This window comes from Onychomys torridus, chromosome 21 (assembly GCF_903995425.1).
Source record: "Onychomys torridus chromosome 21, mOncTor1.1, whole genome shotgun sequence".
In the NCBI taxonomy this organism is placed as follows: Eukaryota; Metazoa; Chordata; class Mammalia; order Rodentia; family Cricetidae; genus Onychomys; species Onychomys torridus.
In genome coordinates, this window is record NC_050463.1 from 33,424,150 (window position 1) to 33,566,211 (window position 142,062).

The following is a 142,062-nucleotide window of genomic DNA, read 5'->3' on the forward strand; positions in this document are numbered from 1 at the left end:
TATAATCATTAGCAGTCATCAGTGTTTCTTGAAGTCTCACTGTTGAACATTATTTCTTTTAAGATTTCCCCTCCAAATTTGCCTTCTGCTCTGGTTCTCAAGCTCTACAGAAGACTGGGATGCTGGTAGCTGGCTCTTCACTCGGGGGTCGTGATATAATGGCTAAGCTGTACGGCCTCATGCCATCTCTTTGTTCTTTGAAGTCTGTGCAGAGGTAGCATGCACAGGCCTTCCTGCTTTTCCAGAAGGCCACCTTCCCACCTTGCCTGTACCCTAGCCCTCACCTCCTAGCCTGCGATGCTGCCACACAGTACCCAGAGTCCTACCTGGGTGCTCTCATCACTAAAGCTGTTTCCATACATGAAGCAGCCCCTTTTGGAAGCATGTCCATGCAAGTCCACATAGTAAGCAACACCACTCTCTTTTGGGGGGATGCTGTCAGGGGCTGGCTCCTCCAGTTCAGGAGGCTGTTGTGGCACAATCCACACAGATTCAGTCTTCTCTTCTGCTGGCTTGGTCTCAGTCCAGGTCTTAGTGTTTTCCCCAGCAGGTGACTGCCCACGGTGTGCTTCATTGTGGAGGTTATTGGCTTTCTCGAGGTCAGAAAGAGGAGTCTCAAGAGGGAGATGGAGACTGGGCTGCTGGACACTGGGACTCTTGGAGTTGAGACGGGAGTGTACGTGATGGTAGAGAAGTACAGCTTTAGCGCCGTAGATGGCTGGGTGTAGGATAGCATCAGGCTTCAGGTACTGACGGTTCAGATTCACCCCACGTGAGTCTGTGCTGTAGGAAGAAGGACTGAGCAGGGTCTAGGTGTCTGGGCCAGTAAGAGACACTAGAGTAGGGACAAGGAGACTGGAGACTTAAGTTACTGGAAAAAAGGAGGACATGACCTTTCCTTGACTTGTCCCCATCCACAGAAATCAAGAACAGTTGAGTCCCCTCTACCCAAGGAAGTCTTCACCTGTCCTGCTTTTCCCAGGAGTGTGTTTAGATGCAGTCACACCCTCATCTCACTGGAACATTAGAGGCACTTGTCCTTGTTCAGGTACAAGAGGATTAGACATACTGACAAGTCAGAAGGCTGGCTGACTTTCACAGAGAAGTGGAACGGAAGAGAATCCGGGGAAAACCCCAAAAGACCGTTTAGGCTACTTACCGGTAGTGACCCCGAACCACACCATCAGGGTTTAACATGGGAATCAGCTTAAAGACGAAGAGTCGACGTAGGGTTTGCGCCCGGGGGTCATCAGGTCGAAGGATGAAGTCCAAAAAGCCATTGAAGACAAAGCTAGATGGAGTCTCTCCAGGGTGTACCCTGCTGCTTAAGAAGAATATCTGAGGTGGAGAAGAAAGCAGAGAGAAGGTCAGTGGTACTCCAGTTTACTCTGACATGTGGGCAGAAAGAGCCATGAGACTTCTAGCTGGCTGGCTGCCAGAGGTACAGGACTGCAGCCCTCTGCCCTGGGCTACAAGCTAAGCTGGGTCCAGAATGTGTAGAGCTGACGGCTTTACATTCTCCTCAGTGGCTGGGGCTAGAAAATGGCCAGAGTACTGTGTTACTTCTTTATGTGTCTGTCTGTGGGAGCCTGTGGAGGCTGCAGGTCCTTCTATGCCCTGGAGCAGGAGTTACAGGCAACCACACACAGCATGGTGCTGGGAACCAACCAAGGACCCTCCGGAAGAGTGTCAAGTGCTCTTCTGCTTCCTCTTCCCCACTCACCCTTTTGCCTGTGAAACGGAATGGCCGGGGAGTGCTGAGGTCAGGGAATAGCTGCTCCAGACGGGGTTCCCGGTCTTCTCGAAGCCCGTGGCAGGAAGTGACTGTTAGTAGATCTACCCGAAGTCCGTCCAGAGAGTGGCAGAGAAGTTCCCGGTGGTAATAGATGCTGTCCAGAGGACTGTGGGGGTAAAATCATCAGTCCCGAGTCCCAGCTTAGCAAGACGTGGGCAGCAGCACCAGCTCAGGACTTGTGTTATCTGCTCCCTTGCCAGAACCTTTGGGGCCTTAGTCCTTTGAACTGGTGAGCCTAAGGATATTTGTGGGCCTGCACTGCCAGATGCAGAATACAGGACTGAAGCTGTGTATGTGCATGTGTGCATGTGTGTGTATATGTGTGTGTGTATGTGTGTGTGTGTGTGCGTGCATGACATGGACATGGTCGGAGGACAGCGTGCAGAAGTTGGTTCTCTCCTTCTGGCCTGTCAGTTCTGGGGATGAATTTGTATCACCAGGCTGCAGCACACACCTTCTCTACTCAGAGGCATCTTGCTCCATCCCTCCACCCCTTTATTTAGGACGAACTTCTGTCTGATTTCCTAGTTTGTGGGACGTCAGGATAGATTTGTGTAGACAGAGAGCTGTCACCAGACGGGCAGATGAAGACGACATGCCGAGCGGCCACGGCACTGGCTGAATTCTGGACAACGGATGAGAACTGGGCATGTGGGAGATGCCGTGTAGGAGGTGGGATGGTTGCAAAGGAACACCTTTTTCGAAAGGCACATGTCTACGCAGGGAAAAGACTGGTGATGTTCCGGCTAAGAGCTCTTAGGACAGATGCCAGAAACAGCAGAGGTACTCTAGGGTCTAAGACAGTGTGGCAGGGGGAAGGATGGGTCAGCACCTGCTCTGGGTAGAGTAAGTCTCTGGAAAGCGCTGGTCTAGCTGGTTTAGCAAATCCTGGCAGTCACTGTAGGAGAATGGGTAGCAGAAGGCGAAGAAGGTGGTGGCTCCCCGGCCCTCCACAAAACGGTGCACAAAGGACAGCACAAACTGTGTCTCTGTCATCTGGGGAGTAGAGAGGAAGAGGGAGGGACAGTTATCTATATCAGAAGTGAGCTCCTCCTGTGGGGACACCGGAACTGACCTCTTGCCTTCTCACCTTGACCAACTCCCCTCCCTCCGACACTTTCCACGAGAGCCAGCTTCTTCAGGCTTGCTGAAGTAAAGGCTCATCTTGGACCCCAGCTAGGGGTGGGAGAGAGAGGGTACTCAAACTCAGGGTTCCACCTGCCTAGCGCTCTCTTTCAGGAACTTTCCTCTGCTAGCACTCAGGCTTTCCTCTCATGAAGAACTTACCTCAAAGGTGGGTCTGTCTCGAATGCGTTCCCAGCGTGGCCGGGAAGGCAGGGTGCGCACAAAGGGGGCCATGCCCTGAGAATACAGCTTGCTCTGCTTGTTCATGTTCATAATGTTGATCTTGATAAGTTTGCCTGGGGTTCCTCCCCGGACACTGAAGTAGAACCATGATCTGAGAACCAAGAGTGGCCGGCTGTCAAATGTGGGGTGTGTGGGGAGAGCTGGGTCAAGTCAAAACGGCAAAGCGAGGGGCTGGGGATTTAGCCTAGTCCAAGAGCTATTCAGTAGATTCCGTGCAAAGTCAAAGGGCTGGCCACACTCCGCCCCCGCACTTGGACATCCCACCCACCCTCTCAGTCCTCATACCTGTTCCCGTTCTCAAATTCTGTCTCAGCACAGTCCGGCCGGGTCCACACGTTGAACTCGTAGTCAGGGGAAGAAGCAATGCCACCAGTGGGGGCCGAGGCCACCCCTCCCGCTCCTTCCCCATCACTAGGCACAGGCTCCACCTTTTCCACATGGGCTAGGTTCCCTGAATCAAAGCGAGAACTGAACAGCAGTCCCCCACAGCGGAGCTCCATGGTGGGGCTGGGAAAGCATCCTCTTGCCCCACACTGGCCCTGAGAGCTGGGGGAAAAATGAAAGGGCGTAGGGAGGAGAGAAATGCAACAATGTTTTTGAGTATCTCTAGAGAAATGAGGATGCTTTCAGTACTCTATGAAGCAAAATATTCCTTTTCTTAGAAAAAACGGAGCCTTCCAGCGAGACAGAGAGAAAGCAGAACTCTGTCCCTGGACACCAAAGGGTTATGAGTGACCTAAAAGACCCCATTTTACTACATCGCAGCTGTTGCCAAGTCAAATGCTCAGTGGGAAACACTAGACTCTCATGCTTGTCAGAAACCTGAAGAGCAGAGAGACTAGAGGTCAGATGGCTGCCACCGACTCTATGAGGGGCCATTTTAAAATGTCCTAGATGCACAGCCCAGAGCAGGAAGAGCCACATTTCTGAGTGTGAATGGTGGCTTCCTTTCTTTACCCCTTTGTCTCCACGCGCACTGACTAGAACCCTGCAGGGCTGTTTCTGTTGTCACCACCCGCTTCCTAGACTATGCCTACTGGAAAACTAGAAGAACATGGCCTGTGCCTGGCCAAAGCCACTTGCTCACCTGCCCTGAACCTCAGTTCCAATTAGGGTCTGTCTCCATCCTCCCGCCCTGTAGACTCTGGAGCCCGTGCAAAAGCTACCCTCGCAGATGTGGGGACCGGGTGTCCTAAGCACCCCTAGGAAGGCTGGGCCGGTAGAATCCCGCCGGGCAGCGGCAAGCAGCTCCCGGATTCGCGAGGACCCTCGCTCGGACGGCCTCGTCCAGGGCCGGGTAGGGTTTGGAGGCGTGGGAGGGGTCCAGACGGGCACACTGGAGGGCGGGGAGGCTGGTCCCGGGGGTCAGAGGTGAGGCCACAGGCTCGGAGGGGGTCCACCGGAGGCGGGGTCGGCCGGCCGCGCCAGGCCGGGGGGGCGGGGTGGCATTCGACGGGGGCTCGGGCGGAGCGGGCTCAGAGAAGGGGGCGGGGCCGGCGGGGGGCGGCGGGGCCGCGGTCCGCGCAGAGCCCCTCACCTCTCTCCGGGCCGCTGCTCCCGCTCCCGCTCCCTCTCCCGCTAGCGAGGCGGCACCTCGGGCCCCGGCACCCGGGCCCTCCACCCGGGACCCACACAAAACCAGAGAGCCGCGGGGCCGGGACCCCGCTCTGCCAGGAAACAACAAGTCTCTCGCCTATTGGCCGCCGCCGCAGCTGGCTACCCGCCCAGTAAAGCGCGCTGCCATTGGTCGGCGCGCAGGGTTCCGTGCACGTTGGCAGGTACCTGTGAGGGGGCCGTTTGGGGGCTCCCCGCGGGCCAGCGCCGTGCGCCGCTCGGGCAGCGCCTCCCCTGCAGGCGGTTAACGGCCCGCCTCCCCGAGGCGGGAAAGACACAGCGCGGGGGCGGGACACAGGCAAGGACTCACCTGCGAACAAGACACCGTGCGAAGCGGCTCCTTGCTCACCACCATGCCCGTCGCTGCACTGTAGAGCAAAACGCGCATCCCAGTTCCCGAGCTAGTGCTAGCTAGTTAACGGTGGGGCGTGCAAAAAAGGGATATGGAGGATGCGGGCATCGATCCCGCTACCTCTCGCATGCTAAGCGAGCGCTCTACCATTTGAGCTAATCCCCCAGCTGTGCTTCCCTATATCCTTATTGCCTTTAGAAGTTTAGCCGAGAGGTCCGCGGGACGGAAATTTCTAACAATTGAGAACATAAAGTACGCTGGAACCCTCATCAAGGTTTTGAAACGCAGCCGTGTAATAAAAAACATAAGCAATAAGGCCTTCCCTTGCAGTGCTATATCTTTACACCCAGTGCGCGAACGAGACGCAGAATACTCTTAACTATCTTGCCTATGTGTCTCACCCAAGGTCAGCAGTCGTCAGGCAAATAAACCACCTATTTCCAAATTATCGTCGTCGCCTTCCCCCTTCCCCAATAATTAAGATGGGAAGGCGCTAAAAATAGCGCACGAAGTCCTTCGAGCCGGAATCGAACCAGCGACCTAAGGATTGCCATAGACCATCCACTACAGTCCTCCGCTCTACCAACTGAGCTATCGAAGGCTCCGCTGCTCCCGGGGGTTGCCATTTTCCCTCTAATACTTACCACGGGTTTCCCGAACTTCTCGGCTGTTAGCAAGCCAAGGGAGCCGGGGGGGGGGGCGGGAAAGGCGAAGGGAGCGGAGCCCTGGGCTTGCGGGTTCGCACCCTGGGGCGGGAGCGCGCTGTGAGCCCGCTCGGGGCCGGGCTGGGGCGGCCTTCCTCCCGCTGTGCAGACACTAGTTCCCGTGTTTGGAGACTGCCAATCGTGCTCGCTGCTCCAGCTCCAGGTTTCCTTTGATTTTCGCCACTGTGCAAGTAAAAAGCATGCTCCCCTGACGGTGCAGAAGACGCTCTCTCTGTCACCCGGACTCCGCCAGAAGGCAACGCCGAGCCGCGGGAGGCGAGCCATCCCTGGACGCGGGGATGCCGCGGGGTCGCGGACCTCTGCTCCCGGGTGCCCGGAGCCGGCCGGGTGCGGTCCCCCGACCTGCCCGCTCCTGCAGTGCCCAGCGCTTGCTAAACACGTTTACTTACTTGTTTTTTAAGTGTTCGAGGTCTGGGAAGGGTTTCCGCCGCCCCGGAGTCCCTGCCCTGCCACTTGGCAACCAAGTGTCTTCTCCTGGGCGATGTGTCTGCCCACACCGCTGCCCCTAATCTGGCTCCTGTATTTGTTGCTCTTCCTTACAGGCCCGGGCCACTGCTGGCTCACTGAAAGCTACCAGATTGTTTCTTTAAAAACAAAGGAACAAATTTAACCCCCGGGTCCTCCGTGCAGCCGGCTCTGTCTGGCGGAGCGGGTGTGTCCAGAGACCTGGCCTCCAGTTCCAGTTCTGAAACATCCAGCCGGGTGGAGCGAGAGTTTGAAATCTTGTCTGACTTCATTCTGCTGGAGGGAAAAATGCTGCCACCGTGCCTGAACCCCAGCTGTGGAGAGGTTTCAGGGCACACGTTTAGCATTTTTAAGTAATTCGTATTTCTCTTTCTCCTCCCCTGCCTTCGGGTCCCCATTATCACCGCCCTCTCTCTCCCCACCCCGGCTGTCGGTCCCTCCCGCCCCCTTTCCCCTCCCTCCCTTGGGATATTTGTGACGCCTTTGAAGTTTATTTGGGGATTACAAAACGTACTTCTCTATTTGTTTCTCCAAAACCTACAGCACAAAGTATTCCCAAGGGAGTCTTCTACCTAAGTACTACTAACCAGGCCCAACATTGCTTAGATCAGAGCGGTTGGGTGAGTGAGCGAGTCAGGGACATTTAGCGCAATCGCAATGCTGTACAAATGACACCTCTCTACTTGGGGGTTTTGTTTTGTTTTAAATATTCCGGCTCAAGCCTGGGACCAATCTGGCCTCGAACTTGAAGAGCTTCGCTTACTTCTGCATCCAGAATGCTGAGGCAAAAGTGTGCAGCTCTACATCTCACCAAAACTTTTTTTTTTTTAAACTCACTAGGAAGAACATCCTTTACCCTCCAAGCAATCGCTCCTGGCATCACTTCCCTTCATTCCTTGGCAATTACTCCCTAATTGGCTTTCAGTCTCTAACTTTCCTTTTCTTTTAAGAAAAGTATTGGAAGCTGATCCTGACCCACGTGCTGGTGATCACAGACGTGCACCACTCTGCATGTCTGTGTTTGTGACTGGATCTCACTATGTAGCCCTGGCTAGACCACAACTCGATCTGTAAACCAGTCTGACCTTAAACTCTGGAGATGTTCTGCACTCTGCCCACTTCTGCTGGGCTTAAATGTGTGAGCCACACCATGCTTGACATGCACATTCTTAGAAACCTTTGTCCATATTTCTGCTTACTCATTTAGAAAATGATTAGGAGTGTACTTGTTTGGTCAACAATATGAGACTTTTCTACCTTTTGATAAACGTTACCGATTTACTTCCTAGAAATATACAAAATTCTGTCATAGCATTCACTGATTTAAGTATTAAAGAATCCTTCAGAGCCATTGAGGTGGCTTAGCAGTAAAGACATTTGTTGCTAAGCCTGAGGGACCTGAGTTTGATCCCCTGGACCCACATGGTGGAATTAGAGAACCAACTCTTCCACATGAATACCAGGGCGTGCTCAAGAATGCACATGCACACCCATACACATGTAACGCTAAATAATAAACGAATGTAAAAACGAGAGAAACACTTTATTAATGATGTGCAAAATAAGTTGCATTTTAGTTTATATTTTCACTTCATTGATGAAATGGATCTTTTTGCAAGCCTGCTATTCATCTGCAGAATCACTTATGAATTTGCAGAGTCATTTACACACACACACAAATTTGTGTTCAGTGCTTTTTTAAATTTAGAGTAGATTTTTAACATCAAGTATGTATTTATTGCATATTTCCAGCAAATATTTTTCTCTAGTTTTTCTGTGTACAAACATTTATTATCCATTTCCTCTAGAACCTTTCTCTGTTGCTTTTAAATTTAGCATATTATTATGCAAGGGAGGATTAAATATTCACATATCTTCTTAACTTTTTCTTATTTTATTCTAATCTATCTGAAGTATATTCAGGTGTAGGATGGATATATATTTTAAAACAAAAGCACTTGGACTGTCAGGACGACTCTGCAGGTAAGGGCCAGGCTGACAACCTGAGTTTGACCCCTGGGACTCACATGGTGTATGTGTGTGTGTGGGGGGGGGGGGACGACACCCCAACCTTTGCAGATTGTCCCTAATCTCTACACACACACACACACACACACACACACACACACACACACACACACTAATGTTCAGCACACACACTCACACATACGTACACTGACACACTAACTGATGTACTTTTTTTACTTTTTGTTTGTTTGTTTTGGGCACCAAAACTACAGAGACAGGGTTTCTCCGTGTAGCTTTGGAGCCTGGCCTGGAACTCACTCTGTAGCCCAGGCTGGCCTCGAACTCACAGAGATCCACCTGTCTCAGCCTACCAGTGCTGGGATTAAAGGCGTGCGCCACCACTTGGATTTCTTTGGGTACTTCCTCTTAGACACTTTTCTCCCAAGTCCAGGTGTTGCCTGCCAGTAAGCCTGTCCCAGAAGCTGTGTCTGGGCCTCTAAACCTGTCATGGCAGCTGTGTGGTCAAGCTGTTTGGGACCCCCCACAAGGGCTAATGCTTGAACAACACTGCCTGGACTCCTGCTGATGCCTAGCAGTTTACTTGTGTTTAAGCCCAGCTATGCTCATGGCAATCACAAAAACAAATGACATCTTAGCATTATTATGAGCACAATCTTGAATTCTTAGAACCCCTAGAAGGTTCTCGAGGATTTCTGACCATACTTGCAGAACTGGTAGGCTAGGATGTTCACTCTTAGTGCCTTCTTGGTTTATCTTCTATCTATCTATCTATCTATCTATCTATCTATCTATCTATCTATCTATCTATTATGTGTGTGTGTGTTTTGTTTGTTTCTTTTGTTTGTTTGTTTTTGTTTTTGAGACAGGTCTTTCTACATAGCCCCAGCTGTCCGGGACTCACTTTGTAGACCAGGCTGGCCTTGAACTCAGAAATTCACCTGCCTATGCCTCTTCAGTCCTGTAATTATCGGTTGTTGTTGTTTTGAAACAGTGTGTCCTGTAGATCAGAAGTGCTGGAATTAGAGATGTGCCTCACATTTGGCTCTTCATGTTTAATAATGATAGTTGTTATATGCCTGTCTAAGTTCACAATTTGTTATAGTCCCAAATGTTTAGCTTCAGTGAGGTCAATGAGCTGATGGTCCTGATGTGGCATAGGAGATTCACTTAAATCAATGGTCTAGTCAGGAGCTATGGAGAGAAATTTTAACTGCTTCCCACTGACTTCAGGTATTCCACACTACCATAATGCTGGGATTTTGGGTGTGCCCTTCTCCTATCCTAAATTCTGTAGACCATGGCACTTCCTCCACTGACCCATGATAAAGCCAGCGATAGGACATCTAACAATGTGAAGACCATGCACCACTTTCTTCTGTAATGTCTACATTAATGCATCCACACTCAGACCATCAAATATGACTTCGCTTCTGGGCTCTCAAGACACTTCTAGACATTTCTAGGTCATTTTTAACTCCTCACTGTGACAGTCTTCCACAGCGGCATCGCGCCCCTGTAGCATGCTCTATGATGGCAGGTGGTCCAGCAGTGTGCAGAGCCAAACCACCAAGATGTGGCTATGACCCAGAAGATTTGGAATACAGGGTTTAATAGGAATGTGGTGAATGTAACAGAAACCACTCATTGAGAGGACTTTGTCTTACTTCCCAGGTTGTTAGTTCTGCTGGCTGATGCTTAAAGGTGAGGTAAGGGTCCTACCTCCTTTGAACCACCCTAGGCTTTTTTTTGGGAACAGAAATTTTTCTCTGTGGTGGGAGAGATTATAACTTAAAATATGTGCAGCAATCAATGCCATGGCAGTGTGGGAAAGGCAAAACTCTGGAGACTGTCAAGATCAGTAACCTCCAGTGGCCTGGGAAGCATAATGTGGAGCTAGGACATCTCTAGGTCAGTGAGACCTAGTGGTGTGTGTGTGTGTGTGTGTGTACATGAGTTCAGGTTCCTAAAGACCCCAAAGGCATCAGGGACCTGAGCTGGAGTTACAGGTGGTTGTGAACCATCCATTCTGAGCACTGGGAACTGAACATGCGTCCTCTTGCACAATCTATATGTTCACAAGCTGTATGACCACTGAATCTTCTCCCCTGGGTCCACAGTAGACATTTTGTGTAATCTATCTAAGTCTGGAAGGAAGGAAGTGCTTGACTAAGGTATAGACCTTGTCAGATTGTAATATGTGCACGTCCTGCCCTGGTAACAGTTATCCATGGTGGGGAAGCTTTGTGTGTGTATGCATGTGGGGGTGGTAGGAAGGACGAGCCTCTATTTTTGCCTTTGACATAAATCTGAAATTACTCTAAAATAACACATTTTAAAAAATGTACCAGTATGCTAGTATCCTTACTGATATTACATTATAGTACATTAGTTATTAAGGGGCAAGACACATGATAATATTAAATATTCAGTCACACCCTGAATGGTGGGAAACTATTGTAGAGTAAAAGAATGGGTCACGGGTTGGGGATTTAGCTCAGTGGTAGAGCGCTCACCTAGCAAGCACAAGGTCCTGGGTTTGATCCTCAGCTCAAAATAAATAAATAAATAAATGAATAAAATAAAAAAGAATGGGTCACTTTAAGTATCCACACAAGTCCCACCTCTCAGATGACATTAAAATGCTCAGAAGTCACCCAACCATATAGACACCGCTGTGAAGAGTGGCTGGAGAGATCTGGATTGGGCAGCATGCCCTTAACTGTGGAAAGCAAGCCACACTAGGGTGGTGTTGAGAGCGGGTTACAAGTGCTACCCGAGACATGATCTGTCAGGCAGTGACCATGTCACCCTCATACTGAAGCTGAGGACATGAAAACACCAAAGGAAGGTAGAAACCTGAAATAGAAAACTGTAATAGAAAAACTGTTTAGAAGTGACTTGTTACTACTATGGAACTGGTAATTGTGAGACAGACATACTCATTCAAATTGCCCTTCGGTGTCATGGCATGTTACTTGAACTTTGGTTGCATGAAATCCAACAGAAATGGCTTTACTGTAATGGAGAGGAGGTGGTCCTTGGCTACAGACAGGAAAAGCACTGTATTACCCCAATCTTGGGGTGGGGCCTTCTGAAAAAGAGCTGCTTTCTCCAGTGGGACTTGTTTTTGGTCTTTTGAGACGGTTTCTCTGTGTAGTTTTGGAGCCTGTCCTGGAACTAGTTCTGTATTCCAGGCTAGCCTTGAACTTACGGAGATCACCTGCCTCCCGAGTGCTGGGATTAAAGGCGCATGCATCACTGTCTGGCCCCCAATATGCTTATAAAGCCAAGGTTAGTGTCAGTGTCCTCATGAAAGGCTGTGATAATACCAACTGATTTAAGTTGAAGAAAAATGCTGCATTTAAGATTTTTTTCTTGTTTGTTTGCTTTTTGAAACTTTTTCTCTGTGTAGCCCTGGCTGTTCTGGAACTCACTTTGTAGATCAGGCCTGCCTCTGCCTCCCAAGTGCTGGGATTAAAGGTGTGCGCCTGGCATATTTAAGGATTTTAATATCAGAAATTATGAACCCAAGTTAAGTCACCACAGAGTAGAAGCCAGCACAGAATCATGACATGGCCAAGGATGTTGGATTGAAAAAGCAATCCAACACACAACAAAACCCAGAAAGCAGGCTAGCGTTCTCTAACTCTTCTTGAGACACTGTAGTATCTTGTCTTGTGCTGTGGCTGCCCGGCTGTCAAAAGTCCTCTTCAATTTCTTAGGTGGGGTTCAACTGTTTGTGGCTGATTGACAAGAACAAACAGGATGTGTTGTGGGGTCCTTGGACAGAAAGGGCTTTCTTCCACTGGGTACAATGGTCATGGTTAACAGCCAGCCAGCCAGCAAGGAGTGGCCAGCTGTGGCTGCTTACTTCCTAAAATAAGTAGCAAAAGCCAGAGGCTGCGGTGTATAAATTGGGTCAAGATGCTTTTAAACTTGCTACTTTAAATTCCCTTGGGGAAGGGACAGAGGAGCATCTCCAGGTACCACTGGAGAGGGGTGGAAAGGAAGTGACTGCCACTCCTGCTGATCTGTGGTGCTTCCAAGGGAAACAATGCCGCCCGAGAAACACCACTCACTAGACCTAAGGACCTGCCCAAGGGACAGAGTAACACACTCGCAATGGGTCGTCTCAAAGCAATGAACCCTGATTGTCTCTTGGCATTATTCAAGCCAGTCTCATAAAAAGGAACCAATTAATAAATGAAGGATTGGGAGGCCACCCAACTCTGCCCATTTTCCCAATCATATGGAAACAAATTTCTGGATAGGAATCACTGACAAGCCAGACAAAATCAGTAGAGCCAACTGGATCATGGGAACCTCGTTTTGAGTGACAGAGATGGACTTTCTCTGTCAGAAGCTCAATTATCAGTGCAGTATCCAGGGCAGAGGCCCAAGACTATTTTTCTGTCCCCAAATTATAGAAATTCCCACATGAAGATGAGAAGAAAGGAAAGCTAGAAATCCAATCTCTGTCCTTTATTCCACCCCGGAGCGTATCATACGCCAACAGGCTGATGGAAGGGCGCTGCTCTCCAAGTGGATGGTGCCGTGGACAGATCCGACAGAGATCCGCGAGAGGCTCTGGTCCTGGGGGGCCGGTGCTGAGAAGCCAGGACGCTGACAGCGCAGGGCACAAGTGGCCTCAGGCTTGCTTGTTCTGGGTGTTCTGAGGTAACAGGCGTTTCCATGTGGCCTGCACTTCCACTGATGGTTACTCTGGCGGCGGTGGAGGTGACGCTGCTGCTGTCACCTACTGTGGTGCTGGCCCTTCTGGAGTCCTTCCCTTTTTCTGCTGGGGTTGAGGTTATGACCAGGAACGGGGACAGGAGGCCACCTCCCTTCTTTTGGAGGTGGGCTGTGGGGGTTTATGTGGTGAGATGGAGGAACAGGGGTGAGAAGTAGAGAAAGGCTGTCAGCCCAAAGGAGGCCGGAAGCTGTGCTACTGGGCCTGAGATACCGAGCAGACCTGTACGGGGAAGCTGAGCTCCGGCCCAGTCCCCTAAAGATGGGAGAAGTGAGGCAGATGCACCGGCCCCTCGCCTAGGAGATAGAATCAGGCACCAGGTGAAGAGAGAGCTGCCTTCTCTACCCTCCACAGTCTCTGAGAGCCTGCCCACCACAGAAACCAGGCAGGCCGGGTCTTATTGCTGGGATATCATGGCGAGTGCCCAGTCCAAGAAAGCTACTGTGACGTCCTGTAGACAGAGCCAGGTCCATCGGGCAGCTTCACTGAACTGTGTCTTAATGCAGTCCCACGTCACTTCTCCTCTGTGAGAAAAGCAGAACATTTGAGAGGACTGGGGGTCATGTGTGGGAGGGACCGTGGCACCTCACAGGGCTGCAGCTGAAACCTCATCGCGAGTGGCTGTGACAGAATCAACAGCACTGCACCTTTGTCCCCAGGGAACCTGCGGTGTCTGGAGTGAAGGTCTTACCTGCAGGCCTCGTGGCAGTACTCCTGGGCTCGGGCCAGGGCCACAAGCAGCAGGCGCCCCACGGGCAGCAGCACACTGTGGTAGAGGAGCAGCAGCAGCTCCTTCAGGGAGTGCGAGAGCTGGTGCAGGACCTCAGGGAGCTGGACCTGCAGCGGGAGCACGGACGGGATGGGACAAGATGCCCAGGGCGGGATCTGCCCATGCAGGACTGTTCCTCCCAAGAACTCTGTCTCTGGGAGGGTGGGTCCTTTTCCGACTCCTCATCTCCAGCTTACCCTCTGCAAGAAGCCCGTAAGGCTGTCACCAAAGCGGGCGGAAAGGAAGCTGACTGTGGCATTGGTGTGTGTCCAGGCCAGCTGCAAACTGGGCTGTACCATGGCCAGCAGGTAGGAGCCACAGGCTGGCAATGTCCCCTGCAGCCAGCTGTGGAGAAAGTGGAGGACAGAGGCATACTCTGAGCTTCCCCAGGACAACTTGCTCACCAAAGAAGAGCCCAAAAAGGGAGGAATATCTGAAGCTCTTCCCACTGTCCATGGCTGCCCTGACCACCAGCACCACCCTGCCCTCCTTGGCAGCAGCTCACTTGTAGCTTTGCAGGCTGTAGGAGTAGAGCTGGGCACATACTTGCTGGCCAACAGGCAAGAGACCAGATGATCGGAGCAACCGGCCAGTGACAGAAGCTGCAAAGGGAGCCTCCGGTGAGCTGGGAGAGCAGGGGCAAGGGCTTGGAAGACAGACATTCCAGGTCCTGGGCAGGTACAGTGAAGAGTGGGGCAGTTTTGTGTGCTTTCGGGTCTAACTAGACAGGTGTGGAGGGAGAATTGCAGGCCGGAGGGGCTGAATTCGTTCTGCTGGGTCAGGAACAGGAAGAATGGGACAATGGGTGGAGTCTTGGACTTAGAGGTCAGAAAACCTCAGGTCTGAGGATCTGCCCTTTTACTGGCTGTCATCTTTTTTCAATTACTTTTACTAATTTATTTAGTGCACATGGGAGGTCAGAGGACTCATGTTGACTTCCACCATGTGTACCTGGGGATGGACCTCAGACCGTCATCCCTGGCAGCAAGCACGTTTGACCATTTAGTTATCTTTCTGTTCCTACGAGCTATGATCTTAACCTGAGGCTAAATCTTCTTCCTCAGGAGTTAAGAGGAGAAAACATGGGTTTAGTTGCTGTAAATCTGTGACCATGTCTCTCCCAGGGACTATCAGTCTAGTCTGCACAGAACTGTGAGGGAAAGTGTTTGTACCGAGGACTCATCAGGACAAGGTGGGGTTTGGAGATGCTATATATGGCTCTATGCCCCACCACCATGTTCTCTTCCCAGACGACCAACCACTCCTTACCCTGGAAGGAGCCGTGGGACCGAAAGTCATGGCACAGGAACCCTACAGCAAAGACCAGAAGCAACAGGAGCAGCCGGGCCCAGGGTGGCCGAGGACCTCGTGCCTGTTGTAACAAGCCCTGGTGGCAGAGAGGACAGTGGTCAGAGGTAGAAGGCCTGGTCTCTACTTTCTAGTGCAAGCCCCAAGCTAGGCCGACACGTAAGCTTGAGGTAGGGGGATCCACAGACAGGTGGGACAGGGATGTGGCCCAAGCCCAACCCAGGGTGTGTCAAGACAGAGTGTGTCAAGACAGGACTGTGCATGGCTGGAGAGGTTGGGTAGCACACCTTGCAGGCTGTATCACAGGTGACAACATGCTCATTGCTACCAATGCCCTTCTTTAGAAGCTCCTGGTTGGCAAGCTTGAAGGACTGAATGGTTTCTTGCAAAGACTTCCGTGCCTACAGAATACCAAGTTGAGAAGGTGAGTCCTGGCCTGTAAGAAGATGCTGAACCTCCATCTTGCTTTATGCTCAGTGTCAAAAGGCATAGAAAAGGGAGGACAGAGGTCAAGGGACACAAACGGAGAACCCAGACAAGCCCTAGCCTCCCACATCCTCTCAGCTCCTCACCTTCTTGGGAATCCGCTCCCAGGACTTGAGCAAGTGCTCCAGCAGCAGGCTGAGGAAAAGCATGCTCCTTTCAGTCAGCGGCCCACGGGCCTGTTTCCCTCTCTGCCTGCCAAGATCCTAGGTTCTTAGTGCTGAAAGGCCCCCACCCCAGAGTCCTTTAAAGGCCACTCCAGCCGTGTTCTCACACAAACTGCGAGGTGTGAGCCTGGCAAACAGTGACCAGTGTTTCTGGTATGACACACCAGCTCTAGTCTGGAAAGCAAACACTAGGAGACTTCTCTGTGTACATCAGGGCAGGTGACCCCACCCCCACCTGCCTGGACTGTGATAGGTGTTTGGGGTACAGCTGTCTCCAGACGCTGGTGCTGAGGGGGTCCACAGTCAGGCATTGGGTCAGGCTGCCCAGGAGCTGTACAGGACAAGAGAGAGAGAGAGAGTGCTCGGGCTTCTGCTAACAACACATCCACGATGAAGGGTGAGAAGTATCGTCAAGACCCCTGAGGCGCTGTCACAGGGTGGGTGTGGTTCCTGACCTGCAGCCTTGGCTTAAGGATCTTGTCTACAAGTGACAGGCCACCACTGACCACCCTCCCACGTCTCAGGCCCAGACTCTGGGAGAGCACAAGTGAGTGGGGGCAGGTGGCCGTGGGAGTGAGCTGCAGAACACCAGGGAACATCACCAGAGGGGCTGACTGCAGCTGCCCTGCAGGCAGGGCAAGACGGCTGGCTCACCTCTTTCTTCATTTCAGCAGGACAGCTAGGGGTGGCTCGAGACAGGAATGAAGGGAAGTAGGTGTGCAGGGTGGATTCTGGCTTGGCCCCAAACGCCAGTACCTTCAGTCGAGGGAAGAGCTGGCAGAGCTGTTCCTGCAGGCTAGGGGAGGAGGGCCAGGCTCAGGCTGTCAAAGGGACTGTGACTCTTGAACTCAGCCCCGGCCTGAAGGGAGAGTCACCAAGTGCCTTGGGATGGTTCTGAGTCTCTGTACACAGAAGCACCTTGCAAAGCTGGTCTCCCTAAAGACTGCCTGATGTTACACACACACACACACACACACACACACACACACACACACACACACCTACACCTGTCACATTCAAAGGCATATATAATTTCTGGGCCTCACAGGCCCCTTGAAATCTACTGTTGAATCTTCCAGTTGTGAATCTAGGGCTTTTGGGGAAAAGGGGTGGGAATGCACTGTTGTGGCTTGACTTTGTACTGGGAACTCTCCCCTGTACGCATGCTCCAAAGCAGTCCTACCTGGGGGTTAGGGAGTTGTTGGGCATATAGGCAAAGTCTAGAAGTGGGAAGAAGTCCTTGGGGCCAATCATGCCAAAGCCTTTGGTGAGATTGGGATGCATCCTAGAGAAAGAAGAAGCAGGCTTGTTGGAAACTACTTTGGTGCTCCAGCCATGAACTCAGCTAAGCCAGTGGACAGGGAGAAGGGCATAAACTCTACCCCATCCCCAGCCCTCAATGGCTCCTCCCTTTCCTTCCTCACCATCACACTTGGAGGTGGGAGGAGCTGGTCCTGATTTTCCTCGCATCTATGGAGACCAGGATCACGGCATCCCATTTTGCCGAAACAGCCTCTTGTGGACACCCTGGGCCTTCCCCTCGCTGTCCCCCCATTACTCACAGGAGCAGCCGGTCCAGGTATGCGATGGCAAAGGGAGACAGAGACTTGATGCCCAGCACAGGCAGCATGATCCCCAGCCACACTGTAGAGTCAAAAGTCAGTAAGGCTCAGGCTCACGCACAGGGCTCATCAGAGAAGAGACCAATCCACAGTTCTCTGTCTGTTACCTTTCAGTCCTTCGGTGAGGTTGGCAAAACCTGCTTGCCCTAGGGCCCACATGATGGTCAGGCACTTTGCTGGTCGGCTCTGGTGGGACCTCAGAAGCTCTAGGAACTGAGGAGATGGGTAGAAAGGGCAGGTTATAGGTCAGCACACCGGCACTACAGATCCTAGAGGGAAGAAAGTTAGAGGTGCCAGGAACAGTGTAACCCTACGGCAGTGCGGCTCATTGGTTTCAGTGATGCTTCCCCCCCTTTCCTAACTCCTCAAACTGGCTGACCAGTTCTGGGAAAGCCACGGGACCTCTCCACGGCCCAGCCACTCCACAATACCACGAACGTACGGGTCATCCTTATCCAACAGAGACACAGCAAATGCTAACGGTCCCACAACCAAGCCTAACAATGGAGGTCCTGTCTGGTTTCCCTAATCCTACCCTCGGGAACCTCAGCACCATCTAGGGCTCACCTTGCCCAGGTTTGAGGTGACAATCTTGGGCTTGTCTTGCAGAATGGCCTGAATACAGATGCGGTACCCATGTAGCGACTCCCCTAGAGAGACAGACATTCTCAGATCTACTTGTATGACTTGGCACGCCATGCTTTTTGTTTTTCAGCTGCGAGCCCAAATCCTAACCTCCTCCCCCTTCCCTCCTCTCCCCAAAATGTTTCGGAGATGAGCACATTTCTTGTTGGGAAGGGAACTGGTGACCACATTGGGAGCAAGAAGAAAGAAGTGGGCTCTAAGATGGTGACCCTTCATAGGATGCTCTTACCTGGTGTCTTATCCAACTCTTGCAGCATGGTGAACAGACAGTGATCGAAAAAGAGCTCCACAGACCCTGCAGCTTTGCTCAGGAGCCCTCGGATGATCCCACGCAGCTCTCGGCTCACAAGGCTGTAGGGATAATCTGGGGCCATTGGCCTCTGTGAGTGCTAGGTCGGGATGCCCTTGCATTGAGGCTAGCTCTCTCTTCCCCAAGGAGACCCAGCCACTTGCACAGCCACGTCTGAATCAGGACAGTGGAAGTAGTGGGCTCTTAGGAACATCCACCCTTTCCGAATGTCCGTGGCCTTATCTAAGCCGAGGGCTGGGGGACTAACCATGTGGATACTGGCTCAGGGTGGGCTCGCTCCGTGGGGTCTGGAGCATGTAGTTGAGATAGCTGGCCAGGTCCTTCAGCCACACAGAGGGGTTCCCAGTGAAGACGCTCTGGCTTTTGTCCAGTTCCTTCTGCAGAGCGGCTACATCCAGCTGTCAGGGAGAGAGACGTCTATGGTGAGTGGGAAGGGGCAGGGAGGGACAGGCGTAGGGAAGCAGCTGGAGGAGGTTTTCCTGTGCGGACGCTACGATTTTTGCCACACCCAGACCCCAAGAAAGAAGGACAGGGCAGGGCAGCTGAGAATGCTGATCTCAACGCCACACACTTGTAGGCCCGTCACATGTTCAAGGGCAAGAAGAAGAGGGCAAGATGGGAAGTGAAAGACCACTCCTGTACAGGGACAGAGAACCCGAACCAGCATCTGTCACCTCCACCTTGTTCTCAGGATTTCCACCACTCTCCTCACCTACGTTTCTTACGAACATCCCACTTCCTTTCTATTCGAAGTGCCAACTTTCTGTCCCCTGGCATTTCCATCTTTTCAGGAACTCCTCTCATCTGGGCGTCCTAAATCCCGCACCCCAAGCCTAGGCACACTTACGGCTTTCAGCGCATCCTCCAGGCTGCGGAACGGGCCCTGCTTCTGGTTCTGGCTAGCGACAGCTGTCACCTTCTTTGGTGGCTTCTTGTTTGCTGGTTTCTTGGACTCCACCGCAGGGGGTGGAACCTGTTCTTTATTCTGCCGCTTCATGATTTTCTCAAAGCCACGCTCATAGAGAGTGCTTGTGGTCTGGATTGGAGCTGGACCGGAAACAGGCAGAAAGAAAACAGCAGGCCACTCTCAAGCCCCCAGGACTCACAGCACAGTGGTCCCTTCTCTGCGGGGGCACCTAAGTCATTTACAGTGAGATGCTGTCCCCAGCGCCTCCTCGTTCCTTGGGAGCTTTCGAAGCACAGCATAGAGACCTCCCGGTGGCTGACTTCAGTCACCACCAGCAGGTCCCTGGCTCTGCCAGCTCTTTATCAGACAAATCAAAGCATGTGGGAGCACAGCCAGACTCGTGTGCGGAGAGAGGGTGGGCTTCACTGTTTCTGGCTGCTAGTCTGCAAGGGCAGAATTTTCCCAGCACGGTTTCTCCTCCCAACTCTCGTTGGCTCTGAAACGACATCTCTAATCTCAACAAGTGACAAGGAGATTAACTCCTGGTTGGAAGTGTGGGTGGGGTCATGCCTCCCAGTGCTGGCCTTCTCATCCACCCCTCCCCGACCTGCCGGTTACTTTGGAAGGGGGCACCGTGCAGGGTCCCGGATGCCTCTGCCCAGTCGCTCAGACCCCCGGCCCCGGGACAGCTGAGAGGGCTGTGTGCAAAGGCCCGAACAGATGGAGATCGGAACTCCGGTCTCTCTCGGCTCGAGATCTGCTTCGCTGGGGCTCCGCTTCCCGACCTGTCCAGTGGGGACGGTCACCTCTCTCTGCGCTAGCAGCCACCCGGGGTGGCCGGGGTCCCGCGGATCCGCTCCCGGCTTCCGCAGCTGCTCCGCCGCGCCCCTGCCCCACAGGCCCAGGTGGGCGGCGGCGGCGGGTACTCACAGCTCAGGTCGTATTTCCACACTCCGTTCGCCTCCCCGAGCGCTCGGCGGTCAGCGCCGCCGCCGCCGCCTCGTCCACCGCCGCTGGCTCCAGGTCGCCGGCCCTTCTTCACCACCTCCCAGCCCCCGCTGCCCGCTGCCTTGGCCGCCATGACTTCGGCTCCGCCAGCTCCCGGCTTTCCAGTTCGCACGGCCTTCGCGCCGTGCCACGTCGGCGCTGCCGCCGCCGCCGCAAGGCAGCCTGGGACTCGTAGTCCACCCGCGCCACCGAGGGCCGGGGCGGGGCTGGGGAGGGGCGGCGGCGGGCAGGCCCCGCCCCTGTGGCGCAAAAATCCCCCCACCCTTACATCTGACACGCGCACCCGCGGGCTGGCACTGGCCAGCTTGGAAATGGGACTAGTCCCGTTTTTTCTTGTCTTGCCCTCCCTCTTTCTCTTCCTCCTCCTTTGGGTTTTTCGAGACAGGGTTTCTCTGTGCAGCTCTGGCTGTCCTGGAACTCACTCTGTAGATCAGGCTGGCCTTGCGCTCACAGAGATCCTCCTGCCTCTGCCTCCTGAGTGCTGGGATCAAAGGCAGTACATATTCTTGCAGGATGTGCAGTTCAGCTGTGGGACGAAGGAAGCCCCAGGAGGATGACGGAAGGGTTCCTGAAACAAGTGGCAGTTGAGATGGCTCCTAGGAAGGGAGAATTTTCATTGGTTGGGGATCGCGGCTACTTCACTTGTATGGCTTTGTTAATTTAGGCAAAGGTCTAGGGTTCGACCTGACAGGACTTGGTAAGATTGGAAAAGGATCTTGGTTGCCAAATCTAGACTTTATTCTCTAGACCTTAGAAAACAGTGGAAAGGTGACATGACCCTTATAAAAGCAGGACATGGGGCTGTGTGAAGGATGGTCTCAGAGGGAGAGAACGGGTGAGGGATGACCAACCCCTGCCACCTCTTCTGGGGCCCTCCATCCCCTTTAGGCCTGAGCATGGCTGACTGTCTCAGGGAGCTCTGAGATGGAACGTCTTTGACCTGATCATCAGTATGTTAATTTCTCAGATCCCTGTTTACCTCTATTCAGACACCAACCATGCTTTTTTTTTTTTTTTTTTTTTTTAAATTCCTGCTGTCACATGTATGGTCGCAGAAGAGGCTCTATTTTGTGATTAGAAACAACTGGCTTTTCCACTACAGCTCCAGGTAATCTGATGAAGTATGGGCACATACCCACACATACACACATTACATAAATAAAAATCATAGTAAATATTTAAAAGAGTCTGAACTCTAACCAAGATTTCTACCACCTTAAACAAGCCTTGTTAGGCACGGTCTAGGTCAATGGTTCTCAACCTTCCTATATGACCCCCGAAAACAATTCCTCATGTTGTGATAAAATTATTTTTGTTGCTACTTCATAACTGTAATTTTGCTGTTATGAACCATAATGTAAATATCTGTATTTTATGATGGTCTTGGACGATCCCTGTGAAAAGGTCATTTGACCCCCAAAGGGGTCATGACCCCCAGATTGAGAACCACTGGCCTCAGCGATTCCCAAGAGGCTTGCATTCACTTCAGTCTTCTTGTTCTTTGCTGGGCTTCCAGGGCCTTGGCTATCAAGGCTCTTTGAAAAACACGCTCCAGGAGTGTAGGGCTGTGTGGATGATGTGGAGTGTTTCTGAGTCCTTCCTCCCATTACATTTTGCTCTACAGAACAACCCACTTGGGAGCTGGGGTGTAAGATGAGTGCTTGGGTACTTGCTCTGGTTTCCACCCCCAATGTACACACCCACCCCCCCCCCCCCCCACACACAATTAATAAAGAGGGACCATGTAGACACTACTGTCCTCTGGGCTCCAGGCTTGTTTGTTCCATGGCTGCTGTGAGGTGTGAGCATTCTAACAAGCAGTTCAGGGCTATCCTGTAGTCCAGCCTACAGGAGACCAGAATGAAACCTTCCTTGGCCAAGTATACCCTCATCACCGCACAGCCACTTTCTGGGCTGCTCATCTTACAGCCACAGCTCCAGACTCCCTCCTCCCTCCTGAGGGTCCCCTGTTGTGGTGAGATCTTTCCAAATCCTCACTGGAGTAACTGCCTTGCAGCAAGACAAGCCATCCTTTACTTTATCCATTACTTCAACTGGATGGTGTGTGCTGGAACTGGTTCAGTTCCTGACGAGGACAAGGCTTGAGTACATGTAAACACAATTTCCTCGTTGTCTACTCTGGTGCTTTAACACTAAGTAATGCTCTGAGCCCAGGTTTGCATCAGTTCTGCTCTGGACACAAGAACCGCATAAAACTACATGGTAAGGTGCTGTGGAATAATACTTTTGTACACTGTGAAGATATTTTGCTCTCATTGGTTTAATAAAGAGCCAACTGGCCAATGGCTAGGCAGAAAGAAGTTAGGTGGGAGAACCAGACTGAGAGAACACTGGGAAAGAGGGTGGAGCTGCTAGCAGATACGAGGAAACAGGAGATGAACATGCCATGTTGGAAAAGGTACTGCCATATGGTAGAGCGTAGATAAGACATATGGGTTAATTTAAGTTGAAAGAGCTAGTTAGTAACAAGCCTAAGCTACCAGCTGACCATTTATAATTAATAAGTCTCTGTGTGGTTATTTGGGGAGCCACTGGTACCAACAAAAAACTCTGCCTACAACTGGCACCCAACACCTGGCACCTACATCCACATAAGGCCTGAGAAAGCTTTAAAAAACACTTCAGAACACAAAGTCAAATGTGGCTTCCTGGTGACAGCCTTCCCTCAGGTAGGCTTGGTGTGCTAGTGGCAAGTGCTACTGAGCACTTGTATGAGGTTTATGAGCAGTGGGCAAGATGCTATTTGATGAGACTAGGTTAAAACACCTACTGCAGCAGTGTAGAACCAAAAACTTCCAAGAGCTGGGGCGTTAAATGTGGCTCCTATTTGCCATGAGGCTAGGCTCTCAGAGAACTGAGGTGGGAGGAACCAGCCACCAGCATGCCATGAGCTAAGCAAGGCAGTCATGTAAGGTTTTGCTCATGCAGACAGAAAAGGTTACAGATATGCAGTAAACACAGATCCAGACAGAAAAAAAATCTTCTAGACAGGTTACAGTGTGTTTAAAAATGTACATAGGCTTGGGAGAGAAAAGAAAAAGAGTATAGAGAGTCATAGAAAAAATTTTTTAAAAAGTGTTTAAAGAAAAAGCAATATAAAGGGAAAAAAGCTATGTAAAGATGAAAAATACACAGGGAGTCTGGATCCTGTATGTTATTATGTTGTTTTGAAGTTTTTGATTGTAATGAACAAACAATAGCTGCTGAGAGACATTGGATTGTGAAGGCTGCTGGATTAAACCAACCTAAGTATTTAAAAAATGTCTTGACTTCAAAATGGAAGTCAAAAGATGTATTGCTTTTGAGGAAGAAGTTATGCTTTTGTTCCCATAGAAAATGAAAGGCTATGGATTCATTCAGGGTTAAAGAAGATCAAGTTTGATTGAAGAAGACCCCCTGAAAATCCTGGCTATAGACATAAAGAAATAAACCTAGAAAAACTACAAGACACATAATATATATTTGTCTACTCAAACATAAAAAGTCATCTTTGGCTAACTTAGGTACAATGCACAATCTATACTTGTATTAATACAGATGTAACACACACACATACACACACATATACATACGTATATATTTACCTTTGAAAGTGTATGTATTTTCAGAGCAAGGGGACCAGACACCAATAAAAATGAATGGCCCAGGTGATCCAGCATCTCAGAATGCCTCTGTTGTAGTTTCTTCAGAGTTCTGCATCCAGAACAACTTTAAGGCTCCTGGCTGAAATGGTCCAGCCTCTAGCCAAGAGGCTCCAGAATACTCTAGCCAAGACTTAATCATTATCCTGATTTTCTCAAGGTTCCTCCAAAGATGCCAGTGCCCCCCAAACAACAGGAAGCAGTCTGGAGAAAACAATGTCTGCATTTAAAAAAATGGATTATGGATATTTGTCGTCATTTAAAGGGGGTTGGTTACAAGTTGTTATTGGTTATAGTCAGGAAAAAAGCTAAACAAAAGAGTTAAATTCAAAGATCTCTCTCTTTTTTAAAAACAGATTTATTTAAGCTAGGTGGTGGTGGTGGTGGTGATGGTGGCAGCGGTGGTGCACACCTTTAATACCAGCACACATGAGGCAGAAGCAGGTGGATCTCTGTGAGTTCCAGGCCAGCGCCTGGGCTACAGAGTGAGTTCCAGGAAAGGTGCCAAAGCTACACAAAGAAACCCTGTCTCAAAACAAACAAACAAACAAACAAACAAAAACAAAAAATGGGATTAATTTATTTATTTTATGTATATGAGTGCTCTACTGACTTTATGCCAGAAGCAGGCATCAGATCCCACTATAGATGGTTGTGAGCCACCATGTGTGTACTGGGAATTGAACTCAGGACCTCTGGAAGAGCAGCCAGTGTTCTTGGTTGCTGAGCCATCTTTCCAGCCCTCAAAGATCTCTTTCAAAAAAAAAAGGGGGGGGGGATATGAAACAGAAATGATGAGATAAAAGGGTAGATTATTGAATCTACTTTAATCCAAAAAAACAACTATCAATCTTAAATATATTACATTGGTATGGATTTTGGTTTATTGATACAAATTTAAAGTCATTTTTGTTACACTGTATGTATGTTTCTACTCTTGTTTGGGGTATTGTGCCTGTACAGCTCATTTAAAAATGTAATGTATAATTAAGAAATACAGGCTACTAGTTATCTATAAAGATCAAACTTGTAGTCATGTTAAGTATGTTTTCAAGGTTAAACAGATATATTTAGATAGACAGGTGATCTTTAAACACTTCAAAGACCTACAGAATATGGCATATAAAATATTTTACTAACCTAAGGCTTTTCTTGACAATAAGACACATCTGCTCCTGGCAGCATTAATCTACTTCAGAGAAGATGATGGGCATCAAAGAAACTCCATATGGACTTTACTTTCTTTGTGGCAAATGCTAGCCACTGGGCAAAGAAACTGCCCTTACCTCAACTGCTGACCGTATACTGTCCAAACTGGACCAGCAGGATGCAAACGAAAGTAACTGTCAAACTTTGCCAAGACAAGGTAGGACAGTCCTTCAAAGTCCCTGCTTCTCAGACAGGTCTGTCAGATAGACCAGGCCTGCAGGCCAAAGATGGCTTCAGTGTTACAGAGGAACTTTGGGTGACTGTCCAGGCAGCCAGATGTCCCTGTCATAAGTTAATATTACACCCTTCTGAGGTCTTTGATGGAGTTAAAGACTACATAGTTAGACTTACAGTTTTTCTTAGTTATGATAAAAAATTAATTAGGTATAAAACTTTAGATTCACAAAGATAAGATAGCTAATAGAGTATTTTTTTTTAATTTGACAAATACAATGGACTGGATATTGTAACTAATTCCTATTTGATAACTGTTTTTGTTGTATATAACTTTACTGTGTTAAAGTTAAAGCCTTCCTTTTTAATTAGACAAAAGGGGGGAAATGCTATCGAATAATTCTTTTATACACTGTGAAGATGTTTTGCTCTCATTGGTTTAATAAAGAGCCAACTGGCCAATAGCTAGGCAGAAAGAAGTTAGGTGGGAGAGCCAGACTGAGAGAACGCTGGGAGGAAGGAGGGTGGAGTTGCCAGCAGATGCAGAGGAAACAGGGGATGACATGCTGTGCTGAAAAAGGTACCACCATGTGGTGGAGCACAGATAATAAATATTGGTTAAGTTGAAAGAGCTAGTCAGTAACAAGCCTAAGCTATTGGCCAAGCATTTATAATTAATAATAAGTCTCTGTGTGGTTATTTGAGGAGCCAGAGGTCCTGACAAAAAGCTCCACCTATAGTAGGGTTGTGTGTAGAGAGGTGTTTTTTGTCATCCACTGGCCTGTAAGGCATCCCTAATAAACTCATGTTACTTATCAAGATAATATGATGATAATGATAATAATAATAATAATAATAATAATAATAATATGAGTAACTCATGTTACTCATCAACTTGAACAAGTCATTTTTAGGCCTGCTGGTGCCATCCCATTTTGGGAGGCAATCCTACATCTCCCTGAAAAAGTACATAAAACCTGCCTTAAGAGCAGTCACCAGCCTTGGGAGTTGGTCTAGGTCAGAGCCTAGTGCCAATGGTGGCTTCTGATAATGGGAGGCTGTGCTGCATGGCTGTCCCCTCAGGAGAGAGGAGGACAGAGGGCGATGTGCTCTGATCCCTGGCTCTGGCTTAGTCGAGGGAAACATGGCAAGGATGTTTACCACACAAATTTATTTAAATAAAAGTGAACACATAATGCAGGCTAGTGCCCAAGGGGCAAAGGTCGGGAGGTGGGAGAATGGGGGACAGACAGAAAATGGGGGCCAGGCAGAGTCTGTGTGGTATAACCAGGCTGCAGGAGGAAGGGGGTAGGAAGCCTCGGGGCAGTGCTGCGCTTCGGTGCAGAGGCAGGGGCCTTGGGTGGGTGAGCCCAGTGCCAGGAGGTCAGTTCTATCCCTCACATGCTCCCTTCTCTCTCCCTGATCCCTGGGCTTGCAGCACTGCCTCTTCAGCCCCCCACCCCTTCCTCATATCAGCCTTCCCTCCAACTACTGCGAGAGAAGTCAAAAGACAAAATAAATAAGAGTTGGTGAGTCCTGCCCCAGTCTCGGCTGTAGGGAAGGGGAGCCAAGCCGGGACGAGTGCCCCCAGCCCTGCTGCCAGACCTGGAAAGGAACAGGAAAGTGCAAGGGCAATCCCATAAGTAAAAATATACCCATGACTTTGTCACATACCCAGCTGCTGGCTGTCAGGGGAGCAGGTGGCGGGCTTGTGGGTGACAGAAGCACCCTGGAAAGTGTTGGCCAGCACAGCATAGAGACAACGGGAATAAATAGGAGTGGGGAGTGGACAGGGGTCCTGGACGTCCCCTGGGCCAGTGCCACTTGAGGGACCCGACATGGCCTTGTCCTCTCACCAGCCCCAACCTCCCAACCCCCACTTGCCCGGCTCCCCAGTGCGGTGGCACTGACACAAAGCACCCGGCTGGCTGGCTGGCTGGCAGGAAAGGACTTATAATGTGGGCTGGGCAGAGGGAAGGGGCAGGGAAGCCACAGTCAGTCAGGGCTGGCGCCGCCATGCTGCCCTCAGTACTCGTCCTGGTCTTCTGGTTGGTGTTCTTCAATCTCATCGTCCTCAGGGGGTGCAAATCCCTCCTGGAGGGGAGGAGACAGAAATGAGCCAGCTGGCGGGGCTGAGGGATTGGGCCGGGCCGAGTGGCCGCAGGTTCAGAGGTCTAGCCCGCTTTCTGGTCTTGGCGGAGTGGTGGGAGGGAGGTGAGGGGGGCTCACCTCCGTGGCGTAGAGAATAGCAATGATGCCTGAGATGACAGGGCTGTTTTCACTTTCGTGCTCTTGGCAGATCAGCTCGATGTCGCGCAATTTGCTGAAATAGAAGTCGCGTTCTTTCTCCAGCCCATCCACCGTCAGCTTCAAGTCCAGTAGCTGTTGAGGCAGAAAGAAGTGTTTACGCCAGGTGTTCCCGCCTCCGAGGCTTCTGCCCGCCTTCCTGCCCCCAGGATCAACGACCCTTTCCCATCCCACTCACTTGCTGGTTGAGCTCGAGAATCTGAGCATCAGCCTCATGCCCACCATTTCGGGCTGACGGGGGATTCTTGCGAAGGATGCAGGGTGGGGCCACGTTGCTGAGTCGGCCAGAGGTCTGCATGTTCTTGGGGCCTGTGGGGGACGTCCTCTGTGGAACTGTCCAGAGGACAAGAGTCAGAAGAGGCGACACAGCACAAGAGAGCCTGGTATGCGGACCATGCAAAAGGCAGGCACGCTCCCTCAGGATCAGAGCATCTACATCTAGGCCTCAAGCCTCGGCCACAGGTGACATAACAGCAACTGGCCAGCCCTTTGGCCAGCCCTTTGGCCAGCCTGGAAGCGTCAGTGCCACGGGAAGCTAAAGGAAAGGCCATCTCAATACCGGGACCTGAGGGAAGCTGGCCTGAGGGAGGGATGCAGGACACGGGGATGGTGAATTTGATGAAGTGGAGCTGGGAGGGTTCAGGGCCTTCTGTACTGACAGACAGATGAGACCCAGGAGAGCAGTTGATGGCAGTCTGTCCTAGCAGAAGCCAAAGCCACCCTCAGTGAAACTCAGCCCCACCCCTCCAGCTCCCTCTCAGGTTGGGCTCTGTTGCCCCCTGCTGGGCTGGACAAGTATCTAAGCAGTGGGGGAGGACTCAGGCTCCTCCCTAGCACAGCCTGCATGCTGTGGCTACTTGCTCTTTAGCGACGGGCACCTCCCTAGGCAGCTTCTAATGCAAAGCAAGCGGCTGGGTGGGGACAGGCCCCGGCAGACAGCAGCGCAAACGGGGACGTGCTATGACGGGTCAGATGCGGCGGGAGCTGCTCCCCCTTCTGGCCACAGCCTCGCTGTCACCACAGGCCTCACTGCTTCTCTCACTGCCCCTAGCAACCATTTCTGGACACGCGTCTCTGGGGGACGGGATTTTGGAAGAGATACAAGGCAGGATCAAGCTTGGCAAACTCTTGCTTTTGAGTATCCAGTGGGCAGGGATACATAAGGGGCTTGGATCCTGGCTCCAGGAGCTCAGCCTGGATACTGATCTGGGTAGGTCAGATCTGGATAGTGGACCCATCCAGTTTGAGGCAAGCTAGCTCATGTTAAGACAAAGCATCCTGGGTCTCACTAAGCTGCTCCCATACCTAGTGCAGGTGGTTCCCCTCTTAGAACAACTTTTGGAGCCCTCTCACCCCAAAATAGGACTCCCCATCTAGGTAAGCAGCAGGTGATGTCATCTGAACTCCGTGATAACAGTCTCCTCCAGGCTGGCAGGGCTGGGCCGGTATCCCAGGGGCCACTCCTGGCTGGAGAGCCCTGCCGGCCCAGCCCCCCAAACTCCTTCCACCAGCTTGGGCATGTTACCTGCTGTGCCAATGAGTTTCTTGGATTTGTTGAAGATCTGATCACCTGGGTTAGGAGGTGGCGCTACGTCCTGGCCCTGCCGTGCCAGCAGAGGGTTGTAATCCTTTCCATCATAGTTTGCGTCAAAGAATTTCTTAAACCACTGAATAAACTCAAAATTATCTTGGAATTTTCCTTTTACTAATTTCTCTACAGGAATGATCTGAAATAGACCACAGAAGCGGATCATTTTAACCACCTGCTGGGTAGGACTGCCTTCCGCTGTGAGTACAGGAAAGCCAGCCCCTAGACTACAACCATGTCTACCTTCTCCGTCTGCACCCCCTCCCATGGCACCAGAGTAGACAAGCAGGCTGGCAGGCCCCACCAGGGAGGAACTCGGGACATTCCTTTCCTACAGACACAGGAAAAATTGTGTGGGAGGTGACCCTGTTGCCTGCATGCGGACTGGAGGCTCAGGATCCACACAGGCAGGACAGTCAGCTGATGTGTTGGGGGGCCTCTGGAGAGACATGGCAGGGGTAATACACAGAGCCTTAACATCCAGAGTGGGGTGGGTCCACAGAGGAGAAAGGGAAGGAAGTGTTGTCTCAGTGGGATCTTGGGGTTAAGTGCATTCACTGTGCCCCGAGCTGGGTGGACAGCACCCCCTTTGGAGGCCAGGGGTAGGAAGACATGGTGGAATGAACTGAGTAGCCCTTGTCACCCTGGCTGGGTCATCTTCTTCCCCAGGGACACACAGCTCCTCATGGACCCCAGGGGTCCAGACACCTACTTTATCGACACCCATCTTCTTGAAAGCTGCTTGCAGCACCTTGAAGTTGTGGATGTACTCGTGTTCTAGCTTGGCCTGGAACTTGACCTTCCTCAGGTGCACACAACCAGGGAAGAGCATATCCATGAACTGGCAGTAGGCTGCCCCTGTGAGGAGGCTTGGCTGACACAGGCCATTCAGCGACCACCCAGGCCCCCTGCTGCTCTACCCCCCAAAGCCTCGCCCTGTGTCCTACAGCTAGGGCCAGTCCAACGGTCATGTTAGGTAGGGCTAGGTTCCCCTTGGCTTTACAAGAGTATCATCCATGATTATGATTTACTATTTCCCTGTTGGCAGTGCTAAGGAATGAACCCAGGGCCTTGCAAATTTGGAACAGGCACTGTACCACTAAGCTACCTGCCCAGCCCCCAAAGGACCACATATTGATCCGAACCATGTACCAGTGCCATTTCAAGCCCTCATATGTAGGGTAGCCCTATAGCTACCTGACATAGACAGGCGATGCCTCTCTGTCTGGATGGGAACCCTGGCACCCCCAAGGGCAGCAGCAGCAGAGAACAAAGAGTTGGGCCCAGAGTGGCCCCATGGGACCCCATGCTGTTAACTCATGGCTGCGCGGTCTGTCCTGGCTCTGGTCACGCAGGAATGCCCCATCTGCTTTCCACTTTTCTAGCCTGTTTCCTGATTTCAACTCTAAGCACTGGAGTATCGCATGCTCTTCCTGCCCTTCCTCTTCCTGTTAATCACAGTCACGTGAGTCTTTCCCGCCTTTCCCTCGGGCAACCCCATTGCAGCCGCCCGCCTACCTGAACAGAGCTGTTCGATCTTTGTATAGTTGAGGTGCAGGGAGTCATTGACCCACGCAAGCATATCATGGCGACTCAGATTCTCACTGGTCACAGATGTGGAGTACACATTGACGGCCATACCCCAGCTGCAAAGAAAGAAAAGAGATGTTGTCAGCACCAGGGCTTCCAGCTGTTCTCCAGCCTGGTTGGGTCCTGGGGACATAAGCAGCATTCCCTTCATACCAGTCTTGCAATTCCTGTAGGGAATAGGTTTATGTTCATTCCTTAGACATATTAACTAGTGTCTATTATACCTAGGCAGCTCTAGGAGCCGGTGAGTGATACAAAGTTAACTAAGTTTCTACCTTCAGGAGACAGGCAAATCTCAGCACAGTGAGATGAACAGCTGATGAACACATGTAATTCAAGGATGGCAAAACAATACGTGTGTGTGTGTGTGTGTGTGTGTGTGTGTGTGTGTGTGTGTGTGTGAGAGAGAGAGAGAGAGGGGGGGGTATCTTTGGCTTGGCAGGGTTGTGAAGGCTCAGAGCAGAGATGGGAAGAGTAGGGATTTTCTGGACAGAGCAAGGAATGGGGTGAAGGGGCCCAGTAGCCCAAGACCTGGCCAGAACAAAGCCATGGCTCATTTCAAGAGCTCTGAGTTGCTAGGCAGGCCTGGGGCATAGGTTTCTGTGTTGAGGCATGATGCAATGAGATTAGCAGGGACAGATTTGGAAGGGTTTTGTTTACCCCTGGGGAAATTCTATTTAGTCAATGAGAAGTCACTAGGAGATTTTAAACAGACAGTAAGTAACCTGACCAGATTTATGTTCTAAAGCCAATTAACCATTGCTTTCTCTCTGCTTTTACAGTCCCCGTTCCTGTGGCCAGTGGTCTGCTGGATGACCCCAAGTCAACTAACTTCTATTTTTCCAGAACTGTCCCATAAAACATGTTTCGGTATTTATAGTTGCAGTTGTATTTATATAGCACCAGCCCTGAATCACTCTCATTATAAACCTGTGAGGTCTCCTAGCCCATCAACTCTGTCTTCTGCCATCTTCCGGCATGCCTCATTCCTAAGCTCCCCCTCCTCAGTGGTCCAGGCTCTTCCCTCCCCCTGACTGATCTCATAGTTTCTGGCAGCCACAGCTACCAGGAACCTCCCACAATGCCTTCCAGCCTCCAGTCCTTCTCCCACATCCATTCCAGTACCCCTGAATTTATCTAACAGCAGGCCTGGACACCCATAGGCCAACTTCAAGCCAGCAGTGGTGAATAAGGTGCCCAAGGTTGTATTTGCCTTGTAAACTTGAACGGTTCAGCAATGGGAATATTGGAAACATCTGTGAGTTAGTGCTCAGTATTTAAGGGCTAGGATGCTTTGCACAGACCACTCAGGTGCTGAGCAGAGGCATCCAGGTCCTTCTAGGAGACAGGCACCAGCACTGTGTTACCCACTACTCCACACAGAAGTCAGGTATCAGCTGTGCTCTGTTGTTGCTGAGAGCAGAGGGGAGATTTTTTTTATACCTTGGTCTTGATCAGAAATGGAGAAACAAGTGAGATAAACATACTATGTGTCCCAGGAATTGAAAAGCTCCTATTTCTGGAGTATGCTCCCAGGCTTTTTTGTTAGTTAGCTTGTTTTTCGAGACAGGGTTTCTCTGTGTAACCCTGGCTGTCCTGGAATCAGCTCTATTGACCAGGCTGGCCTCAAACTCACAGATATCCACCCACCTCTGCCTCCGGAGTGCTTGGATTAAAGACGTGTGCTGCCATCCCTGGCTGTTTTTCTAGGTTTAATATGCAGTGTCTTTGTGAAGGAAGACAATGCCATCCCAAGTCCTAGTTCCCTGTAGGCAGCCGCCCCCTCCCACAACCATCCCCAACTTGATACGTAGTGATGTGCAAGGACTAGCATTTCTAATTGGATGGTGTCCATGTAGCCCCAGTGCTGTGGGGTCAGGGATGACATGTTGTGAACCACTGAAGAGTAAAGAATGGACTTAGGGATTGGGGACAGATTGCCATAAACAGGGTGAGTAAAGAGCTACCTGGCTCCTGGCTGGATGAATTTAGAGGTAAGGTTGGAGAGACAGGGTCTGTTTAGGGTAGAATGAGTAGCAGAAAGGAGGTCATACTCAAATATCATTTCCAGAGCTAGCACACATGAAGCCCTGGGTTTGAGCTGCATAAAGAACCAGATGTGGCAGCACATGACCTGCTATCAGCTTCCGTCACAACAAACCTGGAGAAATCCTCTTTACTAGCGAGACCTGGCTAGACCTGCTGAATCAGAATCTGACTTTGATCAGGCCACTCGCTCTAGGCCAGGCAGATGTGACAGATGTAAAACAGGGCTCAGCTCAACTTTGTCTGGGTTGGCTCCCCTCACACTTCCGTCCCTGACCCTACACATCGCTATCTCATAGACCCTTGTGACATGCATCTTTCACTTAAATGAATGTTTCTTTTGGCATAAAGACCACTGAAGAAAAATCCTGTTATTTGTTCCTAGTTCTTCCTCTTTTTAAAAATAAACCTTGTCCTTCATTGTCTGGGGCAATGGAGCCCAAGTGGGGCTCAGAAGCCAAGAAAAACAAAAATTATTATCTTAGGACTTTTTAAAGACTCGGGACCTGGCAATTTCAGAGGTTTCCCAGGATAATTTTGACTGGGTTTGAGCCCGCTGCCCTGTACCTGACCCCTAAACTCACCACTGACATGTTTCTATGCCTGGCTCTCCTGCTGGAAGTGCCTGGAAACATGGTCTGCCACTTAGGAAAGTTGCTGAAGGATGGGGTGACACCTACTCACACCCGTTCTCGGGGTCTTCCATCACTTTCTGGCAATGGGTCCCCAGATCCACTCCTTGGGTCTGGTGTCAGCATCCTCTACAGAGAACTTTCTTAGAAGCTCACAACGGGACCCTATGGAACTCTGGGCAAAGCTAACAATGGCGTCCTTGTGCTCACAAAATCATCAGTGTGCCTTATCCCTTCTACTTGACGGAGCTCCTCGGGGCCAGGCTGTGTGATCTACCTCTGGATTCCAACACTTGTTCTTGGTGAGAAGTAATGGCCTAACCACACTGGAGAAAGGAAATGGTGGAGGCTGGAGTCAGGAGTTTCTGAATCTCTAAGGGACTCCCCTGAAGTACCGGCAGGGGTGGTGGACAGCGTGGATAGATAAGCTTTTCAAGAGGCAGAATGGGAAAGAGTCAAGGATGAAATTTTATTCCCATATGCTATGGTCTGTGAGGGTTGGGGAGATAAAGAGCAGAATCAAATGCCCTAATATGTGGTAAAAACAAAGGCACTACAGGAACTCAAGTAAGGCATGCAATTCAGAGAGGTGGACAGACAGAATGGACCCACGTATGATGGTCAGATTCTGGGTGTGGTCTGCTGGGCTGCGTGTAGTGGGCATAAGCCATTCTGGTGGCTGTCAAAATGAACCTTTCCTACATGGGGCTCATTTCTCTAGGAGGTCCCTGAGCTCATTAGCAAGGACGACTCTGGTCCACTGACACTCTGAGACACCCTGAAAGGGTCTGGGTTTGTGGGGCAGTTCTTGTTGTTAGTTTTGCCCTGGTAATTCTTCAGGCAAATTAGGGATTTTATTCTGTGTTATGGGTGAGACTTTTGAAAGCTGATCATTCACATAAGCAGAGGCAATGGTCCTATACTCCACTCCTCAGTCTATGACCTCCAAAGGGTTTCCTAGCCTGAGGAAGGCCTTTCTGGGCATCTATGGAACTCGTTGAAGGTTTAGGTCCATTCCATGCTTTCCAGAGGCTCCATACTAGGAGAAGCCAAGCATGTGTGTATATGTGCCTGTGTGTGCATGTGTTTCTGTTATATACACACACTATCTGTCTGTGTCTCTCCATCCATCCACCCATCATCTACCTGTCCATCCATCCATCCATCTACACACACACATTAAAAAAAAAAAAAAAACAAAACCCAGGTGATTCTGCTGTATAGCCACCAGGTCTGAGAACCACGGCCCTCAGCAATGGTGTAGGCTGGGGCAGTGAGATTTATTTATTTTTGCTACCTCTCTTGAGGGAAAATGTTAGCCCCCTCTTCCCTGGCATCAAGATAAATCTCTAGTTTCCCTAGAGTTTGGGATACACCGGTGCTCAGGAGTCACCAAGAGCTACAAGACTACTTGAAAAATGCCCAAGTCTCCTCAGCTTGGTCAGACACCTCCTGTATGATGGGGGAGCATTTCCCAGACTTCTCAGGAATGGGAATCTAGGTTTCTCAAGAGGTAGTACTTGTAAGGAAAGGCCTGAAAAAACAACACAACACAGAGCCACACAACAACAAAAACCCTGCTCCTTTCAGGGCCAAGTAACCAATCATGCCATCTCCCCCATTGGCTTTTGTGGGAGGGCAATACCAGAACCAGAGTGCTTCTTGCAAGTGGGGTGCTCTTTGCCCTGGCTGGGTCCATCTTGGTTCAGGAGGACTCATCTGACGGGACCTATGGGGATCTTCTATACAACTCCATGGCACCATGAAGAAGTCAGCTTTTTAATCCCTTGTTAGGCTGGGGTAGGGTGGGGGAACAGGTTCCCCTTAGTTTCCCTGACCTGAGTCTGCATGGAAAGAGACATGCCAGCAGGTGGCACCCAGGTCCTTGAACTGCCTCTCCCAGCCAAGGCCCTCTCCCTAGTTCAGTTCAGAGAGAGAGAGAGAGAGAGAGAGAATGAATATTGATCCTGTAACTTGGATCTGAGCTTCCCTTCCCCCTAAAGAAAGCTAATTTCCACCCAAATCTGGTAACAACATGGAAACAGATAGAATGAGATGCCTGTCCCCTCAGAGCCAGCTGAGGTGGTCTAGTGTGGGTTACACTTGGAGATTCTGGGCTGAGTCCAGCTTTCCCTTCTAAAGCCACATTAAACCCATTAACTGGTTCAGTTTGTGATAGTCTTTGAGCTGAGAAGCCAGCTGCTGGGGCAAAGGTGTATAAAGTTCTGGCCCAAACATCTGGTTCCCATTGGGACAGCTGCCTGAATGACGGCAGAGTCACAGTCTGCAAAAACTTGTAAAGGTGACACACTTGTCACCAAGAGCTTTTGACTCCTGGGAGAGGATGGCAGGTAACCTCCCTGGAGCTACACCAGCCAGCAGGACTGTCTAATGTCCTCATCTGTCCACTATTATTCTAGTCACCTAGTGACTGTCCGGAGAAACATCCTCTGATTGGGTGATAGCATCTTTCCGTCCAGGTTAGCTAGGGACTCGAGAGTCAGATCAGGATGTGGTCTTGGGACAAGCCTGCTTTCCAGGGCCTTGACTCCTGTTACTAGCTCTAGTGTCAGAAAGGAAAGTGCCAGGATGTATAATCCTGTGACTTTGCTAAGTCATTACCTGAGCCAGGGTCCTCAGAGTCTGGGCGCCCACCGCTCTGGATAGGAGGGGACCTGCTGCTTATTCTGCTGGCTGAGGCCTTGAAAAATGGCTACCAAGAGCAAATCTTGAAATACTGTGGTCAGAAGGGTTTCTAGAGGGCTGGTGAATGGTTCAGTGAGTAAAGGCCCTTGATGCCATGCCTGATAACCTGAGTTTTATTGATCCCTGGGACCCGCGTGGTAGAAAAAAATGAAGTTGTCCCCTGACTTCCACACATGGACTGTAGTGTGCACACGCAAGTAAACAAGTCTTTTAGAGGGTTTCTGTAGACTCCCAGTCCCTTCTCAGAGCCCCTGGCCTCTCCTGCTGGTACTTCCACTCTTAAATCAGAGACAGTCAGTATGTCTAAAGCCCTCTCAGATCTCACAGTCTAACGTTTAACTGCCTCATTGCCATCCTAACTCCATTTCACTTTGGCTTCAAATCTTTAGTCGACATCTACCTTCTACATATGTCTCAAGGACAATCCAGGGGCTCCAGTCTTCTCTAATCTCTAGGAATTCCTTTCTCTCAGGTTCAGCTCTGTTCTGGATGGTTCTGGAGAATTCTCTGCAGGTCTCAGCCCATGATCTCTGCTCAACATAGCTATGAACTACACACAGCTTCTATCCCCACAGTTTGGGACTGACATCCCATCGTGTCAGCTCCAAAAACTTTGTTGAAAGAGTCCTGGATCTCTAGTCAGACCACCTGGGTTCAAGTCCAGTCTCTTCCATGTCCTATTCTACTTTTGGCCTCACTTTTCCTTATTTATAAATGGGTGGTTCCACCAGACAGAGCTGTTGGAGGCGAAGTGAACTATGTCTATACCTACTGGGCACCGGGCACATACAAAGCCTGGTGCCCCGTATTTGCTAAGTGTCACCTTAGTCGAGTCCAAGAGCATTCAGGTGAGAGCAGGCCCCTGGCACACAGCTACTGTTAGGTTTCAGAGACCCTAACAGCGGTTCAGAAGTTACCCCAAAACTGTCCTGTCCTCTACCCTTCTACCTGGGATAGCCATCAGGGCCTCTGATTCAATCCCTTCCCAGCTCCAAGTTTCCCCATATAGCTGCCTTTTGTTGCTGTTGTTGAGACAGGGTCTCACTATATAACCCTGGCTGGCCTGGAACTCACTATGTAGATCAAGCTGGCTTTGAACTCAGAGATTCACCTGCCTCTGCCTCCCAAATGCTGGGATTAAAGGTGTGCGCCACTAGGCCCAGCTCCATATGCCTGCTTTCAGATGGCATCCTACCTTGAAGGAAAGCCGGAACAGAGGCTGTGAGACTTGAGAAGAGAGAACTCTGTGGATCCTGCCAAAATCTCTCCGCTCCTGACATGGGGCTATGCCCATTGTCCCTGGGCTACCCCTTCCTGCCAGGCCCTGGGGGCTGAAGTTGCCTGTCTGGAAACACTGCAGAACTGCTACTCGTTACCCGTTTGGCTCACACACCCGTGCTATTCTGGAGATACATGGAGGCAGTATGTGACAGCAGGGATTACAGGCTCTGAGGGGCTGGCAGAGACAGAGGGTTCTGCCAGCGGGTCACAAAGCCCTGGCATGCCTAGCCAATCACCTTCCTCTCATGGCTGAGTGAAGACCTGACTCACACAGAGGCTCAGTGGCAAAAACCTGGTTTAGTCAAAGCAGAGATGGGAAGGTGAGTGGTTTAAGGGTCTGCCAGGGGACACACATGCACCCACTCTGGCAGATCCAGCACAAGATCTGGATGGTGGCAGAGGCCCAGAGGGACCAGGGCTGCTTCAGGGATCTGCCCTCACAACACTCCTAAATCTCAGAGCTCTTTCCCTGCCAGTGAGCCCTGCTGAGGTCTCAGTGCTGGGTAATGAGCCTGTCTTGCCAAACAGGATTTTAATTCTTACAGAGGTTTCCCTGGGCTGGCCACTGTCTAGGGAAAGGTGTCTTTGGGGGAGTCACAGTGAGTCCGCTCTATTTGACCATAACTCATTGGGTTAAGGGAGAGCTAGGCATTCAGAAACAGCTCTCATTGCTAAAAGTAGCCCTTTAAAAAAAGTAAAACCCATCTGTGTGGGCAGGAAGAAAGACAATCATTTCTTCTAAAGGCTTTTCTCTGGATATCTTTTTTTTTTTTTTTTTCTTTCTGAGACAGGGTTTCTCTGTGTAGCCCTGGCTGTCCTGGAACTCACTCTATAGACCAGGCTGGCCTCGAACTCAAGATCTGCCTGCCTTTGCCTCCCAAATGCTGGGATTAAATGCAGTAAAGGTATGTATCACCACACCAGGCTACTTTTTTATTTTTTTGAGGCAAGATCTTTTTTTTTTTTTTTCCTAGACAGGGTTTCTCTGCAGTTTTGGTGCCTGTCCTGGATCTCACTCTGTAGACCATGCTGGCCTTGAACTCACAGAGATCTGCCTGGCTCTGCCTCCCGAGTGCTGGGATTAAAGGCGTGTGCTACCACTGCCCGGCAAGACAAGATCTTTTAAAATTTTACGTGGACGAATATTTTGCCTGTGTGTAAAAATGTGTACCATGTGCATGCCTAGTGGCAGGGGAGACCAGAAGACAGTGTCAGTTTCCTTGGAACTGGAGTTAGTCTGTTGTGAGTCACCATGTCAGTTCTGGGAACTGAACTGGGGTCCTTTGCAAGAGCAGCAAATGCTCTGAACCACTGAGCCATTTCTCCAGCCCCATGAACACTTACTTTTTAAAGCTAATAAAGCTCCATGGAACCATCAGCAAACCAAGGCTCCTGGAGGCTGTGGTGCAGAGAGTCTGTGGTGCAGTGAGGATGTGTGCAGTGAGGATGTGTGCACTGAGGATGTGTGCAGTGAGGATGTGACGCAGTGAGGATGTGTGCACTGAGGATGTGTGCAGTGAGGATGTGGTGCAGTGAGGATGTATGCAGTGAGGGTGTGATGCATTGAGGATGTGTGCAGTGAGGATGTGACGCAGTGAGGATGTGGTGCAGAGATGATGTGGTACAGTGAGGATGTAATGCAGTGAGGATGTGTGCATTGAAGATGTGTGCATTGAGGATGTGGTGCAGTAAGGATTGTGCAGTGAAGATATGTGCATTGAGGATGTGGTACAGTGAGGATGTGTGCAGAGAGGATATGTGCAGTGAGGATGTGTGCATTGAGGATGTGGTGCAGTGAGGATGTGGTGTAGTGAGGATGTATGCAGTGAAGATGTGTGCATTGAGGATGTGGTGCAGTGAGGATGTGTGCAGCGAGGATATGTGCATTGAGGATGTGGTACAGTGAGGATGTAATGCGGTGAGGATGTGGTGCAGTCAGAATGTGGTGCAGTGAGGATGTGTGCAGTGAGAGTGTGGTACAACTAGAATGTGGTACAGTAAGAATGTGTGCAGTGGTACTGGTGCAGTGAGAAAGAATGCACATTGAGAATGTGGTACAGTCTGAATGTGTGCAGTGAGAACGTGGTGCAGTGAGACCGAGGTGCAGTGAGAATGTGTTCAGTGAGAATGTGGTGCAGTGAGAACGTGGTGCAGTGAGAGTGTGTGACAATGTGTGCAGTGAGAGTGTGTGAGAATGTGGTGCAGTGAGAACGTGGTGCAGTGAGAACATGGTGCAGTGAGAACATGGTGCAGTGAGAATGTGTTCAGTGAGAATGTGTGCAGAAGAAATGCATCTTCCTGCCTGGAGAGCCCAGGCAAGAGGCTTGGGTTTTCATGACCGAAGAACCAGACTTGTGACAATATGGGTGTGGGGATGGTTGCAGGGGAAGGGGAGACACTGCTGTGAGGACCAAAGGCTGCATCGCCTTGCGGGCTGAGCAACTCTGAGAATTGTCAACCTATTCAATTCCTTTCCTTCTTTCCTGACTCAGGGTCTGAGCAGGCAGAGGGCAGGGACGGGCTTGTCTTTCGGTTCTCTGCTGCCTGGTTGCCAAGGCTCTTGGCAGGAAGACAGGGGCATCTTGGGAGCTGGGTACCCTTCTCTTCCTTCAGTTAGTGTGGGCTTAGGATCCTGGATGCAACAGCTGCAAAGTGGTAAGAGAGGTATCGCCAGGATGCAGGAGTCAGACGCAGAGGCGGAGCTGGGAAAGATGGTTTTCTGTTCTTGTTGTATGTGTTCACCCCAAGCCAGTGCTGCTGGCGACAGGGAAAGAGGAAATGCCAGCTTGGCATCTGGCTACACATACAGTATGGAGCCTTGGGAAGAGACTTAAGTCTCTTCTCTAGCAGCAGACAACAGTTCTCCAGGTTACTCAGAGAAGGATTTCAGGATGGTTCCAGAGAAGGACCTGGCTGGCCACATTCCAGGAGCGTCTTTCCCCCTAGTATGGTCAGGGGAACAGTGAGCCGCCCATTGCAGATGGCCCAGGGACAGGGAATGGAGCTGTAGGAGCTGCTGGGACATGTTGGGAAGAGAACGTTCCTGTTTCCAGGGCCCTATTGGGTCTGGCATCTCCTTTGTGGTTCTCCATGCTCCCAAAGCCTCTCTGTGTCTCTGGGGACACATACAAACCATGTTACTTTATGTTCCTTTAAAACTACATTTGGGCTTGCAATATGGCTCAGTTACTCAAGGTGCTTGCGGCAAAACCTGATGTCCTGAGTTCAATCCCTAGGACCCACATGGTGGAAGAAGAGAACAGACTCCTTCAAATTACCTTCTGACTTCTACATAGACACACGACTGCACACATGTGCACACACACACACACACACACACACACACACACACACACACACGCACACACACACTAAAGCAGAGCTGCATCTCTTCTGACCTGAAGCTTAGTGTGGTAATCTAGAACAGTGGCTGGATGGACTAGTATGTTTCCTCTGGCCTTAGCCTCAACCCTTGCTCTGTTTCCTTCCTTCCCTCCCTCCATTCAGCGTCCCCTTTGGATCCTCCCAGTTTTAGCCCCTTGCCCTTTTGACAGAGCGCAGACTGCTCATTTACCCTCCAGCCCCCTGCCAGCCTGCCTGCCATAAAGCTGTCCAGAACAAACTTAGGGTTCTGTGTTGTCTGATTCTCTGTTTAGCCAACCCACGTACCCAGCACTCCGCCGTCCCTGCCCACCTTACAGGATTAGTCTCAAATGGAGACAGACCCTACCTTAAGAGTGCACACTGGTGAGGTCCCAGAAGGCCTGCCTACCTTCCGGTAGCCTCTCTTCTGGCCCATTCCAGGCCCTGAAATGCCTCCTGGGCGCATCCCTCATGGAGGTCAGAGCATTCATCCCCCACTCTCCCCAGGCTTTTATCACCAACTCAGTTCTGCATAAGAGGAAGGCTCTGGTTTCAGGTGATTTGCCCAGGTTCATGGTCAGCCACTGGCAAAGTTAGAGCTGAGCCCAGGCCTCCTGAACCCAGCTCAGCTCCTTCCAACACCATCGCACTGACTGGGAGAGATGGTTGATGTCTGCACTCTTTCATCCTCTGAGTGAGAGAAGAGAAAAGATTCTAGAGGTTTCCTCGGTCTGTCTGTCTGTCTGTCTGTCTATACCCCACTGTTTCAATCAGCCCCACTTGCAACCAGCAAGTATTTGCTGACCACTGACTCATGTGTTCACACAGTGAGGCACCTCGTAGCCCTAGCATCATTTTATAGCCTAGTCTTGCCTTTAAGGAGTCTTTTGTTTGGCTGAAGACATAAAGTCATTCATAAAAGAGCCAGGGACCTCATCACTAGAACAGGACATCTGGCTTTCCGGCACCCCAGTGGCCTGCAAAGGATGAGTTGGGGCTCAGTAAGTAGGCAGGCAATTCTGGGGGAAGGTGGTCCCTGGTTTGGAACTGTAAAGATAACAGGATGTCAGAGAGCGGTGAAAATAGGGAACTTGGGTATGGGAAGTGTGTTCACTGTCACTTTTATTTGACAAAGTAAGCACAGACCTGTGACTAAGTCCTGGAGGAATGTTAGGGTGTACCATCAAAGGCGAGGAGGCTGGGCCAGGTGGGCAAGTCCCGGGAGCCAAGGGAGGGGCTGGTTCCAGAGGAGGGTGGCAGTCCAGTTAATGGTATGACCAGAACTGAATGGAGCGGCCATTGGAGTGCACAAGAAGGTTTGAAGGAACCCTGAGTCATTCTGTTGGCGTGTGGGTACGGAAGCTAGACTTGCAAGTGACTGGGGAGTCACAGCCAGAAGAATGCTAAGGAAGGAATTCAGGAGTTTGTCACGGAGGCCACTTGTGTCTGAGGCAGACAGGGAATAGCAATTGCCTGTTAGAGCAGTGAGCTCAGATTCCTTTAGTTAAAACTTGAAGTGCAATATAGCTTCAACACAGACTCTTTGGCTGATAGCCTCCACATTCCTTCAGATCTCACGGTCTGCCCACCCCAGTCAGTTCTAGATCTTATCTGCGCAACGAGGCTCAGGAGTGGGAGCATATCCCCATGCTTAAAACACTGGATCAAAAGAGAAGAGCGGGAAGGGTCACAAGTTCAAGGCTTGCTTGGGCAACTTAGTGAAACTCTGTCTCCAAATATTTGAGACAAAAAGAGAAAGGAGGGAAAGAAGGAAGGAAGGAAGGAAGGGAGGGAGGAAGGAAGGGGCAGGGCTGAGGATACAGCTAAGCTACAGGGCCAGCTTAGCTGGGTAAGGCCCGGGTTTAGTTGCCTGTACCCCAAAAGAATGAGGGGAAATGTTAATAAAATCTACATGGAGTTGACTATTTAGAAAAGAATGTTTTGTTTAATATTTATTTTTTCTTTACGTGTATGTATGTGTCTTGTGTATGCTGCCTGGGGAGGTCTGAGAGGGTGTCAGATGCCCTGGTGCTGCAGTTATAGGTGGCTACGAACCACCTGATGTGGGTGCTGGGAACTAAATGAGGGTCCTCAAGTATTCTTAGTCACTGAACCATCTCTCCAGCCCAGAAAAGAATGTTTTGTGTATTAATTCAGTGTTTAGTGGAGGTGTGGTCCCTTAGAAGCCCCTTTGACCTTTCAGGAAAATGAATGTAGGAAGACACGGGATAAATATAGGGATTGCCAGAGACACTCAAGAGACTCTGCCATACTTCCCACTTATCCACTCCGCCCACTGCAACTGAAGTATGTGCTCCACACACAGTACTGCAGGCTAGCCACTGTGCAAGGCATGCGGCCTACAGGAAACCATGAGACCCAACCTGGTGCCGGAGCACACCAAGGTGATGGGGCGGAGCACACCAAGGTGAGAGAAGCCACCAGAGGTGACTCAGCTGATGGAGCTGCTCTGCTTTTCCCCGCTAGGAGGCTCTGTAGGAACAGCAGAGCCTGAGTTGAGAGTGAAGGGGAAGGAAGAAGGGAGGGTGGCCAAGAGCCAGAACGCAAGTGTGGGCCAAAGACTTGACTACAAAGGGGCAGAAGCCACATCACCAGCAGCTCTGGTGCCATGGGGGGAGGTCTCCAAAGAGTGTTTTTCTTGTGAACACACGATATCTGCATCACTACAAAAGTACTGGTAACAGGACTATAGTTAAAACAGCAGTGCCATTTCTGAAATGAAGTCGGTACGAGTGACAGCATTTAGAAACGTGCTTCAGTGCACAACTTTCAGTGGTCCTCCTTTCTATTACCTTTCCTATGAAATACTGAAGAGAATTAATCCAAGGGCTGCTGCAGAAGACAGACCCGCTCCCATTTTTGCAAGTTTTTCATTTTAAAGTGATCTGAGACTGAAAATCCCAATAAAAATGAAGAGTTCTCGGGTGTCCATATCCAGATTCCCCAGCTATATGACAATGGCTAAAACCAGGAAATGGACGTTTGTGGTGTTATCTTAGTTCCTGTGATAAAATAGCTCGTCAAAAGCAACTTCAAGAAGAACGTGTTTATTTGGCTCACAGTGGCAGGCCCCAGGAACAGCTAGTTACATCCACAGTCAAGAGCACAAACTGATGGATGCAAGCATGCTTGTGCTCAGCCTGATTTCCTTCACTCAGACAGTTCAAGATCCCAGGGAACGGTGCCACCCATCATGGGTAATCAAGATAAACCCCTATAGACATGCCCATAGGGCAGCTCCATCTAGATAATCCCTCATTGAGATACTCTGCCCAGGTAATTCTAGACTGTGTCAAGCTGACAATTAAAACCGATCATCACGTATATCATTAATTAAACTACAAGCTGGAAATGTGACACACTCTTGTAATCACAGTACTTCCGAGACAGAGGCACAATGATTAGAAGCATAATGAGTTTATGGTTAGCCTGAGCTATGTGAGACCTTATCTCAAAAAAAAAAAAAAAAAAAAAAAAAACCCAAAAACCAAACCAAAAACCAAACCAGGAAACCTCCAAAACAACAACCAAAACAAACAAGCAAGCAAAGAAACTAGAGAGACTTTTGTTTGTATTTTGGTTCTAATGAGGAAGCAACTTCTTAGAGTTCCAGGGCTCTGAGCAAATCTGTAATCCCACCATTGGCGTGCTTCCAAGGAGTGTCAGGGTCTTTCAAAGAGCACACAGTCTTTTCTCATCACGCTTTTGACTGTCCCCCTTTGTTCTGACTTAAGAGGGTATTGGACACGTTTGTGTGGAAATTGATCGGCAGGTCATTCCGAACCTCCTCAGATCCAGTCCTAAGAATTCAAGGAGTAACTAACTGGTCCTCCTAACTCTTCAAAGGTGTCTCCCAAAACATTTGGTTCATGTCCAAGACCCCTGAACTAAACAGGATAATTTTAAATATTCTTGGTAAAATCATGCCCAGTCCCTGAGTATTATTGTTTTGTTACGTGATAAAATTGATACTTTTTTTATTCTTCTAATTTTTTTTGATGACTAGTAAAGGTGAACTTATTTTCATGTTTATTGCCCACACACATTTACTCTTCTGTGAACTGTTTCTGGCTGTAGCATTTGAGAGATGGTAATATCTAGGGACCATTTGGAAATCTGTGGTCATGCATGTTTAACATCTGAAAGTCCTGATGATTAATTTTTACAGACATGCTTCCTGAAACAAATCTGTACTGCCTTCAGACATATCCACAATACTTAATTTTAATTAATTAATTTGTTTTTTGTTTTTTGAGACAGGATTTCTCTGTGTAGCTTTGGAGCCTGTTCTGGAACTCACTCTGTAGCCCAGGCTGACCTTGAACTCCCAGAGATCCACCTGCCTCTGCCTCCCAAGTGCTGGGACTAAAGGCATGTGCCACCACTTCACGGCTTAATTTTATTTTTTAAAATAAAATACTCACTAGTCTATGCGTTTTATTTGAAGTACATGACACTAGAGGTATCCTTACTAAAGGTTTTTGAAGATCCACAGAAGGCAATTATTTAAACAGACAGAATGTTCCGCTATACTGAAAAACGGGGAAATTTGGTGCCAAAAGGAAAACACAAATTACCAGGGGACCAAGCAAAAGCTGAAGCTCACTCAAGATGCTCCCCTCTTAAATTTCTGTCGAGGGAGAAAAAAAGTTGCATGGACTTGTTCAAAAAGAGAAAACGACGTAGGATTTCCTAAGTGTTGCTGTGAGTAGGGAATGCAGAACCCAGGGAACCAACTTTAACTGAAAACTAACCAAAACAGCCTTGTGGTCTGGTGTATGTACCAAGGAATATTTAGTACATTCAGCTATGCAGACAGGCAGTGTGGTGCATGGAAAGAAAAGCCATGACAGGGTGCGTGGAATATTAAGATGTGTTACATTTGTTTATGCTGTGGAAAATCCATTTAATGATGCACAGATGTGTTGCATCTTTTATATTGCATTTGTTTAACTCTGGGAAGCTGTGTACTGTGCCTGTATAATACACCTGATTGGTCTAATAAAGAGCTGAACAGCCAATAGCGAGGCAGGAGAGAGGATAGGTGGGGCTGCCGAGCAGAGAGGACAGATAGAAGGAGAAAAAGAGCGACCAGGAAGCAAGAGAGAAGAAGGAGCAAGAACACCGAGCCAGCCATAAAGTAAGAGAGAAAGTGAGATACACAGAAGTAAGAGAAGGAAAAAGCTCAGAGGCAAAAGGTAGACGAGATAATTTAAGAAAGGCTGGATAGAAACAAGCCAAGCTAAGACCAGGCATTTATAAGTAAGAATAAGACTCCGTGTGTGATTTATTTTTGGACCTGGGTGTTGGGCCCCCCAAAAGAGGAAGGAATAAAAACATGAGGGGGCTGCAGAGATGGCTCAGTGGTTAAGAGGTCTGGCTGTTCTTCTAGAACCTGGGTTCAATTCCTAGCACCCACATGGTTGCCCACAAATGTCTGTAACTCCAGCTCAAGGGGATCTGACGCCTCACATACATGAAGGTAAAACACCCAGTGCACAGGAAATAAAAATAAATACGTTTGAAAAAAAGGAAAGAAGCCAGGTGGTAGTGGTGTAAGCCTGTAATTCCAGCACTTGGGAGGCAGAGGCAGGCCTGGTCTACAGAGTGAGTTCCAGGACAGGCTCCAAAGCTACATAAAGAAACCCTGTCTTGAAAAACAACAACAACAACAAATTTAAAAAGAAAAGAAAATCTGTTAGAAAAAGTCCACATACCCTCCTGCTCTGCCCCTCAGGACAGTCAATGCCCTGGACGAAGGTAGCCTCTCCAGAGTGGGAGTTCTCACTATAAACCCAGTGCCTTTCAGTCATCACTGGGGGGTGCGAAACAAGGTTACAGGTACAGACAATTCACAGAAGAGGGAGCATAAGTGGCTAATTTAGGATACAAACTCAACTTTAACATAAGTCAAAGTCAACAGACTTTATGAGGGGCAAAGTTCAGGAAGTGTGGGAGTCACACAGGACTCGACTTTGGCCAGTGGGTTAGTAATGGTTACAGCTCAGAGGTTGTTAATGCCGTTCTGACTGCAAGAGAATTTTAGGAAGCCTAACATGGGGCGAGGAATGGGCTACCTGGGTAGGGAGCAGGAGACTGGAGGCTGTGATGGCTAAAGTTGTGTGTGACCTGAAGCCACATTCAATGGTGGAGACAGAGATTTGGGAAGAAACCATGAGCTGGGAGTCGGGACATAGAGACAGCACATGGCACCGGGTCTGTGAGCTGGCAGTCAGGACATAGAGACAGCACATGGTATCGGGTCTGTGAGCTGGCAGTCAGGACATAGAGACAGCACATGGTATCGGGTCTGTGAGCTGGGAGTCAGGACATAGAGACAGCACATGGCACCAGTCCTGCGTTAGATGCATTCACAACAGACACTTCATGGATTTTAGTTTTCCTGTCTCTTCTCCAGGGGTAGTAATAATGAACAAGGGAGTAAAATCACACCCCAAGAAGGCATCTAGAGAGCCCACTTTCCTTAAGACAGGGCCTCTCACACTCTGCAGTCGCTCCTTAGGTCTGGGTAAGGTCCTGAAGGACCACTGAAATGGGATCTCTGTCACCCCCACACCCCGTCGGGATTCTGGAATGTTCTTCCTCTTGTTTCAGAGGGTTGCTGGATGGTGCTGGTGTTTGACCTGGCTGCCTTGCTTGGCTCTCCATCCTCCTCTGCTGACACAGGATGATGACGCCTGCAGGTGTGGACATCTTAGAGCAGCTGCGTGCACAGAGACTCCACCATGGGCATTACAGCACAGGCATTACGGCATCGTGTGGCTGACTCCTCACTGGAGGACTACACACAGCGGCTAAGTGCTCACTAGTTAATAAGTATTTTGAATAGTGGTGATGCCCAGAGTAGCGTGACTTTTGACTACTCCCCAGGAAATTGCAGCATGTCATAGCACAGTATGATTAAGACAGCCTTGGAATCTCCTGACACGATCTTCTCAGCCTTCCGTCTGGAGTCAGGCTACATTGCCTGTTCCCTCACCCAGCCATCCCCACTGCCTGTTCCCGCTCTCAGAAACCTGTCCGGTCACCTTCCTGAGGTGCTGTGACAGGAGATGGGGGCAGCTGTTTCGGATTAGACCAGATTCCGGGTACAGACCCATCTAGACAAGTCGGGATGACCTTGAATGGGGACTAAGGTTAGATGACGCAGAAGACTTATGTTAGCATCCAGCCTATAATCTCAGTACTTAGGAGGCAAGAGGACTGCTGTGATTTGAGGCCAGCCTGGTCTACAAAGTGAGTTCGAGGCCAGCCAGGACTATGTAGAAGACCAAGTTCAAAAAAGGAAAACAAAAGGATTTTCAACACAGGGGCAGGTGAGTGAGGCAGGGGCCTGTGAGTTCACACGATGCACCTGAAGTCCCACTTCCAGACGGCAATGGGCCAGAGGGAGGACTGGCCCAGGGCTTCCAAGGTCCCTGGCTCTGGGTTCTAAGAGACCAGTGGGCATTCAGAGTGTGGTCAGGGCTAAGGCAAAATGAATTTACAGTTAACAGTCATAGGACTTGATGACAGCATTTAAAAATCTAACGCTGGTCTGAGGAGATGGCTCTTAAACACACTGGTAAGAGGACTGGTACACCCTCGCCTTTAAAATTCCTATTTATCTCTCTTGTTTGTGCATGGGTATAGGCGCACGAGCATGGTGTGTGTGTGTGTGTGTGTGTGTGTGTGTGTGTGTGACATTCAAAGGACACTATGAGGAGTTGGTTCTGGATCCACCCATGTGCGGGTGTCGCAGGGCTTGAACTCAGGCCATCAAGCTTGGCAGAATGCCTCTACCAGGTGAGCCAGCTCACTGGCTTACTCTTGCCTTGCCCGGTGGGCAATTTGGTTAAAGAAAGAAAGAGAAGGAAGGAAGGAAAGGAAGAAAGAAGAAAAAATCAAATGTCTTTACATTTTCAGTACCTTGACCTTAACTCCATGTCTAGGAATTCTATAATAAATCAATAACTATGGATATGTCCAAACTTAGGCGTTTATTTATTTACTTGTTTCAAAACATGGTTTCATACAGTTCCTTCTGGCCTTCACTATGTAGCCGAGGCTGGCTTTGACCTCCTCACCCTCTTTCTTCCACCTCTGGAGTGCCCCACCATACCCGGCTTTAGGCATAAGCCTATCTGTAATCACGGAAAGGTAGCAATGGAAAACTCAATAACAAACTGTTGAACACACTTCAGTATTTCTAAGCTACACTACGTAAGAGAACCACTCCAGACATATGTGTGACGCTTTAGCCCCAGGAGCTGCTGATCCAGCACCTGTCTTTCTTTCCTGCGTGTCTCCACAGAGGTCAGGCCTGGAGAGCCTTGCCTCCCAGCCTCCCTTAGAGCTGAGTCACCCTGAGACCAGGAGGCAGCTCAGCAGCCTAAGGGAGCTGGCAGACCCTTACGTTTTGACCAGCCTGGACCTCTTCCTTCTTCCAGATTCCATTATGTGAGCAAAACACCCCCAACACACACACACACACACACACACACACACACACACACACACACACACCAAACACCACACACATCACGCACACACACCACACACATACCAAACACCACACACACACACACACCAAACACCCCCCCTACACACACTACACACATCACACCACACACATCACACCATCACACCACACATACCACACAATGCACCACACACATACATACACACCACAGGTTCAGGTGACCAGAGCTTCCCCAGCACACACAGCGACAGTTCACAACTGCCTGTAACTCAAAGTCTAGGAAATCCAGCATCATCTTTTGGCCTCCTGGGGTACCACATATACTCTGCATATTTAATGCACATTAACACAAGTAAAAAATAATCTTTCTTTCTTTCTTTCTTTCTTTCTTTCTTTCTTTCGTTTTTTGAGGCAGGGTTTCTCTGTGTAGCTTTGTGCCTTTCCTGGATCTCACTCTGTAGACCAGGCTGGCCTCGAACTCACAAGATTCGCCTGCCTCTGCCTCCCGAGTGCTGGGATTACAGGTGTGCGCTACCACCGCCCAGCAAAATAAATCTTAAAGTCCACAAAGCAATCCTGACAGGCTGAGGAGACTCGGTGGGTAAAGGCACTTGCCTCCAGACCCTACAGCCTGAGTCTGTTCTGCAGGACCCTCATGCTAGAAGGAGAGAATGACTTCCGCCAGCTGTCCTCTGACCTCTCCACACACATGCTGGGGCGTGTGTATGCCACCCAGTAAATATTCACATGTTTGTTTAAAGTCCGGAAAGACAGGTGAAGATGCTTGTAACACATTTTAAGGGGGTGGATTACAGAACCAAACAACAAATAGGCTCAGAAGAATAATATAAGGATATAGCCATATGTAATTATATATAATAATATAAGGATATAGACATACATAATTATATATAATAGAAGGATATATACATTCAATAGTTCTATGTTGAAGTTATAGCGGACTTTTTAAAAAGATTTACTCATTTATTATGTAATAAATAACAGAAGAGGGCACCAGATCTCATTACAGATGGTTGTGAGCCACCATGTGGGTGCTGGGAATTGAACTCAGGACCTCTGGAAGAGCAGTTGGTGCTCTTAACCTCTGAGCCATCTCTCCAGCCCATTATAGGGGATTTTTACTTTATCCTTTAGATTTATCTGGATTTAAAAATTTTTCTACAATAGTGGGGTGGTGGTGGCGCATGCCTTTAACTCCAGCACTCAGGAGGCAGAGGCAGGTGGATCTCTGTGAGTTCGAGGCCAGCCTGGTTGGTAGAGCAAATTTCAAGATGGCCAGGACTATACAGAGAAACCTTGTCTTGAAAAACCAAAAAATAAACCAGAAGAAAACAAGAGAAGTACGTGTGTGTGTGTGTGTGTGTGTGTGTGTGTGTTTGTGGTGTGTCTCTGTGTGTGTGCCTGTGTCTCTGTGTGTCTGCCTGTGTCTGTGTGTGTGTGTCTCTGTGTGTGTGTGTGTGTGTGTGTGTGTGTGTGTGTGTGTGTGTCTGTGTCTGTGTGTGTGTCTGTCTGTGTCTGTGTCTGTGTGTGTAGGGGAGCCTCTGCTACTGAAGAAGACTTCAGCCTCTGGCCTCTCCTTTGGCTCTCAGAGCTGTTCAAGAACCCCAGAGGCAGGAGCTCTAGCTTTGGACCTCCGGGTTCAAGAGGATCAAACACACTAACAGGAAGTGCAGACAATACAGAGGTGACAGGCAGGAAGAATGGGTCAGGAAGGCTTACGATGACACCCTTCCCATGGCATGTCCCCCGTCCTCTGTCTTCTGTGATCTGGGTATCAGTGGTCTCCAGCGGGCCTCCTGAGCCTCACCAGGGGAGCTTTTCTACTGCACACATACCCTCTAGCAAGAGGCTCAGTGCTTGAAAAGGCCGGATTCTGCCTTACCTCTACTCTACTGGACAGCCACATTTTTATTTCTAAGACAGGGTTTCTCTGTGTGGCCTCTGGCTGTCCCGGAACTCACTCTGTAGACCAGGCCGGCTTTGAACTCACAGAGATCCGCCTGCTTCTACCTTCTGAGTGCTGGGATCAAAGGCGTGCGCCGCCACCTGGCTTGGATAGCCATTCTTTCCCCTAATCTCACAACCTAGAAAGAACTTTGGCTTCCTATTATTAAGATTGCTGTAAGCATGGAGACTTATTTTATCTGAGGGGATCTGACACATTGATATCATTTACGTTGATGCTCTGTCCCAGTAAGACCCAGGGAAACAGCTGATCCACGAGGAATCCAGCTGCTTGCGGGCTTTTAGACACACCTCACCATTCTTCAAGAAGGTGCTCAATTTCTTTCTTTTTTCTTTTAAAGATTAATTTTTGGCTGGGTGGTAGTGGTACACACCTTTGATCCCAACACTCAGGAGGTAGAGGCAGGTAGATCCCTGAGTTTGAGGTCAGCCTACAGAGTTCCAGGATAGCCAGGGCCATATAGAGAAACCCTGTCTTGACTGCCCCCACCCCAAGATGTTGTCATGTACATCGGTGTTTTGCCTGCATGTGTGTCTGTGTGAGGACACCATATCCCTGGAAATGGAGATACAGGCAAGTGTGAGCTACCATGTGGGTGCTGGGAATTGAACTCGGGTCCTCTGGAAGAGCAGTGCTCTTAAATGCTGAGCCATCTCTCCAGTCCCCGAGGCCTCAATTTCTGATGTTCCAGGCCAACGGAGTCTCCCAGTCCCAGTCTTGAGCATGCCACTTCCAGATTCCTGGACTTGGGGGAGGCAGCTGGAATCCAGTTTAAAGGTGTAAGCCAATATTTCAGAGGCCTATGGCAAAGCCGGGAAGAGCCTCCTCTGAGACTGTGACTCACAAGCAGGTGGAGCTCTCTGCCTCTGTTTAGCAGCCCCAGGGATCCAGACACGCCCCTCATTTACCTGTTGTGAGCAGCTGATACCATTTGGCAAGAGCAGAGTCGAGTAGTTGTGACTGAAATCATCTGGCCTGCCAAGGTACAATTTTCAGTAACTGGCCCTTAGAGCCAGTGCATGTTAAGTCCCCACTAAGAAGTAGTTACTCGTATGCACAGGGTCACCCATCAGGGGAAACAGTGCAGTGTGTACTATAAATATGGCCGGTATTGTTTCCCATACGTCATCAGGCAACAGTGATTCCACTCACCAATGCAAAACAATCTACAGGCTTGGAAAACTGATACAGCACCGTGTGGAATCTGGTTTCTAGGACAGTTTTGAACAGAAGTGAGTTATTATAGAATCTAGAAAAGGCAACAGGAGAGGGAAGCTATACCAGAGAAATTCCGACATTGTCTACAGTGTAGCATCCTTTTCAGCTGGGATTGATATTCTGCTCACCATGGTGATGGCGGAGGGGCCTGGACTAACCACGGTGTGGACAACACACCATTTCTTAGCGCCCCCCAACACCAGGTGCTCTTGTCTCATGCTTACAAAGCAAGCTCTGATTACTTTTCTGGTTTCCAAGGCACCACAGACTAGGAAGCAGCACGTCCCTGCCACATTAAACTGAATCTCTGGCATCTATGAGCCTGGGAAATAACTGCAGACAGTGTCCTCAGGGTCCTTGACCTTCAGAACTGATCATGAAGTTGTTAGACCTAAAAACCAGTTTGCAACACACCACACAACAAACAATACATTTTAAAATTACATTTATTTATTTGTGTGTGTGCGCACACACACACACACACCATAGTAAGCTATGGCAGCCAGAGGACAAGCTTGATGGACTCGGTTCTTTCCTTCCATCACAAGGGTCCTGGGATTGAATTCAGATAGTCAGGTTTGGTTGCTGAGCTGGCTAGTCATAGGTCAACTTGACACACAAACTAGTTACTTGAAACTAGTTATTTCTTAACTGAGAAAATGCCTCCAAAAGATCAGGCTGTAGAGTAATTTCTTAATTACTGATTGATGGGGGAGGGCCCAGCCCATTGTAAATGGTGCCATCCCTGGGCTCATGGTCCTGGGTTCTATAAGAAAGCAGACTGAGCAAGCCATGAGGAGCAAGCCAGTAAGCAGCACCCCTCCATGGCCTCTGCATCAGCTCCTGCCTCCAGGTTCCTGCCCTGTTTGAGTTCCTGTCCTGACTTCCTTCAGTGATGAACAGTGATAGGGCAGTGTGAGCCAAATGAACCCTTTCCTCCCCGACTTGCTTTCTGATCCTGGTGGTTTTTGTCACAGCAATAGAAACAGTAACTGCGACAGTTGCAGATGCCTTTACCCACAGAGTCATCTTGCTGACCCCCAACAGTCAAGATGGCCCAAGCAATCCATTCCTTCCAGCAGCCAGATGTAAAAGCAGGCTGAAATGCTGGACAGCTCCCACCTGTCTGCTGCCAACCCCTGGGGTATTCGGGAGGCATTCCTTAAGTCAATGTTAGTCTGTCTTGCTTGTTATGTGACCTTGGCTTTCCAGGCAAACACAAACTTTCAGATTCATCCAGTGGTCACTACCAAGCTGGCCCTATCAACTGTAGAAGGATCAAGGATCAGAACTAGTTCCTGAACCAGCAAGCATCAGTGTCGGTAAGGCTGAGAATGGAGCAGAGGGTTCCTCAGCTGACTTCCAGCTGGCAGACCCACAATGCAGCAAGTCACATTCATAAGACTAAGATCCTGGTCGGCACCCACAGTGGCTCCATACATCGGCAGTGTCTCCTATCCTAGCGAACGTTCAACTCTAACGCATACTTAAAGTAGATGCAGAATGTCTACTGATGAGCCTGTCTTCCGTCCCCTCCTCACACACCACTCCTAACTCTCACAATGTGTCAGCAAGCTACATTAAGTCAAGCAGGCCCCTCATTTCCTCCTGGTCACCCTAGCACTTTCCCATTAGACAAAGATCTCCCGTCCCCGGGAACAACTTGTATCTTAGAGGGGGACTTAGGTTGTGACTACAAAAACTGATGTAATCTGGTGGGATGCTCAGCCAACTTGACACTAGACAGCCTAAATTGACTCACACTTAGGCTTAAAGGGGGCCCAGAGAGGAGCACAGTGAATCAGTCCTAACGCTATACTTGGCCACGTCTTCCATTGCCACATGCACAGTGTCTGCAGAGAAAATCAGGTAGGAGCTGTCTGTCCTCACAGCCGCTCCGAGGTTAGCCCCACCAGAGCAAACACAACAGGGGAAGAAGGCCGTGAAGGTACATGTGTGCAGGGGATAAAGCAGAAGCCTGGCATCCCTGGGCAGAAATGACATGGTATGCAGCAGACTCAACCTCCACACAGGGACGTGGAGGGCTCCTAGCCACCTCCCCACTTCTGGCCCACGCAGTGTCTTAACGAGGCTGTCGATGAGTAATATCAATCAATTTCCATTCAGTTCCAGTTTTAGGACTTATGCAACACTTTCAAGATTATGGCAGAGTATATTAAAACCAAAGCACGGATTCAAGGACAGGAACGGGGTAGCGTTGCCTAATATCTGTCTTTTCATTTTAATACACAGCCCAAGTCGATTTGTAAATGTTTATGGGGTGACTATCTTCCCTTCCCCCACACATCATCCAACTCTTACAATAAGTCAGCATTAAAACAATTACCCAAGAACAATTCTTAAGGAGACCAAGTGTTATGATTCCTCTAAAACTTGAAAATCATCACTTTTTAGCGGGATAGTGAGACTGTGCAGTGGGTAAGGATGTCTGCCACCAAGGTTGATGACCTGAGTTTGACCCCCAGAATCTAGGTGGATGGAGAGAACAGACCTCCACAAATTGTCCTCTGATCTCTCCACATGCATCATGGCAGGGTGACCTCAATCCTAAAATAAATGCCAAAAAAATGCACTTAAAAATGTGTGTGTATGTGTGCATGCACACACGCATGTGAATACAGGTACCTTTGGAGGTCAGAAGCATTGGATTCCCCCAGAGCTTGAGTTACAGGCAATTGTGAGATGCCTGATGTGGGTACTGGGAATAGAAATTGGGTCCTCTGCAAGAGCAGTATGCATTCTTAACCACAGAGCCATCTTTCCAGCCCTAAAGTTACCTTTTTTTTTTTTTTTTTTTTTTTTAAATAGCATTGGGGATTGAATCCAAGGCCTTGAGTATGCTAGGCAGATACTCTAGCATTAAGCTACATCCTCAGTTCTAAAATTACACGTTACATGTATAGCGTTAGCTTTTGGGTGGAAACACTAAATATTAAATTTGTTGTTCTTTCCTAGTTATAGCCATCATTATAGCTTCTGATTTCTCCAAATGGTGAGACTGAGCAGTTTTAGACATATCCAGTTTCTACTAGTGGGTTGGCACAGAGCACGTGTCTGGCTTTGGTAGCGAAGGGCGGGAACTCAGCCCTCATGCAGGTGGCTGGGGGGTCAAGGTGATGAGCCTGGCCAGAGTGATAGCTGCTTCAGAACGGAAAGCACATGGGTGGTGGCACCTGTTTGTAACCGTCTGCACTTAGAGTCTGAGAAGCTGACTGTGAACGTGAGACAGGGGGATGCCCAGAAGGTGGCCCTCCTGAGAGACCACCAAGGAGGCAGTTTCATGATGGAGGATTCTGGACGGGGAAAGAATGAGGACGCTAAAGACACTGTTGACCCTTTCTTTTCACCCCACAAAGGAACAGCGTGTTTTAGTGTATCTTGAAAGAGTAGCGGTTTTTTGAGCAGACGTGGGCTACAGAACAGAGGAGTCACCCCTTTACAGAGCGAGCGGCGGTGACCACCCACACAGACCATGTGTAGCCAACTCAAGTCCTCTCCTTTCTCCCACCACTGCCAAACCCTTTCTGTGGTGAGGGGAAATAGTGGTCCACACACCGCTTCCTTCCTGCTACAGTCCTATATGTGCTAAACACTACTGACCATCCGCTGCTCATCAGTGCTGACCTGACCCCTCCCGAGATGACCATGTGAGACTCCCAGAAGGTGTTTTAATTCTTCTCCTTCCTTCCCTCTTTCTCTTCAAGAGGTACCCAGGTTAGTTTCAGACTCACACTCCCGCTGCCTCAGCCTTTTCAATGCTGGGATTATAGGCATTCAACACCAGGTCCATCTGTTTAGATCTCTGAAACCCAATAAATATGTATTCCACATCCAGGAAGTGTCAGGGACAGTGCTGAGCACTGGTGACAGGCAGACGCACAGCACAATGGTGGAAAGTCACAAGCAAAAAGATGACACACTATACAAGGCCTATAAAGTCAACCGACTCTTCCCTGGTAACTATGCAAGCAGTTACTCTCTTATTGAGTACTGTTATTAAGCTTGAAAAATTACATAAAGAGTATGCAACCACAGATTCATAAACTACTCTGTTAATAGGTACATGTTTTCTTTGAACCTTTATATAAGCTAAACTATATGCACACATATTCTTTATCAATATTTAGAGAGCACAGAATCAGAATACAGTGTGACTTTTTCCCTCTAAAAGCCTCATGATCATGTTTCTATGTAGGTATGGAAAAGCTCCCCACTCTCCTGGTTGTATGTTATTCTTTCATTTTTTAAAAAAGATTTATTTATTATGTATACCGTATTCTGCCAGCATGTGTCCCTGCAGGCCAGAAGAGGACACCAGATCTCATTACAAGTGGTTGTGAGCCACCATGTGGTTGCTGGGAATTGAACTCAGGACCTCTGGAACAGCAGTTGGTGCTCTTAACCACTGAGCCATCTCTCCAGCCCCTATTCTTTCATTTTTGAGAGTAATTCAGCCTGAATGGCTTGGGGCAACGGGTTATGTGCGACCTGGTCTTGAAAGAAGTTGGTACATCAGCAGTGAGCCATCTGATTCATGTGTGATAAATGAGATACTTGCACAGAAGGGGCTGAGTGGGAATGTTGGTGTGTGTGTGTGTGTGTGTGTGTGTGTGTGTGTGTGTGTATGTGTGTATTTTTGGGGAAGTGTGTAAATGCATGCTGATGAGGCAGAGATGCTCCCAAACTTTGGGGTGCATCAGAATCATCTTAGGAATGTGCTCTGCCTCCATCTCCAAAAATTCTGATTCAGACCCCAGGCTTTGCAAGTGCTGCCTCTTTTTGTGACACTGGGTATCCTATCCTTCATTAGACAAGCATGGGACAAATGTCCCCAGAGCCCCCATGGCAGCAGAGGACATCCTGACATCCTGCAGCTGTGCTCTGTACCCTCCTCTGCAGCCATCCAGCACCTGGTCCTGCAGCCAGCTCCTCACTTTGGAGTTTGATATCATCTTTCATCTGAAAAATTCAAAGTCTTCTCAATACTGCCTTGCGATCAATGGGAACCGACAGTACCCTCATTTTCTATGTTCTAGAAGGATGTGCAGAGGCACGAGGAGCTGACTCTCCCAGCACAGCATGCCAACAAGACTGAAACCGAGAGCATAGTCGAGCCTGTCTATCATCCTGTTCACATTACTGTCCTTCCCCCTGAGTTACAAGATGAAGGACGACTTTCACGATCAATTAAGGTGTGCGTGCAGAGCTTTCCGCACGGTGCCCAGCTCAGCAAAGCACCCATTTCTCTCTTGGACCAAATCAGGGAGGGGTTTCCTGGGCTCTGGAGATGAGAGGATGTTGCCTGATGTCCGATAAGCCAGAAAGTCTTCACAGCCCTTTCTTCTTAGGGGGAAAGAAAAACTCAAGAATGCCCTCATGCAGAGAAAAAAGTGAAGACAGTAACATCCCAAGACGTGGCTTCTATATCTATTCTGAACACAAAAACGCTAGAATTGTAGGCTACTTAGGAAGAGTCGAGTGTGTGGTAATGAGTGATAAAGCCCGGGCTTCCCTGCAGACAATGCTGAGTCAGCACACAGCTCTCTCCCGGGCCAAAGACAAAAACAGGATCCTTTTCTGCTAAGGATTGGCAGGATTCCTTTTGGCTTTGGATGAACCTCTTCAGGCCAAGACTGACCTAACGAAGTTCCTTAGGGCAACGTCCTCAGAACTTAGAGTGAGGATGGATGGATGGACTGGATTATGACTACCAAGGATCCCGAGGCCAGCACGGAGAAGGAAGGATACGTGTGGGCTAGGGCTCAGGGCGGTGTTTCCACAGGCTCGCCTGGTGACTCAGCACTAGGGTTATGTCTGAGTAGGTCAACTCCAGAGATTACATGCAAAGTCCCCAGCTACTGGCCCTGTTCCTGTCCCTGCTGGTCAGCCAGCAGCCTGACAGTAAGCAGCTGAGTCACTGCAAGACATGGTGTCTTACATGGCTGTTCCCTCCATCTCTAGAAGCCCCGGTTCCAGAACGTTGTGATGGGGTAAATGCAATGTGAAGAACTTTTTTTTTAAGTGCTCCCTTCTTATATAGATGTTAACAAAAACAAAAATCCCATCCATGATCAGGGGTCACAGGTCATTGCTATTAGCTGACTGGTTTCTTCTGCCAACTATTCTGAAGCAATAATGTATGCAATGTTCTTTCTTGATGATCAGATGTGTACATTTTAAAAATTAGGAGGATAAATATTATCTTACACTAGCACAGAATGCTGAGATGGGGCAATGGCCTTGAATTTAAAAGCCATCAAATCAGGAAGCTGGTCCATGAGTGACATTACTGTGGCACAGGCCAGTGGGTTAGGAGGTACACCCAGGGGCTGGGAATATTGATTGGCAGTGGGCTTGTCTAGCGTGCACAAAGCCCCAGGCTTGATCAGTACTGTATAAACATAGTGTGGTGGTGCACACCAGTGATCCCAGCATTAGGGAGGTGTAATCAGGAGGACCAGCTATTCTCGGCTACACAGTAAGTTCTAGGCCAGCCTACATGAGACTGTTGGGAGTGTGTGTCAGATGGGACTGTTGTCTGTGTAAAGGTGGCTCCAGGATGAGTCCTTTTGGTGTCTTTTACCTTAAACCATCAGTTCTCAACCTGTGGGGTCATATATCAGATACCCTGCATATCAGATATTTACATTACAATTCATAACAGTAGCAAAACTGTTATGAAGTAGCAACAAAAATAATTTTATAGTTGGAGGGTCACTATAACATGAGGAACTGTATTAAAGGGTCATAGCATTAGGAAGGTTGAGAACCACTGCCTTAAACTTTGTATTCTAAACCAGAGTAAGTATTCAAAAAGCTCTTCTTAAAAGGGAAATTCATCAACTAGAATTCCAAACCTTTGTATTATGACAGAAGTAGACCCCTATGGGTCAGGCATGGTGGCACACACCTTTAATCCCAGAACTCAGAAGGCAGAGGCAGGTGGATCTCTGTGAGTTTCAGGCCAGCCAGGGCTACAGAGTGAGACCTTCCATAAGTGGGGCGGTGGCACAGCAGAGAGCCTGTGAGAACTGTCCCCAGCAGGCCTGATGTGGCTGTCTGCTGTCACCACTGTCTGAGGCCTTGTCCTAGAAAGGAGTCTGGGTGCCTAGGAACTCGAACACTTCAGTCCTAATAAACTGTTCACTTCTATTGGTTGTCAAATCTCCTTTTGAAATTCTCAACTTTATATTCAACCATGAGAAGCCTTTTCAAAACAGGTGTGAGTGTTTTTGAGCAGATAATTTGAACATCAAGAATGAATTCACTTTCCCAGTCCCAATCTATGGCTTTGAAGTCAGTGTGCCTTTCATCTGTAAATGTGAAAATAAACATTAATAATGAATGCCTTCTTATCCTCTCCAAGCAGGAAGTTTTATTTACTTCTGAGGAAGAAATTATTTTCCAGAGCTGGAGAGACAAACAGGAACAGAATGGGGACTCTGCTTTTGATGGCTGATGTATTTTCAAACGGCCTCGAATAACAGCAACGTCAATGGCCACTTGGTCCCAAGCTGTCTTCCCTCTAGGAGGAAGTCTCCACCGCAGCTCCTCAGCCCTTCATTCTCCCTTCTGACCAGCACCCCACGGGCTAGCTCCCTCTTTTGCCAGCTCAGCACCTGCCACTGCGCTTGCCGCTCTCAGTATGAGAACTTGTCCCTCGCCTCTAGCCCTCACACTAGGTACTCTGCTTGTGACGTGTCTCAGGTGGCCAGTATCTCCACACCAGCTTTATAACTGGTGGCCGCACGAAACGTCCTCACTTAGATGAGCCAAAGATCCCTTTAGCTCTGTCTGCCTGGGGAGCACCAAAGGTGAGTGCTGTGGGGACATCTCTCTGCTCCGCTGTCACCTCAAAATCTTCAAGGGAGCACTAATCTAAGCCAGGCCACATCCATGCCCTCATCTATGATTTTATTTTATTTTTTGGCTGTGTGTGTGTAGATGCTGTGTGTACCATGGCATGCACGTGGAGGTCAGACAACACTCTTGGGATTGAACTCATGTCATAGGGCCAGTGGGCAAGTGCCTCTACCTAGTGAGCCACACAGCCAGCCCTTCACCTTTCCAATCACTGCTCATCTAGACCTATGTTTTGTTGCCTAAAGGACCAGGGAGAGTAATGTGGTCCACACAACCCCAGTGCTCGCCTCCATCCTGCCTTTCTCAAGCTTTAAGAACTGGCTTCTTGGGTTGGGGATTTAGCTCAGTGGTAGAGCGCTTGCCTAGCAAGCACAAGGCCCTGGGTTCGATCCTCAGCTCAAAAACAACAACAACAAAAACAAACAAACAAAAAACTGGCTTCTCCTGAGAACACCCTGATGTGGTAAAAAAAACCCACCTTTCCTTCCCACACCTTTCAGGATTATAGATTGTGTTAAGCCCCCCCAAGAATCCACGCCCTCACGCTAGGAACTGTTGAATCTGTTACTTTAAGTGGCAAAAAGGACAATGTACTGTGGGAAGGCTGAGCACCCAGGAAGGGAAAGGCTTCTGGATTATTGAGGTGGATAATAAGGAAAGCTGCAGGGTCAGGGCGGGTGGTGATGGGACAGAGTGACTCAGAAGGAACACCCTGTCAGCACCTGGACTTTGACCCACGGAGCGTACCATGGCTACACCACCAAACTGTCACATGCTGGGTGGCTAAGACAACAGACATTTATTCCTTATTATCCCAGAGACCAGAAGCCCCACAACAAAATGTTGGCCCGGCTGCAGCCTTCCCTCTAAAGACTCTGTGGATCCGCTCCCAGCTTCTTGGGGCTTCAGGCATCCCTGGGTTTATAGCCACGCCACTCCAATCTCTGCCTCTGAGGCTCAGTCCCCTCTTCTTTCACAAAATCCCTCTGTCTCTCCAACAAGGAGTGTGTGTGCGTGTGCATGTGCGTGTGTGTCTTACACAGCTGGGTAAGTGCTCTACCACTGAGCTCCTGAGCTACATCTCATCCCCAGGACTGAGACATGACTGCATTTAGGGAACACCAAGATAACCCAGGCTCAAGATATTTACTTTTTTGTTGTTTGTTTTTGAGGCAGGGTCTCTCTACATAACCCTGGCTGTCCTGGAACTTACTATGTTGATGAGGTTGGCCTTGAACCTACAGAGATCTGTCTGCCTCTGCTTCTCTATGTGTGCATCATCAGATCTTTAATTTAGCTACACCTTTTGTCATACAAAGTAATTTTCAATCTTTTGTCATATGAAGTAGTGGTATCAAGTTCTGGGATTTAGGACATTTTGGGAGGCACCATTCAGCCTACTAAACCCACTGACAAAGATTTTGGATTTCCAGCTTCCGGAGCCCTAAGATGATGTGCTATTCTAAGCCAATATATTTGTAAGTTGTTAGAAGTGCAATTGAAAATCACCGCACAAATCCTATCTCCTGTCATTTGGACCCACAAAACTGAAGAATGTCTGGCCTTGTAGAGCTTGCTCCGGTTCTGATGGTTGTCCCACTGGCTGTAGCTGGCACTGGTCTGCTGTGGTGCTCCCCAGAGCCTATGTCTGCCATGTTCTTGCTAAAGGAATAGCTTCACCTGCTCAGCCCGACTCTCTCAGAAGTCCCTCTGGAAAGGTGTGTGCTCATGGAGAAATGACGCACAAAAGAGGACCTTGTGAAATTCTGTGGGCAAGAGGACCATGGAGCAGCTCAGTGGCCAGGAACATGGCCAGGTGGTACCTGGCAGACTCTGGCAACAACCTTCCACAAAAGAGGAGAAAGTCTTTGAGCAGCAATGTCTTTAACAGCCTTTCCAAAGCAGAAGCACATCTGGGCAGCATCTAGCACAAAGCAGCTGGTATCCAGGCTCAAAGAATGAAGTCAGGACATAGGAAGTCCCCACTGCTCCTGCGCATTCTGACACCAGAGTCCCGCTAAGACAGAGCAAGCCAATGACTGCCATATATGTTTAGCTCTTCAGCAAGCACAGCGGAAGCATCTCACAGAGTGTGCTGCTTAGTTTTATCTCAGCTTGACACAAGCAGAAATCATCATCTAAGAGGAGGGACCTTAACTGAGAAAACGCTTCTTTCTACCAGACTGGCCTGCAGGCAGGCCTGTAGGGCATTTTCTTAATTAGTGATGGATGGCGGAGGGCCCGGCCATTGTGCCTGGGACCATCCCTGGGCTGGTGGTCCTGGATTCTATATAAAAGCAGACTGAGCAAGCCATGAGGAGGAAGTCAGCAAGCAGCACCCCTCCATGGCCTCTGCATCAGCTCCTGCCTCCAGGCTCCTGCCCTGTGTGAGTTCTTTTCCTGACTTCCTTCAGTGATGGAGTGTGATTTGGAAGTGTAAGCCAAATAAACCCTCTCCTTTCCAAGTTGCTTTGGTCAAGGTGTTTCATCAGAGCAAAAGTGACCCTGGCTAGGACACAGTGAATTCAGAACAAAGTTCCTGATGTTTTATCCCTGCCTGTTTGAAATAATGCAAAAACCACAGCCAGAGCTGGGGAAGCCACCAGCAGTGATCCCTACAGGACTCTGCCCTGGGACTGGAACATGACTGCTGGAACCCAGGGACAGATGGTTCTAATTTAGTTAGAGGACATGCAAGAAAATGCATCCCATGTCTACCCAGGTACACAGTTCAGCGGCAAGAAGTCTTCTGTAGGAGGGGCTTGTGGAGGGTCACCTGGAGGGCCTTGAAACTGAGTACAACGTGTGAGTGCGCGTGCGCACGCACACACCCCTGTATCATGTCTACTTGGGGCTGCTTGAAGAGACCGGGTAGTGCTGAAGTGTACTTAAACCACCCCTTAGGACGACTTCTCAGTAGTATAATAAAAATGGTTTTCTTTTCTTCCTAATTTTTGACACATGACAATTTTTTTCTACATGTGTAGCCCAGGCTGGCCTAGATCACAATCCTCCAGCCTCAGCTTCTGAAGTGCTGGGACCCACCCAGCCTAAGCAGCCTTACTTCTCCCACTCACCCTCTTCTAACTCTCTCAATTCTTCCTCAAATGGGAATCAACACGACCTCAATTTGTCTCTTTTTAATTTAAGTATTTATTGTTATTTAATTGTTTAAGAGTGTGTGTGTGTGTGTGTGTGTGTGTGTTTGTGTGTGTGTGTGTGTGTGCCACACTCAAGTCTAGTACCTGTGGAACCCAGAAAGGGCAGAGATTCCTGGGAACTGGAGTTACAGGTAATCGGGAGCGGCCATGTGGGTTCTAGGAACTGAGCCTGGATCCACTGCAGGAGCAGCAGGTGCGCTCATCCTCTGAGCCATCTCTCCAGTCCCTCAAGATGTTGCTTTGTTTGTTTAAAAAAACCTTAGAGCCAGGCATGGTGGCGCATGCCTTTAATCCCAGCACTGGTGAGGCAGAGGCAGGCAGGTCTACAGAGTGAGTTCCAGGATAGCCAGGGCTACATAATGAGATGCTGCCTTGAAAATAAACACACACACACACACACACACACACACACACACACACACACAAATAGTATCAGTGTGTAGTAAAGGGGACTGTTCACCTAAATGGTGGCAATGACTCTTGGGGACAAGGTGATGGAGAACTTTCCCTTCAAACATTTGTCGTGCTTGAAGTTTCTCTCCAAACATGGGCAAGGTCACAGTGCTTCTGGGAACAACCTTTTTCCTCCTTCCACTCCTGAAAAAGCAGACCCATGGATGTAAACGTCACCAGGACACAGGAGAAATAAAGGTGCAAAGGTGGAGTTCTCGAAAGGAGAAGCTCCACGTGTGGCAGACCCCGATGAATGCCTCAGTCCTCAAGACCCCAGCAGCGGGCAGTCTTGAAGAGAAGGGAGCTGCTGCTCTGGAAAACCTGGACCTGAGGTGCTCAGGGGTGTCCTATCTTGCCTCCTGCCACCTTTCTGGGTGACCTTTCCAGTGTCATTGCTGACCCAGGATGGAGAGGCGAAACAATGGCTCTTCCTGGTGGTATTCCGTCCATCAGCTCATGGTGAGGTTTTCTTTTCCTCATCGAAGTCACTAAGGATGACCACACAACACCCTGAAAACAGAAGGCACTGACTCACTGGTCCCAAAGTATCACCAGGTGACAGGGGAGTCCTTGCTGTGTAAATATAAGGACCTGAGTTTGAATCCCCAGACCCCAGCGCTGTGTCAGGCAGAGACAGGAGGCTTGCTGGGGCTTGCTGGGGCTTGCTGCGGCCTGTCTGGTTCCGGGTTCAGTGAAAGACTCTGTCGCAAGGGAAAAAGGTGAAGAACAATAGAGGAGACCGACATGCTCCCCAGGCCCTGCACATATGTATTCAGATGTGTACACACACCACATACATGCAGACCACACACACACACACATATATATACACACATACACAAATAAGGACACATCCAAATTCTCATCAGTTCTTATGTGGATGAGTGAGTCAGTCTTGGTCCTTGCCTCAAGGAGCCTGTTAGTTATGTATAAATCATACTCATAGCTATAGGTAATTATAAGCTGTTGCTATGGCACGTTAAATATTACAAAGGACAAATACTGGGAAAGAAGTTTTTAAAGCAGAGGCCTTTAATCTACTTATGAAAATACATTTTATAATTTAACATGTATACAAACATATGGGCAGAGATGTATGCAGTAACAAATGGTTCATTAAAGCACTCTCATGCAAATCATAAGCAATTGCTGTTGGTATTTTCTGATCTGTTCCTTCTTGGGGGAGGTGGGGGAACATGTCTCATGTAGCCCAGGCTGGCCTCAGACAAGGATGACCTTAACCTTCTGATCCTCCTGCCTCTGCACCTCCTCAGCATTAGGATGACCAGCATGTACCACCATGCCCAGCTTCCGTGGTGCTGGGGATGGAACCCAGGACTTGAGCATTCTAAGGAAGCACTCTGTCAGCTGAGTTACATGCCCAGTCCCTGGCTTGTTCATTTTAAAAACAATGGCATCAAAACCCAATGAACTGCCCTCCGCTTGTTAATGACTGTGGTCCACAAGCTGGAAAAGCCTGTGATGGAAGCTACTATAGTTTGGATCTGGGTCTCCCCCAAAGTCCCATGGACTAAAGGCCTGGCTGTCAAACTAGGGTCCCATTGGGAGGTGATGGAACCCTTAGGTGGTGGGATCTATCAGGAGGAGGTTGGGTCACTAGGTGTAATTCTCTCTCCTCCCTTCCCTCTCTCTCTCCCTTTCCCTCTTTCTTTCTCTCTCCTCCTCCCTCTCTCCTCCTCTCCCTCCCTGCCCTTCCCCTCTCCCCCTCCTTCTCTCCTTTCTTCCTGGCCACCAGAAGGTGAGCATCTCTCTCTGCTCTACTACATACCTTCCCACAGTGATCCTCTTCTTGCCACAGGCCCAGAGCAACAAAGACAGTTGACAACAGACCCAAACTTCTGGAACCCATGAGCCAAAAACTGTCTTTCCTCTTTCTAAGGTGATTTTCAGAGGTAGTCTGTCACAGTGACAGAAAGATGACACAGGGTCCTAAATGACAGTGGAACAGGGTGGAAGTCATAGAATGCTTCTTAGGCCGAGACAGAGGAGGTTAAAGCAGCCAGGGAAGGATGCTTCATGTAAAGGGCACAGCACACACAGAGCGCCCTCATGTTACAGGAGGAGAAACTGAGAGCTGACTTTCTCAGTCCCACAACGCCCGGCTCAACTCTCCTAACTCCATTCCGAGGTTCTTCACTGAAGTCCATCAGCTGTATATAGTCTCCCCTTGATTTTAGCCAATCAGGAGCCGCGCACTAATGACTCTCCGCCAGGCAGGGCAGGAGAAAGGGGAAGAGGGTGGGCACAAGGCTGTTTACAAAGCGTCCATTTGATTCTCCGTGTAAGACAATGCGCCTCCGCTCTACCCCACCTGGCTGGAGGCCTGTGCAGGGCTGTTTGTTCCTTCCTGTGGGGACTGGCTGGGGGCCAGGCTGCTGCTTGGGTCCTGGCTTTCAGGAAGGGGCATGGACGCAGCATCCAGGCAAGGGTTAGGTTAGGTTTAGGGCCCAGGAACGGAGGCAGCCCTGCCTTTCCCAGCTCCCCACACTCACACCTGACCCCCTCAGGTTTCCATCCCCGTGTGTCCAGGGTCATCAGCCCTGGGACTGCTTTGGAGCAGTAGCTGGGCAAACGCCTTCCGTTCTCCAGCCTGAGAGTCATTCGAGTCTAGCAGGTGAAAGGCCACAAGCCAGGGTGTCAGTCAGGGTCAGGGTCAAAGCAGGTGGTGTGGGAGGATATTAGGACAGAGGGGTCGGGGGAGGCAAGGGCCTTCAGGCAAGCTTGAAAACAGGTGAGAAAAAAGATTGCTACATACAATTGTACAGGTTACACACTGCGCAGGGCACTTAGCTCAGGGGATGGGCAAGAAAGGAACCCACTCACAAAACTGCACTTCTAGCCAGGGGTGGGATCAGTCTTGAGGACTCAGAGGTGGTCCTCTTTCCTGACAAAGGCCAGGAAGGACTGACTTGGAAGAGTGAGTATGTGGGCAGAGGTCGGGGAAACAGCCCGGCCCACACAACTGCACGTCTAAGATACAGCTCCGGAGCCTCCAGGAGGGTCAGTGCCTTAAGCTTAACCTCTGCGTGCGGGCAGAGAAGGGCTCCTGGCCAGGCGCCTCTGGAGTGGTGACAAGCTGGGACCGAAGAGCAACTGGCTGATGAGAAGAGCCCCTCCCCGTTCCAGGCCTGCCTCCATGTCCCCATCAGTGTCAAAGCACGTCAGCAGCACCATAACGCCCCAGCTCCTCTCTTGAGATTTTAGCGTTTAAAGATGTGGCTGGTTAGGTACGCCCACTCCACACAACTCCAGGTACCTCACGAAGGTCAACAAAGGTCAAGGCAGCTACAGCTAGAACCTGCAACTCCAGTGAAGACCTCCTCCTGTGGCTAACCTCCTGTGGCTCAGTCCTCACTCCAAACCTGTCTTCTGGTGTCATTGGGACCCCTCATTCTGGTGGGCAGCCAGCTTTGCTTAAATCTGGATCCCTCCTTCACTTCGGACCTTAGGGCCGGCGGCTTCACAGCTGTCTAAACTCTGCCTCCTCTGAATCCCTGCCTAGAAAATGTCAAACAGCCCCGATCCTGGGGCCCCCTTCCCCTTGCTGTGTCTCTGGGCCAGCACGGAGACCTGGCCCATTATGAATTCATACGCCCAAACAGGCCCTTGGCCCTGAACAATAAGACTTTTATTCATCTCCAAATGCCCAGGCTAACTCCTCTCTGTGGTTAATTCAGGTCTTCGAGACTCAGTCTCCCACCACCGTCCCGTTCCCTCCTCCTGAGCAGGCAGCCCTGGCTGCTTCAGAAGTGAGGGTCATTTCTCACCAGGAAGCCAGCCACCTTTATCCCCTCCACCAGTCTCAGGGGGAGAAGAACCCCTGCCTGTGAAGGCACCCCTTCCCCGATGTCTCCTTTGCACTGGATGACTGTCTCCAAATACAACGGTCTCTTGGTACATAACCTCATAGGCGATTGGCTCCAGGATCTGCCCAAGTCTTTTTGTGTTCGGTTCTCCTATAAGATAGCCTAGGACCTGCATACAGCCTAGGCACGGCCTCCCCTGTACTTCAAATCAGGGTCGGGTCAAGCGGATGATCCAGGAGGGCACGAGAGGATTACCTGTAATACCTAATGCAACGGCCACATGTCACCTCACATGGATTCAGCACAGGACTCTCAGCATGTGCCAAATTCAAGTTTTGCTTTTTGGTTGGTTAAATCCATAGACATGGGGGAGGGGGTGACTCTAGCTCTTCTTCCTTATGCCATTAAATATGTGAAGACCTCTTCAAAATCACTGAAATACTGAACTCTAACTGAAATCCAGCTAGATCACCATCAATACATAGCAATCATGTATACAAGTCAGAGAAAACACTTGGCAATACCTGCTGACTCTCCTTACGACAAGGCCTCATGAAGACAACATGCATATTCGTAAGAATAACCTATAAAACTGGACACTCTACTTCCTGGGGAATACAGGTCTTATGGAGTTGTCTCAAAACACTGCAGCTTGCTATTTTGGGGCCAGCACATCACATCTCCGTACATAGCAGTGGTCCCGTCACTTAGGGGTGTTAATATGATGGCCCAAGTGTGAGCTTTCAGCTGCGAACCCCACCTATCTAAAATCAGAACAAATCAGAGACAAAATCAGAGGCCTTGACAAATGGTAATAACCTACAAGGAAGGAGGTGAGGGCTGGCTAGCGGCCAAGAGTCTGGTGCTACAGGGAAATCTGGCTACAAGGTACATTTTACACCCCTGGAGATAAGCCCTTAGCACAACACTCCTCATATGGGAAGGGATATTGAATTTCATCTAGTGGCCCGAGACCTGCCTCTTCCACATGGCAACACACACATCAACTCCAAGATCTTGCTGACTCAAAAGCAGCTAAGATATCACCTCTTACCAGCCAGGAAACACCACTACAAGGTCACCAGGACATTATATTATAATCATATCATGTTACAAGGTGACCAGGACAACAATGCCCTCAAGATAAGGTGACTGCTTGTTCAACAATCACTTGGTCATGGAGCCTTGCCAGCTAGACATAACCGAAGACTTGTTCACTAATAATGCCAGACAGCAGGGCTTGCATCTGCCCCATCTGGGATGAGTGTCTGGGTAGTCAGAACCACTTCGAAGCAGAGACAGACCCCGCTTAGCAAACATTTATTGCAGCACAGGCCAAGCTGTGTGCCGGGCCATATGTCCCTCGACTCCACGTGGGCCCTGGATCCTCAGGAGGAGGTTAGAAATATCCCTCCCCAGCATTTCAAGTGGAAGAGACTCCACTACTGGCAAATGCCTAACCTAGACAACCACATCCATTTCTGGAGAAAAAGGATCTGTGGGCTGATGGGCAAACAAAATGGGACCAAGGACAGAGAAAAGGAGGAGGCTATGGAGTCCTGAGCACAGACTGAAAACAATTAACAGGAATATGTACATCCAATGCAAGGTGAAGCCTACAGGAAGGCCCCAGAGCACTGGGGGTCTGACAATTCAGAGAATCTGGAAAGGCATAGGAGGAAGGCAGGTCACCCAAAACAGGAGCTATGGCAGCTGATAAATCTCAACAGCAAAATTAAGAGGCAAATAAGGATATTTTAAGACCCACTTTAAAAAAGGTTTATTTTTATTTTCTGTGCATAAGTGCCTTATCTGCATGTATGTATGTGTATGTTCCACATGTGTGCAGTGTCCAAGGAGGCCAGGGCTTTGTGTACAGCCCAGGCTAGCCTTGCACTCAGATCTCCCTGCCTCAGGCTCTTGAGTGCTAGGATTATAGACATGTGCCACTATTCCTGGATTCAATAATATTATTAGACAAATGTTTTAATGCCTATGCAGTATTTTATTTCTGACCAGCCCTAGTGTCTAACACTTCTGGTTGTTTTACTTAAATTTAGGGGGTGAGGGAGATTGAGACAAGGTCACATTATAGTACTGGCTAGCCTGGAGCCATGTACAGACCAGAACATAGAACAGGCTGGCCTTGATCTCACAAAGATCTGCTTAGCACTGCTTCCCAAATGCTGGGATTAAAGGTGTGGGACACCGTGCCCAGTAGTTCCGGCCCAACAGTTCTGGCTATTTTAAATATTTTATATTATTAATAATGTGTTAATACAAATACATGTTTGTTTGTTTGTTTGTTTTTTGTTTTTGTTTTTTTTTGTTTTGTTTTTGAGACAGGGTTTCTTTGTGTAGCTTTGCGCCTTTCCTGGAACTGACTTTGGAGACCAGGCTGGCCTTGAACTCACAGAGATCCGCCTGCCTCTGCCTCCCGAGTGCTGGGATTAAAGGCGTGTGCCACCACCGCCTGGCCAAATCTGTGTATTTTTAAATACACTTTTAACCAAAGGTCCTAAATAGCCTGAAAATGGCAATTTATGGTCTAAGGATATGTGTCCTTTTAAGGCTATATGTGTGTGTTAGTGTATACATATGTATGTATGCGTGTGTGTATATATATGTGTGTGTGTGTGTATAATCTGAACTACTAGGCAGATTTGGTGTCATGATTCTTGCTCAGCTATTTTAATCATATCATACAAGTGGTATGTACTTCCTATATATAGGAAATAGTTTCATGAAAAACATCATTTTGTGTGGAGTCAAAACATTCCAGGCGGGCTAAGGCCTTATTTACTTGAGGGAAATGAAGCATCCAGAGCTAGAACACTGATGTTATGATAAGAAGTTGGGAAACAACAGCTAGTCAGCTCAGCAAAGTTGGTAGGGCATGGTGCTACTGAAAACATGACCTAGCATGTGGCAAGAACTGGCCAGCCAACTTCACGCTGGGGAAATCCACCCTTGGCTGCAAGATGTCTCACCAGCCCTGGCCAGCTACCACGCGGATTTGTCCTCTTAGCCAAAGGAAAGACTGGGTGACGGATTGTAAATTACCCAGCATAATCCATGTAGCTTCTGGGTAAGTACCCAAAGCACATGCCCAAGTGCTAAGTGTGTCATCTTTCTATAATCAACAGGACACCCGGTTAAGGGAGGCCACGGGCCAATCGATGACAAGATTAAAACTTCAACATCACTTAGTGAATTCTCATCACACTGTATGTTTTTTCTTTTTAGATTTACTTGTTTTATGTGCTTGAGTGTTTTGCCCGCATGCATATGCACCATGTGAGTGTCTACAGATGGTCACGAGCCAACATGCGGGTGCTAGGAACTGAGCCCAGGTCAGCACGTGCTCGCTGAGCCATCTCTCCAGCCCATTGTTAGTCATTTCTAACAGAATCTGTCAATATTGTGTCAAAGGACCAGCCAGACCTGATTGAGATCACAGCAGCTCCCATCACAGAGTGTACCCACACTTCAGGTTGGTCCCTTAAGCTTCAAGCTCTTTTCATGTAAGAAGCACAGGATTTAGTATGTTGTCATTTTCTGACACTCAGATTCACTATGTAGCCCTGGTCGTCCCAAGGGCTGGGATTCCACGTGTGGCAGTACATCCACCTCACAGACTTCGTTGTAAAGGTCACGTGGGCAGATGCCACTTTCGTCACTAGTTGAAATTAAGTTAGCCTCTGAGGAAATAATTGCTTCAGATGGTCAAGAAGAGGGGACCAGCCTCAAAAAAAAAGGGGACAAAAGGTCAAGAAAACCGATGGCGTGGGTGTTTCATTAAGTATTTGGGCTGCCAGGGAAGCAGCCACTTCAGAGGGCCTTCCTCCCTCAAGAGTGGGATTGGACACTGGCTTGGTCTGAGGAAGGAAGCACTGAACACTCCAAGTGGGGTTTATATTAAAATGTGTTTACTGAGCTACATGCACTATCCATTGGTCCTCTCTAAGTTTCAAAACAGCGTGTCTTCCAACAGGTCAGATACTGAAGCAGAGAGAGTAAAAGCCCCCCTTGAGGCCCCTTTCCCCTTCTCTGCACCCAAATCCTGCTTCCCACAGGGAGGTATTTCCCCAGTTTATTTGTGATGCTGGGGATCAAAGCAGAAGCTGCATGTGCTAGGGGTCCTACTATGGAGCTCGTCTCTGGAGGCCTGTAGATGGATACGAACTTGATCTAGGGATTTAGATCCCCTGTGTTCGGCCACCTGACTGACATGCCCTGGCAAAGGTCCTGAGCCTTTCTGTAATTGCTCCATCCAGAATGGCTCACCTTTCCTCTCCTCACTCAGGGTGGAGGTTTCCCTTCTGGGAGGAGGGGCTCCTGTCCCATGACCTCGCTATCCTACAAGTATGAAAACTAATCTGAGCCAAGTCCTGGTTCAAGGTGCACCTCTAACAGTGGAGGAAGTGAACGAGGGCCCTGGGAGGTTTACTAACTAGCCAGCACTCAGAGGCTTTTCTATTTCAAATTAAGATCATTCCTTGGACTAGCTCCCCAGCAGAAGGACTGAGCACCCCCACAACACACCAAGCCTGTGCTCTGCTCCAGTCAACTGCTCATGCCTGGCCATTTTGTCAGACAACCAAGTCAGCTGATTGCATGGAGACAAAGGAACATTTCATAGACACACTCTTCTCGTTTGGCAGTTGGAAGAATACTGCAAGTCTCAGGTTTTCACGGGACAAGTCTTTGTTCCCACTGAAAACACTGGGAAGGCTCCTGAGGAATGGGGGCTTTGGATTAGTTCAGGATGGACTTGTCACGACAAACTTTGAGACATTATTTTCAAACTTACAGCACCAGTGAACACAAATAACAATTGCAACCTGCTGCCAACCAGCTACTCTGCAAGTTTTGTTTACGTGCATCCTCTAACAGCCCTGTGGGACAGCCATCGTCCAGGCTGACAGACGAGAAAATTAACACTCAGCAGTTACATAACCTGCCCAATGTCACACAGCCGGGAAGCAGAAGGACAGGATTTGTGCTCAGATATATCTGTTCTGAGAGGCCAGATCAACTCAGTTTCCAAAGGATGGGAAGGAGAACCCCACGTGGTTCCCAATACCTACGCAACGTTGTTGAGAGCTGGAGGTAACTGAAGCTGCCCCTCACGCTTTCTCCCACCCTCAGCCCATTTCTGCTCTCTCCTCGCTCTCCAGAATGCAGCGCCCTCACAGATAAGCCAAGAAGACTTCGACACCCAACTTCACATTTGCTGTTAGGTGATGCATATTTTTTTAAAAAAGGAGACCTCTCGAAGTTGCAGTGTGTGAGGAAAAATTATTATTTTTAAGGTGGCAAGGATAAATATTTAATTAGACACGTTGGCATTAAATTTTGCCTGGCCTTGCAACATCTCAGACAATAAAAGAAGCCTTTGTCTACAGGGCTAATTAGAGACTACTAGATTATTTTTATTAAAGCCCTTTGGACTATCAAGTGTGACAAATGCAGCAGTGTGGTGGTGTAGAATAGCACTAGTCTGGAAATGTGAGTTCTAATCCTGACTCAGACATGACTAGCCACCAACAGTCATTTGCATACTGTGTACAGATGACAGTGTTTTCACATACTTTTTACATGAGCTCAATCACCTTGGGGCAAATCACTTAACGCTTAGGGTCTCTTGTCAAAACCTGGAAATAACATTATGACACCTTATGTCCTGTCAGTTCTAACTAACACACTACAAGGAGAAGAACACGTGTCTGGGATCCTCACAAACGTGTCTATAAATGAACTAGAGCACATGCGTTTTAGTCTGAACATTTACATTTTCTACTCAGCTGACAAATGCAACAAATAAGATGTTTGCTTCCAGCTGTTTGCTACATTTCTGGAAAGTACCATGTTACCGCCCTCAGTTGGACTGCCATATGGGAACTCTGTTTTCTTCAACAGCCACTAGCATGCCTAAGTCTGGTTAGTCATCTAAACCCACAAAGAGCATGGGCTTGGAGACATCCACCTTGACAATGGATGCACTCTTAGGTGAGGTAGTCCTGGTATCTTCACAGAAATGAAACACCATTCTAACTCTAAGACACACAACTATCTCCTTCAAGGCTTGCTAATTCCTGCTTCTGAAACTAGGATGTAGCTCAGAATACACACACACACACACACACACACACACACACACACACACACTTTACCAAAAAGCTGTCGGTAAATTACAGGTTTGTCTCAAGATCAAGGAAATACAGTCCTATAAAACTATATAACATCTGTCACACAGCTTTAGGTCTGACTTGGTCCAAATCATGCCTCTCTCCCTGATCTTAACAATGACCTTCAATAGCAGCTGGATAGGTGTACGGCAGGTCTCAGTCATGTTTCTTAAGAGGACCAGTTTATAAAGCATTCAATCATTATCTCATAAAACACTGCTGTGGATTTCAAAGGCAAATTAACCCATATAAACGCCACTCTGATGTTCTGAAAAGGTACCATCCCATGGCAGACTGCAAAGGGAACATTTGCACCTCACACTCCCCTGATCTCTCTTGACACATTTTCTTGCTTAATTCAGCACGGTCCACCCCAGTAATAACACTGCTTCCCAAAATACACTCAGTCCAGGAAGAGCGGCCCTCCAGCACAGCTGTCTCCTCCTGCCCTCTTTGGGTATTTGGGAGAGCTATGTGACACGGAGAGGGACCAGAAGAAGGAATGTAACTCTGTGGCCCCAGAGTTCCCACTGCACCACCGGCAGGTGCATCCCGCCAAACCCCAGACTGGCATCTGAAAGAGAGCAAACTCCACTGTTGGATGGGGGCTGTCATGTTCCTGAACTCCATCTCTATGTTTAAAACTAGGGCGACAGCCGTGTTTGCTACTGTAAATGAATCTGATGGGCATGGGGGCAGGGAGTGGCCCTGAGGAGGCTGCCAATGGGCCATGAGTGAGCAAAGCCGAGGAGCGAAATCACTGTTTGCAACTCCAGAAACTCCTGATGAGTTTTAGGAGTGGACCGTGCCCTTTGTAGCCTGGAATTTAAAAAAGAAAAGAAAGAAATCTTTTATTCTTATTCATTAGAACTGCCTTCTATTTACACATATTTTCTAACACTGCATAGAAATCTGGGAGAGCAAAAAAAAACAAGGACTCAAAGGAAGCTGGCAATGAGGTACACACAGTAGTTAGGAGCCCTCGAGTTGAGGCATGTCTATGGAGAACTTTCTGGCTACGAGCACAAACGCACTTCAGCTGAGTTTCTCACTGGCAAAAAGAAAATAGCTTTCTCTTTCAACACTAGGTACGACAAGCTGGGCAAGTGGGTGGGCAAAGGCAACCCTGGGAATCCTACCAGGCAACAGTCTCCACCAAGACTCAGAGCTGCAGGAGGCAGGGATACAGGTCTCAGAGCTACTCCATGAGCACTCTTAACCGCCCCTCCTCCCCACTCTGCTCATCCCGTCAAAATCCACTATGGCCCGGTTGGTTACTTCACCAAATTTTTACAGGTATCGGAAAATCAAGCCCTGCCAAAACCCCTCATACAGACAGTAAGCACTTGCTGTAACCCTTACAGGTCGGTCTTCAAACTTCACATATACCGAGGATGTAATGGGACTCCTTAAAGAATCCTGCAGGATGCTTATTCACAAAAAACGCACCGGAAGCACACGAACCGAAGCTCCCAAACCAACCATGCCCCCCGTCCCTCCACTCCCTTCGCTTCCCTGTGGCCAGGGCAGTGGCTCAGCACACTGGAAGGCCACCATGCACGAGCCCTGAGCACCCAACAGTAGCTGATCACAACGCAGCTCGACCCCTCTTGGCAAAAAAACCCCCCAAAAAACCTCTTCGGAAAGCCGCGCCGGCTCTCTGCAGCTACTTAGAACTATCCACGGAGGCCTGCTTTCCTAAACCAATCGCGTCAGGAGCGGGTAGGAGGGAAGTTGGTCCCTTAGGGTCCCAAGGTTTGGACGGCTACAATGTCCCCCTCCCCCAGGTCTCCACCGACGGCCTCCCTACCCTGCCACTCTTTTCCTCTGGCATATCACTTGGGGAAACTAGAGGCCCGGAGATGCCAGGCGCCGGAGTAAAGAGAAGGGACAAGGGCAGGCAGGAGGGAGTTTGGAGGAAAAATACAAGGCCGTGGGCAGAGGTGCGACGGCGCCACATCTAGAGGGGAAGAACCCCAAGGTGGGTCGGCAGGGAGGGAGGGAGGGAGGAGGGCAGGGGAGGAGGAGTGGCTGGGGCGGCCTGGCCCCGGAGGCCCCCGAGGGCCGCAGACCGGCGGAATGGGGCACGGGCGGGGGCGGGGGCGGGGGCCGGCGGAGATGGGGGAGCCCGGTTCCCCTCCCCCAGCCCGGCCCGGGCCTCCCGCTGACTCAGCCCCACGGCGACCGTGGCCTCGGCCCCGACTCACAGTGCGCGAGGCGGCTCCGGCGGAGGCGGCAGGGGAGGGGACGGGCGGCGGCGGGGGCGCTGCGGCAGCGGCTGCGGCTCCGGCCGGAGGCTCCGGGGCGGAGGGTCCTAGCAGAGGCCGCCGCGGTCTCCGGCTTCAACGCACAGAGACTGCGGGGGGACGGGAGCACTGCGCAGGCGCGATGCGGCCGCCGCTGTCAGCCCGAGCGGGGCGGGGCCAGGGCACCCGCCGTCTCCACGGCAACCGGGCGGCGAGAGGCGGACAACCCCTACCTCTACCTCGTCCTAGCAACGGCGGCGGCGGGAGGTGCGGGAGACGAGAACAATCCCTCTGGATCGCCATGGCAACGAGGAGACGAAACCGCCTGGTAAACGTGCGGCGGTACCGAGGGGAACGCTCTTACCTTGTCGCCATGGCAACTGGGAACAGCCCCCTTCCTTTTTCCTTAGCAACAGGGTAACAATTCCTCCGCCCTGACTCGTCCAAGAAGGAACCAGCCTTTACTTACGATCCCCCGTCGTAGCGGGATGATGGGGACTCTCTGACCATTTCAGCAAAGGCAAAAGAAGAGACTATTTCTTCTCTCTCGCTGACATGGAAGGACCGAAGCCGGGTTTGATGCCTTTTCTTGCTTTACGGCGTCCAGTTGCAGTCTGTTACTTGAATCTTTACCTCAGTCAAACATCCCTTTTAGCCTCCCGCGAGGAAGCCTGCACCTTTACCCCGAAGCCGAGCTAACAGAATGGGCATTGATACTCATATTTGAGGGTTTTGTTTATTTGCCGATGTTGTTTGAGACAGGTCCTCCGAGCAGCCTGGTAAATTATAGGCTCACACCTATAATTCTAGAACTTGGGAGGTGGAATCAGGACTTGCCAAAAGTTCAAGGTCATTCCTGGGCTACAGAGTGACATCCTCTCTCAGCAACAACAAAACCAAACCAAAAGACAGGGACTCTTTTCTGTAGCCTGGTGGCCTTGAACTCACCATCTTTCATCTGCTCTCCTTGAGTATTTGCCGACCATAGAGTCCCTTTCCCAGTGCATTTGCTGACAGTTCCTTCCTCTGGCCCACTGGTTGGTGTAGATTCTATTCTTCACAGCCTTCTTTGACATACCCATTCACGTTCCCAAATTCCTTGTTCCAAGTCTGCTTTGATGGAGCTCCTCAGTTTTGGATACATCTCCTTCCTCCCAGTGCCTGCAGTCCTTGGCCCACACTGCTCTCTCCAGGGCCTTGTTATACTCAACATCATTGAGATTTCATGGTTCTCTTTGTGTGTGTGGGGGGGGGGTCTTCTGTCTCCCCTCCACTCAGCCCTGACTCCCGTGGATGTCTTGTGGTCACCTCTGAACCCACCTCGTATGCACCTTCTTGGTTACTCAAATCTTTCAGTAGCATCCTTTGTTTACACTTCTGTCGCCCTAGCCAGACTATGCATCCTGGTGGGCAGGAATTCTGTCTTATTCATCAGCCTCCTCAGCATCTCACACGCATGGAATGTGACACATAGAAGAGTCCCACTAACTGTGTATGTAATTGACTCCAGCAAAGACAAAGGTTTCACTTTTCCCTCACTTTCTCTGACCTAACTCCCTCAGACTCTCAGTCCACATCTTCCTCATTGTCTATGCACATATTTTGTTGACTATGGCTGCTACTGTTTTAGCTGGCCCACACCCTTATCTTTTGATCTCCGTGCCAAGGCTCTAGTCATCCATTAACCAAGACTCTTGCATTTTGTGTATCCTGGTTCCTCCCTTCTTCAGTCACAAGTGTTTCCAGTGGGGTGTATGTTCCTACTGTCTGGAGACACCCCCCCCACTCCCGTTTAGTCACCCTCTGTATGAACATAAGCATATTCTGATTATACCCCTTTGGTGAACATCACTGGATTCTTCTGGACATGCTGACATGCCAGAGATGTTATATTCTCTTTGAGTGACTTAAAAGTTAGCCTTCAAGGTCTAATTTCTCCTCCAAGTTTCCCTGTCTTGCTCCCCTAAACCCCACCCAGGACTACCCAAAGACTACTGCTATCAAAGCACCCCAAAGAGGTCCATTTTCTCAGGGAAAAGAGGAGGCAGATTAGAGAGAAGGAAAAAAAAAACAAAAAGAAACCCAAAACCTGCCCAAAACATGCCAATGTAGTGACCAATTCCCCCACCCCCACCCCATCTACAGCAATTTTCAGGAAAAAGTTCTGTTTGACAAATAATTCCCGAGAGAAATAGTTAGAAATGTAGGTACGAGTTTTCATTTGCCCCTGGCCACAGAACCGGAAACCCAAAGTGGTTCCTGTCCTGACTCTACTTACAAGGTGTCTGGATGCTACAAAAATAAGGGTGAGATCAGATCTCAGGCTTAGTTTACTTTTCTTTCCTGTGAAGTTCCAGCTCAGCTCTGTGTTTGCAGGTGTAGACCTGAGTGGTGTAGACAACCCCTGAGTAATCCTGAGATGAAAGATTGTAACCTCATCCCACATGACCTATAAAGCATGCTACTTACCCCGTCTCCCAGATTCTCTTGTGTTAACATTTGAAGGTTTGCTTTTTAATCTGCTTTCTCACAGCGAATCACCATAACTTTTATGGTGTAAGCAGTCATTTCTTAATTTCTGTGGGCTAGGAGTTTAGGTTGAGCTCGTTTGGGTGGTTCTGGTGTCCTTGCAGTCAAATGGTGGCTGGGGCTTAAACATCACAGGCTTTCTGGACATCCTCCTGCCTTCATGGTATCTCATAGGTAGCTTTTTGGTTTTCCTACCACCTGGTACCTTCAGGGCAACTGGGCTGTTCACATGGTAGTTGAAGGTTCCAAAGGCAGATGTTCCAATGCACAGAAAAAACGAAATCCCTTTTTATAAATTCGCTTCAAAATCCTGCTGGCTTAAAAAACAAAACAAACAAACAAACAAACAAACAAACCCAAAACCCTCTTGCAAGATGGGGAGCATAGATCCCATGTCTCAATGGGAGGAAGGTCAAAGCCATATAACAAAAGTATGGAATTGTGTGTGTGTGTGTGTGTGTGTGTGTGTGTGTAAGCCTGGGGTCAATATCAGTTGTCTTCTTTAATTGCCTCCTTCCTTCATTCGTTCGTTCCTTCCTTCCTATTTATTTGGGACGGGTTTCACTACGTAGCTCTGACTAGCCTAGAACTTATTATGTAGATCAGGCTGACCTCAGATGTGTAGAAATCTACAATGCCTCTGCTCCCAAGTGCTGGGATTAAAGGTTTGGACTGCCGGGCGGTGGTGGCCCACGCCTTTAATCCCAGCACTTAGGAGGCAGAGGCAGGTGGATCTCTGTGAGTTTGAGGCCTGGTCTATAGAGCTAGTCCAGGACAGGCTCCAAAGCTACAGAGAAACCCTGTCTCGAAAAACCAAAAAAAAAAAAAAAAAAAAAAAAAAGGTTTGAATCACCACATCCAGCCCCTACCTTATTTTTTGAGGCAGGATCTCTCTCTGGCCCCACTAGAGCTCACTGATTGACTAAGCTAATTCTCCAATGAGCTTTAGGGATCCATGTCTCCACCACCCCCAGCACTGGAATTACAGACTCATGCCACCATGCCCAGTATTTACTTGGGTATTGGAGATCAAACCCAGATCTCCATGCTTGTGTGGGGATCACACAGTTTATCAACTAAAGCCCAATAAATATATATGAATGGGAGCTATGTTGAGACCAATAACTTGGGTGATGTTATTTGCCACATCTTGACATCTGTTCGCAAAATACATTCATCTCTGCTGTGGATATCGCTCTGTGTAAATAAAGTTCTGATTGGCCAGTGGCCAGGCAGGAAGTATAGGCGGGACAAAAGAGAAGAGAATTCTGGGAGGTGGAAGGCTGGGTGAAGAAAGACACTGCCAGCCGCCGCCATGACAAGATGTAAGGTACTGGTAAGCCACGAGCCATATGGCAAAGTATAGATTAATAGAAATGGGTTAATTTAAGATAGAAGAAGTAGATAACAAGAAGCCTGCCATGGCCATACAGTTTGTAAACAATATAAGTTTCTGTGTGTTTACTTGGTTGGTTCTGAGCATCTATGGGCCTGGCGGGTGAGAGAGATTTGTCCTGACTGGGCCAGGCAGAAAAACTCTAACTACACATCTCTTCCCTCAAGACCTTCAAATCTGATTCCATCAGCCCAATGACAGATCTCATCTGAATCAGGTCCCAATGTGTATATGGCTCTGGTCCTGTCTCCTGGGTACAAATCCAGGGTACCAGTCCATCCATCAGTTGGACAAGCTGTGAGGTCAAAACCTCACCATCTGCCTCTTGCATAGTCAACATACAGTAGTGGTCTAGACATGGGATTATTGATACAGACACCCTCATTTCAAAAAGAAAGAAAAGTGGTGTTCACTGTAGTTACTAGCTCATAGTGATTGAAATACAGTCTCTATGAATACACTGGCCAGTTCAGTATTAATCCATTTACTTATATAAATGTGAATATGGATTTTTCCCAATGGGTTATAATTCTTTCCTAAGATGTGTGTGTGTGTGTGTGTGTGTGTGTAGAGGACAACCCTGGATGTTGTTCCCTAGGCATGGTGGACATTTTTTAATATTTCAAAGACATGGTGTTTCCCTGGCCTAGAACTTGACACGTAGGCTGGCTGATTGGTGACCCACAGGGATCCACTTACCTTTGCCTCCTCAGCACTGGGGTTATACATGTGAACCACCACATCTGTTTTTGTTGTTGTTTTGTTTTGTTTTGTTTTAATGTGGGTTCTGGGTATGGAATTCAGGTTCTTGTCAGACTAGGCAGGCACTTTCCTGATTGAGAGCTCAGCCCAGATAATTTATCTTGATGCTCAACATATGACAGATATGTCCTTCTATTTGTTGATTTATTTATTTGGAAATAAGGTTTTAAGTAGCCAGATTAAACTCACTGTGTACTTGAAGCTGGCCTTGAACTCTTGATCCTCCTGCCTCTGCCTCCCAAGTGTTGGGTTACAGGTGTGTGCCACACCTGACTTCCTTCCTTATAAAGGTTGAATGATATGGCATTGTGTGTTCATATCACACTTCACTTATCCATTTGCCCGTCAGTGAACAGTTGGCTTGTACCCACCTTTTGAATATTGAACTATATGCTACTGTAACCACAGGCACACAAACATCTCTTTGAGACCTTGTTTTAAATTATCTGGGGTATATTCTCAGAAGTGGGATTGTTGAAACACAGGGTAGTTCTGTTTTTATGTTTTCAGAGGAAACATTGCTAGTTTCTGGTTTTTGATAGTGGTCATAATGTCTGTGAGCTGCAATCTCATTATAATTTGATTTTGTCTTTAACTTTGAGACTATTTCATATGCTATTGGCTACTTGTACATTTGGGGGTGGGGGCGGGGGAATGTCTCTTAGAATTCTTTTTCCCATTTTTGAATTGTGATTCCCCCGCCTCCCCCCATTGTTCAGTGTTCAGAGTGTTTTCTGGCAATTAGTTCTTATCAGATATATAAATTGCAAATAATTTCTCTCATTCTGTGGGTTCCTTTTCACTCTGTTGATGCTGGGTTGTTTTTTTTTTTTTTTTTTTTTTAATGCACCAGTTTAAAAAAAATGTTCGTGGAATGCAATGTGTCCATGTTTTCTTCCATTGCTGGTTTGTTTGATGCTCTATCATGACATTTTTGACATTTCTTTTTCTGTTCTACCTTGTTCTATAATGTAACCTCAAACACTGGGTGGGGTCCCCCCGGTTCCATCACCACCCTTCATCTGAAGAACCCTTTCATCTTGTAAAACTGAAGCTCTGCCCTCCTCCAACAATAATTCCCCTTGTTCCAGACTACCGTTCTATCTGCTTTCTTCTCTCCCTACACGTTCCCTGAATGGTCTCATCGTTTCCTGTGACCTCTGGACCTGTGCATCTCCACTGTACGCGTTCTCACGGGTCTTAGACTCTCTAGGCAGCCCCGACATCAAAAGCTCAGTGTGCCTAAGTAGATTTCCCCTCCCACCCATGATACCCATTCTGTAGTCCTCATGTTGTTGTTGGTGTCAAAAAGCCTGGGTGTGATCCTAATCCACCCTTCTCCCTAACCCCCAGGATGATTTTGTGTTATAATCAATTCTACTTATGAAATGTCACCCATCTCTGTTTCTCCTTTATCTCTCTCTCCATGACCATCTCCGACCTCAGATACTGTATTATCTCACACCCGTCCTCCCTGTCAGCCTCTCCATTCTGATCCACCCTCAACACCATCCACGGCCTTAGGGCTCTTTCTACAGCTTGGCCTTTCACATAGCCCCAGGCTTACCTCCCCACGGCTTTCCCTCACAAACTGGCTTATGGGAAATTCATATAATTCCCCCAGGTGGAAGAGATATAGAAGGGATACCTGTTCTCCAGGGTTTTGTTTTGTCTATAGAGTAAGGACAACAACATCCTTTTGTTTGTTTGTTTGTGTAACTCTGGCTATCCTGGAACTCGCTCTATAGACCAGGCTGGCCTCGAACTCACAGAGATCCGCCTGCCTCTGCCTCCCGAGTGCTGGGATTAAAGGTGTGCGCCACCACCTGCTGGCTAATGATATCTTTTACATTGAAATGACATATGGATTAAAAAGCAAAACCAGAAGATTTATGAAGATCTGGGGTTCCAGCTAAGATGTTCTTCACACAACACTGCCCTGTCTTTAGGGGTACTTTAATGATAGAGTTTAGGAGGCACTTGCTTAAAGAGAGAAGTTCAGGCTTCTTCATACAGTAGACACACGATTTGATCCTTAGCAGCCGTTTTTATTTACACTCTTTTTATGGCCTTCCCATGTCGATGCTGCCCAACACCTGTGAAAATACTACTTGGAGTTTGCTGGAGTAAGCAGCTGTCTCTCGGCTGAGACCTAAGCTGTGGGGTGCTCTCTCCTCAGGTAAACACCCACCCACTGCTCAACACCAGTTTCAGGGGTCCCTCCTCTGGCTCTGCCATGGCAGCATCCTTCCAATAGTGATGATGACGCTCCCGTCTTCACATCAAAGGCCCGGAGAAGTTGATCACTTGCCTAAGATCACATGGCTAGTGGACGGCAGAAGTAGGTCCTGAACTCGCAGCCAGCGCCAGAACCTACACTTCCCCTCCATGCCATGCGTGCTGTCCTCTCTGACTACAATCCGTCTGGTCCCCGACACACTTCTAAATGTAGGAGCTGTCCTTGGTTTACTTTTGCACTATCTAATGAAGGCCCAGCAGACGATCTGTAGGCACTTACTAAACGGGAGGTGGAACATTCAGGAAGCCAGACATAAATTGCTAGGTGAATATATGACTCCTTAATTAAATGTGAATTTCTGATTTTTCTTTTCTTCTTTATTTTTGTAGTTTAGCGTGTCACAAACACTGTTTGTGACATACTTATTTTTATGTGAAGTTCAAATTTTAGTGGCTGTCCTCTTTATTCATTGGAGATTGGTTTTGAAAAAGTCTTTTTTTTTTCTTTTCTTTTTTTCTTTTTTTGGTTTTTCAAGACAGGGTTTCTCTGTGTATGTAGCCCTGGCTGTCCTGGAACTCACTCTGTAGTTTAGGCAGGCCTCGGAATCACAGAGATCCGCCAGCCTCTGCCTCCTGAGCGGGACATTTCTCTTAAAAGTTGTCCAGGTAAGGGAAAAACTGCTATGGTCCCTCATTCATTTGCTGGCTGCACCATCTTAAGCCCCTCTGGGGGTCCAGGACCAAACTTAGAAACTGGCTGTTTTTCCTTGAGCCTTACCTGTCCACCTATCGGCCTGTTGCCTAAGCCAAAGTGGTCACGGCTGAGTTTAAAGCGCCCTCTGGAGGTCTTTCCGGGTAGTACTATGGCTGGAGTCCGGCCCACTCAACCTGGAAAAGCCGTGGTAACAAGGAAGGAGGTCCAGGTAGGAGTGGAAGTGGATGGGACAAGACAATTCATCTTTCTAGCAGCCGCTGCTCCAGCCAAGGCTGAAGGCATGCCAATGGAGGTGAATACCACAGGATTTCCTCTCCCAGAATCCCCGGCTTTCTCCTGTTGTTCTCTACACCTTCCAAATCACGAAGTAAGATTCTCTCTCTCTCTCTCTCTCTCTCTCTCTCTCTCTCTCTCTCTCTCTCTCTCTCTGTGTGTGTGTGTGAGCAAGCGAGCGAGCAAGCAAGAGGGCATCTCATTTGACATGTAAATTTTTTTAGATTTCACTGAAATTGTGTATATATATACATACACACACATATGTATGCTTTCCATGTCATATGTACGGATCTGGTACCAAATCAAAGCCATAAAGATTTATCTCTATGCCTTTTTTCTAACAGTTTTGTAGCTTTAGTTCTTAGATTTAAATATTGGGTCCGTTTTGGCTGAGTTTTGCATAGTGTGAGGCAAAATTCCAATTTCAATTCTTTTGCATGTGGATATCCAGGTGTCTAAGCACAATTTGTTGAGAACACTGTTTTTCTCCACGGAATATCTCGATATTGCTACTGAAGTTGTTAAGGTCAGAGCCTGGACCCTGGCAACTCTAACAAGCAAGGCTGGGCCGTCCTCCTCAACAATCAATAACCAAGGCCAATCAACAAGTGAATAATAGTAACAAGCAGAAAAGGATTTATTCAGTGTGTCCATACTGGGAAGAACTATGAGGACCAATGGTGCCCTAAATCCATCTTTGGAGTACTGATGTGGGGTTTAAATAGAGGTCAAGAGCTATACATAGTGGGCATTTCCGGTCAAGATGTAGTCCTGCCCATCACTGACCCATCACTGACTTCTACCGCTTGCTCTCAGTCTGTCCTGCATAGTGTGCAATCTCCTTCCAGGAGACAAGTTCCCTTGTGGCTGATATCAAGGTCTCAGGCTTTTCCTTCCCCAGAATGAGACCCCTGGAGGAAGTGTCAATTCCCTAGAGCTCATTGTCTCAATGGTCTGATAGCTGAAGGGGACCGCACGTGAGTGCGTGCGTGCGTGCGTGCGTGCGTGCGTGCGTGCGTGCGTGCGTGCGCGTGCGTGCGTGTGTGTGTGTGTTTAGGATAGCTCACTCCTGCCATGTGTATCTTGCTATGGTTTCAGTGTATCTCCCAAAGGCTGTTGTGTTGGAAGCTTGGACCTCGGTGTGGCAGGGTTGATGTGGAGGAATGTTTAAGAGGGAAAGCTTCTGAAAGACAATTAGGTCACTGGGGGCTCCATGTTCATAAGGGGTTAATGACGATTTCACCAGCTCCTTTAGGATTCTCTTTAGTTTACTCTTCCAAGTCCTTTGCAGTTTCAAATGAATTTAAAAACCAGGTATCCATTTTTATAGCTGGGATTCTGATGGGGATTACACAGAATCTGAGGATCCATCTTCAGAATATAACCACTTTCATGATAAGAAGTCATCTGCTTCCTGACCACAGAATGACTTTTCATTTATTTAGCTCTTTAGAACATTTTTAACAGTTTCATGGTTTTCAGGGTACAATTGTTGAATTTGTCTTGCTAAATTTATTGCTAAACACTCTGTTCTTTTTAACTTTAAAAACATCACTTTATGTGTGCCTGAGTGTATGTATGTGAATATATGTGCAGGAGCCCGAGACAGTCAGAAGAGGGTATCAGATTCCCCAAAATGCAGCTACCATTGGTTTCAAGCTGCTACATGGGTGCTGGGAACTGAATCTGGATCCTGTCCAAGAGCAGCAAACGCCACGGAGTCTTCTCTCCAGCCCTCCCTTGATTCTTTTTGGTGCTACTGTAACTGGAATTGCTTTCTTAATTTCACATTTGAATTGCACAAGTCTCTCCCTACACCAACAGGAAAGCACTCTGCATATATCCTTCACATGCATCTATGCTTTCACCCTGTATGAAGTTCTGGTGTGTGTACATGTTGCTGCCAAAGTTGGTCCCTCCACCTTAGACAATCTTGCACATAATAGACAACAAGATGTATCCTTTACATCTTAAAAACGTAACGTGGAGAAACAGAGCCAGGACAAAGAGTATGCATTGCATGATTCCATGAATCAGAGTTCAAAACTAGACAACACTCATTTGCCAGGGAAGTAGTTATCCATGGGTGTGTGTGTGTGTGTGTGTGTGTGTGTGTGTGTGTGTGTGTGTGTGCTCGCGCATGCGCACACATGTGTGATATGACACTGATTTGGCAGCAAAAGTTCACAAGCAGATCCATAGGGGAGGGGGCACTGGTAGTACAGGAAAGATCACAAAGCAGATTGCTCAGGTCCTGGCAATGTTCTGTCTCCATCTACACATTCCTTTTATCTAGATTTATCAAGCTGGACATTTAGATCATGGAAGTTGTTTGTCTGCCTTAGACTTAAACGTTTGAGAAAAAGATGTCGAGGAAACAGGTCAGACTCTACTGGATACATGGTGTGTAGTGTGTCACCCTTTCATGTACTCTGTTTGTTCGTTTGTTTGTTTTTCGAGACAGGGTTTCTCTGTATAGCTTTGCACCTTTCCTGGAACTCACTTGGTAGCCCAGGCTGGCCTCGAACTCACAGCGATCTGCCTGCCTCTGCCTCCCAAGTGCTGGGATTACAGGCGTGCGCCACCACCGCCTGGCTCACGTACTCTTTTTGAATTTTGCTTTAGCCATAATGCCCAGTTCCCTCTCCCAAGCACCCTTCCTTGAGTTTCAGAAGGGTCCTTTCCCCTACGGACCACAAGACATTTCCTGGAGGGGGGCGCTTAGTTGACACCAGGTATAAAAGAAAGTCTATAGATGTCATGGTTGAGGAATTGAGATGTGACAACGGTCAGGCTGCCATGTGCCATGTCACCTCTCTCCGTACTTAGAACCTCACTCAGCTCTTCACATGCAGCCCTCTGTTTCCCAGAGCACTGCACAGCGGCTAGGCGGGACCTGTACAACATGGTTCCTGATCTTGGTGGCAGAGGACTGACAGGTAAAGCCGTGGAAAAGAACATGGTAGGACTCTCTGGGGTCCTATCTCTGACTGCAAACTGGGATGCTGTGGTCCAGCTCTCTTCATGATGGGTTTTGTTTTTTTTATTTTGTCCAGAATGTCTTGTATACAGGATTGAGTCATAAACTTGTCTGCCTCCTTCCTCCTTCTTAAATTTCCTCGTACAGTTTTCTAAGGCAATGATCTCATTTCATCGTTAAACTAGACCAGAGTTGCTCCAGCTTAGTGCTATCGACATTTCAGTTGAACAATTCCTCTTGTGGTGGCTGCTCTGAGTACCTCCCGAGTAGGATGCTCAGCAGTGTCCTGGAGCGGTATCCACAAGGTCCCCTAAGTGGTGACAGCCGAAAGGGCGTCCAAATATTCCCTACTCTTATCTCCTGGAGGACATAACTGACCCTGACTGAGAGCCACTGGGCTGGATGAGCAACTACAGTCTAAGGGTCTAGAAGGGAACCCCACTTGGCTCACCCCAAGTAATCCAGTATGATTCCCCAACGTATTGGCTTTGCTTAATGAACAGAACTGGGATACCAGTTCTCAGGACCGTGCCGCCAGATGAATGTGTTGTATCTGAAGAACAGAATTACAAGTGGAAGGCAGCATTCTTTTATTGTCTCTGGCACCAATTCCTGGGAGTTTCACAACCACAATGCAGGCATCAAGGAGGAATTACAAAGCGTTCTGAGGAAAGACATCACTAGGCCACGGTGCAGATGGTTTACTCATGGAGACCTGTTGAACATCAGAACAGCAGTCCTCACATAGTAACTCTTTTTAAGATACCCACGATGGGCCTGACGTTCCTCTTCTGAGCCACCAGGAATTCTTTCAGGTGACCCACTGCACAAGAGCAGGTATGTAAGGCCTTGCCTCTGAAAGATCTTGTCCTTGGGACTCAAAACACGCCTGGTCGTCTTGGGAGTTGTACCCAGTAGCTTGGGTTCCCTCAGGGATGAAGGGTGAGACCTTTATTGAGAAGTCTGTTAGTGAAGTTAACCCCTCAGGTGCCTTGGAATGTGGCATGGCCGGTGCCGCTGGGCGCTGATTAAGAGAGGAACTCCAGGGTCATCAATCCCGCCAAACTCAGGCAGTTTACAATGAAGAATTCCGGCAACTGAAGAGACACTGGCCAGCCGGTGTCACCAAAGCACGTCGAGTGGCATGCGGCAGTCAGCTTTCAGTTCGGTGACCGTGGATTTACAGGGAATTTCCTCTCAGAGGGACTTGGAGGGCCTTAATTCTTATAACCATGTTGTTAGTCTGTCCAATGAGAAACAATGCACAGAAACCCCAGTCTCAAAAGGAGTTTCCTTCTAATAAAAAAGTGAAAATTTTGAATTTCAAGGATGCATTTTGCATCCATGTGTCTAGCCAGGAAGCAATGCTCATACAGGATGAGTATATCACTCTAAAGGTAGACACTGAGAAGAGCAAGGTGTTTTTAATGCAAACTTTAAACTTTTTTTTTTTGAATGGATTGATTTTTTTAAAAAAATTATCATTATGTATACAGTGTTCTGTCTGCATGTATCCCTGCAGGCCAGAACTCATTACAGATGGTTGTCAGCCACCATGTGGTTGCTGGGACTTGAACTCATGACCTTTGGAAGAGCAATCAGTGTTCTTAACCTCTGAGCCATCTCTTCAGCCCCATAAATGTTAAACTTTTAAACGTGTTAAGTTCAATGTGTTGCTTGTTGGCTCAATGTTGTGTGAAAGCTTCTCATTGCCAGGTATAGTGGTGCATATCTTTAATCTCTGTGGGTTCAGAGCCAGCCTGGTCTACATGGTTCCAGGCCTGCCTGGGCTACACAGTGAGATGCTGTCTAAAAAAAAAAAAAAAAAAAAAAAAAAAGAAGAAGAAGAAGAAGAAGAAGGAAATAAAACAAGTCCTTTTTTTTTTTTTTTTTTTTTTTTTTTTTTTTTAAATCATTTAGGACAATGATGCCTACCCTTTCTGGTATCATAGGGTTTCTTTTTCAAACCCAGGGTTTCCATGAGCCCCTCCCACAGTCCTTAATGTCACTTGTACCTGTATTCCCATAACCTGGGATTCCAAATTAAGAGATCATGGCTGATGGCTGTATAGCACTGACTGGATGGAGTCTCTCCAGACTGTAGATCCTCCTGCCTGATTCCAATTTCCAAGTCCAAACCTGGGGTCCTCTTCTTTCTTTCTTTCTTTTTTTAAAGATTTACTTATTTATTTATTATACAGTGAGTATTCGGCCTGCAGGCCAGAAGAGGGCGCCAGATCTCGTTACAGATGGCTGTGAGCCACCATGTGGTTGCTGGGAATTGAACTCAGGACCTCTGGAAGAACAGCCAGTGCTCTTAACCTCTGAGCCATCTCTCCAGCCCCTCCTTTTCCAACTGTACACATACTGAGGTATCCAGGTCTTCCTAAGTGTGTATCTGTACACTGCCTCATGCCATGCAAACGGCCTATAACCCGTGAGGGTGCCTTTTCTTTTTGTTGAAACAGGGTCTGTTGCTCTGCCTGCCTTTGGGTGCTGGGACTAAAGGTTGTGTCTTTTCCCCAACCCTTATATTTGCTATAGTTTGGGGACAGTTAGGTAGAATCGACCAAGCTCCCAGTGTGCAGTGCAGACTTCCTCCACTATCTAGAATTATTTCTTCATTAGAGTTGTCTTTGGGGGTTAAGAAATCAGCACAAGGTGCCCCACAGTACTCTTTGAGACAAGGTCTGCTTATATGTGACCCAGGCTGGCCTCATACTCATGATCCACCTGCCAAAACCGTCCAAATGCTGAGACTATAGCTCACACCTCATCCATTTCAATGCGAGTTTAATGGGATAATCCCTCCCAGCATCCAAGGGTTTGGAGGGCCCAGTGGCCAGACTCAAAGGTGGGGTTCTAGAAAGCTAGTGAGCAGGCAAAAGCCCTTCAAAGACACACTGGGGTCTGGGGATGACCGTGTCATGTCTTTGTGAGGATACAGTCCGTCATCTTCAGCTGAATGGAATGGAGGTTGTAGGCTTTCAAAATGGTAGCCAGAAACGTAAGTGCCAAAGGTTAGGTGGGGGAGTTCTAGATCCTTCTTTTCGTTTCTAATGTCTCCTCAACTGCTTTCCCTTCCTACTTCAGCTAACATGCCAACTGTCCCAGGAAATCTGGCTGCATCTTTGCTTTCCCACCATCAGAAATTCTGGGCTCTTGGGAGAGGGGTGACCCTTAAATCAATTGCTTATTTTTAAACTTTTTTATTTTTCTATCTCCAGACCTTGCCCAGACCTCTTCGGTGAGCTGCCACCGGATCAGAGTGATGGATCAAAGCTGTTCTCAACCATAACGCCACACAGCCGCTGGAGAGGAGACTTTCTGCCAGGCCGCTTCTTGAATAAACACAATGGAGGCTGAGTGAGAAGTAGCTACAGTTTAATACAAACCTGCACCAGAACACAACGTGTTGGGCTGTTTGGGTTTTTTTTTTTTGTTTGTTTGTTTTTGCCTCAAAGCACAGGCCCGTGTGTCATCTTGGGATGGACACAATCTTAGCACCATGGCATTTACAGAGGAGGGAGGAAGTCCCTTGGGTGCTGGGGTGCCGCTGACAGCTCCCTTCTGACCCCGGGCTGCGCCTGCCACCTCAGCAGCGGAGGGGGTTTGGCTTCGGGGTGGTCAGTAGAAGAGATGCCCTCATCATGGCATCGGCTCGACAAGAGACCTACTGAGGACTCCTAGTACTACATACACACGCACACGCACGCGCACACACACACACATGGTAGCACAATTTTCTGGTGAGTTAACCCCACAAACCTAGAGAGCAGCTAAGGCAAGAACAACAGTATTTATTCAGCAAGTACAAGACCAATTTGAGAGCTGCATCCGGCCGCAACCAGAGACCCTTTTCGTTCCAGCCAGCAGCCCCTGGATCTGTGATGGGGTTGGCGGGAGCTCTGCACGGGGCAGGGAGTGGACACTGGGAGGTGAGATGGTTTATTCAGCTCCTTGAACCTCCTGATTCACATCCAGAAGCTCCTGGGTGAGCACACAGTCTATGGAAGGGTGGACTTGGGTCTATAGCAGGGTGGGGGTGGATGAAGTGGAAGGGTCCACAGCAGCCCCTTGAACGTGTACTCTCCCAGCACCCCAGGTCACGCACTTCTCGGGTGGAGGCACTCAGGCCAAGCTTTCCGGGCTCAACCAAGGTGCCCTGCCTCGCTGGCCCTACCACCCCACGGATCTTTGGCATCTTCCCAAGGCCCATGACCAAGCAAGGGCAGAAATAGACAAAGATGACGTATATCTAGGTGTGGTAGCTTGTGCCTGTAATTCCAGTACTTGGGAAACCAAGGCAGGAGGATTGCTGTGGGTTCAAGGCCAGGCTACATAGGCAAGACTTTGTCTCAAAAAGAAGCAGAGGACGAGGAAAGAGAGACTAAGTACTGTACCAGGGATCAGTATCTCTGTTTTTGTTACCCATGAAGGCTTTTCCAGGGTCATTCACTACCTACTGTTTCCCATGGCTACCTCAGTTCTCTAGGTTATCATTTCAGCTCCTAAGTGAGGACAATGAGGATGAGGGTGCAACTGAAACCACACTCCGGTTCCCAACACTTCTCTCGTCCAGGCTCAAGCTGAGGGCATACGTTAGTCTGCTCACAATAAAGATAAAATCAACTTGTGCAAAGCAAGACAGAATGCATCCCCAGGGAGAAAGCATTCTCTCTGGTTAAACTCCTGGTGGGCCTGATGGCTGTTTTCCATAGCTAGGTTAGATAGCCAAGGTCATAAGGGCAGTTGTGAACACTTCTGGGGCTAGCTGGCCTTAACTTTTAGGGATGTAGTGGGTAGCCATCCCAGCCTCGGCCTGGAAGTTCCAACCCCCATTGAGGCTTCGGTAATGGTCACGCCCACAAGGCAGGGCGGAGGAGGAAGCGGAAGACCCAGGATCGAGAGGAGAAGTCTCTCTTGGTTCCGGGACCCTGGACGCTAGAGGTAGACCAAGCAGAGTTCTCCAGAGAACACCACCTGGCTGCGCCATACCTTTGCCAGACCCTGCAACCTATCCCTTCATTTGTAAGTTACCCCACAAAATAAACCTCCCTTTTAACTACGTGGAGTGGCCTTAATAATTTCACCAATATAGGGCCTCTGGGCTTTTTTTGTTTTTCTTTTTGTCTGTACAATGGGGGAGAGTAATAGGCGTTCCAAGCGCTTTGATGCGCCCAAAGCACCCCAAAATGTGCAGGGGTGGATGCCAAGATCTCTGGGGCCTCTGGCAAGTTTGGGGGAGCTCAGACAAAAGGGAGATCACTCCCCAAGAGGAAAATGAGGCTTATCAAAGGCCAACAGCTGGGCCGCTTCTCCGACTGTGTAGCCACGTATAAGAGCCTCCAAGGAGCTTGTGAGACAGGGCAGGCCAAGCCAGTAGTGGTCAGGAGCGCAGTGTTGAGTGCAGGATCCTACAGGACTTGTGCAGTGGGGTGGATTCTACAGCTAGACCTCGTGTGCTGAAGCCCCTTCCCTGGTGGCTGGCTGGTGAAGCCTCCCCTTCTCCCCCTCTCTCAGCAGGTATGGGGCCTCTTGCTAGTCACACAGGAGGAGTAGCTAGGCCTTGACCAGCAGGGGAAAGTTATGGGAAGCTGTGTAGGGGTGTGAGGGTATGGGTGTGGGGTTAGTGCTGGGCATGATCAGGAGCAGAGATGAGAGAGGGGCCACCTAGCTGCCTGAAGGTTCCCAGGGTCAGCACCCAGGACTATTTGAATGCAGGAAGGTAGGAGGGGGCGGTAAGGGGCAGGGATGTGGTACAGGGGAGGCATGGTCCAGGGCTTCCGGTAGCAGAAAGGACCCTGGATTGGAGGGAAGGGGCCAGGGGCACAGCCTGCCCCCGCCGCTGCCCTGTACTGTCTGGTTGGTGGTGAGTGCAGCATCTCCTAAGAACCAAATCTATTCCCGATTCTATGCTATGCTAGTGACACGAAGCACCGTTATTTTCCACAGGGTGCACAAACAAGTCAAACGAAACCACTTCGCAAACCGAACGTGCAAAACAAAACCATTTACACGCGCCTGGCACCAGCCCCATGCCCACCCAGCTACCCTTCTGGGGCCCTGAGACTCCCAGAGGGTGTGGGTGGGAAGTGGAAAGAGGCTAGCGAAGGGCACAGGGTGTCCCAACCACAGCCACATCCAGGGTGTCCCCACTGGACCCACACAGGGCTACGGGTGAGTCGGGAGAGACGGGACATCTTGGGCATGGCTGGGGAGCTGACACCTGTCTGACTTGGGAAATGTCACCATGGGACCTCAGGGGAGAGTGGGGAAGGCCCGCCCTTATAAAAACACATCTGCTAAAGTGCTCTGGACACCTGTCTGGGTGGGCAGCAGGGCAGGGCACTAAAGTCCGGGCCTTCCCAGAGCCAGCACTGGAGGTGGTGGTGAGAGGGGGGGCGGGGCCAGGCGCTATGCATCCGGTGCTGTGCATAGTGTGGTCTCTGGGGCCCAGAGAAAGCCCGGGGGGCCGAGGAAGGAAGGAAGGAAGGAGCAGAGCAGGAAGGGACCGCTCAAAGTGCCGTTAGGGGCGGGTCAAAGCCCCGTGAATCATGTTCAGACAAAGGGGAGGGCTCTCCGCTTCCTGGAGCCCCCACTGCTAGTGCGCTGCCCTGCCCAGCCTCTCCCACCCACTGCAGCCGTGGCCGGAAGGTGCGCAGGTGGGTGATGGTGGAAGAGAGCCTCACTTGGGGGTGCTGGTCAGAGCCTTTACCAAATACCGCTCGACCTGCCGCCAGGGGGCGCGAGGATCCGGGCTGAGGCCCGCTTTGGAACATGGTCATCAATCTGAGAACCTGCAGGAAGGAGGCAGGAAAAGTCAACCACGCAGATGCTGCCTGGGTTAACAGGCCCCCTGTCACCACGGAGGCTCAGACCTCTCCGCCTCTCCCTTAAGAGAAGGCTGTCCGCCTATTTTAAGACGGGCCTGGAGCTGGGCGTGTGCCCGAGGAGGTGCTGGATTCTCCCGGCGGCGCAGGAATTAGGTCGGGGCTGTGAGCGGCTGGATAGCGGACAGTGAATGCTGGGAAACTGGGAACTGAACACAAGTCCTCTGGATGAGCAGTACACGCTCTTCACTGCAGAGCCGGCTCTCCAGCCCCATGCCTAGCTTTTTCAACATGGTTTCTTGGAACTGAACCCAGGTCCTTGTGTTTGCGGACAAGCGCTTTACTGACTGAGCCGTTCCCCTGGTCCCAGGAATTCAGTCGTTTAACCCTGAGGACTCTATTCCAGTGTCTGGATGAGAAAACTAGGGCTCAGGGCCATCATATAATTCCCACATTTTACAGTCTTAAGGGGTTTAAAGAGCCTGGGTTTGAACCTGGGTTTTCCTGACTCAGAGCCGACTTTATGGGCAGCCCCACTCCCTCACATGAACGGCATACATGTGCTGGTAGACCACGGGATTAGCCAGTTACCACACAGACCTTTACACACAGGTCTCAGTGAGTAGGCCAGAGACTAAAACAGGAAACTGGCAACTATTTTGGAAAATGAAATACCCACACTCCAAAGGTCCCACCCTCTGGAATTCTAAGGCTCAGAAGGAAGGGTCTAGTGTCCCAGAGATCACAGGGGAGTATGATTCAGTGCTCCCTATTTCCAACAGATTAAGACTTAGGGCTGGGAGAGAGATGACAAACAACTTGAGGTCTACTGTGTCAAGCTCTTGGACTAGGCCTCTGGCTAGTCTGGATGTTTCTGGGGTGCCCTGTGTGCAATGTCTTCAAGGTGTTTCAAGGGATGAAAACAGCACCTGGGAGAGCATCTGGTGGCCCGTGGCCCATCTAGCAGCTGGTAAACTCTCCCGGTCCTCCCAGCCATCAGCTTACGTCTCTAACAGCACATGCTACATGTCCTCCTGGCTCTACAAAGGACCTACAGGCTGCAGCCCACTGCCCAGGCCTCTCTCTTGCCTGCCAGCTCCCGCCACACCCTCACCCTTACCGGAAAGGCTGAAGCTGGATTCATGAAGGTCCCGCATGCCCCCATGCCGGGTGACTGGCCGTGTGGGAGTGTCTGCCAGGGGCGTTCCCATCTCTTTTTTCCCAGGGTGGACAACAACGGCGACATCCCCTAGGTAGGGAGTGCGGTCCACTCCCCTCACTTTTAAGGTCTGGTGAAGAGAAAAGACAGGGATGTCAGAGCCAAGCACACAGCTGCAGCCTCCTCTACATGACACATGCTATGTATGACACACAGGACCCAAGACACACAGGACAGGCTTCTTGCTTCTGCAGTCCAAGTGCCGTCCTTGCTTCTGCATAAGACGTGTGTGTGTGTGTGTGTTGCATGTATAGGTGCCCGTGTGCAGGAAGTGCCTCCGTCTCTGCCCTCCACTTGGGCAGAATCCTTCCAGGGGAGTTTGGCAGGGATACAGTCCAGGAACTCCTCCATAGTAAACATCCGGGCACATGCAGAGGTGTCCTGACAAGGCCAGGCTCCCAACAAGCCAGACCTTTTTTCACTGTGGTCTGATAGTGCAGTGAAAATTGAGGCTAGTATAGTTGGTTTGGACATGGGACATCACCAGAAGCTGTACTAAACAAACGGTTAGGAGTCACACCGCACAAACCAGACCACCAAGGTTCCAACCTCAGCTCTGTCATTTAGAGCTGTCCTGGGCCAGGTCAGTTATGGGTGACTCACTATATTAAAAAATGCTACTGTGAGGGGAACAAAGTGTGTCGGAGTATGTGCTGGTGGCTGAGGGAGCAGCAGCATTAGCAGAGATGTGAGCACTGTGTTCTTTGCAGCAATCTGGCCAGTCTTATTGAAAGAAACAACAGGCACAGGGGAGTTTTGAAGGCACCCTTAGCATTAGCAAGAGAGGACAGGCACTGAGCCATCAGCCTGTGTATCAGGAGGAGCTCACTGGTCATAGACACATCTACCAGATTCCCTGTGTGCTTTCCCATTTAAATTTTATCTAAACTGGGCGCACGCCTTTAATCCCAGCACTCAGGAGGCAGAGCCAGGCAGATCTCTGCGAGTTCAAGGCCAGCCTGGGCTACCAAGTGAGTTCCAGGACAGGAACCAAAACTACACAGAGAAACCTTGTCTCAAAAACTAAGAAAAAAGGGGCTGGAGAGATGGCTCAGAGGTTAAGCGCGCCAACTGCTCTTCCAGAGGTCCTGAGTTCAATTCCCAGCAACCACATGGTGGCTCACAACCATCTGTGATGAGATCTGGCGCCCTCTTCTGTATACGTAATAAATAAATAAATCTTAAAAAAAAAAAAAACAAGAAAAAAATTTATCTATTGCGATTGTAGTGATGGCTCAGAGGTTAAAGGTGTGTATTGCTCTTGCAGAGGCCATGAGTTCAATTCCCAGTACCCATGTGAGGTGACTCATAATCACTAGTAACTCTGGCCTCCATGGGTACCATGACTCACACACAGGTATATATGTAGTGGGTAGCCATTCCAGCTTTGATATGGAAGTTCCAACCCCCATTGAGGCTTTGGTAATTGTCACGCCCACAAGGCGGGTCTGAGAGAGGACCCTGAAGACCTGAGATCCGGTTGCTCGGCTCTCTTGGTTCCTGGACCCTGGACGCTGGAGGTAGACCGAAGAGAGTTCTTCAGAGAACACTGCTGGATTGTGCTACACCTTTCCCAGACCCTGTAAGCTACTTGTAAGCTACTCCACAAAATAAACCTCCCTTTTAACTATGTGGGGTGGCCTTAATAATTTCACCAATATATGTACATACATGTGTACACAAACACATGCACACATTTATAACAACAACAACAACAACAACAACAACAACAATAGATCTATGCAAAATGGGAAGTGAACCAGCATTCTCCGCCTGCCATATACGCTTCTGAATTGGCGGTGTTAGATAGCATCCAGAGAAAATAGTGTGTTAGGGCTTGAACCTGAAATCCCCCCTGCCCCCAGGTTCACATTCTGAATGTTTATTCCCTGGCTGGAGGCCTGGAACTTCCCTGCCTACTGTTGTGAACAATCACTCTCCCAGTGGTTCTCAACCTGCCTGATGCTGCGACCCTTTATGTTATGGTGACCCCCAGCCATAAAATGACTTCATTGCTACTTCATAATGTCATTTTGCTACTGTTATAAATCATAATGCAAATATCTGATGTGCTGGGAACCACTGCTCTACACACTCCCATTATCATAAACTGCACCAGGTTACGTTAAAACGTCTGAAATCATGCCATCAGTTAACCCTTTCTCCTCTCTCTCTCTCTCTCTCTCTCTCTCTCTCTCTCTCTCTCTCTCTCTCTCTCTGGTTTTTCGAGACAGGGTTTCTCTGTGTAGCTTTGGAGCCTGTCCTGGATCTCACTCTGTAGACCAGGCTGGCCTCGAACTCACAGAGATCCACCTGCCTCTACCTCCCGAGTGCTGGGATTAACGGCGTGTGCCACCACCACCCAACTCCTTTCCTCTCTTAAGGTATTCTGGTCACATTGATTCAAAAATACCATACAACATGAGAGGTAATGGAGGGAAGCAAAGATGCCCCAACAGGGGCCTTGACCTCGTCCTCCACATCCTCCCTCCCTCCCTCCCTCCCTTACCTTCTCTCTCTGCACCAGCTTCTTATAGACAATGTCTGGGAAAGACCGCAGAGGACAGAACTTGCCAGTGCCCTCTGCACACATGAAGACGCCGTTCTCATACACGACACGCCCCCTGCTGATGGTGACCAGTGGTACGCCATGGCAGCGCATGTTCTCATACAGATTGAAGTCTCCACCCTGCACCTGGGTGCTGGCTGAGATGGTCCTGGTGGGAGAGGAAGGCGGGACAAGATCTGAGCACAGGTAACGACAGTACAGTTTGATGCAAAGAGATGCTGCTCCGTGGGAAGGAATGATACCTAGATCTGTCTGATATGGGCTTAATTCATCCCCTCACGATCCTTGGGTTGAAAATGTTTCCCTCAGCATCTCAGAATGGGTCCATATTTGGACCCAGAACCTTTAGAGAATTAATGCAAAAGAAGGTTTTATACTTCTGTATATAAAAAGTGTGGCCTTTCCCCGACCGCCTGGTGTCCTCAGAAGAGGGGACAGAGACACTGGACATGGGTATACAAAGGGATGGTTTATAGATGAGCTGGGGAGGCAGACAATCACCAGCAAGTCACCACACATTCCTCTACACTTCAAATGCTGCAAAGATTATTCGCCTTTGCAGTTCTGTAATACAAATTCTTAAAAATCCCAAGTCCTGCCGGGCGGTCATGGCGCACACTTGTAATCCCAGCACTTGGGAGGCAGAGCCAGGCGGATCTCTGTGAGTTCGAGGCCAGCCTGGGCTACCAAGTGAGTTCCAGGAAAGGCGCAAAACTACACAGAGAAACCCTGTCTCGAAAAACCAAAAAACAAATACACACACAAAAAAAACCCTAAGTCCTCCTAATCCCAGGAGACTAGCGTCAAGCTTTACTTTGTGGCTTCCGGGTCCCACACCACCACATCAGCATCGGCTCCGGGGATGATGCGGCCTTTGCGAGGATACAGGTTGAGAATCTTGGCTGCGTTGGAACTGGTGACAGCTACAAAACGGTTCTCATCCATCTTCCCTCCAACCTGGAAGGAGGTAACAGTGTCAACTCAGCCCGGCTCTGGGTGTGCGGCTCCCTTCCCAGGCACTTGCTACCCAGCCTGTGGTTTTGTGGCTCAGAGGGTCACAGCTGTGGTCCTAAGGCAAACAGCGCTGTTGGTACTGTCCCACCAGGAGTCTACTGGCAGGGCTTGGGGGCCTGCTTGTCCCTTTATCCCTCACCCAGCCACCCTGGTGACTTGTGCCAAAGGCTGCATGCCTGGGACAAACGCATCTCCTAAGACAAGCTCCACTTATACTGATGACTAAGGGGCTTCCCTTCATGTGCAAAAGCTTATGTCCTCTCGTTTGCTGGTATTTTTCCAAGGCCCACACAGAATGCCTGAAACTACAGGGAACTGAGCTCTATTCACACTAGGCTTACTTCATATACGTGCACACCTACAACCAAGTTAACTCCAAAGTTAGGCACGGCAGGAAGCTGACAAGAACTAATAGAATAATTTAACAATAGACAACAACAGAAATTAAATACTGACAGTATAGGCTGTGGTAGCGCATGCCTGTAATTTTAGCTCTGGGAAAGCTGAGGTGGGACTCTTGTGAATTTAAGGCCAGCCTGGGTTACAGAATGAGTTCCAGGCCAGCCTAGGGCACAGTATGAAACCCTGTCTCAAACAAATAAACAACTCCCCCAAACTTACAAACTATTTTTAGAATTTTCCACTTAATGTTTTGTGGACTGTGGACCACCTGACACTGTAGAGAGCTGGGAGAGGCTGCAGTATCTTCTGTTCTCTGACAGAGCCCTGAGCTAGGTCCCAGCCTCCCCCTGAGCAGATAGATGGCTTACAGTTTATGACTTCAAATCTCTTTGAGCTCATATTGAGCGTTGGGAGTTTTCCGTGATAGACCGAGACCAAAAAATACTTACTCTCTCTAGGCAGAACAGGTGGTATTCCAATGAAATTCCAGCCCCTATCCTTTTTGAAATTCAATTAGACAAAATATACCCAGAACTTTATATTCATATCCCTTGACCCAAAAATCCCCTTCTAGAAATCTGTCCTAAGGAAGGAATTAGAAATGGTGACGTTCACAAACAAGGACTCTTCTTCAGCAGCAGTTGAAGTGTGACAACCGGAAATAGCCAAAAGTTTCAAAGGAAGAATTAAATATAGTATTCCCTTGGAGGGAGTATTACATAGCAATTAAAAAAAAAAAAAAGATGCTTTGAGCCTAGAGACGTAGGTAGTGGTGGAGCTCCAGCCTAGTATGTATGAAGAGCTAAGCTAGACCACAAGTACCCGAAATGAGCTTTTTAAAAAGCCCACAACTTTGTAGAGTTCTAGGAAGACATTCACAATGACTTAAAATATGAAGAAAATCAAGATGAATCCAGCTACTAAAACAATGTATGTAGTCAGGCACAGTGGCCTCCACCTAAAATCCTGGCACTTGGGAGGATGAAGCAGGAAAGCCACCGAACACTCAAGGCCAACATGTCTACAGAGCAAGATCTTACCTCCAAAACCAGAAGGAAAGATCCAGTACATGCGCTGAACTGCAGGAGTACACCAAAATGCTAACATGCTGGGTATCAAATGTATGGAATTTTTTTCCTTATGCTTTTCTGAACTTTTCACATGTCAATAACAGGTCCTATCACTTTCTAATGAAATGGGATGAGGCTCCCCCCCCCCCCATAAGTGTGAGGTGACACTATGCTAGCTAAACATGACCTCTGCCACTACCAACCTCTTTGCCTTGCTGTTGGGTAACACAGGAGCTGTGACTGGGTCAGCTCTCCTGTGGAGTCTAGTCTCGGTGGTTAATTTGACTGGAATTAACTAAAACCCAGGCAGCTAGGCACACCCGTGAGGGATTTTTCTTGACTGGGTTATTTGAGGTTGGCAGGTCCACCCCTATGTGGGGCCATACTCTCTGGTATATATGGACATGGAAGGAGGAAGCCTTTTCTCTTTGCCTGCTTGTCCTCAGTTTTGCTGGCTAGTTCATCTACACTGCTGTGTTCCTTCACTGATATTAGAGTCTACTTTGTTGGGATTCCAACATATACTAAAGACCGGTTGAGACATCCAGCCTCATGGACTGAATGACTATTGGATTCTTGGACTTTCTGTTGGGAGACAGACATTGTTGGACCAGCTTGTGAGGTACTCTTCAAGATCCCCCTTATATAATATATATATTCTATATATATTCACTCTATCAGTTCTGTTCTTCTAGAGAGCCCTGACTAACACACCCACTAAGAGTGGGCTTGGCTGGGATCTTCAGTGCAAGCAAAGCTGTAGACACCTACCACTCCCCTCTCCCAGATCACGCTCATTCGATCCTGCACGCCGCTCACACCATGTGGGATCTTGGTGAAGTCTTCCTTCCCCATGGCTTTCTGCTTTGTGGTGAATGGCCGGTGATCTGATGCCACAATATTCAGCGTGTCACTGGGGAGAGAGAAGTGACCAGTGAGGGCACAGGAGGCCGATGTCCCATGGGGTGGGGACAGGTTGAGGGGAAAGCCTGGACTTGGGAACCTAGAGATTCCATTTCCAACCTGATCTTGCTGCTTCCTTCCTGGGTGATCGCTAGTGGTTTGTTTCTTTCATTTAAGTGAACAATTTATCCATCTACAGAATTGGCATATGCGCAGAGCATGTTCCGGGAGACTTCTGCAAATGTTTGGGTTGGTGATTGTTAAAATAGTGGGCGGAGGGCCAGGTGATGGTGGCGCACGCCTTTAATCCCAGCACTTGGGTGGCAGAGGCAGGCGGATCTCTGTGAGTTCAAGGCCAGCCTGGCCTCCAAATCGAGATCCAGGACAGGCTCCAAAGATACACAGAGAAACCCTGTCTCAAAAAACCAGAAAGAAAAAAAGAAAAAGATAGTGGGCGGAGAGCTTGCCTACCACGTAGGGCTTAGCTGGAGTGAGATGGTAGAAATGGTCTTCATGTCCAGGGCTCACATGCCAACTTGTTCTCACCAGCTTGCTTGCCCCACACTGTCCCAGCAGGACACACATAGTAGGTGCTTGACAAAGCTTTTCCAAGTTCAGTGCTAAACTTGCTAAGTGACTGGGAGCCACAGTGCTCAAAAGACAGAGTCCCAAGACTTAACAAGCCACTGTCTGGAAGCTGATGACACTATCACCAGTCAGCAGCACCATCCACGACAAGGTCTTCAGGTGGACACAGAACCAGGGAAGGGTGCTCAGAGAAGCATGCTGTGCCCAGCTCTCTGCCAAAGAGGGAGGCAGACAGACGGAAGCCCCTCCCTTCAGAGATTTCTGGACCAGAAGACGCAGCGATAAGAAGGCTTATGCCACGAAGGCAAAGCAAGCCTCGCAGGGACCTGGCTGCCACAAGATGATGTGGAACCAAGGACATTGCAGGGAGTGCCCCGTGGAGCCCCTGAGGGTCTCATGTCTTGGAGATAAGCACATGGGCTAAATGGGCTGCCCGCTCTGAAAGGGCCCCGGGAGCGGAACAGGGTGTCAGGTGGTCTGGGGGCAGATTTTGAGGCTCTTGGGCAGTTACCGGTCTCTCTCCCGACCTGGCAGGCCCAACAGTTAAGGCTCTTGCCAAAGACTAATGTCCCTGGCAAGTCCACAGCAAGATGACTCAGCTCTTTGGGTGGTAGGGCTGACCTCAGCCCAGGCTACAGGGACAGGATGAGATGTCTGGAGAACAAGAGTGTGCTAGAACCCCTAAGACTCCCCATACCCTCTGCACCTGCAGAGGCCACAAGAAATGGTGAGATCTCGGGGTTTGCTCTCTTCTCAGAGATCCTCGGATATCCAGGTGAGGCTCAAACTAGGGGAGATCCCAAAAGAACAATGGGTTACAGGTCAGGGATCCTGAAACTCAGGCTCCACTCCCACCCTTGAAATGAGCACCTAACTTCTTCAGAAGCAGGTACCACTCAGCAAGTGAGAATAAATGGTAGTAAAATTTAAGTTTTTGTATTTATTATTTATCCATTTATTTGTGTGTGTGTGTGTGTGTGTGTGTGTGTGTGTGTGTGCGCGCGCGCGTGCATGTGGGTATCATGGCATGAGCATGAAGCTCAGAAGACAGCTTTCCTTCTAACATGTGGGTTCTGGGGATTCAACTTAAGGTGTCAGGTTTGGTGGCCATTGTCTTTTACCTGCCCAGGAAACCAGACTTGAAAATAAAGGACAAATGTGGCTTGTACTTTTTATTCAAGCTTAACCTGAGAAATGACGCCATAAAGGAAATGATGGGTGAGCAACTCAGATTCTCTCTCTCTCTTTTTAATTCCTTTTTATTTTATGGGTATGGGTGTTTTGACTGAATGTATAGCTCTGCATCATCATACAGATGCAATGCCTAAGCAGCCAGAAGAGACCCTCCGGTCCCCTGGGACTGGAGTTACAGACAATTGTGAGCTGCCATGTGGGTGTTGGGAATTGAACTCAGGTCCTCTGGAAGAGCAGCCAGTTCTCTTAACTGCTGAGCCATCTCTCAGGCCCTCAGATTCTCTTGTAGGAAAGGTAACTGATGTCTGGGTTTACCAGCCAGCATTCTTCATCACATAAATTATACCAACAACATGTTCTAGGAGAAAATTATAGGAATCATAAGTTCCTATAAATAGTTAAAATTGCGCCCTGAATCCTATAAAATAGCAGCACACATTTACAATGTGCACTGATTAAAAAGAAACTAAAACTATTTCTCTACCATATGACATCATAATTCTTATGTGAGAATTTATTTAAATAATTAAAGTCAATTAATTATTTAATGAATAATGCTTCCTTTTCCTGTCTGAGTATGGGTAGACTGAACCCTTACTGTTTTTTTGTTCCTTTGGCAATTTTTTTTTTTTTTGTAGCAAGTGGAATATTTCAAAGGACACTCTGACTTTGAACCAAGTCTTTATTTTATTTATTTATTTATTTTTATTTGTTTGTATGTGGAGCTGAGGATCGAACCCAGGGCCTTGTGCTTGCTAGGCAAGCATTCTACCACTGAGCTAAATCCCCAACCCCGAACCAAGTCTTTATTATAGTATTATTATTTTTCTGTGTGTGTGGTTTTTCGAGACAGGGTTTCTCTGTAGCTTTGCACCTTTCCTGGAACTCACTCTGTAGCCCAGGCTAGCCTCGAACTCAGAGATCCGCCTGTCTCTGCCTCCTGAGTGCTGGGATTACAGGCGTGCACCACCACTGCCCAGCTATAGTATTATTTTTTAATGTGTAAAAATGGTTGTTGGTGTGTGCTTGCATGTGTGTGGGTGCACATGTGTGCATGCAGAGGCCCAAATTGCCAGCACGTGTCTTCCACAGTGGCTCTCCACTTCATTTACTGGGTCACATGGGCACCTCCATCTGGCTATCAGACTCTTAAAACAATGGACCCCAAGAAATTAGAGTTTCCCCAGAAACCTTCATGTTGAGAGACTGGCTGGAAGCTTGGTGAGAAAGAAGAAGAACTTGTCTCTCTGCAAAGAGATTTCCCACGGATCTGACAACTTGCCAGACTCTCTTTTAAGGAGAGATTGGAGCTGGACAGTGATGATTCAGTGTTGGACAAGACCACATGTTGATCAGTATAGCTTAGCGATGTGTGCCTCTTGCCCTCTCCGGAAACCCAAACTTCATGTCAGGGCCAGATGACAGACTTCTCTTCCAGGGGCTGAGAGGGGCTTTAGGACCCTGTCCCTGCTACTTTAGTCTACATCCAAGCTCTGGGTGGGACACGGGTGGTCCAGCCTGCTCTCCCACCAAAGGTCTAGTCAAGCCCCATGAGGTTCCTGCGGGCTGGGGCACTGTAGAAAGTGTCCTGGAGTAAGTGCCCTCACCAGGGCCCTTGCTGGTACTGGCAGCTGACTGAGAAACATGCCTGGGCAGGGAAAAGATGTTCCCACCATCCTTCCTCCTCCACCTGCTCCGGTCAAGGAGCCAACTATAAACTAGACAGGGCTTTAATAGCCAAAGGGAAGAGAAAGTAATGTCTCTTCCCAGAATGCCACTAGCAGAGGCTAAAGAAGCCGCAAGCTGTCCCTGAAACAAAACCAACCTTTGCCAAATCCAGAACGTTCCTTGGACTGTTTTCTTCAGGTTGAGCATTAAACAGAGGGGTTTGAGAATGGAGGTCGGGAGAGGGTATCACAGGGATGGAGAAAGCCGGGGGAGGGGACGGGAGGGAGGGAGGGATGCGCAGGAGGAGGAAGGGATACAAGGAGGGAGAAACTGAGGCAATGACAGCGAGAGGTGATGGTAAGCATGGCTAATCTCCACGCCAACCGGACTGAATTAAGAGCTGCAAGGGTGGGTTGGAGAGATGGCTCAGAGGTTAAGAGCACTGGCTGTCCTTCCAGAGGTCCTGAGTTCAATTCCCAGCAACCACATGGTGGCTCACAACCATCTGCAATGAGATCTGGCGCCCCCTTCTGTATACATGATAAATAAATAAGTCCTTTAAAACAAAAAAAGAGCTGCAAGGGTATTCGTGAGGGACCCCCTTTGGGTGTGTCTGTGAGGGCTTTTCTAGAAAGGACTGAGGGAGGAAGAATACAAGCTGTACCATCCTGAGGGCTGAGGGTCTGGGGTGAATAAAAAGGAAAGAAAACCAGGTAACTCTCTAGACTTCGCTGCTCTCTGTCTCTCGACCCGCTGAGATGTGGGGTCCTGGCAGCCTGCTCCCAAAGCCTTCATGGAGGATGGAATCTCTGGAAAGGAGCTAAAAGAAGCCTTTCTTCTCTTCAAAGGTGGCTCTCTCAGGTATTGCAGTTAACAAAGTAACTAACGCAGTCAGGCAGCGAGAGGACCACATATGTGGAACCATGTCAGGTCCTATGATACCTCGACTCCCCACTGGGCTTCAGGGTGAGGTGCCAATGGCCTCCGAAATGCTCCTCAATGGCCTCACTCCAAATCAAGTTGTCAGAGATGCTCAACAGGATAGCAAGGGACGGTTGGGGACAGGCTCAAGAAAAATCACCCAGAGGGCCTCACAGAACCAAACCCAGGTCAGGTTTGGTTTCTAGAGTTGGAGGACATCACCTTAAAGACCTACTATATCCCCCCTGCGTGGAGTGCTGTGCGACCCCAACACCTTACTTGGCCAGCAGGCTCATGAGGTAGGTGGAAGTGTTGGTGTCCAGTCTCAGAGGAGGCACCGTGACATAGGCGGCTGCGTGGGACCAGTCCTGGTGGTAATAGTGCAAGCCTGTGAGCGTGGCATGTGCGTTGGTGGTCTCAGCCAGCACCACTTTCCCTGGAAGAGGAGTCGAGAGCATCACCGGGAAGGCCCTGGTCTATGAGGTGGTTGGGTTACACATCTCGCTACACAGGCAGAGGAGCCGAAAGCAAACAGGAAAAGGCTTGCCCCAGCTTGCTTAGGCAGGCAAGGCCCAGAGACTTTCTTATTGGGCTGACCCTGGGCAGAGACAGGCGTGGATTTTGAGGCCAGGGAGCATAGGAGAGAATTTTGAGGAGTCTAGTGTGGCCTGGCTGTGTACAGATAGCAGTGGGGGGGGGGGGGGAGGCAGGGGTGACGGTAGGGCATGCACACATTGCCAGGCATATCCCCTGTTCTCTGGGCAGGCAGGGGATATGCTGGTTCTGGGAGCTGCTTGGAGTGAAATCCAGAAGCAGATTCAGAAGTCAGAAAGTCAGGGGAAGGGTCCATCCAGCAAGACCCCTCAAAGGGCCTCAGCTGAAGGAGAGGCAGAATGTGGGGTCCAGATGTCAAAAGGTTATGGAGGCTGTGGCACCCACGCTTCTGACTTATATCCACAGGGTTCTACCCTGACTCTGTTTCTTCTGTTATCAGTACCCCTGATAAGCACCCCTTACCAGTACCCCGGGCTACAAGCTTGAGTACTACTGGGGAGTCTGTACTGGGAGTCACATAAATGCCCCTTGAGGGTCAGATGCAGGGTTCAAGTGGTGAGAAAGGGAAGTTGGGCCCACCCACTGTTATTTCACCCTGCTCCCCCAGCATCCCCCCACATGCCCACTGCAACTGGTTTAGCATTTTATTAGTTGCCAAGGTAACTGTTAGTTCAACATCACAGACCCAAAGGACATCAATTAACGAGTCCATGTAGGACTGTAATTTTACTTGACCTGGTCAAGGTAATAGACATTTCTGGGAAGCTGCTATGCATACACATGTGAGGAGAAGGGCTGGTTTGGATCTACTGAGCCCAGGCTAGCTCAGGGTGCTCTGAGGCAGACAACTGTGAAGACACGGGAAGGGCAGGCTATCCTTGGTCTCAGCAGCCAAGCCGAGCAGAATGGGAGCTGATGGACCCTTCTCCTCCTCTGATCCCACGGCACGAGGTACCAGGACTCACCTTGCATCTTAGCAGCTGCGATCACATCCCCAGCCGAGATGCTGGACACATTGACCAGGTAGATGGGACAGTGAGTCTAAAGACAAGAGACAGCAGGAAGTAGTGGTACCCGTCCCCTTGGCCCCCGAAAGCTGCCACGTACCCAAGTCACCCCTCCATCAGCCCTGTACCAACATATATCCCCGTGTGTCATGCGTCACTCATCCCTAGATGAGAGTTCATGCTCGGGATGCAGGGCTGGTGGTCTGGGCACACAACAGGGTGCAGAATTGTGTGGAGCAAGGCAGAAGCGGATGGAAGCCAGCATCGGGGGCCACCAATCCAGGAGGTGACCTCAGGCTGCAGCTGGTGAGTTTAAACCTCAGATTTTCTCTGATCTCATGGGTTTTTTCCTGCTTCATTTTTTTTTTTTCTGTTCATAAACATGATGACCCAGAAACAGTCACGTATTACATCCTATACCTGACATTTTGATGCCTGTGGTCCGAAGGTCGCTTTATCAACAGACAGAATGTACCCAGGAGAAAAACCAGGCTCAGAGGCCAGGCTGGACAAAACTGATTTTGTAACATCTGGATTGTCATATGCATCCGCTATTCTATAGAAGTGTGCAAACATAGTCCGTGGCCTAATTTCTTTGGGCACTTTTGCACTAAGATCCAAGGAGCTGCTGATTGGTCAGATTCTTCCTGATTGTGGGCTGGGTGTCCACCAGGAAGTATCTGGTAAGAACTGTTGTCATGACAACAGGACAACATCCAGACCTTTAACGAGCTAACAGGAAACCTTCCGAGATGCCATTCTGTACCTTCACTGGTTATCCAGTTAGGAGACAGGGGCTTTGAGGTGCCTAGCATGAGCTGATTAATCCTAGGGTTGGCTGATAGGAGACCACACTTCTGTGTTTCCATCCTTCTGGGCAGCCCAGGCCATTCCAGAGGGGAAGGTCCCAAGCAGGAGCCCTCATTAGAATCACAGGGTTGGGAGAAAACAGACATCCTCTCAGTACAGAATGCTGGGCGCTATCCCAGTTTCTGATTTACTGGGTCTCTCTGGAGCTCGAGAGCCTGTTTATCTGAATCTGTAATTCTGACACAGTGCTGATTTTGCCATCCAGGAACCACGCTGCGGGAAATCTATCCTCTTAGAGTTGTGAGTTCAGATTATCTGAGCAAATCAGACCCTTCAGCAACATCCTGCAGGAAAGGATGGCCTTTCCATGGCACAAAGTGCTCACCCTTGCTTTGGTTCCCCTGAGCCCCAGCAGCTGTACGGAGCAGAGTTAAGTGATGCCGCCACTCTGATTTCAGATAATGAAGTAGTGGGTCATCAGAGAGGGCATGATGTGCAGGTGGTGGAAAGCATGTATTTATCAGATAAGAGCGAGGCTCTGATTTCTGGCGCCATCTCTAGCTGGTTCCTGCCATGCTCTGCCAGTGCCTTGTTAAGGGCCTTTCCTGAATCAAACCTGGGATGGAGGCTGGAACACAGAGGCCTCAGCGGCACAGGGTTAAATTCTAACTGCCTAAGCCATTTATTCTTGAGCGACGAATCTCAATCTCCAGCTTCATCAAGCTCAAAGGGGTGGGTGGGGCAGAGAGCTGGGGCGGGCAGGATGCACACCAGAACTCTGAGACTAACGTGTCCCTTCAGCAGGGGGGTCCCGGGAGCCACTCGGGGTCCCGGTGTGGAGGATGGGGGGTGACTTACCCGGTTTGCAATGGTGATGACACGGTGAGTAGCCTCGGCTTCCAGCTGTTAAAAACAAGGGGCAATGAAGAACCAACCTTCACCATCTCCTTCAAGCCAGCCGCACCCGCCTGAGAGCTCTCTGTACCCAAAGCTCTGGAGCAGCATCCACAACGGAGGGGCTGGCCACATCCGCAGGGACTGGCTGTGCATAGGGGCAAGACACCAGGCCCCAACCACTAGGACGTCCATGGAAAGACAGTCCCAGGATTTAGGATACCAGGTGCATCTTGGTACCCTAACGGTGTTTGCTAGGCTAGCTGGGTGACATGAAATTGTTGCTTGGAACTGACAGAGCCGTCCTCTGATTACCACAAGTGTACTATGGCGCCCTCCCCCCATACACAAGGTAATAATGAAGTCTTTTAAAATGTCTTAAAGGCAGTGAAAGGATATTAAGCAAATGACAACTTAGCATCTCACCTCTCCCTCTCTGCTACGGCATTCACTCAATGGCTACCACAGCAATGCAGTACACACATCAAGATGGAGGTTAGCCCAGCTCCGAGTTTCTGTACCCTAATATTACTGACCCTGGAGCCCAAGAATTCTTCGTGGTTGGGGCTGTTTGCACACCCCAGGATGTTTGCAGCATCCCTGGACTTTACTCAGCAGATACCAGCATCACTCTGCCCACCGTCCCTGCTCGGCCAACTAAAAGCATTTCTAGACACTGTCAGATGCTTTCTGGACCGTCAGTCTGCCCTGGCACAGACCCAAGTCCGTCCCTCTTAAGCAGTAACAATCATTGCCATTACCACAGCCTGGCTCTTCCTCTTGTTGCCTGGCACAGCTCAAGCCTGAGTCCGAGTCGGCCTTTCGTCAACCTTGCCACAGATCCACCCTGTGGATCAAGTGCTCCGAGTCTCCAGGAACCTAGGCCAGCCTTACACTCACAACACAGCAGAGGGTGACCTCGAACTCTTCTCAAGTGCTAGAATTGTGGGTGCATACCCCACTTTCAGTCATATGTGCTGTTGGGTATAAATCCAGGACTTTCATGCATGCCGGGCAAACATCTACCAACTGAGCTACATACCCAACCCTGGTGCATTATTTTTCTACAGATTCTGAGGTGCCCAAACAGGACCTACATTTAGACCAGTGACTAGCAGGGACAGGACCAAGGCGGGAAGAAGACAAGCCAAGTTGGCTTGTGGGTGATGGTAGGATCACACATCGCATCTCCTGGAGCTCTAACTACTACCCCGCTATAATTGATTGATTGACCAGAGAGAGGCTCTTGCTGTGCAGCCCAGGCCCGCCTGGAACCTGAGCCCTTCCTGCCTCTCAGCCTTGCTGGAGCTGGGAACACAGATTCCACACTGTCCTTGAATTATTCCGAGTTTTAGGCTTTGGAGAAAAGAGAGGTTGCTTTCTGCTGCAAATGGTCACGGTGTCTGAACTCCACCAGAGCAGGGTCTCTCAGCAACAGACTACTGGATATCCCAGTCAGTGCCCTATGCAAGTGCACACAGGGGTACAAGCAGAGGCCGCAGGGCCGTTCCTGCCCACCCTGGTGAGTAATATGAGTGAGAGAGCATGGACACCACGTTTTGTTTGCGGTGGGAGGGCTCAAGGTCTTCCTCAGTTACAATCTCATCGCCAGAGCACAGAGTCCTGGCTTCGAGCTTAATTTTCTTCTAACACACCAAGGCTCTGTCCGTCTCTTTTGTCTCTGCACTCAATTATGGATAAAGCGACCCTCAAAATGGTCTCTCCAAAGCCTTGAGATTAGAACTAAATGAGGCATGACGGGGTTTACCCTGTCCTTCCAAAGGACGGTCAAGGTAGCCTCAGCATAGGTTTTTCCCCGGGAAGCTTCTAGATGGGAATTTCACCCATGGGAGAAAATGATGCAATGTATGTTTCCCCTCTGAAAATGACATAATTCTATTTTCCTTCATTTATTTTCTGAGAGAGGGTCTCAAGTAGCCCAGGCTGGCCTCAAGCTTGCTATGTAATATATTTTTGACATTTCTTCTAAAAGACTGCATGAGTGTTATGGTTTGCATACGTAATGTTTCCCATGGTCTCATGATACGAATTCTTTTTTTTTTCCCCCCGAGGCAGGGTTTCTCTGTGTAGCTTTGCGCCTTTCCTGAATCTCGCTCTGTAGACCAGGCTGGCCTCGAACTCACAGAGATCCGCCTGGCTCTGCCTCCCGAGTGCATGACAAGAATTCTTGGTCCCTAGATAGTGGTGGGATTTTTAGAACACGAGGCAAGGCTGAGCTGGAGGAAGGGGGTCATAGGGATGGGTCCTTCCTTGGTAGTTTCCTGGCCACTTCCTGTTTCATTCTCTGCTTCCTGGTTGATCATCAAGGGACTAGCTCTCCTCCGCCACACATCCCTGTCACCGTGACGTTCTGCCCAAGTGGAAAACATCCACCGAATTCTTTGAAATGATGAGCATACACAAAATAATGATGATAATAATAATAATTATTATTATTTTTCTCTCAGGTTTATTTTCAGTGACAGAAAACTAATAAATGCAGGAAGTCTATATGAAAAAAACTGACCGTAGACACAGGAATTTTCTCCTACCTCCTCTGGACGGCTGATCTCGATTCCTTCTGGGCCTGTGATGCCCAAATCTAGAGCCTCCTTAGCACCCTGAATAGCGAGGAGAAAGACAACCGAATTACAGAGATACAGGAAACTACCAAACGCAATGGGCAGTAGTATGTAGTATGGCAGGCATGTCATCCTTCTGTAACACACACTTTCCAAAGAATAACCGCGGGATCTCATGCTGTAAACTTCTCCTAATTCTCTTTGCACTTCTTAATGACTGAACAATATCTTAAAAATACAGCCCAGTTGCTGAGCAACGGGCCGGGATACCAAAGACAAACACCACTAGTTAGTTTAAAAGTTAGAGCTGTCTCTCTGGAAATCTCAACACATGCCTTTGATCAGTAACTCCTAGATCAGCTTCACCCCAAGACTTAGGAGAACCAAGCGGTCTACCCTTCTTTGTACCAGGGAACAGACTTTTATGATGTAACGGTTCTGATGGAGAGGTATTAGGAAAATGGAGTGTTGATGTTATTTTGCATGCTGTATCTCAAAAAATATTCCCAATAGATGCTCTAAATTATTTGCTATAATGGAATTTAAATATCATAACATTCATACAAAATGATAACCTAAGACTTAGGAAACCTCTTGGATTATAAGGACGTAAGGAGAGATTTTATTTATTTATTTTTTTTAATTTTCTGAGCTGAGGATCGAACCCAGGGTCTTGCACTTGCTAGGCAAGTGCTCTACCACTGAGCTAAATCCCCAACCCCTGAGATTTTAATATATATATTTTAACACACACACACACACACACACACACACACACATATTTTAAAGTTTGGATTTCAGACCAAGATTTGGCACCCCAGATGTTCACATCTCACACCATCTAACTACTTGAATTACATGAACCTTGAAGGACAGTGACAAGGGTGTCCCTGGACGCTATGTCCATGGGCCCCACCCCCACCCCCACCCAACAACCTCTATTGCTGACTTGCCTCAGCCACGAGCTCCCCATTTTCAGCGTGGACTCGGGGGATCGCCCCAATGTCCCTGCAGGCATGAAACACTTGGTATAGCTCACTGTCTCGAAGCATGTACAAGTCCTTGTAGGTCATGAACATCTGGAAGGAGTTGACCCCCTTCTCCCTCACTAGTGTCTCCATCTCTGCTTTCACCTGGGGAGCAAAACACAAAGTCAGTGCCAAGGAGGACTAGCAGGTGCTGGCCCGGTGAAGAGACGGACCCGGAAGTGCCGGGAAGGGCTGTGGCTAACTCTGTCTCAGAGGCCTCAGTTCAGTGCTGTAAACTCCAGTACACACAGCACGCGGCCCTCTGTGCCTGAGCCAACCGCTCAGCGGTCCTCCCCAGCTATTCACGGTACCTCGCGTACACATCGGGACATCCTGAGCCCCGGCAGTCAGGGCAAGGAGCCAGTGCTCCGGAATTTGGACTCTGTTGCAATGTTGATGCTCACTATGAAATGCTGCAAAATGGGTTGAGGGGTCCCACAAAAGCTTCCTAGTGTGATCTGAGCTTGCTTTACCCAGCAGGGCTGCATTAGGGGATGGCTGGACCACATGCAAGGTCACCAGGTGCCCGGGATGGTCTGCACTTGGCTGTACTGGGGGGCGGAGTTCTTTTGCTCCAGTCCTTGGCATTCCTTTGAAAGCCCTTTAGTAGAGACAGAAGGGGCTGGTGGGTTTTGACCCAGGCCCTCCCGAGGCTATGCTGTGTTTCTGTCTCTCTCCCTCTGTATTTCTATCTACATAAACCTCATTTCTCCCTGCTCAAGAGTCCCCTGGGGGAAAAAGAGGGAGCCGGTCTCCCTCAATGGGTCCTTAAGATAGACAGGACAGTCAGTCCCCTCCCCACCACCTTTATGGACTCCTAAATGTTTTGTTTGGCACATAGGGAAGCCGGAGTGGTAGAGGGGGAGTGTTGGTACACACAGAAGAGCATCAGGCCCCAGCCAGCTCAGTTACACACCCCTTTGTGCACCAGACCACTGGTGTCTTCTTTGGGGGTTCCATCGGCACTGTTACCTTGGGTGCCCACCAGGTGATCCCCACATGGAGGGCATAGTCACAGCAGACCTTGGGGTCAGCCAGAGCCCTGCACTTCTCATAGGCTTCCACGAGGGAGGTCTCCTTGTCAGGCAGGACATGGCCGATGATCATGGTGGTGCCTCCAACGAGGGCCGCCTGAAGGGGCGAGAGGAAAGGAAGGTCACACTCTGTCATGCCACTGTCAAGGTGAGACACGCTGCTCAGGGTGCACTTGGAACAACCATGGAGATTGTGAGGATCAAACCCAGCAAGGCCTGGGAAATCGTAAGGGGTGGTTCAGAGGTGCGAGGGATGATTTTCTTCAGAGCAAACACACCCGCTTCTTCCTCACGCAGAGTTCCAGCTTGGTCCTTTGGAAAAGGCACTTGGCACGTCACAAGGCCGGATCCCACCTTCCCAGTAGGATCTCCCTCCAAGTGACTTTCGGCTAACTTCAATAGAGAGACCACATGATCAAAGGCACGAGTATATGTATGTACATATCTGTCACGGTGTGAAGCATGACTAAGGGTTCATGTATAAAACTTGGTGATCTGGTCACACACACACACACACACACACACACACACACATTAAACCATAGTGTGTAAGATAAAACTTGGTGATTTAGTCACACACATACATCAAACCATAGTGAGCAATAAGGTAGTATGAAGATATTGTTTTATTCCGTCACTTACTCTGAGGCAGTCTTACTTAAAATTCATATACATCTTCAACATCAGCCCTTTGGTCCTCTTTTCCCTTCTGCTAGCAAATTAGCTTTATTTCCTTCCTTCCTTCCTTCCTTCCTTCCTTCCTTCCTCCTCCTCCTCCTCCTCCTCCTCCTCCTCCTCCTCCTCCTCCTCCTTCTTCTCTCTCTCTCTCTCTCTCTCTCTCTCTCTCTCTCTCTCTCTCTCCCCTCACCTTTCTCTCCAAGATGGTTTCTCTGTGTAGCCCTGGCTGTCTCGAAACTGACTCTGTAGACCAGGCTAGCCTCGAACTCACAGAGATCCGCCCATTAGCTTCACTTCTATCTGTCTTGTCTAGGATAGAGCACTTTTAGATGCATCTAATTTACTAGAGAAAAATGACCCAATTCACAGGCTCCACAAGCTACTACTTCTAAACGACGCCCCCCCCTCATTTCTCATGTGTGTTTGTGCATGCCTCTTTGCATGTATGTGGGCACAAGTGTGTGTGTGTGTGTGTGTGTGTGTGTGTGTGTGTGTGTGTGAATGTGCGGGGTGTGTGCATGCACGTGGGTGTACATGTGTGTGGAGACTCAACGTGGATGCTGAGAATCATCCTCGATTGCTCGTCCACCTTAGCCACTAAACAAGGTGTCTCAATCTGACCCAGAGCTTGCTGGGATAGCCAGTCTGGCTAGCAGGTTTGCTCTGGGGTCTCCTGATTCCACCTCTCCAGGCTGGGTTCTGGGGATCCGAACTCTAGTCCTCACACTTGGGAGGTAAACACTCGGATCACTGGGCCATCTCCTCAGCCCCTACAAAGAAAAATTTTAAGAAGCTTCACTCACAATCACAAGGCAAACCCCCAGGAAAAATGATTAAACCCACACTAAATCCCTCTATTACTCAAAAAAGAACTCTTGCTTGAACATGTGACTTTTGTGAACTTCCGAAACTGACATTACCCAAAGGATGCTTCAGGTAAATGTGCTGTTCCCAAACCCTGCTGTTATGATTAAAATATCCAAGAGAGGGCTCTTCACACACGGAGCTAGCTTCCTGGCTAGACAACTGGAAGGGAGAGTCAGATCTCACTTATGGAGTGGTAAAGGGCCATCTTGATGGGTGTGTTTAACCATCCTAATGACATTCTTTTCCATAGGGGTGAAAAAGCCCGATGAAGCTGACGTCTCTATAAAGCCAAATTCCCTGATCTCAAATCAGAGAAACTGCTGGGGACTAAGGCACCAGGAAAAAAAAAAAAAAAAAGAGTCCCGCAGTCAAACAATTAGAATGAAAAAAATCTCAGCGGCTCGGTGGTCTGACTTACATCACTTAAAGTAGCCAACAGAGGGCGCTAGCTCTGTATACTACAGGAGCGAGGTGGGGGGGGGGGGGGGGGGGGGGGAGGAAGAGGGGGTAGGGCACAGATTGTAGTATCCGAGGCTGGCTTCTGTTCCTGGTTCTGCTGGATCCCGCTGGGCTGATCCATCCTCACAGCAGGTGGATGTACTCCGTTTTGGCCTGCCGAGCCTTTCTCTCCTGTCTACGTGCACATGGGGGAGTCTGGGGTACTAGCATTGCACTCCCTAAATTGTTTTGTTTTTTGGGTCTCTGGTGCTGTCTTTTGTGCCCCTTCTGCACAGCACAGCGGCAGCCGTGGATGAGGAGAAAAGGGACCCACGGAGAACACTGTGGTAAAGAAAGGAGTTAGGATCCCTGAGGCAAGGGTAGAAAAGGCAATTCATTTGCAAATCTTCAAATGCGTGACCGTACACGCCAGGCTAATAAACCGTTATCTTCATACGGCCTTCCAAGTGCCTCTGAAACTGAGCTACAATGCAGAGACGTTGACTTCCCCGGGGGGCCATCCTGTCTCACAACCTCCATCCTGGATACAGGCTGAGCACACAGGCCTAAAACTGTCCGTTGCTGTAAAATGCCATCCTTGGACCTAGTGTGCACATCTTTATGTTCTGACTCCCAAGAAGAGAGGGTAGGCTTGCGTGGATCCTGGAAGGGCTCTTGGCCTTTAGTCAGGGAATTCCAGGGACCAGCAATAGTATAGATATGGGTTACCGGGGTTCTAGGCAGACACAGCCTCTGAGCCCTGTGGGAAAGGGGTACAAGTCACCAGAGACCCCAAGCAGCATCCTCTGGAGTCTAACTGTGGGAACTGAAGAGTTCTTGAAAACATGCAGAGTGGTGGTATTGACTTCCCCACCTACTGGCTGTCATCTGGAGCAGCCACGGGCCCCCTCTGCACCTCCACATGCAGAACCACACATATGCATGCACACCTGCAGGGCAGCAGCTATGGGAGGCTAGGGACACACACACACACACACACACACACACACACACACACACACACAGAGCCAACCTTTCAAACAGGCACAGTTCTGATGCCCAGGATGAATGCCTTGGGCCCGGTGTTCACAAGAACAGGACGACATCACAGATGTGACAGACCTTTTCATTGTCGCCCCACCTAAAGGTCTTGTGGAGATCATCGCTGATCAAGGCCCTGTCCTGTCCCCATGCTTTTGGAAGGACGTGTTTAAGGATACTTGGCTGTGGGCCTGTCACATGTCGTGACTATTTACACAAACACTGTTGCTTAGGTGAGCTGTGGATGATGCTCAGTGACAGGCAGTTCAGATGATGATCGTGGATGCTGTCTTAGGGCTCCATTGCTGCGATGAGACACCTCACATAAAAGTACCTTGGGGAAGAAAGTTCCACATCGCAGTCCATCCTCAAAGGACGCCTGGGCAGCAACTCAAGGCGGAGCTGATGCAGAGGCCAACCTGCTTCTAATACACCCCAGGACCACCAGCCCAGAGGTGGCGCCACCCACAATGGGATGACCTCCCACATCCATCAGCAATCAAAAAAAAAAGGATGCCCCTAGGCCAACCTGGTGGGGCATATCCTCAGTTGGATCCCTCTTCACAAATGACTCCAGCTTATGTCAAGTAAACAAAACGCTAGTCAGCACAGAGGCTAAGCAATAACCAAAAAGGGCAATACTGCAGGGTGTGAAGAAACAGGTTCCGTGTGTTCACACGACGCTTGGAGCTATGCTAAGTCACACACAAGAAACATGGAAGGAAGCATGCCAAGTACATTAACGACGGCTGTTTGAGGGTGACTGGTCCTGAGCAGCTTGTTTTTTCTTCTTTTCTAAAAATCTAGTCAACGGGATATGTTCATTTTACATTTACAACATACACGGAAAGCAATGTCATATTCTTTATAATACGCACTATACAAATCAGCTTGGAAGACGCTAAAACTAAACGTAGTTAGCCATGTCTCCATGTGTAAAAGATGTTACAGTTATGAGATATTTCAGACGCAGAGTAATGTCACAGAAGACTTAAAACCTGCCCGTGTAACCTACCACATACATTTATCAGATACTAATAATTTTTGTTTCAGATATTTTAAACTTTTTCTTAAAAATATCATTGGCGGGGGTAGGGGGAGAGACAGTGTGAGAGGTCGAATCCAGGGTCTCATATGTTAAACCCTTGCTTTACCATTGAGATACACCCCAGATGAGATTTTTTTTTTCCTTTGTGTATTTGGGTATGTATGTGTGTGTGCATATGTGGCTTCATGTTCATATGTGTGCATCTTCGTGTTCAGATGTGCATTTACATGTGTGTGTGCACGTGTTCATTTGTGCATTCTCTTGTGTGCATCTGTGTGTTCAAACATACATTTGCACATGTGTGGCTGCATGTGGCGGCCACAAACTGACATCACCTAGGCATCTTAGTTGCTCTCCACTGTGTTTACTGAGGCAGGGTCTCGCTCCCACATTTGACTAGTCTAGCTAGCTTGTTCCAGGGTTTCTGTCACTGAACTTCCCAAACGCTGGGATTAGAGGAGAGCTCACACACCCACCTCACGCTATGGCAAGTGACTTATTTGCTGAGTGTCTCTCCAGCCTGAGGTACTTTCTAAATGAAACATTAATTCTGATATACCCAGTAATCTCCACTATTACCTGCTCTGAGGCTGACGTACTTCTCTGTGTTTATCTAGTACACGAGGCCATCAAGTAGTCTGTATCCCTTGGCAACTTGTTCCTGTGGACATGAATTGCTTCACCTCATGCTTGAACACCCTCACGCATGTGTGAGCAGAACTTACACTCAGATGCACACTGACAGAAAGTGGAAGTGCAACTTCATGGGGCCTGCAGACCTTCAAAAGCCCAGGCCTGACCAGGGAAGAGCTGAACCCATCAGGGACTCCTTGAACTTGGTGGCTGACCAAAACTGTCCATTGATCAATCCAAGCCTTTTGCATGTACACACACACACACACACACACACACACACACACACACACACACACAGACACACACACTCTTCTGTTCAACCAGGCCTTCCCTGCCTGTGTACATGGACATGACTTTTCCCTTATTGTAGGATTTCACATCTCTATCAATTAATGTGGACATGAAGAACATTTATCTAACCAGTAGTCACAATACACCACAATGCACATTTGGCAGGGCGTGAAACATCATTTTACTACTTCCAAAAGGCTCCTGATATTTTGTTCTTGACATGTACGGCATACTGCTGGGTAAATCTGGATTTATTTGATGCCCAGGAATGCTACTTTTATTTGTTCTCTAAAACTGCTAATCATACTTAATAATAATCCACTTTATGACACGGTTTCCAGGCGTAGACTTAGCCAAGACTAGGAACTGGTACTAAAATTCAACCTTTTATGCATGCCATCTTCATATGTCAGAGCCCATTCCATGAGAGCACCCTATGGGGAAAATGCAGGGGTCTGCATGCTCACCAGACACCCACCCTCAAACTGCACAGATACTACAGTCATTTAGGTGTTTATTTTCAGACACAGGACAGAACAATGGATTGGTTCTCCTTAGCTTGCTCAGGGCAATTGAAGGGACATTCTCTTAAAATCTTCCACATTGCTACAGATCTTACTGTTTTCCTCCAGTTTCCTGGAGTGATGCCCCCTGACCTCCTCCCACAATACTTCCCCATCCAATGTGGCTGTCTTGCTCCAGGGCCAAGAATGAACAGGTCAAGGCAAAAACAAACAAACCGCCAGGCGGTGGTAGCACGCGCCTTTAATCCCAGCACTCGGGAGGCAGAGGCAGGTGGATCTCTGTGAGTTCGAGGCCAGCCTGGGCTATAGAGCGAGATCCAGGAAATGTGCAAAGCTACACAGAGAAACCCTGTCTCGAAAAACCAAAAACCAACCAACCAAGCAACCATGGTCCTCTGCTGTTGAGAAGGCACTTGGGCCAAGGCCAATCCACTGGTTTTCCCTAGTGCACACACTCCCAGATGCAGGATCACAAGGGCGCACATGTAAGAGAAACATTGCGATACTGCTTTACAGATGTATGGCCCGAGGAAAACCCACTTTACAGAGACTTATACCGAGATTCAAATGACAAGGTATCTGATGTTGCTATGGTTTGGATATAATTTAAATGCCACTTCCTAATGGTTTTTGTGTGTCAAAATTTAATCCCCACTGAGAGATACGGAAGGGTAGAAACAATCCCATTACCATGTTTTAGAGGTGGGGGATTTAGGAGGCGATTAAAACAAGGTCATGGAGTGTGGCCTTATGACTTAATACTGAAACTACATACTTGTCTTCTGTCTCTTGCAATGTGACACCCTGCACTCTCTTAGGATGCTGCTGGCACAAAGGCCACCACCAGATGCAGCCCCTTGGCCTTAGCCGTCCAGAATCACAAACCAAACTAAGCCTTTTTCAGCACAAATCATGCAGCCGGAAGTATTTCATTGCAGCAACAGTAATCAGGCCCATGCAGCTCTGCCTTGTTCCATGTAGTTGCTGAAGCCAGCATCTGTTTACGTGAATCTGCTTCTCAAGAATGGCCGAATTCTTTCACTTTTAAAAACATTCACACTCTCTACAAGGACTGAAAAAGATCACTGGCTCAGTGGTTTCTATGTTACTTGGGGAAACATCCTTCGCTTTCTGTCGTCTGGTGCTCGTTGGCCTTCTTGGGAAGCAGCTCTTGGAGGCCATTGCGTTTGTTATTGTTGTTTGTTTTTGAGACACAGTCTCCCAGTGTAGTAGCTCTGGCTCACCTGGAACTCACTATGTAGACTACGTCACGACCTTTTAGTGCGCACATCCGGAGCATTACTGTATCGAAAACTCACACCTTATCACTTTCTTCAGAGGAAACCGGCAGCGTTCAATTCACCACACACCTTAGGGTAAATGCATTCCTCCACGTGTATCTGACACTCCAGGGACTCAAATGCTCAGCCCAGAGGCAAAATTTCCCCCGGCATGAATCAAATTTGGGGCGGAAGGGCAGGCGGAGGCTTAAATCCTATTCCAGAGGCCGATGTAGTGGTGAACACCACCACCTGAGCACTTGGGAGGCGAAGTCAGGAGGATGCAGAGGAGTTCATGGGCAGCCTCAGCTACATAGTACATTTGAGACTGGCCTGCACTATGTGAACATCCGGCTTTATTTTTCTTTTCAAATTCTCTTTTAAATTACACTTTATAAATTTTCATCTCTTTTCACTTTTGTTAACCCTGTTAACTTTTCAGCAAAGCATCCCAGTTGTGTAACTTAGTAGCTGTTACACCCTTGAGCAACTTTTAATCACTCTGGGCTCCATATGCTCATTTTACGCATACAGCCCTCATGGGGGTGACTCTGAGAATTAAGAGGAGGGGCTGGAGAGATGACTGGGGGCGGGGTTGAATGCTTGCTGCCAAATCTGACCGCTAATAGCACACTAATGCAGGAAGAAAAAAAAAATAAGAATTCAGTGGCATCATGCATGTCAAGTACCCAGCTCTGTGCCTGCACAGGGAGCACAATAAACCGTGACTGTTGGCAGCGGTGACTTGGAAGTAACATCATTTGTCCTCTGTGGAGCTGGGGCTTCATTAGCAAGAATATAAATACCTTTTGGAGAGTCCAACTGGGAAACGGAATGAGGGGAAAACGCTCATTCCCAGTAGAAACGACTTCAGGATGCTATGGGGGACACAAGCCTGTACAAGACAAAGTCCTCAAGGATGATGGAGAACGTCACTTTCAGGAGGACTCGAGGAAGGGAGGGTCACACTGGGCGGGGAGGTGGGTGTGACAACCAGAGCAGGGAGTGGTGTGGCAAAGTCGGGGGCACAGGAAGAGGATGGAGAATGGACCTGTTTGGTTTGGGCTGAGGAAATTCTGACGAGGACCGAGTGCGTGAACCTTGACTAACCTGGAATTCACACAACTAGCAATGTTGTCAACCTGTATTTACGGAGGTGGTAACAATGACGGGGGTCAGGGAATGTGGTCTGAGGAGCTCCTGAAGAGAGAACCCTGGCCTCACTCCCATCCCTCGACAAGAGGCTGTTTTGAGAGCTGGGATGCATTTCTCCTTGATTTTTTTTTCCAAGACAGAGTTTCTCTGTGTAGCTTTGGAGGCTGTCCTGAAACTCACTTGGTAGACCAGGCTGGCCTTGAACTCACAGAGATCCGCCTGGCTCTGCTTCCCAAGTGCTGGGATTAAAGGCGTGCGCCATCACCGCTGCCCGGCTCTCCTTGATTTTTTGCTGTAAGCTAGATGCAGCCACAGACAGCCTCAGGTGACGACCACGACAACCAGACAAGAATGTTACTGGGGCTATGTGAGAGGTCAGTGGCAGCGTGGGGGTGACCGGTCTGAATTTTGGGACTGGGATGGGAAGGGTGTATGTGAAACACGCTTCCTGAAGAGGCAAGTTTTGACAACGGAGGAGAAAAATAAGCAGCAGGCGAGGCTGAGGACTGGGAGAGGGGGGATCAAATGTGCAGGGGGGAGGGAGTTTTTAATAAAATGGGATAGAGCTGATGAAGGGACATTCAAGTGGAGACGAAAATTGCTGTTACTAACATAACTGAGCATTTACTGTATACACATTTTTGATGACAGCCTATGAAAAAGGTACACTATCCCCATTGGTCAGATGAGGAAGCTGAGTTGCTATACACACCTGTTAGGCTGAGCTACTACTTGCCATTCCTTTTGGAGGGGGTGTGGCTACAGAAGGGGACCCCCACCCAGGGTCCAGGATGGGGAGGGCTGAGGCAGCATTCTTGGTCCCAGACTTCCTAGTGGAACAGCTAGTGAGGCCCAATGCCCTGAAAGCGGGGTGAGCCAGGATGAGGTTTAAGGAAAGCACATGCAAATTCACTTTTGGGGGGGTCACTGGGCTCACCCAAGGCCAGGAGCTGGGGCAAGAGAAAGCAGGCTGAGATAGCAGAGCAGGGGGGGCCAAGAATGGTTGACAAAGGGGTCCGGGAGCCAGGCAGAAATCCAGCTCAGACTCAAAATGAAGAGGGGTCCTGGGGCAGGTTAAATTTCGTTTGAAGGTGTCATTCAGACTTCTTTCCCCAGCCACTACAGCCCAGGCTGGCCTCAAACATGCCCAAATAGTTCAAGGTGACCATGACCTTTTGAACCGGCTGCCTCTATGACAGACACATTCCACCACACATGCTTAAAGCAGAGGTGTGGATTGAACCCAGGGCCTCACGCCTGCTAGGCAGACACGCTTCCACCGGGTCGTAATCCTAGACGCCGCTGTGCTCTTGACTTTTCTAGAAATGCAGTGCAATGACGCTGCGTGGGACCTGGAGGCAATGATGCACAGGGTGGAACTTTGGGCGGGCAGGCCGGAACTAGACTTTCAGGTGTAGCAGTGACGTGTCCTCGGATCCGGGTGTGGTGGTTTGAATGAAAATAGCCCCCAGGGGGCTGGAGAGATGGTTTAAGAGCAATGGCTGCTCTTCCAGAGGACCTGGGTTCAACTCCCAGCACCCACACGGCAGCTCACAATGGTCCAACTCCAGTTCCAGGGGACCCGAGACCCATGGCAAAACACTATCGCATATAAAGAAAGAGGAAAAAAAAGAAAAAAGAGCCCCCATAGACTCACAGGGAGAGGCATTATTGGAGATGGGACCTTGTGCATAGGTGTGGCCTTGTTGGAGGAAGTGTGTCACAGGGGGTGGACTTTGAGGTTTCACAAGCTCAAGCCAGGTCCAGGGGCTCACTTGCACTTCCTGCTGCCTGCCCATCTGCATGTAGAGCTCCCAGCTCCTCCTCCAGCACCACATCTGCCTGCAGGCCACTACGCTTCCCACCATGATGATAATGGACTAAATCTCTAAACTGTAAGCCAGCCCCAACTAAATGCTTTTCTTTGTAAGAGTTGCCGGGGTCATGGTGTCTCTTCACAGCAACAATCACTAAGACATTGGGTAAGGAAGCTTCAGCCTGGGTGGCTGTAGCACCACTCTCTGAAGGAGGCATCCTGGCAGAGAAATGGCTGTTTTGCTAGAAGTGAGGACCTTGGTTTGTTCTGAGGGCGTCTGAGTTGGTGCCCAGAGCTGCCCGGCTTTGGTTAAACAGAGGAGTCACTGGGTACAGATTTCCTGGGAAAAGATTAGGGCTCAGAGGGAAGACTGCCGGTTTAGACCCACGGGGCAGCCAAACAGTGTTGGGTCAAAGACCCAGACAAGAACCGGAAGCCTAGCGAGGGATTCCTGAGGAGTCCCAGCTCCAGAAGCCAAGGCATTGATGCTCCCGGACTCCCTGGCTTCCGGGAGAGTTTAGATGGTAAAAAGCGGGGCCTTCTGTTACTCGGAGACAGTGAACTTCTTCTTATCTGTTGGTTCCAGCTCAGCAGGTGCACACCCACAGCCTGCAGCAAATCGCTATGAAATCCAAGCTCTCTTTTCCTTTCATCTTTTAATAAAGAGTGCTGTTGGGGGCATTCAGGCCTTGCCCTGGTCAGAAGGAGGCTGGCCAAGGGCCCCTATTCTCCTCCCCTCCTGACACAAATTCCACTACACAAAGGGAACTGCTCTAGATGGGGCTGCTGTGTGCAGCGGGGTTGGCCGGCGAAAGGACCATTGGCAGGAGCCTGGTAAGGCACACTGCAGATCCCACAGGGGAAGACGGTTCCAAGATGATTTTCATGCTTGGACGGTTCCAGGGCTGCTTCCTACAGAAGACTTGGTGAAATTAGACCCCAAACCATTCCAAGGCCCTGTCCTTCATGGCTCTACGCATGGATGGATCCAGGAGTGGGTCTCTCTAATCTTCACAGTTGCTTCTGCATGTGGCAGACGTGGCCATCATCCCAGATTTTCAGAGACCAGCCAGGCTGCAATCTAGGCATTTGTACTACCAAGCCCACGCTCTCTGGTGTTAACAGGTGTGAGGTGCCTCAAGCTGTCCCACCTCAGCTTCCGGGTTTCCTGGAGGTTGTGCTTAAAATAGACTGTGAACAAGGAAGTGTACACAAAGGGCTTAACTGGGTTTTTTGTTTTTTTTTTGTTTTTCCTTTCCCACTTTGGAAGTTATGAATACATGATTATCAGTTGGTGGGAGGCCTATAAAGCATGTATGGATTTTTTTGTGAAGCATGGCACACATGCTAACGTTTAGGACATTCCCTGTAAGTCCCAGAATGAAGGAATTTCCACAAGGCTGGCCAGGGAGATGGACACAGCCTGTCACTAGCACAGCATGACATCCTCACCCTCGCTAAAAAAATACTGATAGCCTACTGTGTGCATTGTTCTTTACGTTACAATTGCTTTTGATCCTCAGAATGGCCCCATACTCACAGCTGGTCAAAGGACTGAAAATAAGTGATTGTGGAATGCTCGGTCCTCAGTGGGGCATTTGTATCCACCTCCTCAAGGCTCAGGGAACACCATGGAAGAGAGGATGGAAAGAAAGAAAAAGGTGGAAGATGGGGATGGGGTGCTGGGAAACGCACCTGTCTGGTGACGATGTGGCTGTTGCATGCACAAGCTCCCTGCAGCTGTGGTTTCCTACACATGCTCAGCCAACATGCCAGCAGGCAGCACCGGCTGGACTCAACGGTTGTTAAAAAAAATAAAGGCATGAGGGTGGGAAGAGGCTGTACTGAGAAGTACAGAGGGAATAGGAAGGAGGAGCTGGGGGCAAGTATGAGCAAGATACACTGTATACATGTGTGAAATTGCCCAAGAATAAATAAAAGATAGACTTGCTTTCTTTCTCTTTTTCTTTTTCGGATTTTTGAGACAGGGTTTCTCTGTGTAGCTTTGCGCCTTTCCTGGAACTCACTCTGTAGCCCAGGCTGGCCTCGAACTCACAGAGATCCGCCTGGCTCTGCCTCCTGAGTGCTGGGATTAAAGGCGTGAGCCACCACCACCCGGCAGATATGCTTTCTTTTTTAAAAGGTTCTGTAAGTTGGAATAGTAGTGTACACCTTCCCACAGAAGTGGGTCCCTGTGAGTTGGAGGCCAGCCTGGTCTACATAGCTGTGCTAACAGTCTCCTGTGAGGCTCTTTAACCTAGAAGGGGAAAAAACAAAAAACAACAACAACAACAACAACAAAAACTTAAAATAGCTTCAGGAAGTCCCTGAAACTGACCAGATTCGCAAGGTCCTGCCCTGCCAGAGTAAGCAGTAAAAGCTGCAAAGAAGATGCCCAGACAAGCCAAGCTGCTAAGAAGATTCCGAGACCAGACCAGCTGAGCTGCCTGGGAGAGGCTGAGAGCAACTGAGGCACTAGAAAGTTCACTCTAACCCGCTGAGCTGCCTGCAGGCTGTGCAGTGTGCTCCAGGTTCCCAGCCTTGTGAGCTGTCACTCATGCTGGGGGGTGAGCGTTAGTGATGCAGCTGTCTGAGTCACGTCTGCTTCTGTAAGTAAACTTTCACCCATACTCTCGTAAGTAACCCCACAACTACTCATTGGTTACCGAGTTGGACTTTGGTGGTATCCATACTGTCTCTCCCGGGGTCCCTGTCTGAGGTGAGTAAACATATGGGTTTCATCTCCCCAGGGAAAGTTTGGTCACTCAATGGCTAGCCAGAGCTGCATAGTGAGATTTTTGTCTCAACAACAAAGGAAAACTGCCCTGTTACAAGTGGGGGACTTGAACAGACATGTGTACACCCACATCCATAGCACTCACAATAGCTAAAAAAGAATGGAGGTAACCTAAGACTCCATCCACCGTCACAGATGAGTGGATAAGAACATGTGGTCTATGCACACAACGGAGTAGTCTGACATGCTACAACCCGGATGAACCTGGAAGGCATTGAGCTAAGGGAAAGTAGCCGCGAGGGACGAGCACTGTCCCATGCCACTCAAACGCAGAACTTGAGTAGGCACACTCACAGGCACAGAAGGCAGAATGGTAGTGTCAAGGAGGAAAGCGGGGACAGGGGTTAGTGGTGTGGACCTGCAATTAAGACTAAATGCTCTGGACACATTGGTGGCCATGTGTCCAAATGAACGTGCCTGAATCCCACAGAATGATATACCTAGACACGGTGAAAGTGGGAAGATTTATGTTAGGTATATTTACCAGGGCAATTTTTAAAAATTCTTGTAGGCTAGGGGTTATAGTGGGGCTTCAAGGCCACCACACAGGCAAACTGAAGGAGAGCCCATCTGACCACAGCTCCAGACTCCTTCCAGTTTAGTTACCCCTCAGCTCAAGCTAGCCCTCCCTGCATGACCGAGGGGCTCCCCACTTCCAAAATTCCAAGAATGGCAGAGTGTGAAGGAAAGGAGACCTAGCTGTGTGGCTGGGGCTTGAATTACAGGGCTAACAGCGAGAATTGTACCAACATTTAAAATTATGAAATGAGGAGCCTGGGGCCTCGCTCTGATCCAGAATGATTATCTTCACAGCCGAGCACCCGATTTAAATTCATTGTGTTTAATACAAAGCCCCAGCGTGTCACAGACTGTCTCTCGACATGCAGTTGCCATGGAGACCGGAGATGATCCTCAAAGGGAGCTGTGTGGCAGAAGGAACTCGGCTGCCAGCGCTCCAGAAGCCAAGGGGCCTGTCGAAACGGCTCTAAAGTGGAGCGGCACAGACAGACCCTTTGTCACCCTGCTCTTCCGCTGAGCCCCTCCTAATCTCAAAGTGGGCAAGTTGACAGACCAGCAGACCACACGGATGCTTAGTAAAAAGCCCAGGCTGTCCACAGACGCCCGAGAGGAGGGATGACCAGCAGCAGGTCAGAAAGAAGTACATGTAACCCCCCTTGCTCTCTGTGCCTCGTCTGTTTCAAGGACACCGGGACCTTCATTCAGTCCCGTGGCTAAGTGGTAACAACGCCATGAAGCTGTTAAGGAAGGATGTCAGGCCTGCCCTGCATTTACCCACCTGGCAAGTGATGTAACCTCTGAGGCCCAGCCTCCCACCCAGGAAGGACAGATCGCAATGTCTGCCTGAGCAGGCTTCTGATGGCCAAATCAGGTGCCTGCTGGACAGGCAGAAGGGAGTTCACAGCCTGACGGCTCAGACATGGGGTCAGGAGCCCCGCTCTCAAAACAAGAGGATGCAGGGGGAAAGCCTCAGGTCCTGGGGGGAGCTACATACTTCCAGATCCTATTGGGCGCTGAATATGCCCCTGTGTTTTTTATGTGGCAGGGCAAACAGACCACCTCAGGGCCACTGAGTCTGGGGCTTAGAGATGACAGACGGAAGTCCAAGTGTGTGTTACGTCTTGCAAAGGGAGAGTCAAGCAAGAAGAGAGAAGCTTCCCCAAGGCCTGATGGGAAATGGATCACACTGGGAACCCGACAGTGCTTAGACTTTCAGTCTGGGAAGTTACCCTTGTCTAGTTGGCTCGGGATCCTCTAGCCGACCCACGGGCCCTGCATGTAGGACATAGGGAGCTGTCATATTTCCACACTTCAAACCGGAACCAGGTTATACAAAAGCCATACATCCATTTACATCGCTATCTATAATCATATCATGATTTATTATTATTATTTCTCTGGGAGTAACGTAAGGAACTTAAAAGGTCTGGGAATGTAGCGGTTGGTGGAGAGCTCACCTGGCATACCACAAAGGCCTGGGTTCAATGGCCAGCACCATGACAAACAAGCCTGTTGGCACATGCCTGAATCCTCGCACATGTGAGGTACAGCAGAAGGCTCAGAAGGTCACCCTCAGGTACACAGTGAGTTCAAGGCTAGCCTGGGCTACAGGAGACCTTGTCTCCAAAAGAATAAAAAGGATTACTTCTAGATTAATTATGTACTTGGGGAGGAACTGTGCTAGAGACCAAGACAGTTTGCCAGGTGCCTGGCTTATACTCTCAGTTCACAGTTCTTAACGGTTCAGAGCCTGCATTAAAAATGGCGCCTTTCGTGTATGTGGATGGGCAAAGGCAGCTTTGAAAATGAGGGTCAGAATTAGACGGATTAGTGCTACCTGCTCTGACCAACTTCCTTAAAGCTGCAATAACCAAGTGTGTGGTTCTGGTGTAGAGACAGACAAATTGGTGAAGGATCTCTCTCTCTCTCTCTCTCTCTCTCTCTCTCTCTCTCTCTCTCTCACACACACACACACACACACACACACACACACACCAGAGCCAGGCCCCCATATCTGTGATCGGCTGACTTTTAACAGGGGGTAAATAATCTTTTACATAAATGGGCTGGGGCACCTTGAAAGCCATGTATAAGAAACCTGATTACCAACCCCTACTGTGTGCTGTGCAGAAAAGTTAACCTAAAATGGTCACATAAAATGGCCTACTTGGGGTTGGAGAGATGGCTCAGTGGTTAAGAGCACTGGCTGTTCTTCCAGAGGTCCTGAGTTCAATTCCCAGCAACCACATGGTAGCTCACAACCATCTGTAATGAGATCTGGCACCCTCTTCTGTCATGCAGGCACATATGTAGACAGAACACTGTACATATAATAAATAAATCTTTAAAAAGAAATGGCAGGGTTGGGGATTTAGCTCAGTGGTAGAGCACTTGCCTAGTAAGCGCAAGGCCCTTGGTTTGATCCTCAGCTCAAAAAATAAAATAAAATAAAATAAAATAAAATAAAGTAATAAAAAATAAAATAAAAATGTCTACTTATATGAGGCTAAAATGACCCAAGAAAACCCTCACAAGTTGAGTGTGTCTCTCCAAAGACACATGCTGGTCAGGTGTAGTGGTGCATGCCTATGATCCCAGGACTTGGAAGGCAGAGGCAGGAAGATTGAGAGTTCAAAGCCAGCCTGTGCTGTAGACCCAAGACCCTGTCTTACAGGACAAGCAAGAAAAGTTCATGTTACAAGTGTAATCCCTAAATTCCTATGTTGGTGGTTTCGGAGGTGGAGCCTCTGGGAAATACATTAGGACTCAATAGAGTCATGAAGCTAGGGTCCCCACGTTAACAACAGTGGCTTTTTAAAGACAGTCTGAGTGACCAGTCCGGCACAACTGCCCTCTCTTGCCATGTGACGGCTTTCATGCTCTTGGAATTCCTAACCTCCAGAACCATGTGCCGATCTGCCTCTATTCTTTACAAAGTTTGTGGCATTTAGTTCAAGCAGCAAAAAATAGACTAAAAGAAAATATAGGAGAGCTGGAGAGACAGCTCAACTGTTAAGCACTGACTGCTCTTCCAGTGGACCTGGGTTCAGTGCCCAGCACCCACATGGTGGCTCACACCCATCTGTAACTCCAGTCTCAGGGAATCTGGTGTCTTTTTCTGGCTTCCTTGAGCACCAGGCATGAACGTGGCACACACATATATATATACATGCAAGGTATGGTAGTTTGGATTTAATTGATTGGCCCCCTTAGTCTCATAGGGAGTGGCACTATTAGGAGGTGTGGCTTTTGTTGGAGGAAGTGTGTCACTGTGGGGGCGGGCTTTGAGGGTTCCTACACTCAGGATACTGCCTGGTGTCTCAGTTGACTTCCTGTTGCCTGCAAGATGTAGGACTCTCAGCTCCAACACCATGTCTGCCTTCATGCTGCCATGGTCCCTGTCATGATGATAATGGACTGAACCTCTGAAACTGTAAGCAAGCCAATCTCAATTAAATGTTTTCTTTATGAGAGTTGCTGTGGTCATGGTGTCTCTTCACAGCAATGAGAACCCTAACTAATACACAGGAGAAAAACCTAAACACATAAAATAAAAATAATACCTTAAAAAAATACAGGAGAAAACCTTACTGAGCGTGGATTTTATAAAAATGTCCCGATTCCAAAACAAATAAATGAATACAAAAAAGAAATTGACACATAGAACTTGAAAATAAAACACTTTTGCCCTTTAAAAGTCTTGCTGAGAGGCCTGGAAGATGGCTCAGTGAGAAAAGTGCTTGCTGTCTAAGCATGAGGACCTGAGTTCGAATCCCCAGAACCCACATAAAAGTCAGATACATCTGTAATCCTAAAGCTTGTACAGGGAAAATGGGAGACAGAGAAGGGAGGCTCCCCAGACGTCCAGGGCCAGCCAGCTCCGTGGATGCATCAGAAACAAAAGAAACTCTTGTGTCGTCCAGCTGTGGTGATGCACACCTTAATTCTCAGCATCTGGGAGGCTGAGGCAGGTGGATCTCTGTGAGTTCCAAGCCAATCTGGTCTGTGTGGTGAGTTTGAGCCCAGCCAGGGCTACCAGTGAGATTCTGTCTCAAACAAGATAGAAAGCAAGAACTGACGCCACCCACGGTTGTCCTCTGGCCTCCACATGAGTGTTGTGGCAATTATGTGCCTGTGCTTACAAACACACACTCACACAACAAATAAATTAAATAAAAGCCACTGTTAAGATTAAGTAAGCAATCGGAGGAAAATATTTACAAAGCATATATCTAAGAACTAGACCACATAAACATCTCTTACAACCCGATAAGAATCACGCTCCAATAACACAATTAAAACTTGCAAAAGGGCTGGACGGTGGTGGTGTACGCCTTTAACCCCAGCACTGGGGAGGCAGAGGCAGCGGCAGGTGGATCTCTGTGAGTTCGAGGCCAGCCTGGGCTACAGAGTGAGTTCCAGGAAAGGAGCCAAAGCTACACAGAGAAACCCTGTCTCAAAAACCAAAAACCAAACCAAACCAAAAACAAAAACAACAAAACAAAAAACAAACAACAACAACAACAACAAAAACTTGCAAAGGCATCAGACACTTCACCAAAGACACACACAGGTAAATGAGCATGGAAAAATATTCAGACACAGTCATTAGGGAATATAGTCCAAGGCTAAAATTCAACAAGAGGACCGTGATGACTGACTGCGAAGAGGCAGAGCATCTGTGAGAGGGATAAACTGTTGCAATCAGCGTGGGAACCAGTTTGACGATTTCCTAAAAAGCCAAACATACACCCACAGTGTGACTGAGACATTCGCTGCTAGGTACTTTGCAAAGGGAAATGTTAGCTCATGTCCATGCGAACACACAGACACAGAAGTTCCCAGTAGCATCTGCGATTGATAACTAATAGCTAATAGTACAAGCTTAATAGTAAAAGCCAGAAAGCAGATTTTAAAAAAAGGGGGAGAGTAAGGATATGTGTTTTATCATCCCATATATACAGAAATGCTAGGAAATACAAACTAACCCATATCGACAGGGAGCCTGGGAGGTCAGAAGTAGTTGGCAAGATTACAAGGATATTAAGAAACTCTGGGAGGGGATAGCAGATGTTTTTTATATTAACTAGGATGCCATGCCAGTATATACATGTATCAAAAGGTACTAAACTGTATGTGCAGCTTTGGTGCTGGAGAGATGGCTCAGAGGTTAAGAACATTGGCTGCTCTTCCAGAGGTCCTGAGTTCAATTTCCAGCAACCACATGGTGGCTCACAGCCATCTGTAATAAGATCTGGTGCCTCTTCTGGCATGCAGGCAGAACACTGTGTATATAATAAATTTTTTTTTTATGTGTAGCTTCTATTTGGTTATCCTATACTAAATAGACAGTTCTAAAACCATATACATACAAGTAACACTATAAGGACTGAGCAGGTTGTATTTATTAACACACACACACACACACACACACACACACACACACACAGCAACAATTACAGAAAAGGATATATTTTGATTTCCAAAAAATAAAAATAAAAATATGTAGCTTATTATACACTGATATATACTATTTATTAAGCTTCCTTCCTTCCTTCCTTCCTTCCTTCCTTCCTTCCTTCCTTCCTTCCTTTTTTCTTAAGACAAGAGTTTCTCTCTGTAGCCCAGGCTGGCCTTGAACTCACAGAGATCCGCCTGCCTCTGCCTCCCGAGTGCTGGGATTAAAGGCGTGGGCCACCACCGCCAGGTGTGTTTTCTTTTCTTAAAGACTTGTTTATTTTTATTGTATGCTTATGTTACTTCGCTGTGGGGTGTGTCTGTGCTTCAAGTGCACGCAGCACAGGCAGAGGCAGAGAGGGCATCAAATCCCCTGGCACAGGAGTTTAAATGGTTATGAGTGGGCACATGGGTGCTGGGAACAGAACCAGGTCTTCTGCAAGACTCAGAAATGCTCTTCACTGTTGGACCATTTCTCCAGCCCAAGTTATTTATTTTTTAAAGATTGATTTATTATATATACAGTGTTCTGCCTGTATGTACAACTGAAGGCCAGAAGAGGGCGCCAGATCTCATCACAGATGGTTGTGAGCCACCATGTGGTTGCTGGGAATTGAACTCAGGACCTCTGGAAGATCATCCAATGCTCCCAACGGCTGAGTCACCTCTCCAGCCCAAGTTATTTTAAAGACATTGATGAGGGGAAAAAACGGGGAGCCCCAAGTACCTAATCATAACTGTTACTTTCTATACAGGCTCTCCCCAAGGTTAGAGCTCACCAATAAGATAGCAAGCTTCTTTGAATTCTTAAATATTAATTGAAAATATTAATTAAATCTGAACAGGAAAAGCAATTTGTGGCTAGAGGTCGAATGAATTCACTCTAATGTTGTTTTCCAGGTCTGTCACTGTGTGTGGAGATGTGTGACCACAAGGATGCCTAGAGGCGTGAATAAAGCTTGCATCAGAGCTAAGTACTGGTAAGTGAGAAAGCTGTTCCTGTAGCCAGGTCACATTCTTATCTTTTATAGTCACTAGGTAAGCATCCTCTAGCTTTGAAGATTTTTCTTGTCTTGTTTTTCTTGTCTTGTCTTGTCTTGTTGGTGAGGCAGGGTCTCATGAAGCCCAGCTGGCTCCAAACCAGCTACCCAGCTGAGGCTGACCTTGAATTCCTGGATCCTTCGGCCTCTACCTTCCAGGTGCTTGGATTGCAAGCATTGCCCACCACGGCCAGGTTATGTGGTACTAAGGATTGAACCAAGGGCCTCATGCATGCTAGATAAACACTCTACCAACTGAGCTATATTGTTCCTAGCCTTTAAATATTAGAGTTCTAGGGGTTGGGGATTTAGCTCAGTGGTAGAGTGCTCGCCTAGGGTCCAGGGTTCGATCCTCAGCTCAGAAAAAGAAAAACAAAACAAAACAAAGAAACAACTGTAAATAAGAGTTCTAAAGGAGAGGATAACACTGTTGGCCGTGGAAACAGAAAAGCAAGACTGGAACCCCCCAGGGATAGAGTCAGTGTCTACATGCATGGCCATTCTAAGATATGCACTGAATGTTCAATACAGGAATATGGCAACTCCAGAGGGAACCCCAGCAAGGCTTGGGAGGGCAGAAACTTGCAACTGAGTGCTTCTGAAGTTTTGCACAAGACCACATTAAAATGTTTTTGGGGAACTGGGGAGGTGGGTTCGTGTGTAGAGTCCTTATCATGCAAACATGTGGGCCTGAGTTCAAACCCCCAGCACCTATGTAAAAATCAGGCATTGCTACATGTGCCTATCACCCCAGGGGTGGGAAGTGGAGACAGAGGGATCCCGGGACTTTGCTGTCCAGTCAGCCTAGTCAAAAGTGACAGACCCTGTCTCAAGGGATAAGGTGGGGAGCAATAAAGAAGAACCCTTGGCATCCTCCTCTCTGGCCTCCAAATGCACACGGATGGGTGGGTGTACATGCATACACATGAACACACATCCACATATGTGCATGCACACACATACCACACACACACACCCCATAAAATCTCTTTTGAAATATCGAAAAATATATACTAACAAAGAGTAAAAATATAAAGGCTTGAAGGAAAGAATAAATAAGAAACAGCATCACTTGTATGCAGCAGGGATCACTGGAGTACACACACAATTGCCTTCTTTTTAAATTAAAAAAAATCGTATTTTTTTTTTTTGTGTGTGTGTGTGTGTGTGTGTGTGTGTGTGCAGTGCCATGGCACATGCCTGGAGGTGAGAGGACAACTTTTGGGAGTCAATTCTCTCTTTCTTCTGCCGTGTGGGTCTCAGGGACTGAACTCTGGCGGCAAGCATGAACCATATCACCAGCTCTTCTTTCTAAAATGTCTGAGGCCAAGTGGAAAACACAGAGCTTCATGTATTGGGTCTGGAAGTCTTTTAAGATGCACATGGGTGTGTTAAGCTCTATTCTGGTCTCCAGATTTCAAAATGCAGTCATCTCTGTATTGATAAATTCTTTGCAAACGCCCTTTATTCTGGGAAGCAGGGCGGAGGTCAGCAAAGGAGGGTCCTTTCCAATCATAGATGTAAAAACTGAAATAAGAAATGACAGATCTCCCTTACACTTGTTCTACGAAGGACCAACCTGGCCTTCCTCTATTTGGGGCTGCCAATCAAAGTACAGGCAGACTGAAAATTGCCAGCAAGGTTTTGTTAAGCAAGGTACCCTAACAGTAGAAATGGAATCCAAATTTTCAGTTCATAACTGATGCCCATGGCTTTAATGCACATGAGAGCTCACCACAGTAGGCTTTCTTTCTTTTTATTTATTTACTTATTCATTTGTTTGTTTGTTTATTTATTTATTTATTTTGAGACAAGTTTTCTCTGGCTGTCCTGGGACTCATTCTATAGACCAGGCTGGCTTCGGACTCAGCGATCCTCCTGCCTCTGCCTCCTGAGTGCTGGGATGAAAGGCATGTACCAACACTGCCCAGCCACAAACAGGTTTCTAAGGCCCTGCCTTTAGTCAACACAATCAATATATGCATTTAACAAATGCTTATTTAATGCTTAATAAGCATCAAGTGCTGTTTTAAGTTCTGTACAGATAGTAACTCAATAAATACGAATGAAGGGCCATTAATAATCTGCTTTCCAGATAAGGACATCGAGCGACCAGGAGACACTAACTTGTGCAAACCACAGTCTGTGGAGGTGAAGCTGACATTCAAGCTTGGGCAGCGGGCCTCAGCTCCGCTCCTGACTGCGACACTGAGCTGACAGTCAGTTGTGAGAGCCTTCGGGCAATCACAGGCCACACATAAACCATGGTCTCTGGCCCTCAGAGTCTTCCACCTGGCTGAGGGAGAGACTTAACTCAGGAAGCAATCTCAGAGCCCAGAATAACGATGACGAGGCTGGGCCTGAAGTCACCGTAGGAAGTGTGACACTGGGGTACCGAGCGAGGGTACAGGTGGACTGGGATGGCAACTCTAGTTCCAGGGTATCCAATGACCTCCTCGGGCACCAACCATGTACATGGCGCCCAAACAAACATAACAGGTAAAACCCTCACACATAAAAACATGAATAAATCGGCACCTGATCTTAGCCAAAAGGCCAAGAAGCGATGAATGGATAAATCTAATTAAAAAGTTTTGAAATGTATTTGTACAACCATACTTATCTATTTATGTCTGTGTGCTGCATGCTTGTGTACATGAGAGTGTGTGCCAGTGTGCTCATCCGGGTGGAGGCCAGAGGTTGGTGTTGAGTGTCTGTCTTTATTGCCCTTTACCTCATTTTTTGAGACAGGGCCTCTCACTGAACCTGGAGGAACCTGGAGCTTGCCGTTTGGATAGACTGGCTGGCCAGCAACCTCTCAGGGTCCATGTGACCAACCCCCGCAGTGGGGTTACAAGTTTGTGCTGCTGTGCCTGGGTTTCATGTGGGTGTTGAGGATCAAAGTCAGGTCCTCATACTTTGTCCACTGTGCCATCTTCTCCCCAGCCCAGGGGTGGACTCTTTAAGAAGCTTAAGTAGTTAACGAAATGGTGAGTGGAGGGTGGAATGGAGTTAGAACAGCTGTGATTGTGTATGTAACACCTGGTACATCAGGGAAAATTATAAGTGAACTCACAGTAACACACACCCTGCCGTGGAGAAGGAAGGGCCCCAGTGAACAAGACAGTATGCTGTCTTCCAGAAAGGAAGCCAACTCACTCGACAAGGTTTCTCTGTGTAGTTTTGCACCTTTCCTGGAACTCACTCTGTAGCCCAGGCTGGCCTCTAACTCAAAGAGATCCGCCTGCCTCTGCCTCCCGAGTGCTGGGATGAAAGGCGTGGGCCACCTCCACCCGGCGGAAGCAAACTCCTTAAGTGGACCTCAGTTAACTAGGTGAACCTATCCCGGGTCAAGGCTTATCTTGATGGGAGAGATTCTGGCTAGGGATTTGATGGCAGAGGGCGATTTGAGACAAGAGGGGCTTTGAAGATGAGTGGGGTATGAGGCAAGGCATTGCGGGCAGCCACTAAGGAGCCGAGATCAGCCCTCGGCTAAGAGCCAACGGGGACAGGGACCTCAGCTTCCTCCAACTGCAAGAAATGTAACCCTACCACTAGGGTCAGAACGCCCCAAACTCCAGGGACACCTTGATGATAGCCTGTGAGACTGTGGGTGGCAGAGGACCTGTACCCAAATCTCCAACCTACTAAACAGCTAATAAATGGCTATTGCAAATAACGACGAATACAGTGATTAGTTACACAGAAAATTAACATATTCTTTGTAAGTGGACTAGGCGCCATCGGGGAGGGGCATGGAGCTTCTTTCAGGTGCCTAGGAAGGGAGAGTCATACCGTGACGCACTCACAGAACTCTGCTGGTTCGACCTTTGCTAGACAGCAAAGCAGAAAGGGGCTGAGCTACGCTGATCCCAACCAGCACAGCCGGGCTAGAGAGGAGGGCAGCATGGCACAGCAGCAACTGCTGAGAGATGGGGGATGACGCCCAAAGAAGGCTGGGGAAGGTGCCATGGCGGCAGAGCCAGAGACACAGGCAGCAAGGGTATTCAGAAGAGCAGGAGAGGGGTCAGAGTTAAGAGTGCTTGCCCACTAGCGGAGGACTGCATGCAGTTCCCAGCACCCACATCCAGTAGCTTACGGCTACCTGTAACTCCAGTTCAGGGGATCCTGTGTTCTCTTTTGGCCTCGGCAAGCATCACACACATGTGCACATATATGCGCGCGTGCGCACACTCACATATACAAATAATAAAAATAAAATACATCTCTAAAGAAAAGATCGTAGACCACTTCCATGGTAAAGCCAGAGTGAATGGCTCTTTCCTCAGGAAACCAAAGACACTGGAAGACGATCTAGGGTTGAAGAAGTAAACCCTGTCTGGAGCATCTCAAATGCTGGGTGAAGTATTAGCTGTGTACCACCTTGTCACCATTTAGAATGGTATGACCTGTCCTGTCCCAAAGTGCTGACATCCACATGGTCGTCAACACGGGGATAATCAGGCAGGCTGCCATCTTGGGTGGTGGAGGGCTCAACAGCTTCTGTCTCGTGGGCCAGTTCTGTGACATCCTTCTCTGGTCCAGACAACTTAAAATGCATGGAGTGCCAAGAAAATTATTTGGGTGTGGTCAACTAAGGGGTCTTAAGGTTGTACACTGTTTAACGCAGTGGTTTTCAACCTTCCTAATGCTGCGGCCTAATACACTCTCATATTTCGATGACCCACACCTTAAAATTGTTTTGTTACTACTTCATTACTGTAATTTTGCTCCTGTTATGAAGTCATGTAAACATGTGATATGCACGATGTCTGACATATAACCCCTGTGGAAAAGTACTTTGACTCCAAAGGGGTCACAACTCACAGGTTGAGAACCACTAACGGTTTAAGGAGTTCCCGAGAGAGTTTTTGAAAAAAAGACCCAGTTCCACCAGGTGTGGTAGTGCACAGCTTTAATCCCAGCACTCGGGAGGCAGAGGCAAGTAGAACCCTGTGAGTCCAAGGCCAGCCTTCCTTACATAATGAGTTCCAGGACAGCCAGGGTTACATAGTGAGACCCTGTCTCAAAACAAACAACAAAACAAAACAAAAACAAACAAGACATAATTCTGAGAAACCCATGTTCTGATTCAATTAGCTTTGGGACTGGGCAGGTGTGGGGGGTTGGTGGTGATACATTCCAACAGGGAAGAGAATTACATGACTTCAAAGGTCTCACCCAGCTTTGTACAGGGATGAGGAAATACGTGAACTTAGGAACGTCAGTTAATGAAGAAGACCATGCAAGTCTGGATTCCCACAGGCAGGAAGCGTCACTGCAGTACTTAAAGACTAGAAACATTATTTTAGCTGGAATTAGACACTGGGGTCAAAGCAAAAAGAAAGGCGATAAGCAGCCATTTAAAACGTTTGTTTGTTTTTTGTTTATTTTTGAGTCAGGGTTTCTCTGTGTAGCTTTGAGCCTCTCCTGGATCTCACTCTGTAGCCCAGGCTGGCCTCGAACTCACAGAGATCCGCCTGGCTCTGTCTCCTGAGTGCTGGGATTAAAGGCGTGCGCCACCACCGCCCCGCCATTTAAAAGGTTTAATTTCAAGAGAGCAAACTTCAGAGGCAAAACCAGCCTGCCCAATGGGCCAACGGGTTCCTTGGGAATGATGTTGACAAGGCTGAACATCCCAGGGAGCTCATTTATGAAGTACAGCCTGGATCTAGATCTCAGGACCCTACCAGATAGGCTCTGTAGTGAGAGATGGAAAGGGAAGGCGGGGACCCTCCTTTGGGGGAAGAATATGACACTTAACAGCCCCAGACCTATCCCACACCTGACAAGCACCCCTCCCCGATAGGCTGACTGTAAAAATCTCTCGATGCTGACTTTTTAAGGAAAGGTGGTCTCTGTGATGGGATAGCCCTCGGCACAGGAAGGAGATTGTCTCTGGGACCTCCAGGAAGTGGGTCGGTCTCAGCCACTATTCTGTTTGATGACTACTCTTACCAGTGGCCCACTTCTCTATGATGATTTCTGCAGGGCACATAGAGAAAAGTAGAATATGATGCCAGGGGCACTCAGAAAGTACAGGGGCAGCAGGCTTAGGCTAGGATTTGGGAGCCCGTGTGCAGGAGCCTGGAATGTGAGTGGAAAAACAGATGCAAATAAGATTGGCAAGCAGGCTATGCTATCAAATGGAATTCAGCTGTCAGCCTTGGCACTTAAGTTGGGGACCAGTCAGATGGGCATCATAGTACAGCCAAGGCACAGCGCCATTCCCAACAGCCAAGAAAGTTCCCAAACAGTCTTCCTGCCAGTGGTTAGAATCACCAGGGTACCTTGAAAAATAAAATATAGATGAGGAAGGGGGCAGGCCTGATTTAATTGGTCTGGGCTAGGGGCTGATACTGGCATCTGTTAAAAACTCCCCAAGTGGTTCTAACAAAAGTTGCTTCCAAGGACTGACAACCATCAGCCTGCCTAGGCCGTGGTCCTTCTAATAGTTTTTGGAGGAAGTATGGGAGGCATACAGGATGCGTCTGACAGTGGTACAAGTCTGCCCATCTTCCAGCATGTTAGTGAAGAGGCTGGTGCCTATTTAAAAACCTATTAAAAATGGATTTTGGACTGGGGAGTTAAGAGCACCGGCTGCTCTTCCAAAGGACCCGGGTTCAATTTCCAGTACCCACATGGCAACTCACAACCATCCTTAACTCCAGTTCCAGGGGATCTACAGACATACATGTAGGCAAAACACACGCGCGCACACACATACACACACAGAGAGATGGACACACACACACATTTTTATAATAAAATAACTGATACTGATTATTTCACCTGGCCATGAGAACCACTGAGTGACATCAGTCAAGCACCCATGTGACTATTCTTGGTGGCACCACATGAGGTACACACAAAGAGGATGATCCCACCCCCTTAGCCAACACAACTGGGCCACTGGATGTTTCTTTCTCTACCTCTGCCTCCCCACAGTGGGAAACAGCCTTCCGGAGTGGGATCTGGATTACTCTAAGTAGTTGGTCCCGCTGGAGGAGAAGCTTGTAGGTTGGAGTGGTGTGGGGGAGGCGGTGCCTGGGGCAGGCGGGCAGGAGAATAGTGACTCAAGTGTCGGAGCTGTGAGTGGGAGAGCAAGGCAGAGCCTGCCGCTGGCTTGCTACAGTGCTGCAGAGAATTCTTCTCAGTCCCAGCACAATAGAGACCCAGATGCTCCTGGCAAAGCCAGGCTTTCAACTATGTTTTTCCCCCCCTAAGCCTGATGGCTGGTCTCCAAACATCAAGCATGCAAACTTTGAGGAGGGCATGGAGGTGCAGGGTTCAAGACCCAAGTGGGTCTGCCAGGAACCCACACTCAAGAAGTGATGCAATTCAATCTCTCTCTGCTCTGCTGGCCAATCACACAGGAGCTATTCCTCCAGGCGGTGATTCTATTGTAAACTCAGAGTCAATGAATCTTTCCTGGTGCGAGCTAAGCAGATCGGTGGCCGTTTATCTGGAGTGCACAGCCTTTGCATGAAGGCCACGTTGGCATAATTAAACCCACAGGAGCCAGGCGGTGGTGGCGCACGCCTTTAATCCCAGCACTCAGGAGGCAGAGGCAGGTGGATTTCTGTGAGTTTGAGGCTGGCCTGGGCTACAGAGCGAGTTCCAGGAAAGGCGCAAAGCTACACAGAGAAACCCTGTCTCGAAAAACCAAAAATAAATAAATAAATAAATAAAATAAAATGATAAACTAAAAATAAAAATGAATGAATGAATAAATAAATAAATAAATAAATAGAATTAAACCCACAGGTCCCTGTCAGTCAGTGTCAGCAGGGAAGCAGCTGTCTACTAGGGACTAATTGAGACAGGGAATCGGAATTTTGCCGTAAGAGCGGCAACTGGAGGGGAGGTGTGGGGGTCAGTGAAGGAGAGGCCAGGGAAGTGGTCCCTTCTTGGGAGGCTTGAAGCAGAACTTCTGAGGAGGTCGGGGCCTTTGTTACCTAAACGGTGGACCATAGGAAGGCTGGGGCATAGAGGCTGGCTTAGGAGATGGATGGAAAAAATTCATTTAGAGGCCAGTGAGATGGATCATCAGGGGAAGATATTTGCTACACCATCCTGGCAACGTAATTTCCAACGCCAGAACCCATGTAATGGAGAGAACCCAAGTCATCCTCTTACCTCTACATGCATACCACACATGGACACATAGACACAGACACACATCCATTTATAGGTGTCGCTGTCATCAGGAGATGGCTTGGGGGAGGGGGTGTCTACAATTTAAATTCCCATTACACAGAGTGGGGGTGTCTGCAGCAGCCCACACCCGCAGAACCGGGGCCTTTAATCCCACAGAGGCCTTTGGATGTTCTCTGGTATTTTCTGTCCTAATGGATGTACAGGCTGGAAAAGATCAAGGGTTCCCTTCCACCTTGCACAGAGAGCCGTGCACAGAACTCTTGATCAGTTATAAAGAGCTGGAGGCTCTCAGGGGAAAACCTGTCACTCCTGGCTAATGAGGCCCTGGCCAGTCAGTGTGGAAAAGAGGACAGAGAGGGCCGTTCCGACCTCTGCGAGGCTGCAGAAAGCATAGTGACAGGGTGGCATCCGGTTCAGGATTAAAGGTCTCGCAAAAGTAGGGGCAGCAACTAGCAAGCTGTGATTTTTGGTTCAAGGCCTGAGCATCCTACAGAAGGGGCCCCAAGCCTGGAGCGGCCATGTCAATGTTAATCATCGTGCCTTCCACACTACCTGCCAGGGTTGAAGTTGACCTAACCAGTTTGGAAGCTACTGGGCAGTGTCTACAAGTGCTGAACCTGTCTGTGAAACATACCTTGACCTGACAGTTCTATCCCCAGGGATATGCACAGCACTGTGTACATACGGTCTTGCCAAAAGACAGTCACAGACACATCCAGAGCAACAGATGTTCACTGACAGCAGGGTGGATGCCACGAAGCCAGGACCCTCAACAGACAACAACATGCAGCAACTTGCAAGAAGTTTTGAGTCAAAGAACTAG

The 142,062-nt window shown here is 48.8% G+C and overlaps 4 protein-coding genes and 1 non-coding gene across 13 annotated transcripts in view; all 5 read right to left on the minus strand.

The window, feature by feature from the left end:
- Positions 1 to 5,130, minus strand: part of Agbl5 (ATP/GTP binding protein like 5) — a 17,800-nt gene extending 12,670 nt beyond the window's left edge. For 3 of the 7 annotated variants that reach the window (XM_036170474.1, XM_036170475.1, XM_036170471.1), the window contains exons 1-7: positions 4,701 to 4,858; positions 3,449 to 3,709; positions 3,083 to 3,254; positions 2,628 to 2,791; positions 1,724 to 1,901; positions 1,160 to 1,338; positions 327 to 783 (exon numbers count right to left, since the gene is read on the minus strand). In XM_036170474.1, the coding sequence (XP_036026367.1) occupies positions 327 to 783; positions 1,160 to 1,338; positions 1,724 to 1,901; positions 2,628 to 2,791; positions 3,083 to 3,254; positions 3,449 to 3,663 (1,365 nt within the window). In that variant the 5' untranslated portion in view covers positions 3,664 to 3,709; positions 4,701 to 4,858. The other 4 variants (XM_036170473.1, XM_036170470.1, XM_036170472.1 and 1 more) reach the window with 3 other exon arrangements.
- A 511-nt stretch (positions 5,131 to 5,641) lies between these two features.
- Positions 5,642 to 5,730, minus strand: Trnay-gua. The gene is given in 2 exon segments: positions 5,642 to 5,677; positions 5,694 to 5,730. It is a non-coding gene; the product is annotated as a tRNA-Tyr (tRNA).
- Positions 5,731 to 12,775: 7,045 nt separating this feature from the next.
- Tmem214 (transmembrane protein 214) lies at positions 12,776 to 20,645 on the minus strand. The gene is made up of 17 exons (XM_036171243.1): positions 20,200 to 20,645; positions 19,210 to 19,409; positions 18,610 to 18,760; positions 18,282 to 18,416; positions 17,975 to 18,057; positions 17,515 to 17,620; positions 17,348 to 17,429; positions 16,969 to 17,070; positions 16,440 to 16,581; positions 16,025 to 16,116; positions 15,708 to 15,756; positions 15,423 to 15,536; positions 15,097 to 15,214; positions 14,333 to 14,429; positions 14,025 to 14,172; positions 13,750 to 13,895; positions 12,776 to 13,582 (listed from the first exon to the last, which is right to left on the minus strand). Exons 1-17 carry the CDS (start codon positions 20,348 to 20,350, stop codon positions 13,456 to 13,458), a joined length of 2,043 nt encoding a protein of 680 aa, XP_036027136.1. The 5' UTR covers positions 20,351 to 20,645; the 3' UTR covers positions 12,776 to 13,455.
- A 5,826-nt stretch (positions 20,646 to 26,471) lies between these two features.
- Mapre3 (microtubule associated protein RP/EB family member 3) lies at positions 26,472 to 76,524 on the minus strand. Of its 2 annotated transcripts, none has more exons than XM_036171101.1 (7): positions 76,267 to 76,524; positions 30,736 to 30,863; positions 29,930 to 30,075; positions 29,155 to 29,356; positions 27,808 to 27,962; positions 27,552 to 27,704; positions 26,472 to 27,416 (listed from the first exon to the last, which is right to left on the minus strand). In XM_036171101.1, the coding sequence occupies exons 2-7, from the start codon at positions 30,854 to 30,856 to the stop codon at positions 27,348 to 27,350; spliced, it is 846 nt and encodes a 281-aa protein (XP_036026994.1). In that variant the 5' UTR covers positions 30,857 to 30,863; positions 76,267 to 76,524; the 3' UTR covers positions 26,472 to 27,347. The 2 variants fall into 2 exon arrangements, with proteins under 2 accessions (XP_036026994.1, XP_036026995.1); XM_036171102.1 differs by having other exon boundaries at positions 29,200 to 29,356; positions 76,267 to 76,457.
- A 15,762-nt stretch (positions 76,525 to 92,286) lies between these two features.
- Positions 92,287 to 142,062, minus strand: part of Dpysl5 (dihydropyrimidinase like 5) — an 86,410-nt gene continuing 36,634 nt past the window's right edge. For both annotated transcript variants that reach the window (XM_036170961.1, XM_036170960.1), the window contains exons 3-13: positions 113,431 to 113,589; positions 112,384 to 112,563; positions 111,401 to 111,469; positions 108,813 to 108,857; positions 107,103 to 107,178; positions 105,862 to 106,018; positions 101,080 to 101,221; positions 98,637 to 98,779; positions 97,763 to 97,970; positions 95,155 to 95,323; positions 92,287 to 94,001 (exon numbers count right to left, since the gene is read on the minus strand). In XM_036170961.1, coding sequence (XP_036026854.1) covers positions 93,916 to 94,001; positions 95,155 to 95,323; positions 97,763 to 97,970; positions 98,637 to 98,779; positions 101,080 to 101,221; positions 105,862 to 106,018; positions 107,103 to 107,178; positions 108,813 to 108,857; positions 111,401 to 111,469; positions 112,384 to 112,563; positions 113,431 to 113,589 — 1,434 coding nt within the window. In that variant the 3' untranslated portion in view covers positions 92,287 to 93,915. The remainder of the gene's footprint in view (positions 94,002 to 95,154; positions 95,324 to 97,762; positions 97,971 to 98,636; positions 98,780 to 101,079; positions 101,222 to 105,861; positions 106,019 to 107,102; positions 107,179 to 108,812; positions 108,858 to 111,400; positions 111,470 to 112,383; positions 112,564 to 113,430; positions 113,590 to 142,062) is intronic.

What these genes read in the sequence shown, in the direction of transcription:
- Tmem214 (XM_036171243.1), bottom strand. Translation starts at nt 20,350, where the DNA reads ATGGCGGCCAAGGCAGCGGGCAGCGGGGGCTGGGAGGTGGTGAAGAAG. An exon ending in CTGCTGAAATGAAGAAAGAG is followed by an intron (nt 16,117 to 16,439) that starts GTGAGCCAGCCG and finishes TGTCCTGTACAG; the next exon opens with CTCCTGGGCAGCCTGACCCA. An exon ending in CCTGTGATACAGCCTGCAAG is followed by an intron (nt 15,215 to 15,422) that starts GTGTGCTACCCA and finishes CTCTGCCACCAG; the next exon opens with GGCTTGTTACAACAGGCACG.
- Mapre3 (XM_036171101.1), bottom strand. Translation starts at nt 30,856, where the DNA reads ATGGCCGTCAATGTGTACTCCACATCTGTGACCAGTGAGAATCTGAGT. An exon ending in GATCGAACAGCTCTGTTCAG is followed by an intron (nt 30,076 to 30,735) that starts GTAGGCGGGCGG and finishes GCCTCCTCACAG; the next exon opens with GGGCAGCCTACTGCCAGTTC. An exon ending in TTCTCGAGCTCAACCAGCAA is followed by an intron (nt 27,705 to 27,807) that starts GTGAGTGGGATG and finishes CTGCCTCAACAG; the next exon opens with CTACTGGACTTGAAGCTGAC.